This window comes from Taudactylus pleione, unplaced genomic scaffold, assembly GCF_031769625.1.
Source record: "Taudactylus pleione unplaced genomic scaffold, aTauple2 ptg000211l, whole genome shotgun sequence".
Lineage (NCBI taxonomy): Eukaryota > Metazoa > Chordata > Amphibia > Anura > Myobatrachidae > Taudactylus > Taudactylus pleione.
This window is the reverse complement of record NW_028284613.1, coordinates 8,227,434-8,351,982: the sequence shown is the minus strand read 5'-3', so window position 1 is coordinate 8,351,982 and position 124,549 is coordinate 8,227,434. Positions and strand designations below refer to the sequence as shown.

Genomic DNA, 124,549 nt, shown 5'->3' with positions numbered 1-124,549 from the left:
TTGGGGGCATCGCAGGGGGCACAACTACTGGGGGCATTAGAGAAGGGGCACAACTACAGGGAGCATTGAAGAAGAGGCACAACTACTGGGGGCATTGCAGGGGGCACAATTACTGTGGGTATCTGACAAGGGGCACAACTACAGGGTGCATTGAATAAGAGGCACAACTACTGGGGGCATTGCACGGGGCACAACTACTGGAGGCATTAGAGAAGGGGCACGACTATTGGGGGCATTAGAGAAGGGGTACTATATGTATGTACATATGTATATATATATATATATATATATATATATATATATATATAAAACCTTTATTGATAGGGGCCCCCACAGAGCTTAATCCGGCCCTGGATGTGGCTGAAAGTAGCCTATTGCATAAGTGCTTTTGTGGACAGGAATGGAATGAATTGTAAGAGCTGTCATTTCTGAAAAAGAAACCTATGAATTATTCTCCGGGAGACTGGTGTATTTATGATAATGTAAATATAAGTGTGACCAATGCCTCAAATTGTTAAGATTAGCTGAAGGCAGACCTTTATATATTGTATTATTGGGCATGGCCTCATCTAAACAGAAGTGGATAAAATAATGCAGCTTTAGGGGCACACACAAAAGTGGCTGTAGGTGCAGAAACCAGACTAAGGGCTCCATTTACTAACGAAACATAACCCCTTTAGCGCTCGCTAAAGGGGTTATGCCACCTTTCTGTATTTAATAAACAGTGGTAATCTTAGATTACCGCTGTTTTCACAGCTTCGCTCTAGCCTTGTTTTAGATGGCGAGAGCGATGCAGTCCCCATTGCCGGCAATGGAGACCCGGCGGTGCCTTTCCGGATTCAGCTAAGCCTTCCAGGCACTGCCGGGTCCCCGTGTCATGCATAGCCACAGACGGACCGTCGCGCATGCGCATAACACTGGAGCCCGTCGCTGGCAGCGTTAGGCTGCCAGCAGTCGAAGAGGACGACCTCGACGAGGACTTCACTGGACCTCACCGGAGCGGTAAGTGTTAATAAATACTAGTGGCATCTTCGTTTGCATCACAGTGATACTAAACGAAAATTACCGCTGGTATTTCCGTTCGTTTGTAAATGGGGCCCTTACTGCCTTATGTTAATATATAAAGAATACACTTGAAATTGTTTTATGTATCTATTCCCCTCAAAATATCAATTTATATAATTTCCTATATTGGGGATTCACATCTAAGAATAATAACACAATAGCAAATAGTACAAAAGTGTTATTTACTAATAAGTGAGTCAATTTTAAACACGATAGATAGGTAATTTTTCTGACACATTGCACATTACTTTTTTCTTTTTTTTTCTTAAATATATTGAATTTTTGTATATTTTGCCTTATATAGTAATATAATAAATGTTAAGTTTTAATATATCACATTATTACCCTGGTTTATATTATTACTTCTGTGAGTGCCCAATTTAAGAATACTTGAAACATCTCAGGTTCTTTTTGCACTATTTGTCTTATGCTAATGCCAGGTTGCGTTCAACTAATTCGGGGGATGGTGCGTGTGCAAGTGGAAACCTGTGCTGCCCATTGATTCTATACCAGCCGCCGAAAACCATAATCATTAAGTTGGGCATCCACTATACAATTTTCTGTCAGATATCTGTCCAATCTGGCTGGTTGGAATGAAAACCTGGTAATGTATGGGAGCAAATGACAGTCGATCATATGGTTTTAAACACTGAAAAAAGGACAAAAAATTGTGCAAATTGGTTAAATTCATGTTTCTTTTAACCAATTTGTTTGAATGACCATTTTTGTCTGTTTTCCAGTGTTTGTGAGCAAATGGACGATTGTCATTTCCCATACATTACCAGGTTTTCATTCCAACTAGACAGATGTCTGACAGAAAATTGTATAGTGGATGCCCAGCTTTAGTATCGGCACTTGCACCAGCCCCTTGCTAGATGCAGGAGATAGGCTTCCCTTCCCCAAACGCACAAATCACAGAGAGCTTATGATACACGCCCACAAATCAGGGTGGATACATGCGATCACATTATCACCATCCAGGTCACTCCCTAAAACGCCCTATTTTATAGAAAGACAAATCTGACCAAGTACTGTACGACTCAGAACAGGACGGACATATGTTAAGATGCGTAACTTCCCACCTGCACTTTATGCATACACTCGCCGTTTGTGTCTGTGAACAGAGATCAGCCCCTTAACCACTTGCCCGGCATGGTCGCATCTGATGCGACCAGTCAGAAACACCCTGTATTCCTATAGCCGCCAGTCTCAGAGGGACTTCCTGGCCCCTCTGCAGCTTTGAATTTCCCCCCCAGTGTCTGCTAATCACTGCTGGGCACAGTGATCAGCCAGCACAGCACCCTGCCCCCTACCCCCATCCAGTGGCTGCAGAGAGAAGCACCTTCAGCGCCAGCCCCGCCCCCCTCTGTGATCACCTGGCGGCTGCTTCTCCCTGCAGCCGCCGGGACCTTCATGCCGGCCTCCCCTCCCCTCTGATCACCTTCATGCCGGCCTCCCCTCTGTGATCACCTGGTGCCTGTTTCTCCCTGCAGCCACCGGGACCTTAATCGCCCCCCCCTCACATAGGGATGTCCATCAACCATCGATAGTTAAACATTAATTGTTTACTGTTGATGACCAATGGTTTTGCCATCGATGATTTTCTGCCATTGATTGCAAAGTGGAACCCAATGGGTTTTTTTCTGCTCCAGCCACAGAGCTTAGCCCTGGCGGTCCACTAAATTCTGCCTCCTCATTTTTATTGCCCCGCCATTCACCTGGCACCGGTGACCATCAAGTGCTTCACCACCGATGGCCATCCCTACCTCCATCTCTGTGATTACAGTATACTAGGGATGGCCATTGATAGCTAGCAATCGATGGTTAACTGTCGTTGGTTTATGGTTTTGCAATCGATGGCAGAGAGCCAATGGTTCTCTGCTATTGATGGATGAGTGGGAGCGATGGATTTTTTTTTCCTTGATGGGACGGAGCTTAGCCCCATCCCTTGGCACCCACTAAGGCCCCACCCTCGTTTTTCATGGTACACGCCCCAGGCATCAATGGTCAATGAGTGGTGCAAACCATCCATGGTTCACCACAGATGGACCCATCGATGGACACCCCACTGATGGCCATCCATCAACCATCGATAGTCTATGCCTAATGGCAAGCACTGATGCTGCTCCTTCAGTGGCAGCACCCAATGTTAACAAAACATTGCTGGTGCAAAACTGGTGGTCGCGCTCTGCACATGCGCTAAACCCAACCATCGATCGCAGCAACTTCGATGGTTTTTTAATGATGGTTCAAAACCTTCGGCCATCTATGGTACAGTCATCGATGGCCATCACTGCAGTATACCGTAAAAATTGCTATTTTTACGGTATACTGTGTTTAATTTTTTTTTTATAAAATAGTGTTGGATAAGTTTTAACTAGATCTTCGTGACCTTATTCAGTCATAAAAAAATCAGACAATTTCTGAGCGGATTTTGGAAAAAATATTAGCCAGTTAAGTGGTTAATCTCTCCAAGCAGCCTTCTCCTGTCCATAAAAGATTCCAGGAGATCCTCTAGTGGCTCAGAGCAAACATTTAAAGTAAGTTTGATTCAAGTAAAAATATAGAAAAGTTATTTTATTGCTCACTGACATCACATAATCATTAACCAAATGTTAAAGAAAGTGTTTGGTGCATAAAACGTTAGTAAACATGATCCATTCATTAAACAAGTTAAACATTTGGCCCAATGTACAATATAACCCCTTTGGCATTGTCTTGTATGTCCTGGTCATACTCCCATATTATTGTGTTTTGTTTTGCTTTCCGAGTTTCATAACTGTTGTGTATTAATATATTTCTACTTAGTGATTATTCTGTACTTTTTAATTTCAAGACATCCGAGCAGGAGTGAATGAGAGCACAGGAAACATGGGGCGAGTGCAGGAGTGAATGAGAGCACAGGAAACATGGGGCGAGTGCAGGAGTGAATGAGAGCGCAGGAAACATGGGGCGAGTGCAGGAGTGAATGAGAGCGCAGGAAACATGGGGCGAGTGCAGGAGTGAATGAGAGCGCAGGAAACATGGGGCGAGTGCAGGAGTGAATGAGAGCGCAGGAAACATGGGGCGAGTGCAGGAGTGAATGAGAGCGCAGGAAACATGGGGCGAGTGCAGGAGTGAATGAGAGCGCAGGAAACATGGGGCGAGTGCAGGAGTGAATGAGAGCGCAGGAAACATGGGGCGAGTGCAGGAGTGAATGAGAGCGCAGGAAACATGGGGCGAGTGCAGGAGTGAATGAGAGCGCAGGAAACATGGGGCGAGTGCAGGAGTGAATGAGAGCGCAGGAAACATGGGGCGAGTGCAGGAGTGAATGAGAGCGCAGGAAACATGGGGCGAGTGCAGGAGTGAATGAGAGCGCAGGAAACATGGGGCGAGTGCAGGAGTGAATGAGAGCGCAGGAAACATGGGGCGAGTGCAGGAGTGAATGAGAGCGCAGGAAACATGGGGCGAGTGCAGGAGTGAATGAGAGCGCAGGAAACATGGGGCGAGTGCAGGAGTGAATGAGAGCGCAGGAAACATGGGGCGAGTGCAGGAGTGAATGAGAGCGCAGGAAACATGGGGCGAGTGCAGGAGTGAATGAGAGCGCAGGAAACATGGGGCGAGTGCAGGAGTGAATGAGAGCGCAGGAAACATGGGGCGAGTGCAGGAGTGAATGAGAGCGCAGGAAACATGGGACGAGTGCAGGAGTGAATGAGAGCGCAGGAAACATGGGGCGAGTGCAGGAGTGAATGAGAGCGCAGGAAACATGGGGCGAGTGCAGGAGTGAATGAGAGCGCAGGAAACATGGGGCGAGTGCAGGAGTGAATGAGAGCGCAGGAAACATGGGGCGAGTGCAGGAGTGAATGAGAGCGCAGGAAACATGGGGCGAGTGCAGGAGTGAATGAGAGCGCAGGAAACATGGGGCGAGTGCAGGAGTGAATGAGAGCGCAGGAAACATGGGGCGAGTGCAGGAGTGAATGAGAGCGCAGGAAACATGGGGCGAGTGCAGGAGTGAATGAGAGCGCAGGAAACATGGGGCGAGTGCAGGAGTGAATGAGAGCACAGGAAACATGGGGCGAGTGCAGGAGTGAATGAGAGCACAGGAAACATGGGGCGAGTGCAGGAGTGAATGAGAGCACAGGAAACATGGGGCGAGTGCAGGAGTGAATGAGAGCACAGGAAACATGGGGCGAGTGCAGGAGTGAAGCAGCACAAGATATCAAAGAGGGAAGGTTATAAATGTATGTATGCATGGCTGTAACTGTACAGGGCTTATTATTTGCTGTATGTGAGTGTTGTGTTCTGCATTTGAATGGGTGTGTGTGTGTTCGAGGGAGAAGTTTGTATTATATTGTTTCAACTCTACAGGGGGTTCTGTGTATTCCAGGCCACCTGTTCCCTTTGCCTACGATGGAAGCCGGCTTCTTACCTACCAGACAGCAGCATTTTACATACACACACAATTCCAGCCTCTGCCAAGTATCGTCCTGTGCAGGAGGGCCCTATGGCTGTCTCTGGATGCTAGCAAAACATACTATACAGAGGTGTCATCATACATTATTGCCATAGTCACGCCAAACTCACGTGGCTCGCCTTGCACAGAGTGTCATTTTAGCTTTAATATGAGTCTTTGTTGCAATGCAGTTGCAAAACCACTTGACGAGACTGCGCTGATTAATATATGAAACACCTGTATATTTGTGTGCGAATGAGTCTGAATCTGTATTGCGAAGTGTTACGATGTAGAGGCCACAACTTTTTTTCACGGCAAGTTCCGCCGTGCTTCATCTGCCATTCTGTAAATATTTAAGACTATTTCCTGTGCGGTTAGTCACATCCCAGTTTCTCTGGTACAGACTGAGTGGTGTTTTGCTACATCTGATGTATGAATAAGATGCAAATGTAGGGGAAAGTCTGCATGGTGTATTGAGGCTAGGTGCATGAGGACACATCTGTACGTTATAACATGACAGCTTATAGCTAACCAGGTATTGCGCTTAGCTGAAGCATCATTGTCACAACCTGTGCAGAGCTTGCATTGGAGGTTTGAAAAAATAAAAATAAATATCAACTCTCCCAATTCATTGGAACACGGTATAGTCTATACACACACACACAAACATGATTTATGAACAAACATTCATATTTTCAAGTTCTACATAGTGGGGGCTGATGCAGAGTTACAATGAGCATTACATACAGTTGAAAAAGTCACATGCAAAAATAGCATACTTGTGCCCATATGCAGAGCTCAGGTTGGCAACAGTAAAGTATGTGCCTGGTTTATGCCATGCACACATCAGATCTTTCATCCCACTTATGCCAATGTTTTAAACCATTTATCTTATATGGAATTGCATTTACCATTAGGCATCAATAAAACTGCTAAATTCTCTGTAATACAGCAGAAACGACTCTCAATGTGATGTCGCCCGGGTGGTGAAGAAAGCACCAATCAGTGGATCTTTTGTAAACAGCCAATCACAAGCAATTCACTATTTTTGGTGAACTATCATCACCCACTTCTTGCTCTACTCCTGACTACACCCTTATAGCCCTTGATCAGCAATTGAATGCCCCTTTTCTGACTATCCAAGCAGACGTCAGTGGGTGAAATGTGCAAATCTGCACGGGCACACTGGTCTGAGCATGCGCTACGTAAACTGGCATACTCACTCTGCATCAGGCCCTGCATGTGCAACCCGCTTCTAAATGCACAATTTAAAATACAGAGCATTAAACAATGTCCTCTAAGCCCACATTCTGAATTTAGCTTTAATTATTGCAAAATTGCTGCCTGCTGCTTTCCGATGTCCTCTGTTGCTTCTGCCACATTCATCTTCCTATTAGGCTTGGTGCATGAGGTATCTGACCATTGTATGAGGGATCTCTAACTGGTCAAGAAGACGCATCTTTCCTGCTTTTCTCACCAGCTTCAGAATATTCAAGCGGCATTGGGACATCAGAGACTTTGGAAACACTGTAAAGTGACAATAGATACTGCATGAGCTGCCAGTTTTAGAACATCACTGTTACATTTGTATTTAGAACAGACATTAATAGACAATTCCGTGTTTTCAAACTGAAGGCCACAAGCACAGACTTTAGATTACAATACTATTCTTCCTTTCATGCATGATTATTTAGGCCAAGATCAGTTATATTTACTTTACTTTGAAGTTTTCCCTTTAACTAGCATTTAACAAATCACATCAGAAAAAGAGATGGTGAATCTTTACAGTAGGAGCAAGGATTATCCATAGCCGTCCTCCCTTCATCTACACAAACATCCAATGTGAGTGCCTCCCTCATCCCTCATATCAATTTATTATTCCCTCATTTTAAGGTGCCATAGGCTTTTTGCAGCGCCATACAAGGGGTAGACAGAAAAACATGAGAATTATTGAGAATAACAGATAACTGTACATAAGTACAGGAGTTATCCTGGACTCATCCCTCTCCTTCAAACCACATATCCAGAACCTTTCACAGTCCTGTCGTTTCCATCTCAAAAATATTTCTAAGATCAGACCCTATCTCACCCAGGATGCTACTAAAGCCCTTATATACTCAGTGGTCATCTCCAGTTGGACTACTGTAACCTCCTCCTATCTGGCCTCCCCAAATCCCATCTATCTCCTCTCCAGTCTATCCTTAATGCTGCTGCACGGCTTCTCCTCCTCACCAAACGCTCTACATCTGCCTCCCCTCTCCTACAAGCCCTCCACTTGGCTCCCCTTCCCTTTTAGAACCCAATTTAAGGTTCTCATGCTCGCTTACAAAGCCCTCACCCAATCTTCTCCCGTATACATCTCTGATCTCATCTCCCTTCACTCTCCTCTCCACTCTCTTCGTTCAACTAATGCACGCCGCCTTTCATGCCAGCTGATTACTCCCTCCCACTCCCACCTCCAAGATTTTGCCCGCACTGCTCCCCATCTCTTGAACTATCTCCCTCTCCCCTTCAGACTCTCCACCTCTTGGCAACGCTTCAAATGGGCTCTCAAGACCCAGTACTTCATCAAAGCCTTCCAGCTTTCATTCTAACTCCCTGCTACATGCCTCTTCCCCCCCATCTACCCCATCTGTGTCAAACATGTTTGTCTGCCCCTCCCTTTTAGAATGTAAGCTCTTGTGAGCAGGGCCCTCTACCCTCTTGTGCTTCTCCCTACTTTAGTTTCATCTACTTCTAAAGCTGCATACACACACAACGATTTTCTGAACGATTTTCTGTCAGATTTTTTAAAGTGTAATGAACGATTTTTTGAACTACAAACGATTTTTTGTATCTACCCTTAATGAAAATCATTCAGTTGGTCAGTCAGAATGAACTACAAACATGAACTCACATGAACAATAATAGTTAATCTTTATAACTCAGAAACTGAACGATTTTTTCAACGTTTGAACGATAACGATGTCGTTATAGTTAAATCGTTAAAAAAATCGTTACGTGTGTATACACCTTTACTCACCACTAGGGCACCTAACACTTGGTTGCTTATGCTCTGTTGCTTATGTGGGTGTTATGGTCGCTAATGTAGCAATATATATTATCCATGCCCTGGTCCTGTATTGTATTGTTCTGTAAGTCGCTTGTCTACAATTTGTTTATGTACTTTGTAAGGCGCTGCGGAACACTTGTGGCTCCATATAAATAAATAATAATAATAATTACTATAACATTGCACAGGGGCCAAATAACAGGGGTTTACAAGACAACAAATCACCTGGCAGACAGATTAATTTGCTTTGGGCCATGGATGACAGACAGACAGAGTCAGACAGACACAAAACAGTTATGCAGAATAAGATGAAAAATGCAGCTTGAGCAAAATGCAAATAGAGCTAATTCAGCATAAGACATGACAGACACAGGGGGAAGACAGGGAGCGACTGTCCTTGTAGTTCTTCCAAAAGCATTTCTCTATGTGTGGTATTAGTTACCAAAGGCAGAAATACTCATAGTAAGAAGTACAGCCTAATGGACAAGCACTAGTCCAAACTACAGTACAGGTTGAGTCTCCCATAACCAAAATGCTTGGGACCAGGGGTATTTTGGATAATGGAATATTCCGCATTTTGGAATATTTGCATATCATAATGAAATTTCTTGGGAATAGGACCCAAATATACACACAGAATGCATTTATGTGTTATATACATCTTATACACACAGCCTGCAAGTAATTTTATACAATATTTTCAATAATTTTGTGGCTCAAGAAAAGTTTGTGTATATACATGCAATTAATTTGTGTCATATACACCTTATACACACAGCCTGAAGGCAATTATATACAATATTTTTAATAATTTGTGCCTTAGACAAAGTTTGTGTACAATGAACCATCAAAAAACAAAGGTTTCATTATCTCAGTCATGCCAAAATTATTACGTATTTCGGAATATTTGGATATGGGAGACTCAACCTGTATATACATGCGGTACTTAATTACACAAGATGCCCGTATCCAATCCTATGATCATCCTTGGTTATCATTTCCTCTAAAACAAAGGAAGCCTGAGCCTTTGTGGCTTTGTTTGGGGTGCTTCAGAGCATCGCATTATAAACACAATTTTCCTTTTTTGCACTTTTAGCACCTTTATTGTTTGTTTAATATATATGTATTTTTCACCTTCTTATATATGCAGCAGTAGCTGCTCTTATCTATCTTACACTTTCTTACACTTCACCTTCTCTCATTATAGTGATGCCCTGGGGTGGCTCAGCTGGGCCTGTTTGTGGGTGTCCTGTGCTCTGGATTTCAACCTCAGTAGGTTAGGGACCTACCCTCAGAGGTTACATGGGCTTGGTGGGTAGGCCAATAACCATGGCCATGATTATGCTACAACCTCTATGTATTGCAAAATTCTATTGCATAACTTATTATATATAATTAGTAATGTTGGAGTTGTGCACTTGTACTTTCTTTTCTTGTGTTTGTAACTGCTAGTATGGGCTACTAATATGCAGTATAAATCTACAAAGCCACAAGGGGAATAAACACAGACAGGGCCGGATTAAGGTCTGTGGGGGCCCCTATATACCACCGTTTCTCGTCACCCTAGGATTTTTTTTCTTTCTATTCACCTTAATGCCCCTCTTGCAATGCCCACTGTAGAAGTGCCCCTTATGCAATGTCCCCAGTAATGGTCCCCCCTATGCAGTGCTCCTTATGCAGTGCCCCCTGTAGTAGTCCTCTCTAAGCAGTGCCCCCTGTAGTAGTGCCCCTTATGCAGAATCCCCAGTATTGGTCTTCCCTATGCAGTGCCCCTTATATAATTCCCACAGTAGTGTTCCCCCCTATACAGTGCCCCCAGTAGTTGCCCCCCCTATGCATTGCCCTCAGTAGTAGTTCCCCCCTATGCATTGCCCCCAGTAGTAATCTCCCCTATGCAGTGTCCTTTATATAGTGCCCCCAGTAGTATTCCCCCGAAAGCATTGCCCCCAGTAGTAGCCCCCCCCTTTACAGTGCCCCCAGTAGTAGCCCCCGCTTTACAGTGCCCTCAGTAGTAGTCCCCCCTATACAGTGCCCCCAGTAGTAGTCCCCCCATACTATGCCCCCAGTAGTAGTCCCCCCCCTATACAGTGCCCCCATTAGTAGTCCCCCGGTATACAGTACCCCCAGTAATAGCCCCCCCTATGCATTGCCCCTAGTAGCACACACCCCCTATACAGTGCCCTCATGAATTGGCCTCCCTATACAGGGACGCCTGTAGCACTCCCCCCTATGCAGTGACAGTGCTGCCCCACACGCACACAAAAAAAATACTTGCCTGAATCCCCGCTCCTGACGCGAGTCCCGGCTCTTCTGTTGCACAGATGGGAGAGACGTCAGCGTCATAACGTCTATCCCATCATCACCAGCTGCGGGGGGGGAGCCGGAAGGTGGAGCTCATGAGTGAGCTCCAGCCGGTTCCCTCAGCTGACGAAGCAGCCAATGAGAGTCTGTGTGACTCTCATCGGCTGCTGTAACATACGCACAGCTGCCGGTGGCGGCTGTGTGTATGTCACTGTGTAGTGTGGCCGTGCTCACTGCGCGGTCTACACTAGCGGAGAGGACACTAGCGGCGGGCGCAGACAGTGCACCGCTGCTAGTGGGGGGGCCCAGGGACGACTGCCCGTCGCCCCCCCCCCTTAATCCAGCCCTGAACACAGATATAAATTATTTTTAAATACATCAATATGAATAATCAGAATACAGATGATATAATAACTGGAAACTATAGCACGTTGTTTGGCAGCAGTAACCTTTATGAGGTTATGACCTCTCAGATTAGGAGCATTTCCCACTTGGGCCTGGTTCACCACGGATTGCTATTGCGATCGTAGCTGCACTTATGCATGTAGACCGCTGCAAAAATATGCTAATGTCTGCAATCACAAAGCCAGCATAGACACCTACTACTGCTTTCACACATCCGTAATACTGGTGCGCACCATCGGCTAATCTGCGCACGCTGTTGCAATTACGATCCGTGATTAAGGCCCATTATCCCTGCATGTGGTGATGTCCTAACTGCAATACAATATAGAGATTCTCCTCTATTATGGACTCAGGGTCCCATATTAGGCTCAGGAAAAGGATAATAACTATCCATAACACCAACAATAACTGCTATACAAAATTACTATGTGGAAAAGCCTCTTATAATTAGGTTGGTATATGCCTGCATTAGTTTGTAGTGCACACACTTATAGGCTTGTATTTCGACAGCCATGATGCATGTTCAGTATTTGTCCAGATAAATGAGACCGATTGATGTGTATAATGATCATTATGAAGCATGGCATAATATGTTGGCACTTTATAACTAAGGAGAATAATAGATGTCTGTAACAAATGAGAAATCATGTTGTTTTTGCAATTACAGTAAATACCTCGTTCTCTTGCCAGAACTTCAATGGCTTCGTGGTTAGGGAATGACTTCGCAATGCTGAGGTCAGGCAAATAGACATTAGCTCCAAAATCAACAAGTAATTTCACAAAGGACATCCGACACCCATGTTTCAGGCACACATCAAGTACAGTTTTAGCTTGCTTTATCCTTTTTAGAAGTCTCTCATCTATACAGTTGTAATCTGGGTCAGCCCCATAGAGGAGCAAAATCCTAAAACACTCCAAGTGCCCGTAGACAGCAGAGAGGTATAATGGGCCTGTAGAGGTTGTAATATTTGCAGCCCAGTCTGGTAATTTGCATTTGACGTTAGGTTCTGCACCATATTCCAATAGTTCCCTTAAGATGCTGACATTGCCTTCTCTAGAGGCCGTCAGCACCGGAGTGCTGTTATTGTAGATGCTGCCTGAAGGACTAGCCCCAGCCTTGAGTAATTCTCTGACACAGTCAAAATGGCCAGCACTGACTGCAGTGAAGAGAGGCGTTTGGGCCTTCACGTCCAGGATATCCACTTCAGCCCCATTAGCCAAGAGAATCTTTAGACATTCAAGAGATCCTTTGGATGCAGCCAGGCGGAGAGGAGTTACCGGAACACCCCAACCACTGTGAGTGTTGAGAAGCTTCTTATATTTGTTTTCAGAGAGTAGACAGTTGAGTAACTCTGGGTTATCCATTGCCACCGCCAAATGGAGCTCACGACCTTCTTCAAGCACTTCTTCGTCATCCTCTCTAGGCTTTAGCATGGAAAAGATTTTTGTGATATCCATAACATTCATCTTTAGACATCTGCAGAAAACCAATTTCATCATGAACTATTGTTAGATGTAAAAGCTGTAACAATATAACACAAACAGAAAAGTGAACTTGGAGTGTTAAATTTATTTGTTCAGCAAACTACTGAGTTAGCACAGCTAGATGTCCTATGGAGAATGTGTAACTGGAAATGTAATAAGCTAATTTAAATACACTTTTATGACATCCATAGTGATCAGAATCTTAGTTAAATCACATTTGTAAATGATCAAACTAAGGTAATAAAATTGGATATTACCACATAATGAACCTTTATATTGTTTTCAGGATTGCATATATTTTGTGACAGAAAACTCTAACCTTATAAACATATTTGGAGAGCATAAGGTGGCAGTTTAGATACTACCACTTACGGCAAAATAACAAATAAAATGTCACCATCTGTGTTTAGCAGACTGAAGAAAAAGGGGGACAACAAAACAAAAACTTGGAACTAGGGAGCTCATTCAGACCCGCTCGCTAAGATGCATACTCTCTGCTGCAGATGGTATGCAGTGTGTATGCATTGTGCGCATGTGCATACCTTAGCGAAAATTCACAATGCATTCGCTCACTGCACATAGACAGCCCAGCAGAGTGAGTGACAGGGGATCAGTTTGTAGGTGGTAATGGGCTGGCCATTAAAAATGGGGGAGTGGAGGAGCAAAAGCAGACGTGCCTCAGCATCTCAACGGCGTTTTAGAAGTGTGTATAATTATAAGACAGCATCATAGTACACGTCACCTGGCTTGTTTTTACACTGAAGTGCTCGCAGTGCTTAAGGCAGGGTATGGTCAACCTCAAGCGCTGCGATAGCATCTGATATTACCTGATGTACCGATGGTTGCATACACTTCCTGGACATGACGTGCACAAGTGGGCGTCTTAAAACTGGCTGGCGGGTGTCTGCATACACTATGTGATTGCTCTTTAAGAAATACTGGGTGTGCTAATGCATTGCTGTGCGATCGCATCTAGCGAGGAACTCTGAATCAGGCCCTAAATTCTCAACGGCAACTTCTAGTTTCCACAGCCCGGCAAAGGAAGATGTGGCTCCTGACTGTCAGATCTTTGTAGGACTATGATCTGCATAAATATGTCCATGTGACTATAGCTTTACTCACATGAAGCCAGATTCCAATGATGTAATCGTCCTGAATATAATGCAGACCTTCAAGTTTAGGAAGAATCAATTGGATGTATTCATTCACTAACACAATACCCTATATTTTTAATGAATGGCTTAACAATTGCACCTTATATAGTAACAATTCTTCAATAAGGGAATAAATATAGGTGATCATTGGGTATTTGTGAAACTGCTCATCACTATGTATCCAGAGTAATAGTATGCACATATATTATATATTGGCCGAACTTACTTTAGACGTAGTCCAAAACCATCCAACCCCCCCCCCCCCCTTTTTTTTTTTTTTTTTGGAGTGGAGCAACTTTCTTTTGTATTTTACAAAATAATAACAAAGCTTATATATATATTTTATACAAATACATAAGGCAACTGCAATCAGGAAATACCATTGCCATGAAAGGGTGTACATTGTCTGAAACAATGTTTAGGTAGGTGGAACATATCAAAGTATCATCCACATTAGAGCCAGGACCCAAGGTTTCCCACAGAACATTGCCCAGAGCATCACACTGCCTCTGCCGCTTTGACTTCTTCCCATAGCGTATCCTGGTGCCATCTCTTCCCCAGGTAAACGACAAACACACGCACCCAGCCATCCACATGGTGTAAAAGAAAAGATGATTTATCAGACCAGGATACGTTCTCCCATTGCTTCATGGTCCAGTTCTGACGCTCATGTGCTCATTGTAGGCGCTCTCAGCAATGAACAGGAGTCAGCATGAGCACTCTGCAGCTTACTGCATAGCCGCAGGCTGGTCAATGTACTGTGGATTCTGACATGTCTCTATCATAGCCAGCAGACAGTCTAGCATTCGCTCCCCACGCATATCAATGAGCCTTGGGCACCCATGACCCGGTCGTCAGTTCACCAGTTGGCCTTCCTTGGACCATTTTTGTTAGGTACTAACCACTGCATACCGGGAACATCCCACAAGAACCGCTGTTTTAGAGATGCTTAGTCAAAGTCGCTCAGATCCTTACGCTTGCCCATTTTTTTTGCTTCCAACACATCAACTTCAACAAGTGACTGTTCAATTGCTGCCTAATATATTCCAACTATTATATAATATATATATATATATATATATACACATATACATATATATACACACACACACATATTATATATATATATATATATATATATATATATATATATATATACACACACACACACACACACAGTATTTGGATCAATGCACTGTGGTGGGTAGAAATTTAATGTTTATTTTTTAGCTGTAATATTTAAATGGATCCATATTCCATGAGAAATTACTAAAAAGCACCAAGGCCTGAACATGTCATAAAAGAGAGGGGGAATTAAATAATTTTTGAAAAGGCAACACGAAGTTAAGTCTAGATTCATATTGGTTATAACATTCCTCCTGTCCAGAATGTTTCGTCACCTCACATAACCGTGGTGACATTGTTACAAAGCAATATTCAGAAACAAAATATTCAGCAACTCACTAAAGAATGATAGCAGAGCAATAAAACCAGAAACATGCAGGTTGGCTGATGGTAGTCTGATTGGGTGGGGTATAGTATATAATATTTTTTCACACATATTAAAACAGGACTCATGATTTTGATAATGGTCCTCTAGTAAGAACACAACATTTACCTAACCGTATACAAGTCTCACCAATAACAACATACCAAACGTTCTAAAGAGTGGGGACATTGCCCACAGGGAAAAATCAGTTCTACCAGTTTTATAGAATGTAGTTGATAAATGCTAGCTATATGCTGACTGGTTGCTTTGGGCAACTTCTCCACTCTTTAGAAGTTTTGATACATTTTCCCCTTAAGCCAGAGGTTCTTAAACTGGGTGCTGTGGCATCCCCATCAATTGCAGTGGTCCCAAGAGTTAATGGTCCAGGGCCAAATCAAATCATTTACGTTCCATACGATAGGCAAAATCAGTGCTGGAAGCTGCCAATCATTAAATACGTGGACAAACAGAAGCTCAACCCTGTCCCCCACCACATAACAGACTCTAAGGATGACACATAAGCATGATTTTCTTAATCTAGTATTTTTTTTTTTTTTTCTCCAGAATTTCTCAATAAGAAACTTATGGCCTAGGGGTGCCGTTAAAAAATGCTGATACTAAGGGCATTGTGATTCCAAAAAGTTTGGGGACCACTGACCCATAAACACATTTTCACAAGGGAAAGATGGACCTCGATTGAGTGTAACCTGGTCAGCTAACATTCCAATACAAATCTGACCACTACTTTAGAAGTGTTTTCAAAGTTTTATGACCCTTGAAACATGCTGCAGAAAAATAATTTACTTGCTTACTGAAAAAGTAATGTGACAAAATTTCATAGCACTTTAATAATGACCTCCTAGATGAAGAGCATAGAACATACTAGTTCCTTAAATTAAGCCACTATTTACTATTAATACTACTGTTAATAGTGTTATTTATATAGCATTTTCTCCCAATAGGACACACATTGGACAAAATACTCACAAGTTTTAGGTCCTGTTAGAAAAATCCCCTCCTGCCCCCTTGCTGGCACACATCATTTGTCTCTTACCTTTGGGAGTCCTATTGTGACTCAGCACAGTTGTCAGTGGTGGCACACAATCCTGATTGCCTTGTGCCAGCTTCACATCCTTTTCTCCTGCTCTGTGTTACAAATGAGAACCAGCATATACACGAGTGTAGGACTGTAACTGGCTGTGATTAAAACAAACTTAACAAATGGATAAGGGGCTGAGTGGCAGCTAATAATAGCACTGGAGCCCTCTGCTTGCCATGTCCATTCTTGGATTGTTGACCTGAGTAAATATAGAGATGCCTGGCAGGTGCTCTTGTCCCTTGCGGCCTATCAGCTACTCCGTATGATAGAGGACTGGTATAGTTATAAACAGCCTCTAATGCAGACAGTTACTACTAACCTAGACCAGCTACTGTACATACTAACAGATGTATGTATCAGATATGCTTTATAATACAAGTGACATTATCATTAGAATAAATCTTTAAAATTTGTATAAATATGCTTAATACATGTATTAATGATGTAATTGCTACAGTACAAATCAAGAACAGAAACATAATTGTATAGTCTGGTAGACAATATAAAGTTGGGCATTGATTTTATTTGTCAATTCCTAAAGTATTTAATTTTAACTTTTTGTATTAAACTAGAGATTCCATTTATCATTTTGTGTAATGTAAAACAATGATCATGCAAAATGTAATATAGCCTACATTCAAATAGTTTTGCACCATGCAAACAGCCTAGACAGAATACCATTATCTTCCCCTTCTATCCAGGACTTGTCTTCCCTTGCAGACATGTCATAGATAGAATAAAGAACGCATAAAGTTTAAAGATGCACAAAACACAGCAATTTAATAACACTCATATATAGCACCACTAAAATAGTTTATCACTTTATATGTGCCTGATTCAAGGCTCCTGAAATATACAAAGTTACTAATAATTGTGTAGAACAGATCTGGATTAGGGTTTGCTAGTGCCTGCTAAATGTAAGTTTACAAGCTGATCAGATAGTGGAGGAGGGACACAGCTGTTATCTTATATTGCTGGTCTGGTGACACATTGTGACAATTCTCACTGTAAGTTGAACTCCTCTGGTTTTTAAATAAATACAAGTCAGCCTATTAAAGTTGTTCTGGTTTTAAAAGGAGCAACAGATCTTCAGAAGAGAGGTTGAGCATTTGCTATAATATTTATTATATTTCAAGTAACTTATTTAATGTGAATTTAAGTGATGACAGCTCATTAGGAATAGATTCTAATCATTTGTTTTCCATGCCCCTTGTATAGTACTTACTATAAGGAAGTTCTCATTTGCCTATTAGACTTTGCATGTTGCCAACTGATCTGCAGTACACAAACACACATGCAGAGTGTATAGACAATTCTATATTTGTTGCAGCTGTGAATTCACCACATTATAGGAATACCTTGGATTGTTCATAATGGGGAGAGTGCTTGAATGTTTGACATAGCTGAATTATCCAAGAATGATGTACCATTTATATTTCATATCTTTATAACAGACCAACTATCATCAAAGATAAATATAGCTGGAGAGAGCACATTATGCAAAAGGTCATCGCACCACATAACTGGATATGTCAAAACAACCATAAATACAAAATATAAATTATTAAAATAAGACCAGCTAAATCCTTAAAAGTACACTTTGTAGTTGTGCCCATTGCTTATGAGGGTAGGCGACAGGTACTCTAACATAGGTGTGTGTGCACGCCAATAGACTGGGTGCGTGGTGGAGATCTTGATGTGGGACACTCGCTGGGAAGGCGTCATCCAAACCCCCCCCAGCTGGGTCTCCATATTATTTTTGAACGGTAATGTTGTCCTAAGCATTTTAACAATCAATTTCTAAATATGAACAATATTAAGAGTAATGTTTCCATTATGGACATGTAAAATCAACAGATATTTAAGAGTCTCCACACTAAGAAAACAACAATTTTTAAAGTGCCCAAAATGAATTTATTTATTTTTTTAAGAAAACCAAAGGCAATAGTAACAGTTCAACATAAATGCATTTTACAAAAGCAAAGAACAGTGCAACAACACTGTGTACAAAGGTACAGACCTACGGTACATACTGTAGCATTTACAACATTAGCAAAGTGGGGGGTGGGGTTCATAAAGCATTGTTCAAGCTCAATTTAATAAATAAAAGTAACAAACATATGAATTTAAACACAGGAGTTTATGCTAAAGTATAGTAAGAGGCTGCTGGGTGAGACTGGCACAGCGCTCACATTCTGGTCTACCAAGTCACGGGCATCGTTTCCTTGAAACTCTAGTTATCTATCAGTCCTGAAATAAACCCAGCACCTAAAACTTCAGTAAAAAGCTGCACTATTACTATGCATTATATTTTACCAACCTCCCCCCTACTACTCCAACCAGGGGCCCACGGGCTGCTCCATGCAGCAGTTCTTCAAAGGGCCCCAAATGATCCTGTGTTGCCACTAAAACAGCAGCAGTCGTGGGGGGATGCTGGACAGGACCATTCACAAGCTGCAATCTATTAAAACTTGCCACTGCCCCCCCTCCCCCCTCATTTCCTCTATGGATGAGAGAAGAAATGAAGGAGCACTGGGGCAGTGCAGATTTACCTCAAGGAGACAGTGTCGGGTTGCTTTATACATTGTGGATAAAGGACATTACATTTTCCTAAAATTATAATTGGACAATTTTTTGTTGTTGTTGTTGTTGTAGAACACCAGGCTGTAACTCTTATTGGCAAGTTTGCAGTTCTGTTTTTGTACAAAATAGATATTTTAAGCATCTCTTGAATCAATACTGTAGGTTATAAAATGACACTTGTATTTTGCATTTAATCAATCAATAGTCCTATTGTCAAATTAATTTGCAACAGCTACACAGATTGCGTAATTCTATAGAACAGGGCGTGACTACTAAATTGTAATAGACAAAGCCAGTGATATCAAATTACTCCAATAACTTTGCATTCTGCACATTTATTAGACAGCAGTAACAGCTTCCTCATCCTGGAGATACAGGGGCATATGTATCAAAGCTTGATGAGAGATAAAATTGTGAGAGAAAAAGTATTAACCAATCAGCTCCTGTAATTTTTTAAACACAGCCAATAAAATGAAAGTTAGAAGCTGATTGGTTGGTGATTTATATCTCACAATTTTCTCTCTCATCAAGCTTTGATACATATGCCCCACAGTCTGCTATGCCTCACATGAAATCCAAGTAACATATTCAGGGGCCTATGTATCAAAGCTGAGAGAGAGATAAAATTGTGAGAGATAAAGTAGTAACCAATCAGCTTCCAATTTACATTTTGCAGGCTGTATTTAAAAATGTTAGTTAGGAGCTGATTGGTTGGTGATTTATTTGTTACAATTTTCTCTCTCTCTCCCAGCTTTGATACATAGGCCCCTCAGAGCCTTACATAACATCAAACTGTAGGCCTTATTTATAAAGGAGTTTTATCACTCATTTTTCAAACAGATGGAAGTTGGGAGCTGACTGGCTGGAGCATCGTTATCACACGCAGCGAGTTATAAAAGTCGTTGATAAATAAGGCCCATATTTGTTAGCTCAACATGAGCAAACAATTAGCACTGCAAACAAAGAGGTAAATACATTTTCTACAGTGTGCAAAGCAGAGCTAAAAAGTAACACGACTTCTCTAGTAACATGCTATCTGACAGGAGTCAATGCAGGAACATTAGTAAGCAAAAATAACATGAAAAATATAAATTTTTTACCTAAATTTACAGACAGAGTCTGTCAGGATTTTCTATTCAGTCATGCTTTGTTATTGAGTACGGAATGTAAGAAGCCGATACTTTATTCCAAGTTTACCCTCAAATGTTATCAATGCCCCAATGTAAGGGGACTTTGCTGGCTACACCTATCTCAAGCAACTTCTATTATGGGACAATTCAAAGCTCTGCAATGTTTGGCTGTACACATCACCAGGAGTGGAATGGAATGAAATTCCGGCAGCTCAAATACTGACTGCGGATGCCCAACAGGATGAAGATCCCGACTGGGACAGGCAAGTACTAATCCCCTCCCCTGTTCCCCTCCCCTCTAACCCTCCATTAGGGGTGCCTAACCATAAAACTTCCGGGGTGGTGCCTAACCCTAAATCCCTCCTGGGGGTGCCTAATCCTAACCCCCCCTCTTTCCGCACCCTAAACCTAACTCTCCCGGGGGCAGTGCCTAACCCTAACCTCCCCCCAGTGGCGCCTAACCCCCCCCCTTCCCCTAGCCTAACCCTCCCCGGGGGGTGCCTAACCCTATGTCAGCCAAGGGATGTCTAAAGCTAGCCCTGCACCCCCGCGGCTAACAGTACGGATGCTCCGGACCGTATTCAGTCCGGTGTCGGGATTAAGATAGGCATTCCCCGTTAAATTCCCCGTCGAGATTTTGACCGACGACATCGCGGCCAACGGTCATTTAACCACATCCCCCAGGAATTATGGTACCCCAACATTGCACGTTTCCCTGTGCACCTCCTTTGGGTAAGAGGGAAAATGGACAATGTAAGTGGCTGCGAAGTGCCGGCATTCTTTGGTACTTTCATTGCTTCCAATTGAATTGGCTCATATGGGTCAGCATTAATTCAGTTCTGTGAGAAGGGGTAAAAAAGGGAGCTATTTACTTACACTGGCATGTATTAGAAGCTGAAAATCTGAGTACACAATACATGATGGTGTAAATAGCCGAAGGGATGGCAAGACATAATGATACACATACGTACATACTGCACAATGCGGTGTATGACGGCGCAATGTATCGCTCAATGTTGCATTTAGCAGCATGGCCTCGTTCATCTGCTGTGCAAGTGACGACCTGCGGGCATGTGTTATCGTCCATACACACTATGTGGTCTGCGAGATAAATTATTCCGATCCACGTTGGAACAAATTGTGCAATGGCTCACACAGTGCAGTGGTTCCCAAACTGGGGTGTCATGGCCCACTTACAGGGGTGCCACGAGTTGGTGGTAAAGGACCAAATCAAATTATTTATGGTCTGTGTGATTGGCAGCCACCAGCTCTGGTTTTGACTATCATAAAATATGTGGTCAAACAGAGTCGCACACCCAGTCCCCCACCACATAACTGACCCTAAAGAGGACAGGCATGCCCAATTTACTTCATTTAATCATTTTTCCAGAATTTTTCAATAAGAAACTTTTGGCCTAGGGGTGCCATGAAAAAAATTGCTGATCCTCTAGGGCACTGTGATTCAAAAACGTTTGGAACCACTGACATAGTGTGTACCCAGCTTAAGTCATTTGAAACTAGTTTCAAATATTGTGTCTAGGATTCCATGTGGGTGATTCAATAATATGGGACATGGGCGATGTGCCATCAGGATGGTGTAGGAACACTTGTGTCAGAAGCACATTGCTCATTGTACCTTGCACACCAAAGGAGTACGTAGTAAAATCACTGATGTTGGGCTACCATAAAAGTATCAGCATTGTGTCCCAAAATTGCAGTTAATAGAATCGCCCCACGCCCCATATCTCTCTGTACATGCAGACAATTCTGACCAACCTTCTGTTAAGAATAGAGCAAACTTGGATATCTCCACTGTAGTAGACAGCTCTGTGCAATGATAGCATATCATTTTCTAATAGCTGTAAATACATTCAAGAGAAGCCAAGAACAAATTTTAACATACATTGTTCAAGTGTATATGAACCTCATTTGATTTGTGTGTTCCATGCAAGACACAAACATTCATACAAGCTGTAATGGAGTTTTTGTTTAACACCTAGGATATAAAAAGCATAACAGATGTCACTTGTCATACAAAAATAAATAGATCCATAGACATACAATAGTATCCCATTTTATACATGGGACCATCTGTTTATAACTATGTGCCCATTTATTAGTTATACATTCCATTTTGGGTTTTTATAAAAAGTGCAAGGTTTTCTAACACCTTGCTTAATTATTGCCTGTTCTAATCAAAACACAGTGCCATATACAATCTATATATTTACACTAATCTGCAAGTACAACTGTATTGTCCTCAAATAGTAATTTACATCAGAATCACGTTTTATATCAAAGCTTAAAAATAAATTTGTATTCCAACAATAATGTAACAAAACTGCTATTACGCGTTTCCTTTAATGGATAACATACAATATTAGTACTAATTATTCCCTTTAATCATCAGTACATGGTAACATTGCTCACTGTATGCAGAGAATATGCCTTCTCTGTATAATTAAATTACACATATGTATGAAAGCAGTCGTGTTGCTTTCCTTCTTACAGGTGAGCAGGTCTATCAACATTGAGCAGCAATACAAATACGCATGACAAAAACACACACTTTTCATTAAGACATTTTCCTTGGAATCAAATTCTGAAAGACATTGCACTATATATATATATATATATATATATATATATATATATATAGTTATATACACACATACACACACACATGTGTACACACATACACAATTTCCCTTTAACAATCACATGGCATGTGTAAATTGAAGGAATTACAATTCACACCAAAGACACCATTTACTGGTGACACAATTTTGTCTTTGATAATAAAATATAAATCATAAATCTCAATGGTCTGCAAGGACCCTAACACTGTGTAGTCACAATTATAACAATTATGTGCAGGAATTTGGGAATGGCTTTAAAATGTTTATCTGAGCAACTTATATTGCAGAAAGATGTAGCACAGTTCATATTGAAGTTTACAACAACATCTGTTCTTTATTGCCAAAGTAATAAAGTAATTCTCTTAAGCATTCGACATTTTGGTAATTTTTATATATAACGAAAATAATTCAGCAACTTTAACCTTTGCGGGGAATTTTTTTTTGGTTTATAGTTAAAATAGGAAGATTGACAGCCAAGTTCTAGCGATGCCCGGTAAAAGTGCAGTCTGTTGAATTAATAAAGTATTACTAGAACAAAGGATGATGGTAGAGGTATTTATAACATGGATCTACATTCTTGGGTTTAGTACACAGTTTCCTTGACCATGTCAGGTGTGTGAATTTCTTCCCATTTGATCAGAGTCCTCATGTCTTTATAGAAATACTGCAATATATAAACAAATTAAAAAATAACCTCCAGCACCAAAAGTTCATGAAAAAACTGAAGGAACAAGGCTACTCATTAACCTCTTTGATGCCACAGATCAATAATTTATTGAGTAATATTTACCCATTAGGCAAAGTATAGAGTGAAGAATGCAGAGGTGATGAAATAGTAAGACCATCGATTCGTAAGCAATTAGCTGTGAAATGGGATATTGCTTCCTACTGCATTACAACAGCGGCTTAGATCCTATCTATCACACGACTTACCCATGATTCCAAAAGACATACTGCAATTAAATGATGGTACAAATGTGTTTGCACCTGTAGCTAAGTTACGATAGATAAATGTAGACCATGTTATGATGGTGCAGTTACAAGTAGCTTTGTGCTCCATGATCCTAATGTAGACCTTCGGTTCAGACAAAACACGGCAACTGCATGTTCACCAAAGCTCACTGCATTTGAACTTTAGACAGTTTTTCACTTTCGCAACAGGTGATTGGCTATAAATGTTGTTCTTTACATCCCTTAAGGAATTTGTTGTGGAACAATGGCATTGCTGGCTCTACTAATCTCAGTAGAAGGCATTACACTATTGTCAGAGCCAGTCAGGTAAGGGCTATTAGTCCCTGTCTGCACCACTTTGATTTCATTCCTTAGACATACAACATGGTCACCATTTGCCATGGAACCATTGGAGAGATGAGCTATAATGTTTCCTTCACCACCTTCCGGGATCAATTTGTCTGCTAGTTCTTCCACTGCTGGTATAGCTTCAAAATGCTTTGGCAATGTGCAAGTATCTTGAATGGGGCTGTTTTGCTCATGAAGTTTCTGTTTTAAAACAAGACAAAAGTAAGATAGTGGCTTTCATGTATTCCTCCAACAAGCAAAAAATAATAAAAATAATAACAAAAAACTCTTACATCCTCCATAGCAGTTTTACTCGTTTCCAAAGTAGCCTTCCTGTTCATGCATTCAAGCAGGTAATCCAGGACAGACTGCCTTGGGTGCATTCCCTGGTCAAAACGGTTGTACATTCCACACCAGAACCTTCACAAGCATAGAGAAATAGCGGATGCAATAATTTCTATACAGATATGCATTATAAAAGGACAGCCATACATAAGTAATAAATAGCATCTGCAAAGACACATAGTTTTTCAATGCCTGACAATATTTTACAAATGATACTCAAAATTCCATGTATTTTCTTTACGATTTAGCATAACAAACATAGAAATAAATAGCATATCTAGCAAGCAAAGCTACCCGTACATAAAGTGGTATTTTGGTCAATGCACTGTAGCATATGTAATACTTCCTACCAGACAAAAAAGCTAAAGCAAGGACCATGCCAATGCCATGTGTTATCTGACTTAGCACAGAGCCTGAATTGAGGGTTAGTGCAAATTGGCCAAACAAAGCCACCAAACAAGATTGCAATGTGTCTTCCTAATATTACTCAGCTACAAAGCATTGCTTCCTTTTAGGTCGTGCAAACAATCATTAATTGGGCTCGATTGGGACTACTTACTTGAAGCAGAATGGAAGCGTACTTGGCTGGAGAGTTTTATATGCATTCGGAATATACAAGGGGTTCACAAACTCATGCTTCCGTTGCAAAAGAAATGGCCACAATGAATGGGTATTTTCATATATTCTGTTGGAGATTAGATTGTCATTATTGAAGAAAAACAAATATTCTGTTAGGTAAAAATTAAGCTTCATATATTTATAGTGGAAGAGACCAATAACATTTTGCTCTTGTACAAAAAGTGGACGTCACATCAAAGCTTCTAACAAACACACTTTTGTCTTAAAACTATTATTAAAGTAGTGGTATGAACTTCAAGACAAGTGTACTGTAGAATTGGGATTGTCCTAAACAGTGCCTGCCACTTGAATAAAAATATCAAGTTCATGTTGTACATTCCTTATTTAGTAGACAAACTGATTTCAATAAATGGCACATGCAAAATATCCTAAATGTGTACTGTGGAGGAGTCTGATGGCTTATTAGGGGCATGTGGAGAGGTCTGATGGCTTATTAGGGGCATGTGGAGAAGTCTCATGGCTTCTTAGGAGAATGTAGAGGGGTCTGATGGCTTATTAGGTGCATGTGGTCTGGTTTTGCCATTAATAATATCGCTGCTTTAAAATACAGCAGCAAAATAGCCGGAAAATCTGCACATTACAAACTCGTTCCCTACATTCCCCTCCACTGTTTGTAATGCACTAGCACAAAGAGAGTAATCTTATAGGTGCGTAAAAATAACTGTATAATGCATATTAGACAAAGGTGCTTTGGCTTTAACAGATAAAGTCACTCACTTGAGGTCCTGGCGTTCCTTCTGGGAATTACCAATAAAGTTTCCAAACTGACAGGAGAAGACATGATCATGAATTTCTAATAGATACTTCTCACTGAATTCAAAGGCACACGGGAACTGCTCCATTAGATGCCACACACATTCCACAAACTGCGTGAACACAGGTGATACTTCTTTAGGATCAACATCTAAATGACCACATCTGCAGGAGAAATAAAACACTCAATATCAAAATAGAATTGGCACCACGGACCAACATCAATATAAAATAATGTTCACTATATTTATTTTAACCATTCCAACAATGTCTGTATATGTACTTTTTGCCCTCCAACAGCGGGCTCAGTTTAACAATCCAAATGTCACATTTCTGACAACTCCTCTGTAGCCCAGTTTTTGGCAGGCCAGAAGTATGGCACCAAAAACTCACTGCTTGAAGAGTTTCAACAACAGAGTTGGCATCAGCACCGAAGATCAAACACAGCTCGTGCCTAGGGCCTTAGAAGTTTAAACGCTCAATTTCATAAGTTACTGCCACTTAGGCAGAAACTCCTGTACAGCACACATTCTTGTGCTAACAGCAGCTACCAGACACTGCTCTATATGGACTTCTGGGGGAGAAGAGGGAGATCTGAGAGAGGCCAGAAGAAGAGCAGTTGGTGCCGGTTAGTGGAATCATCCTATGTCATCAGGTGGTACACTACTAAGCTGTAGCTACGTACTGCAGAGGAAATCTGTCGAGTAGCATCTGGAAGTCCATCCAACCAATATGTCTGCCGACCCTTTCAGTGTGAATGTCTATCCTGTTAATGGAGGTCATTTGCAAAAGTGTTGCTCCAGAAGCACAGAATCCATTTGTGACTATTTCAGGACAACTTGGTAAATTTTTGTGCTTTGAGCATGGAGATCTTTATGGCAAAATTGTGGCCTTTGCAGGGGTGACATATTTTGCCTGTTCTGAGAGGAGCTGAATGGATTTAGGCATTTGTAGCTAAATGCAGGCTAAACACACTTGTGATTGCCATGGAGGACTTGCAGTAAAACCACATCGGTTATCAGGCAGAAAAATCTTACTTGTGTTTGCCAGTGCCCCATACAGGTGCGTGCAAAAAACTAGCAAGGTTGTATTTTATTTATTCAGTTATATATATATATATAGCATGCACATATTCCGCAGCTCTTTACAGAATATTTAATCAGTCAAGTCAGTCCCTGCCCCAGTGGAGCTTATCACATAGTACACACAAACAGTAAATATAATGTTGGTTTTTGCCAGCATCCAATTAACTTATCGGTAGGTGTTCGAGTGCCCAGAGGAAACCCACGCAAACACAGAGAACATACAAACGCCGCACAGACAGGGCCTTGGTGGGATCGAAGCCAAGATCTCAGTGCTGTGAGGCAGTAATGCTAACCACTATGCCACCATGCTATCCTAATCATCCGATATATGTCTAGCCACATATCATGTTGAAACCTCATGACATTAAAATCACCCTTATGTATCCTACAAGGAAATCCTTTGAATAAACATATACTTATGATACATTAATTATTTGGAGAGGTACTGAAGAAAAAGTGAACAGGTTAACTCTGGAAATTCATACCAATAATTTGAATTTTAACTTTACCTCTAAAATGAATAAAGAAAAGACTGCATTTTTAGGCCTGGTTCTTAATAATGAGAGATATGGTAAGAACTTAACTTTGTTATCTCTCTTTCTTCGAAGTCCATAGGGTCCACAGGGTTGACCTTGGGGTATAGGTTGGGGAACCAAATCCGGGCACCACGCAGTTAAAGCTTTCAGCTCCCAGGATGCACTGGATCCACTCTCCCTATAACCCCGCCCCCGAGGCACCTCAGTTTGTAAGTAGCCAAAGGCCAGAGGAGGAAAGAGAGAGAGAACAAAAGACTGGAATACTCAAGAACCACACTCACATAGAAGGACACGGGAAACCGGTGACCAGTAACATAGCCAATATGAAGACAGGTGCGTCAGGGCGGGTGCCCTGCGGACCCTATGGACTTCGAGGAAAGAGATAACACAGGTAAGTTCTTACCATATCTCTCATTTTCTTCTTAAGGGTCCACAGGGTTGACCTTGGGGATGTCCCAAAGCAGTCCAATTAAGGGAGGGAACGCTCCTGTGCTGAGAGGAGAAACGTCACCCAAAGGAAGCATCCTTAGAGGCAAAGGTATCTAATGCATAGAACCTTAGAAAGGTCTGGAAGGAAGACCACGTGGCCGCCATGCAAGGCTGAACAGCCGAGGCGCCACGGCGAGCCACCCATCGAGGGGCCCAAAGACAGAGTAGAAAAAACATCAACAGAAGCCGGAACAGGAAGGCCCTCCTCTGTGTAGGCCCCTGAGATAGTCATACAAAGCCATGGAGCCAATATTTGGTAACTGGCAGGCCATTCTTTCTTGTGAAATCCAAAGGGCACGAATAAGGAGTCGGATTTCCCTAAGGAACTGGAACAGTACACGTGAACCCTGAGAGCCCGGACCACAGCCAAAGAGGTCTCAACTACCGACAGGCCAGGTGACTGAAAGGCCAGTACCATAAGTTCCTGAATAAAAAGGAATTCAGAAACTACCCTAGGAAGAAAAACAGGGCGAGAGCGACTCACTGCCCTGTCTAGGGGAAATATCCAGAAGAGGGAGCCACAGAAAAGCGCCCCCATTCTGACACTCTCCTGGCAGATGCAAACGCCATAAGAAAGAGAGTAAGTAATAAACCATGTAAGGTTTACCAAAACTAGTGGATTAAATGAAGGCCCCCGGAAGGCCCGAAGAACCACTGCCGAATCCCAATGAGCCTCTAGGTGGGACAAAGGGAGGTAGAATCCAGAGAACACCATGCAATTCTACACTGGAACCCTACTGACAATGCAGAGACCTGCACTTCCAGGGAAGCCAGGCGGAAGGCTAGACACAATCCATCTAGAAGGAATGCCAGGACTCTGGAAATCCTAAATACTTGAGGATCGAAGCTACTGGTACTATACCATTAGAAATATACATGCCACACTCTGTGGTAGATCCCAGCAGAAGCTGGTTATGCGCTCTAAGCATCCTGAAGATAACAGAGCCAGAGAATCAGTTGGACCTTAGTAGGGACGCAGTCAAAGACAGACTATCTAGGTCCTGTGAAAGGCAAAGACCCTGAGACAACACGTTGTGGCAATGGAGAGACTCCGAAAAACTAAGTACCAGATACGTCTGGGTCAAGCTGGAGCCACCAGCAGGATAGTACCTCAGTCTTGAACTTCCGAAAAACTTGAGGAAGAAGGGAGACCAGAGGGAACATGTATGCAAACTAAAATATGGAGAAATAACCAAGTGTCAAGAGGGGGTGTGAACCAACTAGCTACAAGACAAAATGTATATAAACTGATGTGTGCATAAACTGATAAAAAATGGACACAGCTGCCTGCCACCTAGGAGTATGCCACCACTCCCAATGAGCACAGGGTGCCCAGAAAATGTAAAGAACGAATAGGTGGGATGGCGCTAGTATCACTTAGAAAACATGGTATAAATGCATAAAATGTTTATTGTAAATTTAGCAGCACTGAGTATCAGCAAAAGTATCAACATATAAAAATACAAAAATACAATGAGCTAATATAAACACACTCTGCACCAGATAGTACGTGTTGCCAATCAATGAATGGTATAATAGCAATTATGTATCACATGAAAAATGATGCAACAATAGCCAGGAGGAATGAATGATGACATTGATGTTCCCAAAGGGCTGGTAATTGTGAAGCTCCAAAATAGTTGCCTGATTGGGATAGACCAAAAAATATGTGTAGATATAATATGTATCCGTATGTGGTAGATGATAAAAAATAATAAATGATGATAAATAAAAATATGAAAGTCAGTCAATGAGACAAATAAATCCGGATAGCATATGGATAATCCTGTTATATAACTCAGGTTTACCGTAAAGTATGTGTTGGCCAGTGTGAGGACCATTAGACAGCTCGAAGTTCCAATATGTGGATTGGCAGGGTAGAAACGATCAATGTCCCACGGCCCTGAACGGAGTGCAAATCGGTCACTGCGGCACAACCCCAGAGACTGGCGTCCGTTGTAAGGACTACCCAGTCCGGGATCCAAAAATGGGCGACCCTTGTGTAGATGAGATGGCCCTAGCCACCTAGATAGAGACAGACGCACCTCCTGAGAGAGCGTCAGTACCTGAACATTGATCCGATGGAGAAACCTGTTCCACCCAGAGAGGATCAGTTTTAGCGAAGGCCTGGAATGGAACCAAGCATATACCACTGTCAAAAGTGGACCCCACAGATTTCAGAACCTGCATTACTGAGTGGATGGACACTCGTCAACTGTGGAGACTTCTGCGCACTCGTAGTTGAAGAGTGAAGATCTTGTCTAAAGTCAGAAAGATTCTCTGATCTTGAGAATCCAGCAGGGCTCCCATATGAATCATTCTCTGTGAGGGATCAGGGAGGACTTTTACCAGTTGATTAACCATCCGTGCTTGTAAAGGAAAGCAATGGTTAGCTGTAAGTGGCGTTGAAGCACCTCTGGGAATCCTGATAAGCGTAGGAGGCAGTCCATATACGTAGCATTCGGATACCCTGTGCCGGTGGGCTGTCATGATAGCCTTAATTCCGGTGGAGTTGTGGACAGTACAAAGGGCAGAGCCCGAAAATTTAGAAGTGTTGCTGTAGCATAGCAAACTGGAGATAAAGCTGAGTAGTGGACGCTATAGGTACCTGTAGGTACATGTCCTAAATATCCAGCGTAACCATAAAGCCCCCAGGCTCCATAGTTTAGAAGATGGTGCAAAGGGTATCCCTCCTAAACGCTGGCACCCTTAGGAATTTGTTCAGGGATTTAAGCTTGAGGATAGGCCGATGAGACCCATTTGGCTTCTGAACCAGAAAGAGTAGAATGATATGCCAGCGGGGCAGGCATAATTACCCTTGCTTACAGCCAGGACTATATAGTTTTCTGGATTTGTAAGGCCTCGTTCGGGTCTGAAGGAGGGCCTGTGTAGAAGGACAGGTGGGGAGGCCATCTGAGAAATGAGAGGGTGTGCCTGTGAGAAACCCCCTTCTCTTACCCAAGTATCCATGGTGGTTTGACACTAGCACTGGGCGAACTGAAGAAGTCGGCCTCTCACTCTGAGATCCCTCAGATGAAGGCCTGTCCCGTCAGGCTGAGGATTTATCCTCAGGTGTAGAAGCAGGGTGTATGGTGGTCCAGGTCTGCTTGGTTCTGGGTATGACGGCCCTCGAGGAGGCCAACTGCCTAGGAAAGGACTGACCATTAGGCTTTCCTTGAGGACAAAAGGACTTAACAGATTTAGTCCGAGGTCTTGTAGTGGAAGTAGCTAATAATAGCAGAAAGCCCGTTTGTGATACTGCCAACGCTGCTAAAATCTCGTCAAGGTCAGGGCCAAACAAGATCTATTCCATTAGGGGGCAATCCTTTAAGGCCTATCTTGGAACCGACCTCTGCCTTCCATGAGCGCAGCCACAGGGTATGGCGGGCAGATATAGCGGCGGCCAAAACCCTTAGTGGTGGAGATCGACAACCAATGTTTCTCCAACATAGGAAACTCCCATCTTGAATGTGAGCAACAAAAGACATCTGATCCCCAGCAGCTTCTGAGGGAAAAAAAGTCTTCAAATGCATCAGCCCAGCTAACACGTCAGCCAATAGCCATGCAATAGCCATGGTCGGATGTGAAACAGCCACTGAAAGAGAGTACATTGATTTCAGGCAAGCTTCCACCTTCCTATCCCCAGAATCCTTCAGGGAAGGGATGGAAGGCGTAGTACCACTTTTTATCAAGCGAATAACATGAGAAATCACCGCAGGCGGTGATTCCCATTACTTGCAGTGACCCTCAGGGAATGGGTAACAGGAGGCCAAACGCTTTTGTGAGTGATACCTCTTATCTGGCGAATGCCAGACCCCCGCCCTGTGATCCACCATCTGGTCATAGAGGGGGAAAACAACCGAAGACCTTTTAACCTGCGTAAACTGAGGGTGTTTTGATTTAGATGCAGGTTCGTAATACTCTATGGCTAAGATGAACGTGACCGCCAGCACCAAAGCAGGGATATCAATACTTGATATAGGCTCCACCTCGTGATGAAGGGAATCGGAGTCAGAAACATCATCCATCTCTCCCTTGTCCATCTGTGTCAGATAGCAGTGCAGACTGGGAAGACACCACAGGGCGTTTAGACGACTTCTTAAGTTAGTCCTTCTCTAAAACGGTGTGAAAGGCCGTAGCTTTAGAGAAGACACTGACCCAGGGTGGCTGTTGTGGAAATCCCTGCAAGGGAAATGACAGACTGTAGTGGTACCTGAGGGGATTGCATGTACTGCGAAAAACCCTAGTAGGGAGTGACAGTCTGTGTCACAGGGGTAGACTGCAAGAACTGCGGGATACCCTGAGAGGAAGGGATGGCATGTTGAGGTAACCCCAAGTGGGCTACAACTGTGAGGGCCGCCAGGCGATCGGCAATAGACGCCAAGGTCTGAAAAAAAACCCGCCAAAATGGGGGTTCTTTAAGGGGCCCGGCACCTTCCTGAGTCAAATTCACACCTGCAGCACATGACTTGCAGGATAGCAAAATGGGTGCAGTATCATGCTCCATTTCCTGGTCAGACATATCTGACTAACAATTATTATGGAAATATCAAGCAGCGCTATACTGGTCCTGACTGGCGCTAGGATTAGCTGCAGGGACTCACTATCAGCATATGCAACACACAGTTCCACCTAAAATATGGCAACCTGCAGCACGCAACACTCCGGATAAAAAATGCTACGTACACATAGCTGGATTCAGCGACATTTCAGCGCCTTTTATCCAGCTTATAATACACACTACAAATTCAAATGACAAACTTAAAAAGCTCACCCCTAGCAGGCCAAACCTCCGGTGTTCCACACGTGCGCTGCCCGACAGCAGTCACACAGGAAATCACGTCATAGTCAGCCGCTAGTGTAGCCATGGTGATATGTGTACAAACTGATACAATGAATTGTTTACAATATGTAACAAGCAATAAGGTGATCACAGAGTGTATACATACTCTGTGCTCAATCCGCTAAGTGGCTAAAAACAGTGTTTGCACCATCAATGTGAAAATCGATAAGAAAATCGATATATAAATATAAACTGCGGCAAAAAGCGGTGATTATGACAAAAACACCATGAACATTATCTACATCTATACACGAACGACTGACAACATGAATAAGACATAATTTAACACACACAATGCTGGACATATGGAACAACATCAATTGAAATACACAGTAATACAGTAATATACGTAGTCTTAAGACATATGGCAATAATCTGTGCCCGCTCAAAGTCATCCCTCAAAACATATGCCTGCAACCAGGCCATGAATATCCTAAGCACATCTGTTTTATAAACCTAATATGAAGCGCTATCAAATAAGCCCCATAGAAATGTCAATCTACTGTCTAAAAATACACCACTGAGTATTGCATGAATAACTAACTAACTGCTTATACAAAAACACTGTAGTCCTAAAGTCTCATTTAAATCACGAGGTGAAAAAGTATCTAACCTCATGATCCAATTAGCTTCACATTGCAACAATTTCTTACCACGGTCCCCACCTCTGTTTAGGGGAGGCACGTGGTCAATAATGCGATAACGTAACATCGCAATGCTGTGTTTAGCCTCAGAAAAGTGTCTCGCTACTGGCTGGTCACTAGTGCCAGTAGCAATAGCAGCCCTAATAGCCGACCGATGTTGGGCCATACGAACTCTAAGGGTGCATTCTGTCTTCCCTATATACATTTTGGAACATGGGCAGATGATCGCATAGACAATGAACGAGCTAGTGCATGTAAGACGATAGCGTATATTGTATTTCACACCTGTGTATGGATGGAAAAATGAGGGACCTGTCTGTAAATAACTGCAAGTGGTACAGTTGGAACATTTGTAGCAACCCAATTTTGGATTACCCAAAAAGCTGTTTTTCTTGGATTTACCCAAATGTGTGATGTCATTACGCACTAATATGTCTCTAAGGTTTTTGCCCCTGCGATAACAAGACATCAGGGAAGAATTATTAAATGGTTGTAAATGATTGTCAGTACTTATAATCGGCCACAGAGATTTAGCTTGTCGGTTAATAGTAGAACTCATGTGATTAAAGGCATTAACCCATATGTGCCTGTTGGACTGAGCATTTCTAGTGGTCACACAACCTACAAGGAGTTTATCTACAGGAATTGCCAAAGCTTTATGTTTGGCTAGTTCCAGAGATAATAGACTGTACCCTCTTTGTAGGAAATTGGTCATCATATTATCTAGTTGTTTAATCCCTTCATCACGGTCTTTGGCTATTCGCAAAGCGCGCAAAAACTGTGAGAATGGCAAAGAATCTTTTAACGGTGCTGGATGTGCGTTACTGGCCAATAAAACATTGTTCCCATCGGTGGCCTTGATAAATAGCGAGGGAACTAATCTGCCTCCACACTTAGTGACCGTTACGTCTAAAAAATTCACCGTAGTGAGACTTATATGATACGTAAATCTCGCTGGTCTGTGCAACTCATTATATTTCTCAATCATATTGACAAATGACTGTATGGAACCTCCCCATACTATCAGCAGATCATCGATGTATCGGAAAAAAACCAATATGTTTTTAGCAATATTTGGATCAGAAAAAAATGCTTCATGTTCGATGGCAAACATATAGGAATTTGCGAATCGTCGTTTTAAATCTCACGGACTATATTGAGGAAGCGTCCCGGCAACTCAGTGATGCAGCTACATATAAAAAGCTTGCACAAGATCCAACAGCAATTTTCAAAAGGGAATTGGATGCTGTATTGGATGAAGCTTGCCGTATGGGAACTATTCCACCTACCATCAAGAACATTTTGGAAGTAAAGTTTCCCATCAGACCACTCTTTTATTTGATTCCAAAGCTGCATAAAGATCCCATTAGGCCGTCCGTCCGGCCGATTATTGCTGCTCGAGGCTCGCTGTACCAACCTACATCTACTTAATTGGACGCCTTGTTGCAACCTTGCGTCCAAGCTAGACCATCATATTTAAAGGACACCAATACTTTGTTAAAGGCTTTTTTGGATCTCCAGATTTACCTCTTGATTGTGTGTTATGTTCGGTAGACGTATGTAGCCTCTACACGTGTATCCCCCATGGGGAGGGTTTACAGGCTACTAGGAATTTAATCCATGATAATCCCTTATTTAAAGGTATCAATGAGGAAGTATTCCTACAGTTGTTAGAATTAACTCTGACTAGAAATTACTTCATGTTCAATGGCGCTTATTATTTGCAGCTGTCCGGTTGCGCAATGGGGTCCAATGTGGCCCCATCTTATGCAAATTCCTGTATGTTTGCCATCGAACATGAAGCATTTTCTTCTGATCCAAATATTGCTAAAAACATATTGGTTTTTTTCCGATACATCGATGATCTGCTGATAGTATGGGGAGGTTCCATACAGTCATTTGACAATATGATTGAGAAATATAATGAGTTGCACAGACCAGTGAGATTTACATCATACAAGTCTCAGTACGGTGAATTTTTTAGACGTAACGGTCACTAAGTGTGGAGGCAGATTAGTTCCCTCGCTATTTATCAAGGCCACCGATAGGATCAATGTTTTATTGGCCAGTAGCGCACATCCAGCACCGTTAAAAAATTCTTTGCCATTCTCACAGTTTTTGCGCGCTTTGCGAATAGCAAAAGACCGTGATGAAGGGATTAAACAACTAGATAATATGATGACCAATTTCCTACAAAGAGGGTACAGTCTATTATCTCTGGAACTAGCCAAACATAAAGCTTTGGCAATTCCTGTAGATAAACTCCTTGTAGGTCGTGTGACCACTAGAAATGCTCAGTCCAACAGGCACATATGGGTTAATGCCTTTAATCACATGAGTTCTACTATTAACCGACAAACTAAATCTCTGTGGCCGATTATAAGTACTGACAATCATTTACAACCATTTAATAATTCTTCCCTGATGTCTTGTTATCGCAGGGGCAAAAACCTTAGAGACATATTAGTGCGTAATGACATCACACATTTGGGTAAATCCAAGAAAAACAGCTTTTTGGGTAATCCAAAACTGGGTTGCTACAAATGTTCCAACTGTACCACTTGCAGTTATTTACAGACAGGTCCTTCATTTTTCCATCCATACACAGGTGTGAAATACAATATACGCTATCGTCTTACATGCACTAGCTCGTTCATTAAAATACAAGCAAATAGAAACGAGCGCTTCAATATTGGATTAATATATATACTTATGATTGGTATTGTCCGTAATTCTTCTTAGTTCTTATCTTTTTCTCAGATGTTTTCAAATGGATTTTTTCACCATATATAAAAAGAGTAAGAGATAACAGGAAAAGCTAATAGTGTAGTATTTCTGTGATCTTAAAAGTCCATATATAAAGTCACAAACATGATCCCTTCCACATATAGAAAATGGGGTTTGGTGTTGATCTATTGATAGAAGGTCACCCACAAGTGCAAGTTCAACATAGGACGCTCACAATCAAGCTTACATCCACTGGTGTCTACTATACATATAAAGGTTTCTTTATACTTCTTTCCCTTGTGTATCCATTTATGGTAATCAATAGCGTTATCACACCACGTATAAATCCAAACAATAAAACGTGCTTACACGTATGCTTACACGCATACTGTAGTGGGTCCTCATATAACGGTTTCTTTTGTAAGCATACATGTATACCAAACCCCATTTTCTATATGTGGAAAGGATCATGTTTGTGACTTTATATATGGACTTTTAAGATCACAGAAATACTACACTATTAGCTTTTCCTGTTCTCTATTACTCTTTTTATATATGGTGAAAAAATCCATTTGAAAACATCTGAGAAAAAGATAAGAACTAAGAAGAATTACGGACGATACCAATCATAAGTATATATATTAATCCAATATTGAAGCACTCGTTTCTATTTGCTTGTATTTTATTGTGACTATAATAGGTACTGATAACACCTATTTGAAACAGTAGCAGCTTTGTTGCAGCGCGAGGGGGAATCACTATTTTTTGACCTATTGTATACTAGCTCATTCATTGTCTATGCGATCATCTGCCCATGTTCCAAAATGTATATAGGGAAGACAGAATGCACCCTTAGAGTTCGTATGGCCCAACATCGGTCGGCTATTAGGGCTGCTATTGCTACTGGCACTAGTGACCAGCCAGTAGCGAGACACTTTTCTGAGGCTAAACACAGCATTGCGATGTTACGTTATCGCATTATTGACCACGTGCCTCCCCTAAACAGAGGTGGGGACCGTGGTAAGAAATTGTTGCAATGTGAAGCTAATTGGATCATGAGGTTAGATACTTTTTCACCTCGTGATTTAAATGAGACTTTAGGACTACAGTGTTTTTGTATAAGCAGTTAGTTAGTTATTCATGCAATACTCAGTGGTGTATTTTTAGACAGTAGATTGACATTTCTATGGGGCTTATTTGATAGCGCTTCATATTAGGTTTATAAAACAGATGTGCTTAGGATATTCATGGCCTGGTTGCAGGCATATGTTTTGAGGGATGACTTTGAGCGGGCACAGATTATTGCCATATGTCTTAAGACTACGTATATTACTGTATTACTGTGTATTTCAATTGATGTTGTTCCATATGTCCAGCATTGTGTGTTAAATTATGTCTTATTCATGTTGTCAGTCGTTCGTGTATAGATGTAGATAATGTTCATGGTGTTTTTATCATAATCACGGCTTTTTGCCGCAGTTTATATTTATATATCGATTTTCTTATCGATTTTCACATTGATGGTGCAAACACTGTTTTTAGCCACTTAGCGGATTGAGCACAGAGTATGTATACACTCTGTGATCACCTTATTGCTTGTTACATATTGTAAACAATTCATTGTATCAGTTTGTACACATATCACCATGGCTACACTAGCGGTTGACTATGACGTGATTTCCTGTGTGACTGCTGTCGGGCAGCGCACGTGTGGAACACCGGAGGTTTGGCCTGCTGGGGGTGAGCTATTTAAGTTTGTCATTTGAATTTGTAGTGTGTATTATAAGCTTGATAAAAGCGCCGATTAAAGGCGGTGAAACGTCGCTGAATCCAGCTATGTGTACGTAGCATTTTTTATCCGGAGTGCCGCCATTTGACGGAGTAGGTGTCAGTGTATCCCCGTTTGGAGGTCACAGTGAGGAGGGCACCCGGTCCAGTTACATGTATACCTTTGAGTGCCGGATCTTGGGGAGTTTATATATATATATATATTAGTCTCAGAACCACCCTAAGTACACCTGTATGAGGGCAGATTGTTAAAGATAAGGGATAGATATACGCTGACAGTTGAGAGGAAAAGCACAGACAGTCAGCGCTAGCATAAGTCACATACAATGCAGAAATATATATACATACACATTACATACAACATACTGCAAATGGCACTACAATCAACTGCCCAGATTCAGTGTCTGGGTACACTGACCCAAAGGCGAGGTACGCAGAGGGACTGGACCCAACGCCATCCTAGGAGATCTGTGCTGCACCACAGAGATAAAATGGCCGCCGGAGACCTCAGAGGAAGCGTGGCCCAAGGAGGAAGCAGCTCAGCAAAGCCAGACATTAGACTGGAAAGGCGCGCTGAGCTGAGGGGAGAAGCCGCTACAACAGGGAAGGCCGTCTCCCCTGGCTGAATATTAACCCCCCCCCCCAGATGCCGGCTTCCCGCGTCGATACTGTCCCTGGTGGTCTAGTGGAAGCGCAGGGTATGGGGGGGCCTGCATCCACCTCAGCAACTCTGGTCTGTCCCCTGAGACAATGACTGCACAAGCGGTGCAGTCATTGCCTCCGGTGACCCGCCTTATCTTATCCCCGTAGATCCGGCTGCAGTCTGGGAAGTCCGCAGGGCCCGGCTATTCCCGCCGAGAAGCCCAGATCAGTACTGGCATTGCGGCCCCAGCGCGTTGTTCAATGGACAGTCTGTTGCTGCATGCTCTGTGGAGATTAAAACTACCACAAATCAAAAAATAAAATTAAATAATATAGCTTTAGGGGCTGCTAAACAGCCCCCTGTGATAACAGTGACCAGACTCCGGCCGGGCACCTACTCAAACTGAGGTGCCTCTGGCTCGGGGGCGGGGTTATAGGGTGAGTGGACCCAGTGGTGCCTGGATTTGGTTCCCCAATCTATACCCCAAGGTCAACCCTGTGGACCCCCTATGGACCCTGAAGAAGAAATAAGAAATACAGTGATGGCTAAAAGCATTGACACCTAGACACACACATCACGGAAGAAGACAGTTACCTTGACTACCCTAGTTACCATCTAAACAGTTGGAAGGATAATATAGCTGTTTCACAGATAACAAGTATTAGGCATTGAGAACTTTGATTAATAATCTAGGATTTTTGTGATAAGATTTCACCCAATATCACTTTTGGAGAAAAATAAAGTTCATCAAGTGCAAGAGGCAGACCGGCAGATTTTATTGAGCTATGAGGCAGAGATGAAGAAAAATAATGAAATCATACTCCTCACCTAGTGACCTAGAAAGTGGCTACAGCTAAATGGTAAGCTGCCACAAAAGGCTTCTGGCATTATTAAAGCCTGTACATTTTGGCACAAAGAGACAAAATCAATCAAATGTAATAAATAAGAAAAAAAATTAAAATGATTTCCTCTTGTAATGCCACATTCATTGGAATATGGATATGGCTGGAAAGTCGTATGTAAAACAAAGACAATTAAAGACTGGCATTCTTCAAAATGACTATTACAGAAAGCCTTAAGCTGGGTACACACCGATCTGCCAATATGGAGTGATGGGATAATTGCATAGATGTTTATGCAGGAGCAATAGCCGATGAAATGTTCCAAAACACACTTGCAATCCCCTTGAAGAAAGGACACACAGAGCTAAAATAGCTCAGTGTCTACAGAGTGCACACTGATCCGATAATCGTTTAGAGGATCGAAATGTTGAGAAGAAAACAGCACAGCCACAAAGTGGTAGAGCACACAAACTCTCAGGACAGGTCCCCCGAGAGCTGAAGTGTGAGAAAATCTGCCCTTGGTTGCAACACTTACTACAGAGTCCCTAACTGCCTCTTGAAATAATGTCAGCACAGGAATGAATGGTTGGGAGCTTCATGGATTTCAGGACTGGTGCTTGGAGAAGCCTTAAAAATCCAGCAATTTTAGGTCATTATGATCTAAGACAGCCAAATTGTCAGAAAAATTTACCATGTGTGTGGAAAGGTACAAGATCTCTTATCCAGATGAGAATGTGCGGCGGCAGTCTGGACGACGTGAAAATAGTCACAAGTCTATTTGCTTTATCAACATTTCGGGCTTGTGACTATTTTTTTTCAAGTTGTCCAGAGAGCCACCGCACAGTTTCAGTAAATAATCCGTTCCCTGCAAGGAAAAGTAATTGGGGAGGCATCGGATGCAAGTAATGGTGCATACACACGGTCAGATTTTTCCTTCAGATCTGAACGATAAAGATTTAAAAATCGTTCAGTTGTTCATATCTGAAGGAAAATCTGACATATCTGACATGCCAGAACGATGGACGATGGACGATGAACGATGCGCGTTCCCGTTTGTCAGATAACGATATCTGACATCTGATGTGTTTGCAGTCAGACTTGGACGATTCCATTCATTTTAATGCAGTCAAAAATCGTGCAATCGTTCAAATCTTTGGTAAAATCGTTCATCTGACAAATCTGACCGTGTGTATGCTCCATAAATGATATATAAGCAAGGGAGTGCCGGCTCTGTGCATAACATAATATATATAAATATTTTTGTTTATTATTTTTTACACCCCCCTCCCCTAAGGTCTGGAATCTAACTTTAATGAATTTTTAACTCTCAAAATCATTTTCTAGTAAGAGGTCACTTGCTGCTCAGTGCTTTTTACACCAAGTCAGATTATTATGTATTAATCTGATAAGATTTAATTTATGAGAAGAGAAATGCAATGAAAACAATGTAGAGAATGGAAAACATGTCTGATAAGAGTGTATGAAACATAATTTACCTTTGAGTGAATTTGTGTCCCAGGCATATCCATTCCTTTTCAATAAGTACCTTTGAAAATACATTTTAGAATATTAAAAAAAAAAATGTTATCTTAATAAATAATAAAGTCAATAATTTTAAATAAAATGTCTGACTGACACAGGGCTTAGCTAAGCTAAGAGGGCATATGTCCTTCTCCTGAGGACAACCTGAAACGGAAGCTGTGCGATGTATTGCAGGGAGGAGCATTCTGTTCTATAGTGTGAACAGTTTGGTATTTAACCCTTAGGGGTCAATTCAATTAGGTGTGAGTTGGGTCCTGCGAACCGTTCTCCAAGCACAGCAAGTTTCAGACGCAATTCAATTGCAAACTGGCTTTTCCAGAGGAAATTTGCGTTTATATGTGCACACATCCTGAGCAGGTCAAAATCATAACAGATTTCGGTAAGTATTCTAACCCTTACCCTAACCCACCCCTTCCGCAGCCTAACCCTCCCCCTAACCCTATTACTTAGCGCCGGAATGTGTCAGAATTCGGACAGTCGGGTGCAGCAGTCAGTATTGTGACTGTCGGAACCCTGACTTCCAGGATAAAGGGTTACATCCCTTTTCCTGTACCCCAAACTGCTAGAAAGACTTTAATTTGATATAAAACAATTGCTGGCTTTTATTTTTCAACCATTATTAAATAGCACAAAAAACAGCCATTTCACAGCCATTAAGAACCTCCAGTAGTTTTGTTATGGCCAGTAACAGCCGTCTATATGGTCCTGCTATTTCAGTTGTCACTTTTTTGGGGTCCAGGATGGTTTCCCCACTTTTTCACTCTTCTCCCAGTTCTCTTTTTGTACAAAATGTGTACAACCTTGCCGCAAGAAGGGCACATTGGCGTTTCTAAATGGATTACACGTTTCTCTGGTGCACACATTAGTGCGAAGTGTGCGCATTTCATGAAAGAAACTCGCATGAGCAAATTCGCACCTAACTGAATTGACCCTTTAGTGGTAGAACCCTAGCGGAATGCGCTTTACCCCAATGCCCTGTATCTATAAATACTACATGAAAGAAGGAATCTCATAGGCCAATAGGGGAACACAAGCACCACCCACAGTTGAAGAGGATTCTTCAGCAAATCAAGGAGAGACAGTTGCCACGGGTCATCTGCAGCAATGGATATGAAGGTCTGCTTACCACCTTTGCATCACTAGAAGGCTAGCAATGTCACTAAAATGACAACCATTGGCATTTTTTACAAAATCTTAGGAAGAAAAACAAGAGTGAAGAAAAGTGACAGAGTGATCTACACAGGGATCACACCATTGCATCCACCTTGAATGTTTGCGGATTCAGTTATTGAAACGAATAAAAATGAACCTTGTGGTTTAAAACAGTAAGATCTATCTTTGAAACACCCAGTGCCTAATGAGCTGCTAGAAGACTTACAGGGGGGCGATTCAATTGGACGGCTATTTGTTTTTGGCGCCCGACGGAGCAATTCAATTGTTGCTCTGTTCGGATACGATATCCGCCTGCATTTCTCCTTGTGCTCTCAGGAAGGTGCGAGCAAAAATGTGCAATAAACCTGTGGTTAGGGTGTCCAAACAGCAGTTTATAGGACTGTAGACTGGTTTAGCTATTTTACGTTGTTAAACAATGTCTAATTAGGTGGGATGACCGAGATAATTAGTGGGCATAAAGAACAACTGAATTGCAACACTGGGCCCCCCTTTATTATCTCCACTCACAAAACAACTGAATCGTCCCCATAGATACAGAAACCACCCTGTTGGGTCCAGGTCTGCCGGCTGCAGTACTGGATATTCATTGTGTAGCTGGCAAAACACTGAGGATCAAGGTGAATATCAGACCAAACTGTCCCCAGTCTTGGATGCTGGCATAACCATTGGATAGGTGAGAAGTATCCATTATGTGAAAGGTGCCCCTCATGCAGGAGTTTTGATTATTAAACTTACGAGACATGACCAAAAGCAAGTTGGGTACTGGACCCCAGCGCTGATAATGCTGGCGGTCACAATCCCGGCAGAGTAATCTAGACGGTGGAAATCTAGACACATGGAGGTAAGTATCCTAACCCTAACCGCCCCCCCCCCCCCCCCAGAGCCTGACCCTAACCCTCCCCTCCCACCCTAATCGTCAGGATCGCAGCCATCGGGATTCTGACTGCTGTCGGGATTACGGTGCTGGAATTTTGACCACCAGGATCGCGACTACATACCCCAGATGCACAGTTGAAAACTACACCAACAACAGTGTTTCTAACGTTCATACTACAAAAATGTGCAGACATTTACAGTTGGGGCTGACCCAATTCTAAATCACAGTGTTAAAATAAAGCTTCCAAGTATTTGGCTGCTACCTGTAGCATCTCATTTAAGTTAGCATTTTTTTCTAGTACAACATGGTTTGTCTATGGACAAATAAGCATCCCAACTATAAATGAGGCCCCATGTAACTGTTACAAGCCAGCAATACAGAAAAAGAAAATATGAGATATGGTAAGAACTTACCTTTGTTATCTCTATTTCTACGAAGTCCATAGGGTTCCACAGTATACCTTGGGTAGACGTGATGACGTTAGGCATCGGGTACCATAGAGTTAAGTTTTCAGCCTCCCAGGATGCCCTAGGGTCCCCCGCCTATACCCCGCCAAGGCATCTCAGTTACGTACCAAGCCATAGGCCGGAGGAGAAGGAAGAGAGAGAAAAAAGATCTGGACACACACAAGAATCACATTCTCACCAGAGGGAGATGGAAAAAACGGTGACCAGAGTAAAGCCCATCTGCAGCACAGGTGCGACAGGGCGGGAGTCCTGTGGAACCCTATGGACATCGTAGAAATAGAGATAACAAGGGTAAGTTCTTACCATATCTCATATTTTCTACTTCAGGGTCCATAGGGTATCCACAGGATACCTTGGGGATGTCCCAAAGCAGTATCCTTTAAGGGTGGGGATGCTCCTGTGCTGAAAGGAGAATCCGCCGCCCGAAGGAAGCATCCTGAGAGGCAAAGGTGTCAAACGCATAATACCTCACAAAGGTATGGACCGAGGACCATGGGGCCACCTTGCAGATCTGGACTGCAGAGGCACCACGTCGAGCAGCCCACGAAGGACCCTCAGACCTAGTGTAATGAGCCCTCACAGAGGAAGGAACCGGAAGGCCTTCATGAAGATAAGCTTCTGAAATGGCCATACGAATCCAGCCTGCCAAAGTCTGCTTTGAAGCAGGCCAACCCTTTTTACGGAAGCCATAGAGGACAAACAAGGCGTCCGACTTCCTAAACAAAGAAGTGCGGTCAACATAAATCCTTAGGGCCCGCACAACATCCAAAGTGGCCTCACCCACTGAAAGATCAGGTGAGTTAAAAGCCGGCACAACGATTTCCTCGTTGATGTGAAAACTGGAAACAACTTTAGGAAGGAAACCAGGAGGAGTGCGCAGCACCACCCTGTTCCTATGAAAAATCAGAAAAGGGGGTCTACAGGAGAGAGCCCCTAAGTCAGAAACACGTCTGGCCGAAGCAATGGCCAGAAGGAAAATAGTTTTAGCTGTCAGCCATTTGAGGTCCACTGAGCCCAGTGGTTCAAACGGCGGTCCCTGGAGAGCCCTCAGGACCACAGCTAAATCCCAAGGCGCCACCGGTGGAACAAAAGGTGGCTAAATTCTGAGAACACAATGCATAAAGGTGCGCACATCAGGGATTGCAGCAATCCTACGATGGAACCAGACGGACAGGGCAGACACCTGCACCTTCAGAGACGCAAGGCGAAGCCCATGGTCCAGTCCCGCCTGTAGGAAAGCTAATACTCTAAGACCAGGGGTCTTCAAACTTGGCCATCCAGATGCTGTGGAACTACACATCCCAGCATGCACTGCACATAGTTTTAGCATGCTGTTATATCAAAAAGGTGGCAGTGCATGCTGGGATGTGTAGTTCCACAGCAGCTGGAGGGCCAAGTTTGAAGACCCCTGCTCTAGACAGACGGAACTCCCGAGGAGCATAACCTCTCGGCCGACACCACTGGAAGAACGTATGCCACACACGATGGTATATTCTTGCAGAGGATGGTTTCCGAGCCCTTAGCATTGTTTGCACTACAGAGCTGGAAAACCCCCTGGACCTTAACATGGCCGTCTCAACAGCCACGCCGTCAAAGACAGCCGAGTCAGGTCCGGGTGAAGACAAGGACCCTGTGACAGGAGGTCCGGACGTATCGGCAACCGCAGAGGAAAGTCCACGGACAGTCCCTGGAGGTCTGAGAACCAGTGCCTCCCGGGCCACGCGGGAGCTATCAACAGGACCGTCCCTCCTTCCTGTTTGAATTTCCGGATTACCCGTGGAAGAAGGGCAAACGGAGGAAACAGATAAGCAAACCGGAACGTCCACCGGACCGACAGTGCATCCACCAGAGATGCTTTTTCGTCTCTTGTGCGAAACCTGTACAGCGGCAACTTGTTGTTGTGCCGTGACGCCATGAGGTCGATCTCCGGAAGATCCCATCTGTCCACCAGAAGTTGAAAGACGTCCTGGTGCAGAGACCATTCCCCCGGATGAACGTCCTGGCGACTGAGAAAGTCCGCCTCCCAGTTTAGGACTCCCGGGATGAAGACTGCTGATATGGCCGGGAGATTACGCTCCACCCATACCAGGATCCGTGACACCTCCACGAGAGCCGCCCGACTTCGGGTTCCTCCTTGCCGATTTATGTAGGCCACGGTGGTAGCGTTGTCCGACTGGACCTGCACTGGGTGACCTTGGAGAACCCGATGTGCCTGCTGGAGAGCATTGAATACTGCGCGGAGCTCCAAGATGTTTATTGGAAGCTCTGTTTCCGCCCGAGTCCACCTGCCCTGGAACAAGTGTGGACCCGTGACTGCTCCCCAGCCTCGCAGACTGGCGTCCATTGTCAACAGGACCCAATTCGCCACCCAGAACGGACGACCCCTGTTGAGATGGGTCGTCTGCAACCACCAGGCTAAGGACAGGCGAACCTCCGGAGTGAGCACCATCATCTGGGATTTTAGACTCTGAGGCAGTCCATTCCATTTGGACAGGATCAATTGCTGCAGAGGTCTGGAGTGAAACTGGGCATATTCCACCATGTCGAATACCGACACCATGGAGCCCAGTAACCTCATCGCCGAGTGCAGAGACACACGGCGATTCTGCAGACAACTGCGCACCCTCAACTGCAAGGCAGAGATCTTTTCCCCCGTCACAAAGATCGTTTGCTGACCGGAGTCCAATAAGGCTCCGAGGTGCAGAATCCTCTGAGACGGGATCAGGGTGGACTTCTGCCAGTTTATCAACCAGCCGTGCCGTTGCAGTACCGCAATGGTCAGGTCCAAGTGGCGTAGAAGGAGCTCTGGAGATCCTGCCACCAACAGAAGGTCGTCCAAGTACGCTAACATGCGGACTCCCTGCAGCCGCAGGGAAGCCGCCATGACCGCCATCACCTTGGTGAATACACGTGGTGCTGTCGCCAGCCCAAAAGGTAACGCCCGGAACTGAAAGTGGTTGTTGCGGATTGCAAACCTGAGGAACTGTTGATGGCGTAAAAGAATAGGGACATGCAGGTAAGCGTCCTGTATGTCCAACGACACCATGTAATCCCCAGGTTCCAGCGCCAGAATGATGGACCGTAGGGTCTCCATTCGAAACCTCGGCACCCGCAAAGACTTGTTGAGTGTTTTGAGGTTGAGGATCGGACGATACGACCCATTGGGTTTCTGCACCAAAAACAGATTGGTATAGAAACCCTGGCCCCTCTGGGAGAATGGAACAGGCACTATAACTCCAGCCTGGAGCATAGTGTGCAAAACCTTCCGCAGTTCCACGGCTTTGTTCCGGTCTGATGGAAGACCCGTGGTGAAGAATCGAGACGGGGGACTGTGCCAAAAGGAGAGGGCGTACCCGTGAGAAACCACCGTGAGAGCCCAAGTGTCTGTCGTGGTAACCGACCAGCACTGGGCGAACTGCAGCAGGCGGCCTCCCACTTTGGGATCCCCCAAAGTGAGGCCCGGACCGTCAGGCCGCAGGCTCGTCATCGGGCTTAGGGGCCGGAGGCCTGTTTCCGGGGCTTGGCCGATTTTTTGGGGCCAGTCTGTCTGGGAAAAGACTGCGTCTTAGGCCTACCCTGGGCCCTGTAAGGCCGAAAGGACGACGTACCTGAACCGGAATGCCGATTTGGCTGCCGCCAGCGTGGCTACGATTTTGTCCAGATCCGGACCAAAGAGGACTTCTCCATTGAAAGGCAAAGCTTCCAAGCCCTTCTTGGAATCAGCGTCTGCCTTCCAAGATTGCAACCATAAAGGTGCGACGAGCAGCGACAACCGCCGAAGAAATCCGAGACGCCAGGGTACTGATATCCAAGGCCGCCTCATTGATATAAGTGGCCGAGTCCCGGAGATTGCCTATCAACTCGGTCTGTTCAGCCGAACAGTCGGAATCGAAAGACGTCTCCAAATTATCAGCCCAGTGCTCCATAGCTCTGGCTACCCAACAAATGGCCATAGCCGGCCTAGCTGCCCCCCCCCCCCGCAAGGGAATAAACGGACTTTAGGCAAATCTCTACCTTACGGTCCGTAGCATCCTTCAAGGAAGACATGGAGGGCATGGGCAATGTGGCACTGCGGACTAGGCGTGTCACATGAGAATCCATCTGTGGAGGGGATTCCCACTTAGAAAAATAAGTATCCGCAAACGGATAAGCCACCGCCAAGCGCCTCTGAGGCGGATACCGTTTGCCCGGATGTTTCCACGGCTCCTCTAAATGGTCTACTAACTGACCCGAAAGAGGAAACACTGTGGCGTCACCCTTAATATCCTTAAAAAAGGCATATTTAGATTTTGAAACCGGAGGATTTTCATCCTCAATCACTAAAGCTGTGCGGACTGCCAGAATAAGTCCAGGAATATAAACCTTGGACCTAGCGTCCGACTCTTTAGTACGGAGAGGTTCCTGGTCCGGAAGATCCAGAATCTCCCCATCAGACGTCACGTCGTCATCCTCATAAGGAGCGGACAGAGACGCCACCGACCGCTTATGCGGTCTCAACACAGACTCCCCTTGTAACACGTCCGACAAGTGCTGTACAGAACTTGTCAGAGAATTAAGCCACGCAGGCTCCTGAGAGACTTGGGGAGGGGAAATAGGGAGACTGTGTGGTACCATCAATTGTCTCGGGAAACCGTGCATGGGTGAAGACACCACCGACTGCTGGAACAAACCCATCTGTGAGAACGCAGGCTGTGGAGCTAACTGGCCCACGAGGGTTGTAAGCGCTTTGGCGAAACAAGCCCAGGGCGGCTCCTGTACCGGGGCCGTGACAGTAATTGGCCGCGCCAATAAATAACACTGCCGACATAGCCCCTCCGCACTACCTTCCCCTCCGCTAAAGGTACCTTGCACGTAGTACACAAAAGCTGGAGAGGAAAGTCACTCTCAGACATGATGGTAAGTATGTGACCCCTCTCACTGATACTCGTAGTATAGTGAGACCACCCTGCAATCAGCGCACCGCAAGGGCTTTAGCAGAAAAAGATCAGGGACAGTGAAAAGGCTAACAGTAGAAAATGAAAGTACAGGCAGCAGCGCTAGCAGAAGTCACATACAATGCAAAGAAAATCAATTCCTGCACTAACAGCGTTGATAATCAACTACGCAGACACAGAGCCTGGTAGGACACAGCGCTGCATACACAGACCTGAACCAAACGGAGGAGAGGTATGCCGGGGGACCCAGACCACGATGCCACCGCTTCCAAGCTTCCAGCAGCGTTTACCATGCGCTTGTAAAGATGGCCACCGAGGAGCATAGAGGAGGCCGGCCTGGGGGAGGAGCGCTGCCACAGGGCCAGTCAGCACAGTGCAGAGAGGGCTGTGTGCAGCAGGGGAGGCGCCGGCTGTGCTACAGGGAAGGCGTGCTCATCCGCGGTCCGCTGTCCCAGGGGGGTAGTGGAAGCGCAGGTTAGGTACCTGGATCCACGCTGCAGCCAGTCCCCAGGGAGCCCCCTGCCTGGGGACTCTAGACCATGTTTCAGCAGGGTCCCACCGCGGGACCCCGCTGCTTACCTGCTGCCCCCTTGGATCCGGCCATGGTCCCAAACATCTGGGGTCACCGCTAGCTGTGACCCCAGATGCTTACCAGCATCCCCGGATCGGTACCGGCATTCTGGTACCGGCGGGGGTGTAGGGAAGACAGCATGGACGTCAGCACTGACTGTCCATGCTGTACTTCCAGATGTGCAGCCACAGCTGCATTGAAGAAACTTCAGGGGCTATTCTTAGCCCCCCTCCTAACAGGTGCATCCGACTCCGGCTGGGCACCAAACGAAGCTGAGATGCTTTGGCTCGGGGGCGGGGTATAGGAGGGGGACCCTAGTGCATCCTGGGAGGCTGAAAACTAACTCTATGGTGTCCGATGCCTGACGTCATCACCTATACCCAAGGTATCCTGTGGATACCCTATGGACCCTGATGTAGAAAACAAATGAGTGTGAGGACTCCTACGCAGTGCTAAATAGTTACATTTACCAAGTGTAAATTGTTCAAGGTACAGCAAAAACATCTATGGCGCTGATGAGCACTTAGATATCTGCCAAAGTGCACAGGATACATAGCAATATGGTGTTTGCGGAGGAGTAGACATTTGCAGTAGTCAATGCGACAGTGGATGGAATGAGAGCATTTGGTGAATAGTATGGAGTAGAAGCACCAATACACCTAGCTTTCTATAGCAGTGTAAAGTGACATTTCATTAGCATGTAACAGAGACCTTCATGATGTCCCTTCCCACACAACTAATGTAGAGGATGAAAGAGGCTACAACAAGTAGAATTTTAGACTGAAGCAGAAGTTCCCAAACTCAGTCCTCAAGGAACCCTAACAGTCCAGGTTTTAAGAATATACCTGCTTGACCACAGGTGACTTAATTAGTACGTCAGTCAATTGCTCACCTATGCCCAACCATGGATATCTCTAAAACCTGAACTGTTGGGGAGCCTTGAGGACCGTGTTTGGGAACCTCTGGACTGAAGGGTTTCATTTAAAGAAGGGTGAGGTAGTAAATTACTAGGGAGTTGGACCTTTGGGATGTTGTTTCCATTTTTCCTCATTCCTCCTATCCACACACACAAATGCACAGCTAATTTGCACAGTAGTCTGATTGTGAAGAGCAGACATGCATGCACCATGTAAGTATCCCTCCTTTTCCCTATAACCTATCCTACCCCCAACTCAATACCACCCCCTCTGGGTGTTTCACCAGCTCCTGCCCCACACCCATTCTTATAGTCTCTCCCTTTAGATTGTAAGTGACCACCAGCAAGGCCCGCTCTAACGTCTGCACACTGGGTAACGCCAAGGCATTCCTTTAGAACTCTGCCAATCTGGGACATGTAATAATCCTCTCACAATGCAGTAAATTAGGAGCATGAAGATAGTGGCAGGGTAAGGGTAGTGGTTTGATCTGCAGAGGTCCAGAAATATCAAAAAGAGCAGACTAAATGTATTACATGGAGAACAACAGACTTCTAGACTGAGCTTTCCCCTGTAGACATACACATGAGCAAAGACCAGTGTGCCATAAATGAAAGTCTCACTATATAAGTCACTGAAATTTGCTGTAAAACGGGTGGAATTACTTCTTCATTTTATTAAATAATGGTTCAGCTAAGGAAAATCCATCATGTGGATCAGAGCAGTTTATTTTATTTGTATTCTGGACTATATGAACGTTTTCAGCAACAGATAAGATTATACTTTTTACAGTTTATGCCAAACGTTACCATTAGTGCTACCGTAAACCAAATCAGTAAGAGAGAGCATTGACTGTGCCGCTGCCTCTGAGCCATTCCTTACTGGGAACAAAGGGCATCACTGGATACATGCAAAACATTGTTTCCTTACATTGCAACCAATTAATTTTGGGCCTGATTCAGAGCCGGACGCAATTAGCGCTCGCTCGTCCAGAAAATAGGGGTGGCTATTCAAATGAACCGTTCGCTGTTTGCGGTCTGTTCACGCCTCTAGGTCTGAACGAGCGTACAAAACTTGCGGTCGTTTTTTGGGAAACTACGCCCCCTGGTCGCTCGCATCCTACGTCATGTCCGCTATTTATTAGATTAATCGAGTACATCGAACAGGGTATGAACTGCTCGCTATTCTTGTGGTTGGTTTTTGCTACCACAATCTTGCGAGCAGTTCTGGCTATAAAATAACCCAGTGACGTGGTCAATGACGCTGCTGTTTTAAATATGCACACCCATAAAACGCCCGTTTTGACCTTTAAGCACGCCTGCGATCGGATCTCCACTCCCCGTTTTCAAGCACCTTCCCCCGTTACCACCCACATACGCCTCTTTCTGTCACTCAAATTAGCAGGCATTCGCTATTTTGCGAGCACATGAATTTCGGCCGCACTGACTGGTTCGCGCATGCGTATAACGATCTGTACGCATGCGCAGTTGGGCAAACATAGCTCAGAGCGAACGAGCTGCCGCTTACGAGTGGCTCTGAATCAGGCCCTTTGTCCTCTAACTTCATAGGCTGCCCCGATTAGTTCATGCTATGTAGCAAAGGATCATCTCAAATACTTTACTATTTAGCTTCCTCTACAGATCCATTTGTTTTTCAAGTTAAACATTTCAAGCTGCATACACACGGAAAGATCTGTATCACCAACGACTTGAAAGATATCTTTCAGTGACGTCATCCTGCCACACATCTCTGAACAGGTAAAGGTGACGATATCTTGCAAGTTGACCTGCATGTACTGACGACCATAGTTATCGTTATCGTTCATGCGGGAACGCGCATCGTTGGTTGTTCACTGCATAAAAATGAACGATATGAACGATATATCGTTGAACGATATCGTTATAATTCATAGATCTTGCACCGTGTGTATGCAGCTTTAGACTTTTTTTTTTTATGTTGTACTTAATCACAACTCACAGTTTGGCATTATGTAGCTCCCACTTACCATGAAGCCTTTAATAGTTCTGTAGAATGGATCCAGGAGAATGCCAGCCAGCGAGCACACTTGTGCTGTACGGTCCCATCCATCGGAGCAGTGAACCAGCACACTTGCATTATCGTCTCTCACTGCCTGCCAGAAACAAGGTGGAGTTATGAACAATTACACACTAGACTTGTCAGACACCTTAATTAGATATAAGGCAAAATGCTTTTGAATTATAAAAAAGCAAATTGTTGGGCAACGGGTTGGTGAGCCAAGAAAGCTCCATTTTATGGAGGAGCTGAATGCTCATGTGGTGTGAGAGTGAGCGTTACAGGGGTGCTTCTCGCTCATTTATTTGTATACACATTTATTTCTTCTAGTGAACAGAGGCTTAAATACAAGACCCTTATACATATTGGCCCTCATTCAGAGTCGATCGCTAGATACAAGCAGTCGCTCTGAATGAGGGCGGCCGCTTGTGGTGTGAAGTGAGGCCTCCTGGTCGCTAGCTAAGCTAAGGGGTACCACCCACAGCTCTAGCGAGCGACCAGGTTGATGGTCGCGATGGTCAGGACCATTGCGACCATCGGGGCTTGTGACGAGACCCTAAGGTTATCAGTGGGGCCGCCCCCAAACGGCAAGCGTTCCGTCGGGAACGCCTCCGTTCGGCCGGCCACCCCCCCTGCCCGCCTCCCAAATGGGGCGAGCTGTCAATCACCATCGACAGCTTGTCCCCTTTGGTGCGAGATCCTACGGGTCTCGCGCATGCGCACATCGGAGCCGGCTACGACATGCGCATGCCCAGTGGGCAAACATCGACGCGGTTGCGAGCGCTCAGCGCTTGCGACCGGGTCTGAATAAGGCCCATTATCCCTAGCCAATGAGTAATGGGAAATGTGGATACCAGGATATAAGCAACTGAACAGCTGTTTTGCAAATATTGTTGAGTTGGTTTATATACAAATATTGTGGTCCTGATTCAGGGGTGGTCACTATTGCAGCTGCGGTTGCGATTATTTTGCGGAGTCGCAGAGTGGGTAATGCGCATATGCTAGTCTTGGCCTTCCCCTCGTGCGTGGGTAATGCGCATATGCTAGTTTTGGCCTTCCCCTCGTGCGTGGGAAATGCGCATATGCTAGTTTTGGCCTGATCCTTGTGCGTGGGTAATGCGCATATGTTAGTTTTGGCCTTCCCTCGTGCATGGGTAATGCGCATATGCTAGTTTTGGCCTGATCCTTGTGCGTGGGTAATGCGCATATGCTAGTTTTGGCCTTCCCTCGTGCATGGGTAATGCGCATATGCTAGTTTTGGCCTTCCCTCGTGCATGGGTAATGCGCATATGCTAGTTTTGGCCTGATCCTTGTGCATGGGTAATGCGCATATGCTAGTTTTGGCCTTCCCCTCGTGCGTGGGAAATGCGCATATGCTAGTTTTGGCCTGATCCTTGTGCGTGGGTAATGCGCATATGCTAGTTTTGGCCTTCCCTCGTGCATGGGTAATGCGCATATGCTAGTTTTGGCCTGATCCTTGTGCATGGGTAATGCGCATATGTTAGTTTTGGCCTTCCCTCGTGCATGGGAAATGCGCATATGCTAGTTTTGGCCTTCCCCTCGTGCGTGGGTAATACGCATATGCTAGTTTTGGCCTTCCCTCATGCATGGGTAATACACATATACTTGTTTTGGCCCTATCCTTGTGCGTGGGTAATGCGCATATGCTAGTTTTGGCCTTCCCTCGTGCGTGGGTAATGCGCATATGCTAGTTTTGGCCTTCCCTCGTGCGTGGGTAATACGCATATGCTAGTTTTGGCCTTCCCTCGTGCCTGGGTAATACGCATATGCTAGTTTTGGCCTTCCCTCATGCATGGGTAATACACATATACTAGTTTTGGCCCTATCCTTGTGCATGGGTAATGCACATATGCTAGTTTTGGCCTTCCCTCGTGCGTGGGTAATGCGCATATGCTAGTTTTGGCCTTATCCTTGTGCATGGGTAATGCGCATATGCTAGTTTTGGCCTTCCCTCGTGCGTGGGTAATGCGCATATGCTAGTTTTGGCCTTCCCCTCGTGCGTGGGTATTACACATATGCTAGTTTTGGCCTTCCCTCGTGCATGGGTAATACACATATGATAGTTTTGGCCTTCCCTCATGCATGGGTAATACACATATGCTAGTTTTGGCCCTATCCTTGTGCATGGGTAATACACATATGCTAGTTTTGGCCTTCCCTCGTGCATGGGTAATACACATATGCTAGTTTTGGCCTTCCCTCGTGCATGGGTAATGTGCATATGGTAGTTTTGGCCTTATCCTTGTGCGTGGGTAATGCGCATATGCTAGTTTTGGCCTTATCCTTGTGCGTGGGTAATACACATATACTAGTTTTGGCCTTCCCCTCGTGCACTAGCATGTTCCGGACTATGCAAGCCCTGACATGCCTAATTCCAATGTCGGTGGACAGTGTAACTCTTCCGGTGGTACTGAGCACTCCACCATCATGTCCACCATCACCCGTTGTACCAGCCTATGGCTGGTGCAGTATCTCCTCCTGAAATTGCTATAAACATGGCGTCTGACTGCAGCCCTGCGTTTAAAAACACATCTACGTTTACAGACACGTGTGTGATACTCCCATAGCACATACAGGAGACGGTCTTGTTTTGCATTCACTTCAGGCCACCTCCCAGGAACACCCAGGGTCTTGTGCCATCAACTGCGCAAACATCAGCATACTGTCCACCTCTGAATCAGGCCCTATGTCAATGACTTAATATTTCCTAACAGTTTTTTTTAAATAACTAAACAATTTGAAGTAATGTTGTTTGGTTACTACTGTATGAGAGTATTTACCACAAATTGACATACATCATATCACTATACAGAGAAGGCAATCTGAATATTATATTGTTATTTCTCTGCTGGCGGGTTTCCGAATATCTGGCGTATTGATGGCCATCAGTGGGTTAACCATCAATGGTCAACATCGATATTGCCATCATTGGTTAACATTGATGGCATGAAACCATCAACAGGGAATCATCAATGGTTCTCACCCATTGATAGTCATCCCTGCTGTTATGAATGGCAGGTGGCAGGCCAATCAGGGATGGGGCAATGGAAAACCAACGACGGTCGACCTCTATCCCTAGTCTGGATTTGCCTTCAGCGGTTGTTCTCCCCCTGATGGAATAAAAAGAAGCCTGCCTTGGTAATAGTTATCAGAGATCCCTGATGTCTAACTCTCTTTTTGTTCCTGCTGACGCATTTTTCGTACAGCCAACAACAGCAGTGCTGCCATTACCTCAACTTAGGGCTTGAATCACTTTGAATGCTGCACCCCAGTTAATTCATATTGTGACAGCAGGTTTAACTTACGGAAGAGTCTGTTCATTTGATTACTTAAAAGGAAGGAAATGCTGTGCAATGCAGTATTTACAATAATGGCACTCTATGGGAGAAGCCTCGCTATAAAGACTACGTCAATGGCAGTGAAAAAGATTAATGATATGGACTCCACCTCAAGTGTGTACAGTGATGGCACATAGTCCCAGGAAGACACTGAAGTTCTGTAACACAGAAATCCCAGACTCCGCACACAAAAGGGCTTTACAAAGGAGCAGTTATGGAAAGTGTTAAGAGACCACAAACATCAACGGCTGCTGGTTTTAATATCCTATGACTACATCACATTTGTGGGTGTCGGAGACACACACTCACATATTTAATGAAGATTGCAATATGGTTTACATGTAATTAAAAAACATAGCTCGTGTCACATTTCATACCTTGGCTAAAAAATCTGAAGCATCCAATATAGCTTTAATGTGCCGCAACCAGCCAGAGTTCTCAAGGACCGTAAGGAAACTACTCATGGATGGGTTCTTCAATTCACATGCTAAGTGAGAAAGGAAAAAGTGCCGAATTAATAAATAAGTAATCATTGGTAGTGAAGAAGCTCATAAACCCTGTATTATATACATACACACACTGCATATTATATATATACACATATATACATATACACACACACACACACACACTGCATATATACGCCAATCAGCATTAACATTTAAACAACCTGCTTAATATTGTGTAAAGCCCCCCTGTACCACCAATACAGCTCTGACCAGTTGAGGGATGGACTCCACAAGACCTCTGAAGGTGTCCTGAGGTAGCTGGCAGCAAGATGTTAGCAGTAGATCCTCTAAGTCCTACAAGTTGTGGCCTCTATAGCTCGGACAGGTTTTTCCAGTGTCAAAGTAACATCCACATGAATGCCAGGACTCAATGTTTCTCAGCAGAACATTGGCCAGAGCATCACGTTGCCACTGCCAGCTTGCCCTCTTCGCACCCAGCCATCCACATGGTGTAAAAACATAATTCATCAGACCAGATGAACTTCCACTGCTCCATGGTCCAGTTCCGACACTAACATACCTATTGTAAGTACATATGGCAGCGGACAGGGGGCAGTATGGGAACTCTGAATGGCCTGCGGCTATGCAGTCCTATTTACAGCAAGCAGCAATGCACTGTGTGTTCTGACACCTTTCCATCATAGCCAGAATTAACTTTTCTCAGCATTTTGTGCTACAGTAGCTCTGGGATACAACCAGACAGACTAGCCTTCGCTCCTCACACACATCAATGAGCCTTGGGCAACCATACTCTATCGCCACTTCACCCCTGCTTCCAACACATCAACTTCAAGATCGTAGTAGAAACTTGCTGCCTAAAGTAACACACTGCAACAACATAATCAATTTTACTCACATATATTATTATATATATATATATATATATATATATACACACACACATACACATATATATATATATATATATATATATATACACACACACACACACACACACACTGCAGACGAGACATGTTTCTGTATTATGCACTTTAGGACATGACTGCATTTTCATATATATCACATCACATGGACTTATGATACTAGCCCCTTGACAAAACAGCACAAAACGATGCACCTAATGTGTATACATATTATACATGACTCAGCAGCACAGTACTATCCCTACTCACCATTGCTTAATGTAGAGAGGAGAACCAAGCAACTAGCGGACAGCTTCGCTTACATGCTAGCGTATATTATTGTCCACCTCTTCTACAGCCAGATTACATTGGATTTTATAGAATGTTTCTGCAGCTCTCTCTATATTACAACCTGTCCATTCATCTTCAACAGAGCTCCTACTCAAGGTTAAAGTTGGACAATGCAGAGCACCCCTATTTGCGACTCAGAGTGATAAAGTTATTTTAATTACAGCAAGACTAAATAATTTAAGATCATGTTTAAATAGTTAAAATATCCCACACAAATGTGTAGCAGTGTTTGAGTATTCAGGACACAAAAAGGGCCCGATTCAGCAAGGATTGCAATTGCAAAGCTGCACGCAGGCAGCTTTGCAACTGCGATCCTTGCAATAATGCAAAGGCAGCAGGAGGTGTATGACACCCCCTGCTGCATTTGCAATCCCAGCACCGCGACGGAGGTTGCAGGCTGGGATAACCATTGCGACCATCAGTGGTCAATGATTGCAATTGAGTACGGCTCCGGGCCTCCGGCCAGCTGAATAAGCCTCAGCTTACTCAGGCTGGCCAGCTTGCGATCAATGCAGATCCTGGGCTAGCGACTACCGGAAAAGCCCCCGTTTCCGGGAATGACGGCCGACCCCGCATCGACCCTTAAATGCCTCTGCCTGTTAATCAGGCAGGGGCACTTAAGGGTTTGCGTGCGACTACGCATGACCCATTATGCACACTCACAGAATGGGTCCTGCGCGCGCAAAGAATCCCGATAATCTGGAATCTGCAATCAGCAGTGAACTTGCGTTCACTGAATAGTTCACACTTTTATTGTTGTGTGTAGACTGGAGTTTGCCCCACCTAGTTGGATTTTTTAAGGTCCAACTTAAAGTGATAATTGAGTTTTGAACCTCCCCTTTTTTTTTTTTTTATTAGAAGGGGCAGAAATGTAATGAGTCGTTTTCGAAAACAGGATAATCCCTTTAATATAAAATAAGATGTTGGAAATTACTTTGGGGTCAGCAAGTCCCCCAATATTTAGCATTACTAACAATTATGCGGCTTTGCTAAGAGAGTATGTGCAACAGTTTCTATGACTGTGACAATATCATTAGAGTACTCATGACAAACCCCCTTTCCAAAAATGTTAAAAAAAAAAAAGAAGTTATGGTAGACTTACCATTGATAACTCTTTTTCTTCGAGGTTCATAGGGTCCACAGGGATACTATGCGGATAATGTGGTTGGAGTAATCCAGGCAACAAACAGTTAAGCTTTCAGCTCCCAGGATGCCTCTGGTCCTCCTCCACATATACCCCGCCCCCAGCCACAGGCATTCAGTTCTGTAAACAAGCCCAAGGCAGGAGAAGGAAAGAGGAGAAGGAAGCACAATCGTACACCAGAAGCATCCTGAAAAGCAAAAGTATCAAAGGTGTAAACCGAAGAAAAGTATGGATAGAAGACCACGTGGCTGCCTTGCACAATTGCTCAGCAGAGGCACTACGACTAAACGCCCACGATGTCCCCACAGACCGGGTAGAATGTGCTGTCGCCGTGTTTGGGACAGGAGGAGATCAACCTGTGTGTGTACATCTGAGAGATAGTAATACGTAACCATCTAGCCAGAGTCTGGCTGTTGTCTATATGGTTTATGAAAACCATATAGCACAAAGAGAGCATCTGATTTTCTAAGAGTTTGTACGCTCCACATAGATATGGAGAGCACGAACCAAATCCAGGGAGGTTTCATCTACAGAAAGGTCTGTAGACTGAATAGCTGGAACCACAATCTCTTCATTCACATGAAAACGAGATACTACCTTAGGAAGGTAAACCTCCCTTGTACGGAGAAAGCTCTATCCTGGTAAAAATATCAAAAATGGGCAGCAACAAGAGAGCTCTGCCAAATCAGACTCTGCGTGCAGAAGAGATAGCGAGGAGAAAAAGGGTCTTCGCTGTCAACCATTTCAAATCTACAGAGTCCAGAGGTTCAAATGGGGAGCTTGTAACCCTTTGAGAACCAAAGACAAATCCCACGGTGCTACCGGTGGGACAAAGGGTGGCTTAACTCGGAGAACCCCCTGAAAAAAAAATTCTAACAACTGGCAAAGAAGCAATCCTTCTCTGGAACCAGACTGTGCAGAAACCTGTACTCTCAGGGTAGCCAGGCGGAGACCAAGGTCTAGCACAGCCTGGAGAAAAAGTAAGTACCCAGGAAACCCTAAAAACCTTAGAGTCATACTTTCTGTGGGAACACCATTTACCAAAAGACTGCCAAACTCTGTAATAGATGCGGGCAGAGGAAGGTTCTCGTGCCCTAAGCATCGTTTGAATCACAGAGCTGGAGAAACCCTTGGATCTTAAGATGAAAGACTCAAGAGCCACGCCGTCAAAAACAGACGGGGTAAGTCCGGATGTAGGCAGGGACCCTGCGCTAACAGATCCGGCCATAGAGGAAGAGGAAACGGAATGTCTATGGATAGATTCCTTATGTCGGTGAACCAATGACGTCTGGGCCAAGCAGGAGCCACTAGTATTACTGTTCCACCTTGCTGCTTGAATTTCTTGAGGACCCTTGGGAGGAGGGAAATCAGAGGAAAATGATACGCCAGTGTGAAGTCCCATCTTACAGTCAGTGCGCCCACTAAGGTGGCTGAGGGGTCTCTGGTCCTGGACCTATACCTGGGGACCATGTGGTTGTGACATGATGCCATTAGCTCAGTGGTTCTCAAACTTGGTCCTCAGGACCCCACACAGTTCATGTTTTGCAGGTCACTCAGCAGGTGCACAGGTGTAGTCATTACTCACTGACACATTTTAAAAAGGTCCTCAGGTGGAGCTAATTATTTCACTTGATTCAGTGTGGAGACCTGGAAAATATGCACTGTTTGGGGTCCTGAGGACCGAGTTTGAGAACCTGTGCATTAGCTCTATGTCTGGTAGGCCCCATTTGTTCACTAGGAGTTGAAAAACCCCCGGATGGAGAGCCCACTCTCTGGCATGTATGTCCTGATGACTTGGGAAGTCCACTTCCCAATTGAGGACTCACGGGATGAATATTGCAGAGATAGCCAGAAGAGGACGTTCTGACCAAACCAGAATGTATGTCACTTCCCTCATGGCTCCATGACTTTGCGTGCCTCCCTGATGATTGAGATAGGCTACTGCGATCATGTTGTCGGACTGGATCTGGACCAGCCTGCCCTGGAGCAGGTCCTGTGCCATGATGAGTGCTTTGTATACTGCTCTAAGCTCCAAAATGTTTATGGGCAGATGACTTTCCTGATTTGTCCATCTTCCCAGAAAAGTGTGATGACCTGTCACTGTCCCCCATCCACGAAGACTGGTGTCCAGGGTGAGAACCACCCAACTTGGAATCCAGAATGGGCGACCTTTGTCTAGATCAGTGGTCTCTAACCTGTAGCTCGCGAGCTACTGGTAGCTCGTGGTCTTAATTTTGGTAGCTCACCCAGCTGCAGTACTGCAGTGTAAACTAGGAGGAAGTGACCTCTGACGTGTGCTCCCCCGTGGCATCGACGCAATGGGTGGAGCCACAGGGAAGCACATCAGGTGATTGCTACAGCCATCACCTGACGTACTTCCCTGTGGTTCCACCCACGGAGTCTATGCTACAGCGGAACGAGTGACTCCCGCCCAGCCTTGCCGGAAAATCACACAGCAGCCCTGCCTATATCTTTTGCTAATCTACTGCACGTACCTCCTTGGCGTCGGTAATTAATAGTACAATGTGCCTGTGCCTACATTTTATTTACAAACTACAACAATATCAAATTAAATGCATTTTTATTTTCTATTAAACATTTTTTTTTCATTTTCTTTAAATTATCCTCAATTGTTCAATTATAAGCCAAATTTTTTTTCTACAATTTTAGTAGCTCTTCAGGAGGTTTAATTTTTCTAAGTAGCTCACACCTCAATTAACGTTAGAGACCACTGGTCTAGATGATCCTTTTGCAGCCACCATATGAGAGAGAGATGAACCTCCGGAGTGAGAAGGATCCTCTGGGACCTTGTTAGATAATACTGTCCGTTACAGAGGCATGAAATGGAACAGAGCAGATTACACCATGTCGATGGTGGATACCATTGACCCCAGGACCTGCATTGCTGATAGAATGGATACCCTTCGATTGCGTAGCATTTTACGAATTCGAAATGATAGGGCCGCAATCTTGTTCTCTGGCAGAAACACCCTTTGTGCCTGAGAATCCAGAAATGCCCCCAGATGTACCATCCGCTGTGTTGGAGAAAGAGAGGATTTCTTCCAATTGATGATCCAGTGGTCAGTTGAAGATGGTGTTGTAGAACAGCTGGAGACTGTGCCAATATCAGAAGGTCATCCAGATATGGTAGTATTCTGACTCCCTGACGCCTAAGGTAGGCTGTCATAACCGCTATTATTTTGGTGAAGACCCGAGAGGCTGTTGATAGACCAAAGGGCAGTGCCTGAAATTGGTAATGTTGCTGCAGGACAGCAAACCGTATAAAATTGTTGGTGGGATGGTGCAATAGGCACATGCAGATACGCATCCTAAATGTCCAGGGAGACAATAAAATCCCCAGGTTCCATTGCCAAAATAATTGACCGAAGAGTCTCCATAAGGAACTTGGGTACACGAATGAACTTGTTGAGGGTTTTCAGATTTAGAATAGGGCAACGAGACCCATTTGGTTTCTGCACCAAAAAGAAGATTGGAATAATAGCCCCTTCCATGTTGACCCACAGGAACCGAGATTATCACCCCAGCCCTCAGCAGGGAGCAAATGGCTTCCTGGATGGCCAAGGCCTTGACAGAATCTGATGGGAGAGTTGTGCAAAAATTTTGGGGGGAGGACACCTCTGGAAATTGAGGGCATACTCCTGAGAGACCACTTCTCAGACCCTGGCGTCTGTTGTTGTTTGATGCCAGTAGTCCGCAAACAGGAGAAGTCGGCCCCTCCACCCTGGAATCCCCCAGGAGGAAGCCCGTCCCATTAGGCAGAGGGTATGTCGTCCGGGCTTAGAAGCTCGACATCTGGTCGGCCAGGATCTCTTATAGTTGTCTGCTTGGTTATCCTGCGAGAACTAGATGGCCTGGAGGAAGACTGTCTTTTTGCTCGTCCCTGAGGATGAAAGGACAAAAAAGAAGACTGCCTAGACTTCAACATAGCAATTGATGGCAGACCAACAGATTTTGAAGCTGCCAGAGTAGCGATTATCTAATTCTGCTTTATCTAATTCTGAGTTATGGTAACATACCTTAGATAACTCTTTTCCTTTGAGGTTCATAGGGTCCACAGAATCTACCTCTGGGGGGTAATGTAGTTGGAGAGATCCATTGCACCAAACAGCTAAAGCTTTGAAGCTCCCAGCATGCACTGGTCCTCCTCCCTATATATCCCACCTCCCGCCACAGGCATTCAGTTTGTAAACAAGTCTAATGGCAAGAGATGGAAAGTGGAGAAAGAAGTACAATGTACCCAAGAAACTTAAAATCAGAAGAGGGAATCAGTAATACAAAAAAGCAAAGAACAGATCCCAACTGAGGCCAGGTGCGTCAGGGTGGGTGCTCTATGGACCTCGAAAAAAAAAAAAAAAAGTTATCTAAGGTATGTTATACCATAACACTGATTTTCTTCTTCAGGGTCCATGGGGTCCACAGAATCTACCTTGGGGACGTCCTAAAGCAGTTCCCTTAAGGGTGGGGACGCTCCTGAGCAGAGAGGAGAATCCGCCGCCCAAAGGAAGCATCCTGGGAGGTAAAAGTATCAAATGCATAGAATTTGAAAATGGTATGGTCGGAATACCAAGTGGTTTCCTTGCACTGCTGTTCAGCCGATGCGCCATGTCTAACCGCGCCCACGACAGTCCGACAGACCGAGTAGAATGTGCTGTCACCTTGTTAGGAACAGGGAGAGCATCCTGTATATAGACTTGAACAATAGTCGTACGCAGCCAGCGGGCCAAAGTCTGTTTGTTAGCTGGCCATCCTCGTTTGTGAAACCCATATAACACAGAGCGAATCTGATTTCCTGATGGAGCTGGTACGATCTACATAGATACGAAGGGCTCAAACCACATCCAAGGAAGCTTCACCTGTAGACAGGCTTGAAGACAAAAGCTGGGACTACAATTCCCTCATTCATATGGAAACGGGATACTACCTTCGTAAGGTAACCAGCCATAGGCCCTTATTCAGTTCTAGGTGAAAACCCGTTATGATTACATCATTTTCGCCTATTGTAATTATCCCCGTATTCAATTACAAAGGCCATTTGGCGGTGCGAAAAGTCTTTGTAAAAAAACGGGGATAAGTTTTCTCCAACCTTTAAAGAATTGGGCTTTAGGGGTGCAGGCGTAAAAAAAATAGCCTACACCCCTGGGAATGCCCCCTAAAAACAATGAGCGTTAAAAAAAAAATAATTTGAAAAAAAAAATCGTGACACCAGAGGAGTTCCCTTATATGCGGCAGGTGTTTTCTTCATTGCGGGTAGTAGCGACAGGTGCATTTTTGAAGAATTTTTAAAAATCATTTTAGGGACTTAAAAATATGCTTGCTTGCACCCATTATCATGTACCCGAAATTTGACAGTTATTTTTTCCCCCAATAAATTGCTAAATGCTACTCTTCATCACCTTCTCAAAACTGCATTTATGCACCTACCGTGGCTATTTAAAACCAGACTTCCCTTCAGTAGGCAAAAACGGGGGGGTAATGGTAATTTTCGGGAAAACATCCTATCTCTTTTTTTCGCCACTCACAGTTTCGCCAGGTCTCGTTTTCGTGTCCTTTGAAATTGAATAGGGGGATTATCGGGCACTCACGCGATACTTTTTCGCCTGGAAAACAGGTGAAGGAGGCGAAAAGTCTGGAATACGGGTTTTAGTACGAAGGACAGCTCTATTTTGATGAAAAGTATGGAGAGTGACATAGCAGTGCTGCCAACTCTACGAGCTGAGATAGCGAGGAGAAAAAGTGTATCTGCTGTTAACAGTCTTAAGTCCACCTTATCCAAGAGTTCAAAGGGGAAGCTTGCAGCGCCCTGAGAAGCAAGGATAAATCCCATGGTGCCACCGGGGGTTGCAGTCGTAGGACCCTCTGCAAAAATGTTCTTACATTTGCCAGGGACGCAATTCTGCGCTGGAACAAAACTGACAAAGCAGACACCCTCAAGATAGCCATGCGCAGACCTAGGTCTAACCCAGCCTGCAGAAAAGCAAGTACTCTTGAAACCCTTAGGGTCGTATTTTGTTTGGAACACCAACGAAAATATGAAAGGCAAAACCTGTGATAGATGCGGGCTGAAGCAGGCTTTCTTGCCCTCATCATCATCTGGATCACAGAAGCAGAGAAACCTTTGGCTTTTAAGACTGAAGCCTCAATAGCTCCGCCGTCAAAGCCAGTCGAGGTAAATCCGGATATAGGCAGGAACCCTACATTAGCAAATCTGGTCGTAGAGGCAGCGGAAGTAGCCTGTCTACGGATAGACATGTCAGATCGGTGAACTAATGTCTCCTGGGCCAGGCAGGAGCTATTAATATTAACCTGCCACCTTCCTGCTTGAACTTTCCTAGGAGGAGGGATATCGGAGGAAACAGGTATGCCATCCTGAGGTTTCACCTTACCGCCAGAGCGTCCATGAAGGTGGCTGAGGGGTCCCTCATTCTGGAGCCGTACCTTGGGACCATGTGGTTGTGGCATTATGCCATGAGGTCTACGTCTGGTAGTCCCCACCTGTCCACCAGGGGTTGAAAGACGTCTGGATGAAGAGCGCATTCTCCGGCGTTTATGTACTGACGACTTAGGAAGTCCGCTTCCCAGTTGAGGACTCCTGGGATGAATATTGCAGATATTGCTAGAAGATGGCACTCTGCCCACAGTAGAATGTTCGCCACTTCCCTCATGGCTGCCGGACTTAGTGTGCCTCCTTGATGGCTGATATAGACCACTGCAGTCGCGTTACTGGACTGAATCTGGACAGGTCTGCCGTGAAGGAGGTTCTGTGCCAGAATGAGCGTTCTGTGCACTGCACAAAGCTCCAAAACATATCTGTAGGTGACTTTCCTGAGCCGTCCACCTTCCCTGAAAGATGTGATGACCTGTCACCACTCCCCATCCTCGGAGACTTGCATCCGTGGTGAGGTGTACCCAATCTGGGACCCATAACAGGCGACCCTTGTTAAATGAGTCATTTGCAGCCACCCTCGAAGATGGATACCATGGAGCCCAGCACCTGCATTGCTAAGTGAACTGACACTCTCTGAATGGCAGAGCAGTCTGCGCACCCATAATTGAAGGGCAGCAATCTTGTCCACTGGCAGAATGCCAGCCTGATTGACTGCATGGCTTAGAACCTGATGAGGGAGTTGTACCAACCACCTCTGGGGACTGCACCCTTAAAGCACTCTCCCTACGGGAGATGGGGGAAAAAATACATTAATCTGGAACACTATCTGGAGTGTTCCATGCTTGCCCCATACGCTCAGTGAGCGATCAAATTGAGGTATTCCAGCCTATACACCAGGTTTATTGGGAGTTAGGAGCCGGTACTTCATCTTTTATATGAGGACTGAATTAACCGCCCCTGCTTAGAGAGGAACATGCACTGATTAATTATGCTCCTCCTCTCCCCGGGAGGAGAAAACTTGTATATCCTCTGCCCCCTCAGATGAGATATCAGAATCTGAAAGCAGGGTGGACCGAGAGAACATAATTTTCCATCAGGGCAGGATGTAATCACTGTGGGAAACCCAAATATAAGAGGCAGTGTGGGGTCTAACAAGCGGTCCACTAACTAAAGCTGGCCACACATCTAAAGATTATCTGTCCAACCAGCCAACTAGTTGATTGGAATGAAAATCTGGTAAGGTATATAATCAGCAATTTGCTCCCAAACACTGGAAAAAGGACCAAAACTGTTGTTTGAACAAATAGTTTAGATCAAACATTTAACAAACTTGTCTGACTACCATTTTCATCTGTTTTCTGGCATTTAGGAGCAAATTGCTGATCATCATTTACTCCCATACCTTACCATATTTTCATTCTAACCAATCAACAAGTTGGCTGGTTGGATGTAAGTTGGTCTAATGTGTGGCCAGCTTAAGTCATAACTTGAGACCAGGAGGACACACAAAGTGACCCCTGAACAGGTGCTGGTAAGTGAGCTGTTGTGGTGCATAACAATCAACACAGTCCCACCTGTATTAAAACCTGCGAGGCCTTACAGGATTTACATAAAACCAGCACAGGGACAACAGTCTCCTGCCTACCCTTGCAAGTAACCTACAACCAGTGCAGGATTAAAAAATGCAATGCGACTCCTTTCACAGATAAAAAGGAAACGCAAACTTTTTTCTTAACAGCAGAGTTAGCCTAAGTCACATAAAATGCATATAACATATTTGCAAAAGGGTATTAAAATCAACCACCTAAACCATACGTTTGGTAGGATTTTCATGCATATAAATACATTTGCAAGTGGGCACTACCACCTTGATAGGATAAAAGTTCATACAAATATACTTACTTGATCCTAGGAAAAAAGGTATACTCAGATAGAGGTTAAATCTCCCCTTAGTAAACATTCCACTGCAGCTGAGCTTCTCCACCTAATCAGGAGAGAGGGGGATGGGCAGCTCAGTCTTCACAAGTAAAGGCCCCCATACATCAGAGATTGATTGCAGCAATCGTGCAATTTGCAATCGATTGTGTATAAAAATCTTTCCCTTTTTCAATCGATTGTGGCAAGTCTGCAATCGATTGAAAAAGGGAAAGATTTTTATACACAATCGATTGCAAATTGCACGATTGCTGTAATCAATCTCTGATGTATGGGGGCCTTTAGGCCCATATTCAATTAGCCGAGAAAAGTCGGAATCCGCAAAAAAGTATCCTCGATTGCGACTTTTAGCCAGTCGCAAACTTATCTCCGTATTCAATTGCAAACACTTTTCGCGTACGCGAAACCGCAATACAATAGGCTAAAAAGATTTGCCTATGAATAGCAGAAGAAAAGTGCAAAATCGCTATTTTGGGGTGCAAAGGTGGCAAAACCACTTAGCCCCGAAAGGGATAACTGCTTCAGTCAAACCCCCCCCCAAAAAAGCGAGGAACACCCCAAAAAAGAACTTTGAAAGAGGGGGCGAAAAAGTGCAAAGTGGGTGTACAAACATAAAAAGTAGCGAAATAGACTTTTGGGGGGTCTGCAAGTATGGGTGAGGTGTTTTTTTTCCATTGCAGGAGTTTTGCTGAAGGTGCGTTTTTTACATTTCTTATAGCTTAATTTTAGCAACTTTTAAATATGCTAGCACCTATTTTTAAGTACCCCAACTTTGTAAGGACTACTTATTTTCAACTGCTTTATGCCATTCTTCACCACTTGTGCAAAGACACTAATTAGTGTCAATTGTGTGAACTTAAGTACCCCAAACAGTTGAATTACAGCTAATCGGGCACTACTACATTGATCCCCAAAGTTTCCACATCCGTTTGGGAGCCCAGGCTGATTTCCCCTATTCTGACACCACGTTTCACCTGTTCCGACTTCACGTATCTCCGTTTTTGCGTCTTTTGGAATTGAATAGGGCGAATCGCGGGTATACACACGGTAAGTTTCCACGGCTAAAATACGCGATGTAGGCAAAATGTCCGGCAGGCGAAAAAATATCACGGGTGCGAAACTAATTGAATACGGGCCTAAATGTGAAATACCATTTAACCCCTAACCCTGGTCGTTGAGGATAAACACGGAGCAATAGCAGTGATAGTTATACAGTAGAGGCCTCAGGGTGCGCCTGATTGCATATCTCATATGCTCTAGCTTTGCCGCAACTTGTCTATTCGCTTGCTTTACCTGCAGAGGGCTATAGACAGCAGTATACTCTGACTAGAGTGAGCAGGAGAATCAACCAACAGGGATTCATAGGGGACATAGAAGAATGCAACTGCTGTGGGTATCCCACAGTAGAAGGCAATATCGTGGAAGGAGCACGTGATGCTGCGATCTTGTCCACCTTATGCAACAAAACCTGCGCCCAAGATGCAACCCACGATGGCTCTTGTGAAGGTGCAGGTGTACCAGATAGGAAAGGTGGCTATTTACAACAGGCACTACACAATCCCTCTTGCACAAAATCCTGTTCAGACAGGCCTGCAAAACAGGATTTACATGAATTGAGCACTGGAGGCTCACCCTTCTCACTTTTACCCTCAGACATGTCACTGTGTGATCGGTATAAGGTGTAGAGTATAAATGCAGTGTGACCATTACATATGAAAAACCCCACCCTTTTCAGAGGGATGAGGAGAAGCACAGTGATAGATATAACAGTTTTGAAAACAAAAGACAGTATACATACAGCAGCTAGCATGAAAGTCACATACAATGCATAAATACAAACATTTGCTATACCAAATTGACTCTGAATCAAATGGTCAGCCCCGCCGGGGTATTGGCAGGATATAGAGCGCTATATACCAGACCCAGAGGAGAGGTATACAGGGAGACAGACCAGACCTCTGAGGCAACTCGCCTACAGCAGTACGCACAACTGTGAACTGCGAGTGTTTCACACACAAGGTGGTCAGAAGTAGCAACACAGAGGCGGGAATCCGTAACCAGGAAGCTGCGTCTGGAGAGGAGTGGCCGGGGGAGTGCCAATCTCCCCTAAGCTGCGATTTTGATAGCATAGGTACGCTGGCCTCACAGTAGTAGACGCTAACTACTGCGTTTACTACCCATCCCCAGCGACAGACGATATGGCCTCCGGCTGCCTTAGTGAGTACACGTTACACAAGGCCTTCTCCCGCAGCCGCCTCTGGTGCGTCTCCTACACCGGAGGCCTGGACTGTGTTGCACACGATTCCCCTCACGAGGAATCGCTTACTTGCCATCTCCATGATTCCGATTGCAGTCTGGACCCCAGTGACGCCGCAAGCTAAGCCTCGCTGAGGCCTCCGAAATCCCCAGGGCATATAGCAGTACTGGAGTTTCAGCATCTGTAGATGGAGTTGCAGCATCTGCGTCCTATTCAGCGCCTAGTACTACTTGAAGTTAAAAAAAAACTAAGGTAAATCATAAAAGAAAAAGCCTGGGACTGCCTAGGCAGTCCCACTGTTAAACAGGTGCGTCTGGATACTTGCCACGCACCAAACAAAAAAACTGAATGCCTCTGGCTGGAGGCGGGGTATATAGGGAGGAGGACCAGTGCATGCTGGGAGCTTCAAAGCTGTAACTGATTGGTGCAATGGATCTCTCCAACTACATACCCCCCCAAGGTAGATTCTGCGGACCCTATGGACCCTGAAGAAAGTATATTCCTAAAAAAAGATAAGGCTTCCAGAGCCTTCTTTGACCGTGTATCTGCTTTCCAGGACCATAACCAAAAGGACTCTACGAATCACAACTGAGGCTGCTGATGCTTTAGAAGCTAGGTGACCAGCATCTATTGCAGCTTCTCCCAAATAGGAGGCCGCTTCTTGCATGTGCTAGATATAGGTCAGCTGTTCTCTGGTAGCATTTGGTACTGTCTATTCCAATGCCACCGTCCATTCTTCAACCGTCTTGGCTACCCAAGCCCCAGCCATAGCTGGTCAAGTAACAGCTCCAGATGATGAAAATATTGCTTTAAGACATGTTTAAAATTTTCTATCTGTAGAATCTTTAAGAGAAGATACTGACTGAATAGGCATCATAGCATTCCTGGATTTCCTACTTTTTACATTCAATAGCTGGAAAAGGATACAACGATGCTAATCTTTTCATAACATGGAACAGTTTATCCGAGTTACTCCATGCTTCTTCTATAAGTTCAGTGAGCTGCTCAGATTTAGGAAACTCAGCTTTTACCACCTTCTGGCGTTTAAACACTGGAGCCTTCTTTCTAGGAGCTGGTTCATCATCCTGTATATTTAGGATTGATTTGACCGCACTAAAGAAGGAATATCCAGTGTAGAAGGACGGTCGTCCTCTCCCGAACTAGACCCTGGAGAAGAACCCGGCGCATCAACTTATTCCTCTGACGAGAAGTCTGAATCTACATGCTGAGCAGACTGAAAAAAAGAACCTCCGTTTAGTGACTACCGTTCTGTTTGCAACAGCCGACTGAGCCATGCTCCGAGTTGAGTGGGCATAAACATCCACACAGAAAGGATGTTTAGGAGGGGCAAACATAGCATGCTGTGGGTATCTCATTAAAGGAGGCAGTGTGGGAGTAGCCAAATGATCCACTAGCTGCATCATCACCTGAGACAAGGAGGACACCCAAGATAGATTCTGTACAGGGGCTGGTAGACTAGACTGGTGAGGTGGTTCTTTATAACAGACAACACACAAACCATACTTTATAAAGTCCTGAGGGGACAACCCCGCCAAACAGGATTTACATGAAACCAGAACAGGGGCCTCCACTTTATTTTTTGACATATCAATTATAAAAAAAGGTAACGATGCAATGTGACAGCCTTCACAAATAACAAGTAAATGTGAAGTACAAAGACAACCCCCCAAACACATGCAACAGAGGGAAGAGGAGAAAAAAAACGTGATAGTTATAACTGACAGTCAGAAAATAAAGGCAGTAACAACACAGCAGCTAGCAAGCAGTCACATACAATGCACATGTCAGAGGTTCCCAAACTTTTTTTGGAATCACGGTGCCCTAGAGTATCAGCATTGTTTTCACGGCACCCCTAAGCCAAACTTTTGTTATTAAAAAATTCAGATTTTTTTTTTATAAAGTAGTAAAGTGAAGTAAATTGTGCTGACCTGTCATCCTTAGGTCCGTTATGTGGTGGTGGACAGGTTTGTGCTTCCGTTTGTCCACATATTTACACTACGTTGAACATAAATAATAAAATTTGGTGCTGGACCACCAACCTGAGGCACCCCTGGCATATGTAATTAAGTTGCCATAGACCCTGTATCAACTACTCAAACACGAGGCTTGGTAGAGGGGACTGTCCCAAAACCTCCTGAAACCAAACCACTTCAGCAGAGCACCAATAGTGGACTGTGAGCGTTTCATATGCACGAGAAGGGTAGGAGGAGCGACCCAGACGCGGGAAAACCTTTGATGGATCTGCGTCTGGGTCGGAGCTGCCGGGGGAGAGCCTACCCCCCCTAAGCGCCATCAACCGGCCGGGTACGCTGGCCTCATGGCAGCAGAAGCATCTGCTGCCATTCCCCGGGGGTCAGACGATAAGGCCCCGGTGGTCTAGTGAGGAAGCGGACGACCCAGGCTCCCACTCTGTGCAGCGGCTTCCAGCGCTGCAAGCAAGGACTGCCGCGTACGATTCCCCGTGAGCAAGAAATCGTCTTACCGGACATCTCCGTGCGTCCGGCTGCAGTCCGGGCCTCAGCATCGCTGCTAGCAAGCTCTGCCGTAACCCCCTGAAATCACCAGAGACGTTGCTTGTTTTGCGGCCCGGCGGAGGTAGATGGAGTTGCAGTGCATGCGTCTTAACACAGACGCTCTGCACTGCTAACTCAAAAACATAGAAATAAAATAAAACATTAAATAAAAGCTTGGGACTGCCTGAGCAGTCCCGTTACAAAGGTGTGTCTGAATCCTGCTGCACCAAACGAACAACTGAATGCCTGTGGCTGGGGTATATGTGGAGGAGGACCAGAGGCATCCTGGGAGCTGAAAGCTTAACTGTTTGGTGCCTGGATCACTCCAACCACATTATCCCCTTGGTATCTTTGTGGACCCTGAAGAAGAAATTCCTGCTTTCTCAGTACTACATTGAAATACAGCCATCACTGATACCTTAAGACTCTGGTTCCCAGCAAATGTCGTCAATCAAGAACTGCCAATGACATCCTAAACTTCCCCTGACTTTAATGCATGGGACATAGCTGCTTTAAAATCGACTGAGGGTCTCGCAGTCATGGAGGTCGCAGCTCTATAACATTGCGTGTACTTCTTTGAGACCTCAGTGGACTATGGATCCATTGCAACCACTATTGCAATCATGGTAGCAATCGTGCACACTGTTCTGCTGCGAAAATATGCTAATGAATGCAGTAGCAGGCCGTAAACCTTACAATCCAGCGAAGACATCGGTAACAGAGTAACATCGCAGCCTCACGCACAATTACACCAGGTCAGACCTTACTCAGAAATTGCTAATCTTCCTGTACGCAGTGAGCACTCAAGCTGCGTATGCCATCGCAGTGACTAATTTATGCACGCCCCTGCCACAGCGTTCAAACGCACTGACATGTCTGCGTTTTCCCGACCACCCCCAAACAGTACTTCCTGTCAAACACACTGCGATGGGTCTGCGTACTCACTGCGATCACAGTCCCGAACGCAGTGAGGCATTCGCGCACTGCGATGCATACGCAGTACACAACAATCGTCCGTCTACGTACGCTTCAGCAGTTACGGTCCTTGCTGAAATCAGGCCCTATATCACCACGGTCTCCTTGCAACAAAAAGAGCATTTGAGTCTTACAATGCAGCTAGACAAATCAACATATGCTTCTGTACAAAATGTTATATATAGATGTAGTATGTCGTGCCAAGGTCCATAAAAAAATAATATAGGAAGACAAAAGGTTTGCAACAAAGAAAAAATAAAATGAAGATGGTAGGTCTGTATATGGTCAGATTAAATCCCCATATTTTGATAAGTCTGCCCTGGTTCTAGAAGGACAAGCTGGAGCCTAGATCTGTTTGACCAGCCTTAAATTCTACATAACTTATATCAGCAGCGATGCAGAGGAGTTCAGCAAATGGTGACTAAATAAACACGTACAACAATATCATGATAAAAAATTAGGGATGAATCTATGAATTTTCTATATAAATAAAAGGGCAATTATTTTATTAAAATGAAAATCAGTGTGTTTATACCCTCTAGTAGCTTTTGCAGGCTTCCTCGCATTACATGGATGTTCTCGATCCCAATGAACTGGAAGTGTATGTTAGGGTAATGGTCTTCATTCTCATAGCCCTTCCCTGCAGCTCTGTTGGCCATAGCGTTTAACTGTTGGGAATAAATTTAAAGATAGTTGGTTCAGTCAAAGAGTGGAGCCTATAGAATTACATAAACCATTCATTTCTGCACAATAACTGGCATTGGCAGATCCCCTGACACTGGTGCTAGCATAATGCATGGTGGAGAGTTATATCACTATGTAATGGGGCAAGGGAATAGTTACACCAAAACAGATACTGTACAGATGTGTCCTCATATAGTATTGGTGCAGTCACCCCAAACAGCCCTGAGCCTAAATCTGTCCATGGCTTTTTTCACACACCTACAGTACACAAGTCTATATACTTTAGTAAAACCTAATCTTACGGCTCAACCTACATTGGTCGCGAAGGAGGAGAGTTGCCTTCACAGCCCAATTTCACACTGGACTCACAGATTTTTGTACGGAGCCCTGTGGGGCGAGTCCGGAGGTAATGCAAGTACAGCATACAGTCGAACTTACTTGCTCGGCAAGCTAATAGGCTTGAGCCCTTAGACTACAGCAGATGTGTGTACAGCCATGGCCAAAAGTTTTGAGAATGACAAGTACTGGTTTTCACAAAGTTTGCTGCTTCAGTTTTTATGATGGCAATTTGCCAACTCCAGAATGTAATGAATTGCAATTAATTGCAAAGTCCCTCTTTGCCATGACAATGAACTTAATCCCAAAAGCAACATTTCCACTGTATTTCAACCTTGCCACAAAAGGACCAGCTGACATCATGGCAGTGATTCTCTCGTTAACACAGGAGAGAGTGTTGACGAGGACAAGGCTGGAGATCACTCTGTCATACTGATTAACTGTAGCTGGAGGTGGCATGCAGCTACGTGACATCATGTCAACGCATCTGTGTCTCTGGGTCATGCCAGGATCGGGCTGCATCTGAGCCACCTGGAAAAGTCCAGCGCTGCCAGCCTACAAGGATGCAGCATGGTGGGTGCAGGCAGGGTTGCATTAGAATTTTTGGGGCCCAGTATAAATGAAACTAGTAGTGCTCCACAATCAGGGGCACACAGATGATGGGAAGCGAATAGATGCTCATAACGGCTGGGTGGGCAGAGGCATATATGGGGAGGGTGGGCAGAGGCACACATAGGGGATGGGTAGAGGCACCCATGATGCAAGGCAAAGGCACACATAGAGGTTGGGGCACAGGCACACATGTGGAAGAGGCATATAAGTATATAATATATATATATATATATATAATATGAGATATGGTAAGAACTTACCCTTGTTATCTCTATTTCTACGAAGTCCATAGGGTTCCACAGGATACCTTGGAGTATAGGTGTGACGTCAGTCGCAGGGCACCAAAGAGTTAAGCTTTCAGCCTCCCAGGATGCACTAGGTCCCCCTCCTATACCCCGCCCCCGAGCCAAGGCACCTCAGTTAGTTACCAAGCCATAGGCCGGAGGAGGAGAAGGAAGAGAGAGAACAAAGATCTGGACACATACAAGAATCACATTCTCACCAGAGGGAGACGGAAAACCGGTGACCAGAGCAAAGCCCATCTGCAGCACAGGTGCGACAGGGCGGGAGTCCTGTGGAACCCTATGGACTTCGTAGAAATAGAGATAACAAGGGTAAGTTCTTACCATATCTCATATTTTCTACTTCAGGGTCCATAGGGTATCCACAGGATACCTTGGGGATGTCCCAAAGCAGTATCCTTTAAGGGTGGGGACGCTCCTGTGCAGAAAGGAGAATCCGCCGCCCGAAGGAAGCATCCTGAGAGGCGAAGGTGTCAAACCTGTAATACCTCACGAAGGTATGGACAGAAGACCACGTAGCAGCCTTGCAGATCTGAACTGCCGAGGCACCACGTCGAGCTGCCCACGAAGGACCCACAGACCTAGTGGAATGAGCCTTCAGAGAAGGAGGGACCGGTAGGCCTTCATGAAGATAAGCTTCAGAAATAGCCATACGGATCCAGGCTGCCAAAGTTTGCTTTGAAGCAGGCCAACCCTTTTTACGGAAGCCAAAGAGGACAAACAAAGCGTCCGACTTCCTAAACGAAGAAGTGCGGTCAACATAAGTCCTTAAGGCCCGCACAACATCCAAAGAGGCCTCACCCACGGAAAGACCCGGTGAGTTAAAGGCCGGAACAACTATTTCCTCGTTAATATGAAACTGGGAAACAACTTTGGGAAGAAACTCGGGCCGAGTGCGGAGCACTGCCCTGTTCCCATAAAAAACCAAGAAAGGGGGTCTACAAGAAAGAGCCCCTAACTCAGAAACACGTCTGGCCGAAGCAATGGCCAGAAGGAAAACAGTCTTAGCTGTTAGCCATTTAAGATCCACTGAGCCCAGTGGTTCAAACGGCGGTCCTTGGAGAGCCCTCAGGACCACAGCCAAATCCCAAGGCGCCACAGGTGGAACAAAGGGCGGCTGAATACGGAGAACACCTTGCATAAAGGTGCGCACATCCGGGATTGTAGCAATCCTACGGTGAAACCAGACAGATAGGGCCGAAACCTGTACCTTCAAAGAAGCAAGGCGAAGCCCATGATCTAGTCCCGCTTGCAGGAAGGCGAGAATCCGAGACAGACGAAACTCCCGCGGTGCATAACCTCTCGGTCGACACCACTGGAAGAACGTATGCCACACGCGATGGTATATCCTCGCGGAAGACGGTTTCCGAGCTCGTAACATGGTCCACACCACAGAGCTGGAAAACCCTCGGGACCTCAGCATGGCCGTCTCAACAGCCACGCCGTCAAAGACAGCCGAGTCAGGTCCGGGTGAAGGCAAGGACCCTGAGACAGAAGGTCCGGTCGTAGCGGCAACCGCAGAGGAATGTCCACGGACAGACCCTGAAGGTCTGAGAACCAGTGTCGTCTGGGCCACGCGGGAGCTATCAACAGGAGCGTCCCTCCTTCCTGTTTGAATTTCCGGATTACCCGTGGAAGAAGGGAGACCGGAGGGAACAGGTATGCGAACCGGAACGTCCACCGGACGGACAGAGCATCCACCAGAGACGCCCCTTCGTCTCTTGTGCGAGACCCGTACACCGGCAACTTGTTGTTGTGCCGGGACGCCATGAGGTCGATTTCTGGAAGACCCCACCTGTCCACCAGTAGTTGAAAAACGTCCTGGTGCAGAGACCATTCCCCCGGATGAACGTCCTGGCGACTTAGAAAGTCCGCCTCCCAATTGAGCACTCCCGGGATGAAGACCGCTGATATGGCCGGAAGATTGCGCTCCGCCCAAACCAGGATCCGAGAGACCTCTACGAGAGCCGCCCGACTGCGAGTTCCTCCTTGCCTGTTTATGTAGGCCACGGTGGTAGCGTTGTCCGACTGGACCTGCACCGGGCGACCCTGGAGAAACCGCTGTGCCTGCTGGAGAGCACTGAAGATCGCACGGAGTTCCAAGATATTTATTGGAAGCTCCGCTTCTGTCGGCGTCCACCTGCCCTGGAACAAGTGTGGACCCGAAACTGCTCCCCAGCCCCGAAGACTGGCGTCCGTTGTCAACAGGACCCAATTTGGAACCCAGAACGGACGTCCCTTGTTGAGGTGGGTCGTCTGTAACCACCACGTAAGGGACAGGCGAACCTCCTGGGTGAGCACAATCGTCTGGGACTTCAGAGACTGAGTCAGCCCGTTCCACTTGGACAGGATCAGGTGCTGCAGAGGTCTGGAGTGAAACTGGGCGTATTCCACCATGTCGAACACCGACACCATGGAGCCCAGTAACCTCATCGCCGAGTGTAAGGACACCCGGCGGCTGTGCAGACAACTGCGCACCCTTGACTGTAAAGCAGAGATCTTGTCCTCCGTCACGAAGATCCTTTGCTGTCCCGAGTCCAATAAGGCTCCAAGATGCAGAATCCTCCGAGACGGGATTAGAGTGGACTTCTGCCAGTTGATTAGCCAGCCGTGCCGTTGCAGCAGTGCAATGGTCAGGTCCAAGTGGCGTAACAGGAGCTCTGGAGATCCTGCCACCAATAACAGGTCGTCCAAATACGGCAACATGCGGACTCCCTGCAGCCGCAGAGAAGCCGCCATGACCGCCATCACCTTGGTGAAAACACGTGGTGCTGTTGCCAGGCCAAAAGGTAACGCCCGAAACTGGAAGTGGTCGCTGCGGATTGCAAACCTGAGGAACTGTTGATGGCGCCAAAGAATAGGGACATGCAGGTAAGCGTCCTGTATGTCCAATGACACCAAGTAGTCCCCAGGTTCCAGCGCCAGAATGATGGACCGTAGGGTCTCCATCCGAAACTTCGGGACCCGCAAAGACTTGTTGAGTGCTTTGAGGTTGAGAATCGGACGATATGACCCATTGGGTTTCTGTACCAAAAATAGATTTGAATAGAAACCCTGGCCCCTCTGGGAGAATGGAACCGCCACTATAACTCCAGCCTGGAGCATAGTGTGCAATACCTTCCGCAGCTCCGTAGCCTTGTTCCGGTCTGATGGGAGACCCGTGGTGAAGAAGCGAGCCGGGGGTCTGTGCCGGAAGGAGAGGGCGTATCCGTGGGAAACCACCTCCAGAACCCAAGTGTCTGTCGTAGTGGTCGACCAACACTGGGCGAACTGTAGCAGGCGGCCTCCCACCCTGGGATCCCCCAAAGGGAGGCCCGGACAGTCAGGCCGCAGGCTTGTCATCTGGCTTGGGGGCCGGACGTCTGGTACTCCATGCCTGCTTCCGGGGCTTGACCGATTTCTTAGGGCCAGCCTGTCGAGGAAACGACTGTGGTTTGGGCCTGTCCTGGGCCCTAGATGACCGAAAGGACGATGGTCCCGAACCAGAAGGAGCAGCGGCCGACGGGAGACAGGCAGATTTGGCTGCCGCCAGCGTGGCCACAATCTTATCCAGATCCGGACCGAAGAGAACTTCTCCGGTAAACTGCAACGCTTCCAGACCTTTCTTGGAATCTGCGTCCGCCTTCCAGGATCGCAGCCACAAGGTGCGACGAGCAGCTACCGCTGCTGAAGAAATTCTAGACACCAGAGTACTAATGTCTAGAGCCGCCTCGTTGATGTAGGTGGCCGAATCACGGAGATTGCCAATCAACTCCGCCTGATCGGCCGGACAGTCGGATTCAAAAGAAGCCTCTAATGAATCCGCCCAGCGCTCCATCGCTCTGGCAACCCAGCAAATGGCCATAGCCGGCCGTGCTGCCCCCCCTGCAAGGGAATAAGCGGACTTCAGGCAGATTTCTACCTTGCGGTCCGTAGCATCCTTAAGGGAGGACATGGATGGCATCGGCAATGTGGCACTACGGACAAGACGGGTCACGTGAGAATCCACCTGTGGAGGGGATTCCCACTTCGCAAAATAATTATCCGCGAACGGATAAGCCACCGCCAGGCGTCTCTGCGGCTGGTATCTTTTGCCAGGTTGTTTCCACGCCTCCTCTAAATGGTCCACCAACTGACCCGAAAGAGGAAAGACTGTGGCATCGCCCTTCACATCTTTGAAAAAGGCATACTTAGATTTAGCCGCTGGGGGAACTTCGTCCTCAATCACCAAGGCTGTGCGGACCGCCCGAATAAGTCCAGGAATATATACTTTGGACTTAGCATCAGCGTCCTTAGTATGGAGAGGTTCCTGATCGTAAGGATCTAGAATCTCCCCATCATCAGACGTCCCTTCGTCATCCTCATAAGGAGCGGACAGAGACGCCACCGGCCTTTTATGAGACCGCATCACAGACTCCCCTTGCAACACATCCGACAAGTGCTGTACAGAACTCGTCAGGGAGTTAACCCACGCTGGCTCCTGAGAACCCGGGAGCGGGGAAATAGGGAGACTGTGGGGTACCACCAATTGTCGTGGGAACCCCTGCATGGGTGACGACACCACAGACTGCTGGGACAAACCCATCGGAGTAAACGCGGGCTGCGGAGCTAACTGGCCCACTAAAGCTGTTAACGCCTGAGCGAAACAAGCCCAGGGCGGCTCCTGTACCGGTGCTGTAACCGTAATAGGCCGCGCCATGGACAAACACTGCCGGCAAAGGCCCTCCGCGCTACCCTCCCCCTCCGCTAACGGTACTTTGCACGTGGTACACTGTAGCCGGAGGGGAAAATCACTTTCAGACATGATGGCACCACGTATGTGACCTCTCTCACCAATTAAGTATTAAATAGGCGAGAGACCACCCTGCAGCACCGCACCGCAAGGGCTTTAGCAGAAAGAACAGGGACAGTAATAAAGCTGACAGTTTAGAGAAGAAAAGATTACAGGCAGCAGCGCTAGCACAGTCACATACAATGCAGAAAAATAACAATTCCTGCACTAACAGCACTGATCACTCAACTACACAGACACAGGGCCTGGTAGGACACAGCGCTGCATACACAGACCTGACCACAGCGGAGGAGAGGTATGCGGGGGGACCCAGACCACGATGCTTCCTTCCAGCGCTTCCAGCAGCGTTCACCATGCGTTCTGGAGAAGATGGCCGCCGAGGAGCAGAGAGGAGGCTGGCCTGGGGGAGGAGCGCTGCCACAGGACCAGTCGGCAGCATGCAGAGAGGGCTGTGTGCAGCGGGGGAGGCGCCGGCTGTGAGACAGGGAAGGCGCGCTCCCCTGGCATGCATTTAACCCCTGGGACGCCGCAGCGCTACCGCTCTGCTGCGGTCCGCTGTCCCAGGGGGTAGTGGAAGCGCAGGTTGGTCGCCTGGCTCCACGCTGCAGCCAGTCCCCAGGGAGCCCCCTGCCTGGGGACTTAGGACCATGTGATCAGCGGGGACCCACCGCGGGACCCCGCTGCTTACCTCTGTCCCCCTTGAATCCGGCCATGGTCCGGAGCATCTGGGGTCACCGCTAGCTGTGACCCCAGACGCCCACCAGCATCCCCGGATCAGTACCGGCGTTCTGGTACCGGCGGGGTGTAGGGAAGACAGCATGGACGTCAGGACTGACTGTCCATGCTGTTCATCCAGTTGTGCAGCCACAGCTGCATGAAGAATAAGCTTCAGGGGCTCTTCTAGCCCCCACTCCAACAGGTGCACCCGACTCCGGCCGGGCACCAAACTAAACTGAGGTGCCTTGGCTCGGGGGCGGGGTATAGGAGGGGGACCTAGTGCATCCTGGGAGGCTGAAAGCTTAACTCTTTGGTGCCCTGCGACTGACGTCACACCTATACCCCAAGGTATCCTGTGGATACCCTATGGACCCTGAAGTAGAAATATATATATATAAATACACACACACACACACATATATATCTATCTATATATATCTATCACTAGCCATTCACAGACATACTGTACCTGATGGTGAAGATGGGGGGGGGGAGGTGTCGAAGAACTGCAGATACATTTTTCTTAAACACAACCTGCGTGGAAGGGGGGGTTGGGGGGGGTAGTGTGTGGGACAGCTCTGTATACTCTCCAGCGCAAGGGAGCAGTGTCATCAGATTGCCTGCCTGTCATTACAGTGTGCCGGCTGCGGGGAGCTCTGTTGATTCTGCAGTATTTTGTACATCGGTGTGGTGAGCAGTCTCGAGACCTTCCCTGCTAACCACACTGAGCTCCGCACGGCCGCCACACTATAATGACAGGCAGCAGATTTGATTCTCTGCAAGGCTGCCTGTCACACCCCACTCAATGCTGCCGGGCCGGCAAGTATACACAGCCTCCCGGCAACTCCCCCTCCCCTGATGCAGACAATAGCGGGCCTCCCAACACTCTGGGCCCCTTACACATGTACTCCAGGCCCTGGGAGCAGGTCGCCACTATTTGGTGGCACCCTTACCGCTCAGCTGGGACAGCCCTAAGCACCAGTCATCCTGTTCACCACCAAACCCCCACCAGCTACCCATTTATACTTACTGGAGGCCGTATTCAATCCAGGAGCAGGGGCAGTGGTCACGGAGCCGCTAGCCACTACAGCACCACTACATGGTCCAGAGTAAAGGTGCTGTCTGCCCTGACTCCACCCCCATTTTTTTTATAGACTGCAGCCGGGCCAGATCAACAAAGAGCCAGGTATTGGCTGCAGCAGAGTGTGTTCCCAGGGACAGATCCATTTTGAAAAAGTGTGACCCCGGTCCTTAATACCAGGTAAAATATGCGCTGTAGCGCGTATTTGCGATCACTGAGAGAGGTTCAATAGTTCTGAAGGAGACTTCAGGGCGCCCAAGAACGTCTAGCAAGCGCCAGGACCCTTTCCTAAAGTTGATTCTGCTGTGGGATCGGGGCACCACCAGTGCAGAGCTTGCTCAGGAATGGCAGCAGGCATGTGAGAGTGCATCTTCACGCACAGTGAGGCGAAGACTTTTGGAGGATGGCCTGGTGTCAAGAAGGGCAGCAAAGAAGCCGTTTCTCTCCAGGAAAAACATCAGGGACAGACTGATATTCTGCAAAAGGTACAGGGATTGGACTGCTGAGGACTGGGGTAAAGTTATTTTCTCTGATGAATCCCCTTTCAGATTGTTTGGGGCATCTGGAAAAACGCTTGTCTGGAAAAGGAAAGGTGAGCGCTACCATCATGTAGGTCATGCCAACATTAAAGCATCCGGAGACCATTCATGTGTGGGGTTGCTTCTCAGCCAAGGGAGTGGGCTCACTCACAATTTGCCTAAGAACACAGCCATGAATAAAGAATGGTACAAAAGCATCCTCCAAGAGCAACTTCTCCCAACCATCCAAGAACAGTTTGGTGACGAACAATGCCTTTTCCAGCATGATGGAGCACCTTGCCATAAGGCAAAAGTGATAAGTGGCTCGAAGAACAAAACATCGAAATTTTGGGTCCATGGCCAGGAAACTCCCCAGACTTAAATCTCATTGAGAACTCGTGGTTAATCCTCAAGAGGCGGGTGGACAAACAAAAACCCACAAATTCTGCCCAACTCCAAGCATTGATTAAGAATGGGTGGCCATCAGTCAGTATGTGGCCCAGAAGTTGATTGACAGCATGCCAGGGCAAATTGCAGATGCCTTGAAAAAGAAGGGTCAACACTGCAAATATTGACTCTTTGCATAAACTTAATGTAATTGTCAATAAAAGCCTTTGACACTTATGAAATGCTTGTAATTTTACTTCAGTATACCATAGTAACATCTGACAAAAAGGTCTAAAAACACTGAAGCAGCAAACTTTGTAAGAAACCAATACTTGTGTCGTTCTCAAAACTTTTGGCCATGGCTGTATACAAGGACAGTGGAGTATAATCATGCTCTGTTACCATTTGGAGTGTTGATATTTTATTTCATTAAAAAAAAAAAATTGTTTCATTTTTATTTTGTTTATTGGGGGAAAGTTGCTACAGGTTGAGTCTCCCATATCCAAATATTCCGAAATACGGAATATTCCGAAATACGGAATAATTTTGGCATGACTGAGATAATAAAACCTTTGATTTTTGATGGTTCAATGTACACAAACCTTGTCTAAGGCACAAATTATTACAAAATATGGTATAAAAATACCTTCAGGCTGTGTGTATAGGGTGTAAATGAAACAAATTTATTTCATGTATGTACACAAACTTTGCTTGAGCAACAAAAGTATTGAAAATATTGTTTAAAATGAGCTGCAGGCTGTGTGTATAAGCTGTATATAACACATAAATGTATTCTGTGTGTATATTGGGGTCCCATTCCCAAGATATTTCATTATGATATGCAATTATTCCAAAATACGGAATATTCCGTTATCCAAAATACCTCTGGTCCCAAGCATTTTGGATATGGGAGACTCAACCTGTATTACTGCACCAAGGTCTAAACATTTGCTTATAGAAATATACTGTGTCAAGGTTTCCTTTGGTAGTCAGGAACAATTGCCACATCAAATTAATAAAGCGTCTATATTAAAGATCACCAACAAAATAAGACATCACTACAAAAGGGGGTCACTGCAAAACTGTGTTCGAGCTACCGCCATTCATTATAACTATTTTACATGTGACAGCTAAGTCTGTAGGGATAAGTTACCATGCATCTGTCCTAAGCAAACTGGTAAAAGGGAATCCAGTCAATATATCAACAGTAGGGATGCCGGCCTGGATCCCGACACCTGTCAGAATCCCGGCGTCGGCATTCCGACGGCAAGTACTGGGATTAGGGGAGGATTAGGCACTAGGGGGATGGTTAGAGCTAAGCACTAAGGGGGAGGGTTAGGTTTGGGTACTAGGGGGGAGGGTTAGGTTTAGGCACCGGAGGGAGGGTTAGGGTTATGTAGATGGGGAGTGTTAGGATACTGACCGACAAGTGTCGGTATCCTAACTCAGTCGGGATGCCGGAGTCGTGATTCTGACCACCGAGATCCCAAGCACCGGCATCCCGTACCCAACCCCGTAAAAGAACCAAAAAACACAACGCAAAGACTAGATAGCAATTGTGAACAAAATGTGAGATATGGTAAGAACTTACCCTTGTTATCTCTATTTCTACGAAGTCCATAGGGTTCCACAGGATACCTTGGGGTATAGGTGTGACGTCAGTCATCGGGCACCAAAGAGTTAAGCTTTCAGCCTCCAGGATGCACTAGGTCCCCCTCCTATACCCCGCCCCCGAGCCAAGGCACCTCAGTTAGTTACCAAGCCATAGGCCGGAGGAGGAGAAGGAAGAGAGAGAAAAAAAGATCTGGATACACACAAGAATCACATTCTCACCAAAGGGAGACGGAAAAACCGGTGACCAGAGCAAAGCCCATCTGCAGCACAGGTGCGACAGGGCGGGAGTCCTGTGGAACCCTATGGACTTCGTAGAAATAGAGATAACAAGGGTAAGTTCTTACCATATCTCATATTTTCTACTTCAGGGTCCATAGGGTATCCACAGGATACCTTGGGGATGTCCCAAAGCAGTATCCTTTAAGGGTGGGGACGCTCCTGTGCAGAAAGGAGAATCCGCCGCCCGAAGGAAGCATCCTGAGAGGCGAAGGTGTCAAACCTGTAATACCTCACGAAGGTATGGACAGAGGACCACGTACCAGCCTTGCAGATCTGGACTGCAGAGGCACCACGTCGAGCTGCCCACGAAGGACCCACAGACCTAGTGGAATGAGCCTTCAGAGAAGGAGGAACCGGTAGGCCTTCATGAAGATAAGCTTCAGAAATAGCCATACGGATCCAGGCTGCCAAAGTTTGCTTTGAGGCAGGCCAACCCTTTTTACGGAAGCCATAGAGGACAAACAAAGCGTCCGACTTCCTAAACGAGGAAGTGCGGTCAACATAAGTCCTTAAGGCCCGCACAACATCCAAAGAGGCCTCACCCACGGAAAGACCCGGTGAGTTAAAGGCCGGAACAACGATTTCCTCGTTAACATGAAACAGGGAAACAACTTTGGGAAGAAACTCGAGCCGAGTGCGGACACTGCCCTGTTCCCATGAAAAACCAAGAAAGGGGGTCTACAAGAAAGAGCCCCTAAATCAGAAACACGTCTGGCCGAAGCAATAGCCAGAAGGAAAACAGTCTTAGCTGTCAACCATTTAAGATCCACTGAGCCCAGTGGTTCAAACGGCGGTCCTTGGAGAGCCCTCAGGACCACAGCCAAATCCCAAGGCGCCACAGGTGGGACAAAGGGCGGCTGAATGCGGAGAACACCTTGCATAAAGGTGCGCACATCCGGGATTGTAGCAATCCTACGGTGAAACCAGACAGACAGGGCCGAAACCTGTACCTTCAAAGAAGCAAGGAGAAAGCCCATGATCTAGCCCCGCTTGTAGGAAGGAGAGAATCCGAGACAGACGAAACTCCCGCGGTGCATAACCTCTCGGTCGACACCACTGGAAGAACGTATGCCACACGCGATGGTATATCCTCGCGGAAGACTGTTTCTGAGCTCGCAACATGGTACGCACTACAGAGCTGGAAAACCCCCGGGACCTCAGCATGGCCGTCTCAACAGCCACACCGTCAAAGACAGCCGAGTCAGGTCCGGGTGAAGGCAAGGACCCTGAGACAGAAGGTCCGGTCGTAGCGGCAACCGCAGAGGACTGTCCACGGACAGACCCTGAAGGTCTGAGAACCAGTGCTGCCTGGGCCACGCGGGAGCTATCAACAGGAGTGTCCCTCCTTCCTGTTTGAATTTCCGGATTACCCGTGGAAGAAGGGAGACCGGAGGGAACAGGTATGCGAACCGGAACGTCCACCGGACGGACAGAGCATCCACCAGAGACGCCCCTTCGTCTCTTGTGCGAGACCCGTACACCGGCAACTTGTTGTTGTGCCGGGACGCCATGAGGTCGATCTCTGGAAGACCCCATCTGTCCACCAGCAGTTGAAAAACGTCCAGGTGCAGGGACCATTCCCCCGGATGAACGTCCTGGCGACTTAGAAAGTCCGCCTCCCAATTTAGCACTCCCGGGATGAAGACCGCTGATATGGCCGGAAGATTGCGCTCCGCCCATACCAGGATCCGAGAGACCTCCACGAGAGCCACCCGACTTCGGGTTCCTCCTTGCCTGTTTATGTAGGCCACGGTGGTAGCGTTGTCTGACTGGACCTGTACCGGGCGACCCTGGAGAACCCGATCTGCCTGCTGGAGAGCATTGAAGACCGCACGGAGTTCCAAGATATTGATTGGAAGCTCCGCTTCTGTCGGCGTCCACCTGCCCTGGAACAAGTGTGGACCCGAAACTGCTCCCCAGCCCCGAAGACTGGCGTCCGTTGTCAACAGGACCCAATTTGGAACCCAGAACGGACGTCCCCCGCTGAGATGGGTCGTCTGTAACCACCAGGCAAGGGACAGGCGAACCTCCGGGGTGAGCACAATTGTCTGGGACTTCAGAGACTGTGGCAGCCCGTTCCACTTGGACAGAATCAGGTGCTGCAGAGGTCTGGAGTGAAACTGGGCATATTCCACCATGTCGAACACCGACACCATGGAGCCCAGTAACCTCATCGCCGAGTGTAGAGACACCCGGCGACTGAGCAGACAACTGCGCACCCTCAACTGCAAGGCAGAGATCTTGTCCTCCGTCACGAAGATCCTTTGCTGTTCCGAGTCCAATAAGGCTCCGAGGTGCAGAATCCTCCGAGACGGGATTAGAGTGGACTTCTGCCAGTTGATTATCCAGCCGTGCCGTTGCAGTAGAGCAATGGTCAGGCCCAAGTGGCGTAGAAGGAGCTCTGGAGATCCTGCCACCAATAAAAGGTCGTCCAAGTACGGTAACATGCGGACTCCCTGTAGCCGCAGAGAAGCCGCCATGACCGCCATCACCTTGGTGAACACACGTGGTGCTGTCGCCAGGCCAAAAGGTAACGCCCGAAACTGGAAGTGGTCGCTGCGGATTGCAAACCTGAGGAACTGTTGATGGCGCAAAAGAATAGGGACATGCAGGTAAGCGTCCTGTATGTCCAATGACACCATGTAGTCCCCAGGTTCCAGCGCCAGAATGATGGACCGTAGGGTCTCCATCCGAAACTTCGGTACCCGCAAAGACCTGTTGAGAGCTTTGAGGTTGAGAATCGGACGATACGACCCATTGGGTTTCTGTACCAAAAAAAGATTTGAATAGAAACCCTGGCCCATCTGGGAGAATGGAACAGGCACTATAACTCCAGCCTGGAGCATAGTGTGCAATACCTTCCGCAGCTCCGTAGCCTTGTTCCGGTCTGATGGTAGACCCGTGGTGAAGAATGGAGCCGGGGGTCTGTGCCGGAAGGAGAGGGCGTACCCGTGGGAGACCACCTCGAGAACCCAAGTGTCTGTCGTAGTGACCGACCAACACTGGGCGAACTGCAGCAGGCGGCCTCCCACTTTGGGATCCCCCAAAGGGAGGCCCGACCGTCAGGCCGCAGGCTTGTCATCTGGCTTGGGGGCCGGACGTCTGGTACTCCATGCCTGCTTCCGGGGCTTGGCCGATTTCTTAGGGCCAGCCTGTCGAGGAAAAGACTGTGGTTTGGGCCTGCCCTGGGCCCTAGATGACCGAAAGGACGATGGTCCAGAGCCAGAAGGAGCAGCGGCCGACGGGAGACAAGCCGATTTGGCTGCCGCCAGCGTGGCCACTATCTTATCCAGATCCGGACCGAAGAGAACTTCTCCGGTAAATGGCAACGCCTCCAGACCCCATTTGGAATCTGCGTCCGCCTTCCAGGATCGCAGCTACAAGGTGTGACGAGCAGCCACCGCTGCTGAAGAAATTCTAGACACCAGAGTACTAATGTCTAAGGCCGTCTCGTTGATATAAGTGGCCGATCACGTAGATTACCAATCAACTCCGCCTGTTCGGCCGGACAGTCGGAATCAAAAGATGCCTCTAATGAATCCGCCCAACGCTCCATTGCTCTGGCAACCCAGCAAATGGCCATAGCCGGTCGTGCTGCCCCCCCCCGCAAGGGAATAAGCGGACTTCAGGCAGATCTCCACCTTGCGGTCCGTAGCATCCTTAAGGGAGGAAATGGATGGCATCGGCAATGTGGCACTACGGACAAGACGGGTCACGTGAGAATCCACCTGTGGAGGGGATTCCCACTTTACAAAATAATTATCCGCGAACGGATAAGCCACCGCCAGGCGCCTCTGCGGCTGGTATCTTTTGCCAGGCTGTTTCCACGCCTCCTCTAAATGGTCCACTAACTGACCTGAAAGAGGAAAGACTGTGGCATCGCCCTTCACATCTTTAAAAAAGGCGTACTTCGATTTAGCCGCTGGGGGAACTTCGTCCTCAATCGCCAAGGCTGTGCGGACTGCCCGAATAAGTCCAGGAATATATACCTTGGACTTAGCGTCAGTGTCCTTAGTATGGAGAGGTTCCTGATCGTAAGGATCCAGAATCTCCCCATCATCAGACGTCCCCTCGTCATCCTCATAAGGAGCCGACAGACGCCACCGGCCGTTTATGTGGCCGGATCACAGACTCCCCTTGCAACACATCCGACAAGTGCTGTACAGAACTCGTCAGGGTGTTAACCCACGCCGGCTCCTGAGAAACCGGGAGCGGGGAAATAGGGAGACTGTGGGGTACCACCAATTGTCGTGGGAAACCCTGCATGGGTGACGACACCACTGACTGCTGGGACAAACCCATCGGTGTAAACGCGGGTTGCGGAGCTAACTGGCCCACTAAGGTTGTAAGCGCCTGAGCGAAACAAGCCCAGGGCGGCTCCTGTACCGGTGCTGTAACCGTAAGAGGCCGCGCCATGGACAAACACTGCTGGCAGAGGCCCTCCCGCGCTACCCTCCCCCTCCGCTAACGGTACTTTACACGTAGTACACTGTAGCCGGAGAGGAAAATCACTTTCAGACATGATGGCACCAAGTATGTGACCCCTCTCACCAATTATATATCAAATAGGCGAGAGACCATCCTGCAGCACCGCACCGCAAGGGCTTAGCAGAAAGAAGAGGGATAGTAATAAAGCTGACAGTTTAGAAGAAAAGTTACAGGCAGCAGCGCTAGCACAGTCACATACAATTCAAAGAAATATCAATTCCTGCACTAACAGCGCTGATCAATCAACTACGCAGACACAGGGCCTGGTAGGACGCAGCATGCACAGACCTGACCCAAATCGGAGGAGAGGTATGCGGGGGGACCCAGACCACGATGCTTCCGTCCAGGCTTCCAGCAGCGTTCACCATGCGTTGCAGAGGAAGATGGCCGCCGAGGAGCAGAGAGGCTGGCCTGGGGGAGGAGCTCTGCCACAGGACCTGTCGGCAGCGTGCAGAGAGGGCTGTGTGCAGCGGGGGAGGCGCCGGCTGTGAGACAGGGAAGTCGCGCTCCCCTGGCATGCATTTAACCCCCGGGACGCCGCAGCGCTACCGCTCTGCTGCGGTCCGCTGTCCCAGGGGGTAGTGGAAGCGCAAGTTGGTCGCCTGGCTCCACGCTGCAGCCAGTCCCCAGGGAGCCCCCTGCCTGGGGACTCAGGACCATGTGATCAGCGGGGACCCACCGCGGGACCCCGCTGCTTACCTTTGTCCCCCTTGAATCCGGCCATGGTCCGGAACATCTGGGGTCACCGCTAGCTGTGATCCCAGATGCTCACCAGCATCCCCGGATCGGTACCGGCGTTCTGGTACCGGCGGGGGTGTAGGGAAGACAGCATGGACGTCAGGACTGACTGTCCATGCTGTACATCCAGATGTGCAGCCACAGCTGCATAGAAGAAAGCTTCAGGGGCTCTTCTAGCCCCCACTCAGACAGGTGCACCCGACTCCGGCCGGGCACCAAACTAAACTGAGGTGCCTTGGCTCGGGGGCGGGGTATAGGAGGGGGACCTAGTGCATCCTTGGAGGCTGAAAGCTTAACTCTTTGGTGCCAGATGACTGACGTCACACCTATACCCCAAGGTATCCTGTGGATACCCTATGGACCCTGAAGTAGAAATTTTACAATGCAGGAGTGCTGCATCTTAGCACATAATCAGATTATCAGTTGTGTCCCCTGAGAGCAATAACATACAGAGAAGCAGTGCACCCCCAAGCATGATCCAGTCTAAGTAAGTGATACCTTTGGCCTGGTGTCTACAACATACATAAAGGAACTGCCTGGGTTGGCTTGGCTGATTGTCCTCAGCATCTTCTCATCTTCCACACAACGAGTGCTGAAGCCAGAGAGAGGCTGACTACATCTGCAAATCACCGCCTGGAATGTGAAGACAAGGTTCACAGCCATTAAAAATTTAGAATCCATATAAACAGAGTAAAAATACATACAGTATACACACCTTACAGAAAAAGAACACGTATAAAAAATAGTAAGCTGAAGTCATGGCAATGCAAATGTTAATATGCCCGGTTAAAGAAGTTAAACTTTGTAAAATCACTTATTCAGAGAGAGTTGTCCCTTTAATGAACTTTGAATGGGCAGAGTTCACCATAATGTTAAAACCATGGGTTGCTTATTGACGAGGATGTAATGTCTGCAAGCCATAAAGCTTTGTTGTAGTACGATGTTTCTTACTTTACCGACCTTGCATTGGATTACTGTGCAATGTTACTCTCAAGGAAATACGTCAGTTTCCCAAACTCCGCCATTACAGTTCAGGTTTTAAAGATATCCATGCTTGAGCACAGGTGACTTAATAAGTACCTCAGTCAATTTAATTTAACCATCTGAACTGAAGCACGGATAACCTTAAAACCTGGACAATAATGGCGAAGTTTGGGAACCTCCGAAATACGTTATACATTACCCTGCTAGGCACACTTAGTTACAACAACATTTAAGATAGTAACGTTTGACAATTGCAATCAGCCTGTGCCACAAAGTATAATACTAGTCTAGGTCATTTATATAGCACCAAAAACTTATGCAGCACTGTAGATTATTAAATAATATGACATGAAACATAAGATAATCACGGTGCTGTCAAACCTGATGAGATAGTTGGAACAATTGATAAAGGTATTATAGTAACAATTGTAGCTGGTAGCAGGGAAGGTCTTTCCTCTTTCAGGTCAGTTAGTGGACCATTTAGAGGAGGCGTGGAAACAGCGGGGGCTTATCCGTTCGCGGATAATTATTTTGCAAAGTGGGAATCCCCTCCACAGGTGGATTCTCACGTGACCCGTCTTGTCCGTAGTGCCACATTGCCGATGCCATCCATGGCTACAGTGGGTTCCGGTTGGAAGATCGACACTAAAAAGGTTGACACTGTATAGGACGACAGTCAATAGGTCGGCTGGGACAAAGAGTCAACACACAAAAGGTCGATATGTTAAGTCGACACAAAAAATATTGACACTGTTTTTTAGGCACTCTCTGGAGGTTTAGAGTTAGGCACTAGGAGGGATTGATGGTTTTGTACCAGTCTACCTTTTATCCTTGTAGAACTATTGGCTGTCGATCACATGGTGTCTACCTATAAAGTGTCGATCTATTATACCCAACCCAGCTACAGTCAGGTAGGAGCCACAAATATTTAAGCAACAATTGCTGAAATGGCATTACTAAGCTGCTGCAGTGGAGTGGTATGGTTGGAGAGACAGTGGAAGGCAGATACAAGGGAGATTAAGCAATCATTAAATAAATCTTGAGACAGCCAGCTGCTTTCAACCAAGACTTTCCTTCAACATTTAGATCAACTGAAATGCCTTCATCGTCTGGGCATTTGCTGCATAAACACTCCTGCCTGTTATCTGCCAGCCTGGAGCAGAGGTGTAACTGGCAATTTTTTGCAGCATTATGGTTGCTGTTGGACAAAGAGCCAGGACCTTTGTTCTCCACATTTGGAGGTGTAGTGCCAGATGCTGCCATCAGGACGGCCATAGCTGTCACCAAAATAGGAGCTCTGTACTTAGTTACAGTTGGGCATACATCTACTTATGAATAAAATACACATTTTTCATAACAAAAATACGTATATAGTGCATGGATTTTTATTGCTGACTTGTGTTTCATTACGGAAGAAAACACAAGGAAAGGGGAGGGAAAGAGAAGGGAAGCATAGGCAGCGTACTGTAAAAGTCTGCTCAGGTAATTGCTACGCATTTAAACTTAGATGCATTAGGTATCGTATTTGCACAGCTTTCTCTGCTCATCCGGACATGTTAGCAAGTGAAAGTTAAATGGTCCTATCAGTTTCCTGTTTTATCAACCTCAGGAAATATAGGCTTCCTTTTTTTTTTTTTTTTTAAACAAACACTCAACATATCTACAGGTCACACTGTTTTTAGCTCATGTGACTCACATTATTGTCTTTATAATAGTAAGATAGCACGGGAAACCGCTCCCTGCTCCTGAACTTTGAGCTCCCAATTATTGTCGATTCAGAGGCTTCTTTGGGTACAACCAGGCAAGTTGGGTAAGTACTGCACACCTGTAAAAGCAAACAGAACAAGCCATGACCACTAAACTTAGAATAAGAAGTCACCCTGTTTAATATAGCTAATATTAACAGTAAGAAACCCACAGAGAAATGTTTCAGGAGCTTACTAGATAGGAGTTGTGATTATGACAGAAGATGTTTATGCTATGGGAAACAAAAAAATGTATTTCCTGACTAACTCCCTCAGAAGCGAACATGACTGATGAGTGAACAATACCTAATTAGAGATCAGAGAATCTATAGGCCGGAGAGGGTGGAGAAAGAGGATGAGTAATCTTTTGAATGAAAGGAATTGCGGCTTGCGATTGGTCCTCGCACCTACACCCCCCTCAGCTTCCAGATTGTGATTTGTATTTACCAGCTAGGGGGAGGGGCCACTTTACAGGTAATGCAGTTTTAAGCATAGGTAAAATATTCTGAACCATATTCCTCTACTGTAAAATAACTGGTAAATTTGCTGCATTTATTTTACTTAAATTTTTTTGATGATTAGACCATGTTCCCATTGCCCTGATGATTTGAACTGAACGTCATTCATTAAACTTTAAACAAATGATCCATTGAGGCACCTCTAAATGGGATCCCTATCTGTGTTTCTACTTGAGTGTGCCCACTGTAGCGGCATTCTACATCCACGTGTATTTAAGGTTCCCAGGGGCAGCCATTTGAAGTGCTGTGGAATGGTGATGATGTATTTGGTTGCATTAGCTGCATTCTGTCTAATAAGATGCACTGGATGGGATCTAATCCTTTGCATATATAGCTTTGTGGAACAGATCAATTCCTTTAGCAAGACCTTATACACATTCTGTATGATATTTATACAGTAAAATGAGGCCAGTAATTAACACCATGTCCAGGATGCAAACCTTGAAATCGCTGTTGATGTCACTCAGTATCCAGAAGTCATTAGGGATTCCCATGCGCATGTATTCCATTTTCAGGTCAATTAACTTCCATCCCATCAGTCGTTCATCTTGATCAGATTTGGGATTGTAGGAGAAGGCATATAGTTCTTCATATTTTGCTAAGCAAACCAATAAATGTTAGGACTCATCTAATGTATTCACATTCTTAATATTAAAATATTTTGTCTCATTTCCCCACATGCTATCATAGTAGAAAATATGGAACAAAAGCATTTCCTTTCAGATGTGTGAGCTTACTGGAGCGTGAATAACATAAGCTCGTGTTCCTATCAACTGGATCTTCAAACCCAAACCAGAAAGCAAATCTATCATGGTTTCAATAAACAAGGCAGAAAGGCCATCGTATTACAGTGCTTGTCAGGAAGATGTGATTGATTGGCCATGAAAACCATTTCATTAAAAAAGGTGGGGAAAAAAGAATGAAATGGGATGAACATATTTCTGCCAAAGACAAGTCATTATAAAGCACTGGGATTTATTATTATTATATTTTTTAATAAAACAGACAATATTTGGGTCACTATATAAAGGACATAGTTTAACACTAAAGCTACTGCTCCGGGTGGCAGCCAACACACAATTTATGCACATAAATCCATCTCCTAGAATTTCAGAACACAGATATACTATTAGGCTGCAGGCTGTAATGTTTATCCCCGAACACAAACCAAAGTACCTGGCTGTGAGAGCTTGAGCAATGACGTGTAAACCTCGTGACAGTCCCGTTCCCGCAGAATGACAAAATGAGTCACTCGGAAATTCTTGCAATGAATAAGGAGTGGACATCCGGTTGTGCCGAGAGGCTGTTTCTCCACAGAGGCAATGTGGTGGTGAGCAATCTGGGGGGAGAGCATATGACAGCCTATTAATTAAACCATTTTCAGGAAACATCCCTGTACTGTATTGTAACTCTTACCCCGACATTATGTATTATTTGTTGTCACTAGAGAATAGTAAGGCTCAGTCAAAAAAAAAAAAAAACCCGGGAGTATGCTATAATAGCTGACCATTACAAAGTTATTTCCCACCTACCCACCACTATTATAGAGTCATTTATGTTAGCATTAGTGATTGGCGATACTAATACCCATTTTACATCAGAATGCTGGGTCACGCCCGGGATATTGTTCACAGGTCCATCCCATATGCGACCCGGCTGAGACCCCTTTCATACTGGCGGCCCGGCACTAATGCAGGATCGATGATGTCACCGCCAACACGTGGTGAGCCGGCGCTTGCAGATGAAATAATCTCCAAACGCCGGCCTTTCCTATGCAGTGAACGGGACCCGGGGCGCATCGACCTGGGTTACCTCGTCACACTGCGCTGCGAGCCGGGTTAAACATGCGTTCAACCCTTCTCGCGACCAGGGTTGAAATGGCAGATCTTTCGACCCGGCTGATTTCAGCCTGTCCCTTTCACACTGCACAGTAACCCAGGTTGCTGTGTGTTCACGTGCAATAACCCGAGTTATTGCTTATAGTGTGAAAGGGGTATTATTTTCTTTGACCTACTCCTAATTCCATGTAAACCAGGGATGGGGAACCTCAGGCCCGGGGGCCGTCTAAGGCCCACGGAATCATTTGGTCTGGCCCTCAGAGCTTTTTTCTGCTAGCTTCATCTGACAAGCAGGGTGCCTAGAATGGAACCCTGCAGCCAGAATCTATGCAGCAGTGCCACCTGAAGCGTCCTTAGGAAGCTTCAGACGGTCACACCGCTGCCCTTATAGCTCCCCAGAGCATCCTCAGGATACTCCGGGCATTGCTGTAATCACCGGTGATTGTGGCCCCACCCATATGTGACATCACACGGAGGGGGCATGGTCTACACCAGGCCCGCAAATATAATATATATATCAAAATGGGCCGCAGAAAAAAGGTTCCCCACCCCTGATGTAAACTAACATATTACAAAGTTTGATGCTATTCCTGGTCTACAGCTTATGACTGGATGTTTACAATGTTCCATGCTATGATACCAGAATATAATATAGCTCATATTATGAAGTGCGATAAGCATTTAACACAACCTAATACTCTACAGTAGCCTGGAGAAGTTGTAATTCAGTTTGTCTGATAGATGCTGGACACACGTCAGAAGGTTTCCAATAATGGGCAGGCAATACAGGTGTTCGGACCATTCCTTTGGCATCTCACGACCAACAAAACATACGTTTCTAATAGGAATGTGTAGGAAAAGCTGTTGGGGGTGCTGTAATTGTTGATGTGCTAAGCTGCTCATTGCCAGGACACGGTTCCAATAACTAAATACCCCATAGAAAAGAACAGCCTGCAGCAACAGCACTAGCCCACAATCAAACAGAAGTATGGCTTGTACCATATAAAAGCCAGAGGACAGGGATAAAATACATTTAAGACAGAGAACCCTTTAAAATAAAATGTCAGTTTAGTAACAAGTTCTATCGAATGTAAAAATACTTGAATGTCACTTTAATCTATCCATTCTAACAGAAGAGAAAAAGGTAGAGGAAGCCAATTTATAAACACTACAGAAATAAGACCATATGCTAGTTATAAAAAAAAGGATTAAAAGATAATTGAAATTGAGAACAGATTAATAAATAATTTGTTTGATAGGTAAATAAATACAATGAAAAGAAACATGTTTTGCAGTCAGGTCACAAAAATTATTTGAAAACAAATGCCGTAATGTTACTATCAGATACAGATTGTAGTTGCACCATATATAACCGTACTTTACATAATAGAAGATACAAAAACGAATGTAAACAAAAGATATAGGTGTTGCGCTAATAATGACAAAAATCAAGATCAAAACACCATATGTATAGTTAGAAATAGTGCTTTATATAATATGCATAAAAAGTAACAATGTACAATAATTAAAACTGCTCCTTAATAAGTCTATGCAGACTAGTCTGATTATATTGTAAAAAGAAAAACTGCTACAATAACTACCATGTGAATTCCCTGCTGTGGGGACCATATATATATATATATATATATATATATATATATATATATATATATATATATATATATATATATATATATATATAAATAAAATATATATGAAACAATCTGTCCAGAAAATATGACAATCTCGCTGGACATCCATAGGATGAAAAAATCCTACTTTGTCCATCTGACTCGGATTAGAACTTGCTTAGCCTTATTTGTATTAACAGCAATCTATATCATTACCTCTACACCACTGAATTTGGTCATATGACAAGGTGAACAAACCTTCTTCTGTAGAATAAATAATTGATATAGATCATAGATCTGTGGATAATCATTACGAATAGAGCATTATATCTGATGTATTAAAGATTTTTTTATAAGTTTCATTGAAGCACAATAGTAAATGTGGTTTTGCAAGCAAGTTATTTAAAAGGGTGTAAGTGTATGCGGCATAAAACTGGTGCCAACCTGCATTTATTTTGCGATAGTTGCATATGCCCGTAATTACAGCTTTTTTAGCGTACGACTCTGCATCAGTCACTAAATAACCAGTAAGAGGATGCAAGTGACAGATACTAATGCTGAAGGGTAAGTGGTCTTGAGTAAGAAAGAGGACTGTAGGTACAATGACTAGTAATAGAGGTGCCACACATAATAACATTTCTAAAACTTGGAAGCGTGCCCGAATGCCAGGCTATCTGAGGTCATACATACCCATGTTTCCTTTCGGGCTCCAGAAGCAGCTTCAACATAAATAAGGTGAGTGGCAGTCAGATATAGGGTTCCATTGGCAGGTCTCTTGTTTGTGTATCGGTCAAGTAATTTAACATTTTCCACCTACAATAGACACACACAAAAAAAGGACATAAATTAAATACTTTGCTCTGCATTAATTTCATATCCTCAAAATACCAACTCGTCAGCAACTTCCCTGAGAATGGAGAGCTATAAAGAGTAACTGTAGCAAATGAATATATTGCACATATTTACAAATTTTAGAAAAAAAAAGGAACATATAAATATAAAATAATTTTTACATATACTCAGAAGTGCCAAAGGGGGGAAAACATATTTCCCAAATTTTTGCTTTGATAGAGCATCGATCATAACTTAGCAAAATGGAAGGTCATGGTTATAGAACTGTGTGGTTTCAAATATTCTTGTCTAATAGGGCTCATACGTCTGCAATCAATTGGGGCAATTCCCAATTCTGGAGATGACTGGATCGGGGATTGTGAAAATCCAACATGTTTGATCATCTTGATTCACCAATTCCGACCCAAAAGTCATTGGAATTGGTGAATCAATTAACATGCTGTATTTTCTTGATCACCCCCTCACCGAGAAATCACAGATCATTGGAGGTCCGCTGTGCGGCAAATCAGAATGACATCGGGAATTGCCCGGCAGACGTATGGTCTGCATCAGCCAACTATTGGAAGCAGTTATATGTAAAATATAAAACATTTGTATATGCTACCCCAAATTATCCGTTTTTAAAAAAAATAAAATAAAATATTATATATATATTTTTTTTTTCCCCCCAACTCCTTCAAAATGATTGCCCATGAGAGAAGATAACACTGCTTCTTCCTCTGCAGCCTCCTTACCCTCTCTAACTCTCTCTCTCTTTCACTCTCCCCCCCTGGCCTGCAGAATAAAACAGTTATATTATGGATGAAAAAAAAATAAAAAAATGTTAAATACTTTCTTGGGATTTCTTCTTTCCCTTTACTCTTCTTTTACTTCCCCTTATATAATTACAATTTTCCTCATGTTCCAGTTTATTGTGCTGTTAAATAATTATTAAAACCTACGGCAGTGTCACTTTGACGCGCAAATGATTAATGTACATGTTTGTTGTCATGCTCATTTATTGTAGTTGGATCCATGCTCTGTACCGTTCTTTTTTGGCTGTACAATAAAAAGACTAAAATGTTAAACAAAACACATTGTGCACTGTACACACACAATACATAAAAGTACAAGTCTCCCTGAAGTGTTATAATAAATAAATATATATATATATATATTTTTTTAAATAACATTGCACAGAAACAAACACATGATAGATCAGCCTCATTCATATAGAAGAACATTTAATATTTCTATACAACTAAAGAGAATCTAAATACAGCAATATAAACTATACAGGACCAAACTGATATTCAGTGAACGGTCATAGTAAGATCAGCTAAAATAGGTGAAGCAGTATGGATTAGAGTAGACATCACTTCATTAAGAATATAATATGAAGTCCATCAATTTCTTTATACTGTGACTGATAATGTGTTGCTAGTTGAGTTAGCCACGTCATTGAATGCAATCATGTAAAAATTAATAATGTGAAATATGAACATTCAAACATGTATATGCTTTTATCTCACAAACAGACCCTTGATGCAGAAGGGCTTGGTGTGTATTATCTACATTAAAAATGTCAACATAAAAACCTCCATATCATTAAAATGTCAACATAAAATGTTGATTCCCAATTTGAAGCCTAATGCTGGGTACACACTGGCAGATATTTTGGCCGATCCATTGATTGACCAATATATTATGTGCCAGTCGGCCACTGTGTACCAGTGATATGTCTGAACTACGTTGTTCACAAGCATATCGCGTCTGCTGTGCTGCAGCGGGACCCCCGGCCAGATGATGGTTGTTCAGTGTGTATGAACAACCATCATCTGCAGATATATAGGTGTGTACCCAGCTTAACCCTAAAATCTCTATTGTTGATATTTTGACTAGGTTGAACCTTTGACTGTGAACATAATGACTGCATACACACATTTTGTGATCACAGAAAATATTTCACAGACCAGTTATACAGTAATGGCAATCGAGATGAAGTCCCCCACAAGTGTGCAAAATGCTCTGGTTCTGAGTCACAACAGCTCATTTCATGCATGTCAGGAGAAGGTATTTATAAGGCACACTTCAGGCACGGGTACATGGGCATGTGATCACAGTGGTTAATGTTTATCCTCACTCCATGTTAGGGCTGTCCAGCTACAGTAGGTAGAGGTTCTGGGTGCAGAACTTGTCATGAAAACTTTGGGAGAGCAATGGTCTATCTAACAATAAGTCCAAGTGGCCCTTAATATTCCTACTCTATTTTCTGTACTTCAAGGGGAACTCCAGAATATTACAGATATGTCCTTACACATCTTTGCTGCAGTTGTGCTAAAAAGTCCCTCTCAGCACGCCAGGTCCCGTGAGACTCAACCAGCGCCAGGCATCTTTATTTGCAAAAACATGAGTCTAAGTCGCAGTGTGATGTGACTAGTGCTGATTAATTGATATGCGACACTTGTGTGCACCTGAGTCTCTGAGTCTGCATATGAAGTGCTACAATGTAGGGGCCGCCGCTTTTTTCATGCCAAGTTCTGCTGTGCTTCATATAGACTCAGGTGCACACAGATGTACAAGTGTCACATATCAGATTAATCAGCACAGTCGCACTGCATGCCGTATTGAGGCTAGGTGTATGAGGACACATCTGTATATTTTTAGCATCTGCCATTCAATAAATGTTCAGGGTTTTTTTGGGTTCAGAATTGACTTTATACCTAAATCTTGCATCATAAGCTTCTTGCTACAGTATCTACACCGACAGCCACTACAGTTCTTTACATGCTTGAGATAAAACTCCAACCACTAATAGTCAGGTCCATAAATATTGGGACATTGACAGAATTTTCATATTTTGGCCTCTATTCACCACCACAATGGCTTTGAAATGAAACACACAAGATGTGCTTTAACTGCAGACTTTCATATTTAATTTGAGGATAATTACATCCAAATCAGGTGAACGGTTTAGGAATTACAACGGTTTCTATATGTGCCTCACACTTTTTAAGGGGCCAAAAGTAATGGGACAAACTAAAGAATCCTAAATCTATCTTTCACTTTTTAATACTTTGTTGCAAATCCTTTGCAGGCAATTACAGCCTGAAGTCTGGAACGCATAGACATCACCAGACGCTGGGTTTCATCCTTGGTGATGCTCTGCCAGGCCTCTACTGCAAATGTCTTCAGTTCCTGCTTGTTCTTGGGGCATTTTCCCTTTAGTTTTGTCTTCATCAAGTGAAATGCATGCTCAATCGGATTCAGGTCAGGGGATTGACTTGACCATTGCATAACATTCCACTTTTTAGCCTTAAAAAAACGCTTTGGTTGCTTTTGCAGTATGCTTCGGGTCATTGTCCATCTGCACTGTGAAGCGCCGTCCAATGAGTTCTGAAGCATTTGACTGAATATGAGCATATAATATTGCCCGAAACACTTCAGAATTCATTCTGCCGCTTTTGTCAGCAGTCACATCAATACAAGAGAACCAGTTCCATTGGCAGCCATACATGCCCATGCCATGACACTACCACCACCATGCTTCACCGATGAGGTGGTATGTTTTGGATCATGAGCAGTTCCTTTCCTTCTCTTCCCATCACTCTGGTACAAGTTGATCTTGGTCTCATCTGTCCATAGGATGTCGTTCCAGAACTGTAATGGCTTTTTTAGATGTTGTTTGGCAAACTCTAATCTGGTCTTCCTGTTTTTGATGCTCACCAATGGTTTACATCTTGTGGTGAACCCTCTATATTCACTCTTGTGAAGTCTTCTCTTGATTGTTGACTTTGACACATACACCTACCTCCTGGAGAGTGTTCTTGATTTGGCCAACTGTTGTGAAGGGGTTTTTTTTTTTCACCAGGGAAATAATTCTTCTGTCATCCACCACAGCTGTTTTCCGTGGTCTATCGGGTCTATTGGTGTTGCTGAGCTCTCCGATGCATTCTTTCTTTTTAAGAATGTTCTAAACAGTTGATTTGGCCACACCTAATGTTTTTGCTACCTCTCTGATGGGTTTGTTTTGATTTTTCAGCCTAATGATGGCTTGCTTCACTGATAGTGACAGCTCTTTGGATCTCATATTGAGAGTCAACAGCAACTGATTCCAAATGCAAATGTCACACCTAGAATCATCTCCAGACCTTTTACCTGCTTAATTGATAATGAAATAACGAGAGAATAGCCCACACCTGTCCATGAAATAGCTTTTCAGTTGATAGTCCCATTACTTTTGGCCCCTTAAAAAGTGGGAGGCACATTTAGAAACAGTTGTAATTCCTACACCGTTCACCTGATTTGGATGTAATTACCCTCAAATTAAATCTGAAAGTCTGCAGTTAAAGCACATCTTGTTTATTTCATTTCAAAGCCATTGTGGTGGTGAATAGAGGCCAAAATATGAAAATTCTGTCAATGTCCCAATATTTATGCACCTGTCTAAGTGCCAGAGGAGTACTTATTAAATCAGAAGCATGGCAGGTAGTATATGAAAGTGTTAATGCTTTGTAAAAATGCAATGGAGTTATATGGGAATATTCACAAAGCACATTATACTGCAGGTAAGCTGAAAACATGCTTGTAATGTTCTACTGGAAAAGGAGTTAGAAGTCTTTTGTCAGTGCCTTTAAACAGAATAGTTTTTCCACATCCATGTGTACGCATTTGTTTTGTGCATCAATCCTAGCAGTGGTTGGTAGGAAAATACAGAATTATGGTATGAACATACCTGAAGATAATTCTTTTTTTAATTTTTCTTAAAGGTCCATAGGGTCCACAGGAATTACCTTGGGATATATAGTTGGACGATGTCCACTGCACCAAACAGCAAAACTTTGGAGCTCCCAGCATGCACTGGTCCTCCTCCCTATATCCCCCGCCATTCAGTTCGTGACTAAGGAGACACAGAATGGAGAGGGAAGAAACATTTCACCAGAAAACTCTACATACGAAGAGGGAATATAAATGTATGTTCATACCATAATTCTTTAATTCTTCTTCGGGATCCATAGGGTCCACAGGAATTACCTTGGGACGTCCTGAAGCAGTCCTTATGGGTGGGGACGCTCCAGAGAAGATAGGAGAATCCGCCACCCAAAGGAAGCATCCCGGGAGGCGTACGTATCAAAAGCGTAGAACTTTATAAACGTACTCAAGGAAGACCAGGTGGCCGCCTTGCACAGTTGTTCAGCAGAGGCACCCTGTCTTACCACCCATGTCGGTCCTACAGACCGAGTAGAATAGGCTGTCACCCTGTTAGATACAGGCAAACCAGTCTGTGTATAGACCTGCGAGATGGTCATACGAAGCCAGTAAGACAACATCTGCTTGTTGGCTGGCCAGCCTCTTTTGTGGAATCCATACAACACAAACAATGAGTCTGTTCTTCTGACGGCCTTAGTTCGATTCACATAGATCCTGAGAGCTCGGACCACATCAAATAAAGCTTCGCCTGTAGACAGGCCTGAAGTCTGGAGGGCAGACACCACAATTTTCTCATTAATATGGAAACTGGAAACTACCTTTGGGAGATAGCCCGTCTTGGTACGGAGGACAGCTCTATTCGGATGAAATACCAAGTACAGGGAGCTACATGACAAAGCTGCCAGATCAGACACCCTACGAGCGGACTCTTGTCAGTGTGCCGGACCCCAGTCATCTCTTACAAGGTCCGGCAGCACTGGTTTTCCGGAGGGCAGCAGGCGGGGAGAACCAAGAATGACTGGGTTTCTCTGTTGCCATGGGCTGAGTTTGCCCACAATAATTTGTACCATGAAGCGTCGAGGCATTCTCCATTCTTTATTCAGTACGGTCTGCACCCACTGTAACCAGAGTTACCAGGTCAGTACCACTTCCAGCTGTGCGTGGTACAGTGAAATCGGTTTTGCAATATTTGGAGGGAGGTAAAGAAAAATTTGTACAAAGCCTCTTCAAAAAGGTATAAATTATTTGCAGACAGGAAGAGAAGGCAGGGCCCGTTGTTAAGTTCAGGTGATAAAGTCTGGCTCGCAACCAAGCATCTGAGATTAAAAGTTCCTACTATGAAGTTTGCTCCCAGGTACATCAGTACAGTTCCTGGTAGATTGGAAGGGATATGGCCCAGAAGAACGGTGTTGGGTCGAGACATTCATGCACCGCAACTTCTTAAAAAATACCATCAGAAATTTCCTAAGAAACCATTTTTGGGGTGGGGGGTAATGTCTTACCAGATCCGGCAGCACTGGTTTTCCGGAGGGCAGCAGGCGGGGAGAGCCCGGCGCCCGCTGCCGATAGAGCCACCTATGGCTCTGTCCCTTCCCTCAGCGGACGGCAGCAGAGAGATCCCAGCTCTGGCTGCTTCCGGCTCCTGCTGTCGCGGCTGTGTGCAGGCGGCCGTGGCTCCCCTATGGGCACGCGCACCGTTCTGCAGAAGATTTAAAGGGCCAGTGCACTACTAGTGATGACGTCACCGGAGGAGTCTATGCTAGCCCTGCCTTTAAAAGGAAGTTGCTGGGAACACTCCTGTGCCAAGTACTCACCTGTTAACCTGATCTTGACCTTGGCTGTGACTCCGATTTCGCCTGACCCCTTATACTGCTCCCGATATCTGGTTCTGACCTCGGCTACTCCCTGTGGCCCGTCTACGTCTGCTCCCTGGTACAGTTTTGTCTGTTTGGTATTGACCCTGTCGACTATGTTATTCTTCTGCACAACATCCCGTACTCACCAGCACCTGTATAGGGGAACCTAACCTGAGGGCCGTGACCTGTGTCTCGGACGCAGCCAAGTCCAAACCTTCTTGCGAGGGTCCCTGGTGAATAACGCCGGCACATTAGACTCCGCGCCTCAGGCATAGGTCTAGCCAATTCCCTAAATGCGGGCTGCATCCACTATCCGTCCGAGAGTTTGTGACAACTCTAGAGTGTAACTGCGCATAAGCCACCATGTCGAACGTGGCTACTATGGAGCCCAGGCAACTGCATGGCCAGGTAGACAGATACTACCTGGATTCTCAGTAATCCAAGTTCTCGTGCCTGTAGCGTCACAATTTCAAAATCAGAAAGACCCTTTGTTGCAGAGAGTCTAGTGTCGCCCCCAGGTGCATCATCCGCTGGGTTGGTGATAGAGAAGATTTCTTCCATTTGATCACAAACCCGTACTCTAGTAGGCAAGCTACCGTCATTCGTAGATGACACAGTAATGTCTCCTACGACTGAGCAAGTATCAGAAGGTCGTCTAGGTATGAAAGGATTCCGATTCCCTAACGCCTGAGACAGGCCGTCATGATCGCCATTACTTTCGTAAACACCATTGGAGCTGTGGCCAGCCCGAAAAGGTAGAGCCTGGAACTGCAAATGCTCTTGATTTACTGCAAACCTGACAAATCTCTGGTGGGGTTTTGTAATTGGGACATGCAGGTATGCATCCTGAATATCTAGTAAAACCATGTACCATTGCCAGCATGATTGACCGTAAAGTCTCCATGCGAAATTTTGGTGTCCTGAAAAACTTGTTGAAAGTTTTAAGATTTAGAATAGGTCTGTACGACCCATTGGGCTTTTGGATCAAAAATAAGGTTGAGTAGTCACCCATTCCCTGTTCCGGGACTGGGACGACAACCCCTGCCTTCAGAAGGGCCTCCACAGAATGCTGGTAGGCCTGAACTCTGACTGGGTCCCCCGGTAATTCCGTAACCATGAACCTCAGAGGGGGGCGGCTTCTGAATGATATGGCATAGCCGCGAACTACCAACTCCTGTACCCAGGCATCCGTGGTCGTCCGATGCCAGGCCCGGGAAAACTGTAGCAATCTGCTTCCAACCCGGACATCCTCCAGGGAGAGGCCCGCACCATCAGCCAGTAGGCTTCATGTCTGGTTTAGACGTTGGACGCTTGCTTGCCCAGGACTTTATGGACTGTCCCTTTCTCTTAGACTGCTGTCTCTTAGCTGAGGACTGTTTCTTTGTCTCTTGCGACCGAAAGGACCAGGACGGCTACTGGCCACTGTCTTCTGGACGTAGAGGTAGTTGGTAATTCTGCCGACCTTGGTGTAGCCAGTGATGTCATAATCTCATCTAATCCTGGACCAAAGAGCACCTTACCTGTGAATGGCAAGAATTCTAACACTTTTTTAGACCCTGGATCCGCTCTCCAGGGTTTCAACCATATGGTCCTTCGGGCTGCCACTGAGATAGCCAACACTCTCGATGCCATTATGCCTGCTTTACCCAAGTATACAGAAGCCTCCTGTATCTGACCCAGCAAAAACTTCTGTTCTCTTGTTGTCTCTTGTTACAATCGTTTCCGCCAAAGATTTGGTCAAATCTTCCATTGCCTTAGCCACCGAGGCTATCGCCGTGGCTGGTCTGGTAATTGTCCCTGATAAAGAAAAAAATTGTATTCAGATAGTTGTCCAGTCTCCTATCCACACCGTCCTTTAGGGAAAATGCCGTTGGGATAGGCAATGTAGTGCTCCTAACCACTCTAGTAATATGAGCGTCTATTGTGGGGGAAACCTCCCAATTGTTACACGCTCCTGGCGCAAATGGATACCTAGCTGCAATCTTTTTAGTAGACGAAAAAGACTTGCAAGGTGTCTCCCAAGCCTCAGAAAAAAGATTCGTTAATTGCCCTGAGTGCGGAAATAATCTTTTGCCACAGCCTGACGTCTAAAGACCACTTCCTTAGAGGCCGGTAGGACCTCCTCCTCCTCCTGTATATTGAGGACAGACCTCACTGCCCTCACCAAGTCAGGAACATCCACCAGGGATTGGTAATTATCATTCAATGAGCCTGACTCAGAAACCTCAGACTCCTCTTCTGATGAATCAACCGGGTCTGATTCTGGAAGATACATATGAGGACTCTTATGCCCTCTTGTCCTAGGCCCCTGACAGGACAAAACCCCTTGACTGGGGCCGCCCACCCCAGGCCAACCAACATTCATAGGGGGACCCCCATAGGTAGAGCCCGCTGTGGGAATTCCATAGCCTGAGGTAACTCCATAGGTGGAGTCCACCCCTCTGTGACCTTGTTTATTAGGAAAGACAGTACTTCTGGAGTGACAGCCACCCAAGAAGGTTCTGTAGCCGATACAGGATTCGCAGTAGTAACAGACTCATCCAGCACCTGCTTACTGCAAGTCTTACAGAACCCTTCCAGATTCACATCCTGGTTCTGATAAGCCAGTAGCACAGGACTTACAAAACACCAGTACTGAAGAACAATGCAATACAAAGAAATGTGACTTTTACTATCAGTGACGCACCCTAACTTCAAAAGGACAAGGGGAAACACAGGAATAGTAATACCTGACAGTTTGTGAAACAAAGGCAGTGTACATACAGCAGCTGGCACACAGTCACATTCAATGCATAAAGATGCGCAACTGCCTCCGCAATGTGTACTCAACTAAACCAACCCCGAAGGAGGAAAGTAGGATATGGAGGATGCTATATACCAAACCCAAGGGACAGATATACAGAGAGACTGACCCAAACCAGGCAAATGCTAAACTGCGCGCTTCTCACGAACGAGGTCCTTCATACAAGACGCTGGAATCCTAGCCGTAAGTTAGTGTCTGGGGTGAGGAGCGGCCGGGGGAGCGCCAATCTCCCCTAAACTGCATCTGTTGACGGCCAGGTACGCTGCACTACAAAGTTGCAAGACACCGACCAGTGCGCACTAGTGCGTCTTGCCACCCATCCCCGGCAACAGACGATAAGGCCCCGACCGCCGTAGTGAGGAATAGTCTTTTTTACGAGAACGTCTTTTACACGCAGCGGCCTCTGAGGCATCTCAACACCAGAGGCTGGGGACTGCTCGCGCATGATTCCCTGAAGGGAATCCTTACCTTACATCTCCTTTTCCCCGACCGGAGTCCCAGAACTCAGCGTCTTCTGGCCACCAGCTAAGCCATGCTGAGGCCAGCTGAAAACATTCAGGGCACACAGTGATCTGGTGTATCGGCCGTCGGCGGAGGTAGATGGAGTCGAGGTAGAGCATCCATCCTGACTCCGGTACCGCTAAACTCTTGAAGTTTCATAACTTTAAAAGGTAAGAAAAAATAAAAAAAAAGCTTAGGACTGCCTAGCAGTCCCACTGTATAACAGGTGCGTCTTGCCGCGCACCAAACGAATCAACTGAATGCCTGTGGCTGGAAGCGGGGGATATAGGGAGGACCAGTGCATGCTGGAAGCTCCAAAGCTTTGCTGTTTGGTGCAATGGACGTCGTCCAACTATATATCCCAAGGTAATTCCTGTGGACCCTATGGAACCCGAAGAAAAAACACCACAATATTGAAAAGTGTAAAAAAGAAAACTGAAACAAACAAATGAATATTGCTACAGCAGAAAACTTTTCTAAGAGCATAACAATACTCAGAAAATGGGCATCCTACTAATGCAGCTTCCTATGCTGCATTTGGATTTCAAAGCACACTTACCACCAATATATAGCTTTTTAGATCTTCCCTATTATGGATTACATTACATTAATTTCTTTAAAAAAAAAAAAATAGTTTCATTCAGACAAAATTATCAATCAGTTCCCAGTCCCACTTAATAAACAAAACATAATGTTACCGGAGCACAAGAGGGACATGGGGAGGACACAGCAAACTGCAATGGTGACGGAAAGGCCCTGTACCCTAACAATTGTCACTCAGTGCTTCTAATAGCTATTGGTTGGGTTGTCAGGTCAGTCATAAAACATGCATACATTTAAGGATCCTATCAGTATTACAATCATCTGACTGTAATATCGCCATACTTTATTACTACAGGTTGAGACTCCCATATCCAAATATTCTGAAATTCATAATATTTTTAGCATGACTGAGATAGTGACTGCTTTGCTTTTTGATGGTTCAATGTACACAAGCTTTGTTTAAGGCACAAAATTATTAAAAATATTGTATAAAATTACATTCAGGCTGTGTATAAGATGTATATGAAACATGAAATTAATTTATGTATGTACACAAACTTTGTTTGAGCCACAAATTTAATGAAAATATTATATAAAACTACCTGCAGGCTGTGTGTATCAGGTGTATATAACACATAAATGCATTCTGTGTCTACATTTGGGTCCCATTCCCAATATATCTCATTATGGTATGTAAATATTGCAAAATACGAAATATTGCGATATCCAAAATACCCCTGGTCCCAAGCATTTTGGATATGAGAGACTCTACCTGTAATAATAAACAATTGTAGACATGCAACATGCATCTGATTTATTTGCAAAGCAACCTGTCAGCACATTTATTTCATGTATATTAGGATTTAAAAACAGTAATATAGCAGACGATATGGTTTATATATGTATTATTGGTACAAGATGGCACGATTTACCGCTGCAGCACAAGGCAGGTAATGAAGAAACTTGTTCAGTCCAGATCCTGCACCACAGACCAGGTGACACCCTCTCTCTTTGGGGTGGGACAATGGCAGGTGATTCGCCTCCTGTTTTGAACTCCAACAAAAGTTCTGACAAACAATGATGGTTCTACTGTAAAGTGATTTTTTTTTTAATTAACACATAATTTTAGCTTTTATTGTAGAACATGTATCTATTTATACTTGTGAAAGTGATAATGGCTTACAGATAATAAGTTAAAATAGTTCCATAATCTTAATTTTTGCAGAAAGAGGGAGTGGGGGTTGTCATGATGATCGGCAGTATCTCAGAGTGGGGCGCACTCTGCCGATGCTGTGGTCAAACAAAACTCCACGATAACTGAAATAGTTAACTCTGCTAAATATATAAAGGAATAGAATCATTAAAATATAATAAAGTATGTTTCAGAGTATTCTGATTTTAACAAAAATATTTATGAAGTGTAGGGTCTTATGCTGGGTACACACTGACAGATACATTGGCCGATCAATTGATCGGCCAATATATCTGCTGAACGTCGGCTAGTGTGTACCTGCGATATGTCTGTTAACGTTATCGTTCACTGAAATATCGCATTGGCTGTGCTGCACAGCCGATGGACAGATATGTCTGCAGACATATCTGTCCATAGGCAGGTGTGTACGGGCGGTTGGCAGACCGCCCATGCACACACCGCAGCAGCCGCAAGGAGGGGGGGGCGACACGCCCCCAACCCGAAGACCAGCCGCCGGGTCCTGCCCCCCGGCCATCGGGACCCAAGGGCACAAGCAGATGATGGCCGTTCAGTGTGTAGACCATCATCTGCAGATCACTCGATCTGCAGATAGATGGTGTAATGGTAAGCATTACTGCCTCACAGCACTGAGGTCGTGGGTTTGATTCCCACCACGGCTCTAACTGTGCGGAGTTTGTATATTCTCCCTGTGCTTGCGTGGGTTTCCTCCGGGTACTCCGGTTTCCTCCCACACTCCAAAATATACTGGTAGGTTAATTGGCTCCCAACAAAAAAATGATCACTAGTGTGTATGCACATGTGATAGGGAACATAGATTGGAAGCGCCACTGGGGCAGGGACTGATCTGAATGGCCAACTATTCTCTGTAAAGTGCTGCGGAATGTGTGTACTATATAAATAACTGGTAGTAATAATAATAGTAATATATGTCAGGTGTGTACCCACCTTTAAACTAGCCTAAGACAATGCTCATCATGTGTAATCTGGCATCATATAGTGTTCACTCTAGCTCCGGCGGCAGGCAGGGCGCCGGAGCTAGAGAGGGCAACCTTGTACGCGCGCCGTAGGCATGCGCGCGCCCGAAAAGGGGGCAGGATCATGAAAAGGGGGCGTCTCTATAACACACGTATAAGACACGTCCCCTTTTTGTCATACTTGGGGGCGAGCCCGGCACTTACGGAACACGCCAGGCAGCCCCCAAGCGCCGCAGACAGGGAGAATAGATGCTGTGCGCATGCGCCCGGCATCTATTCTCCGGCGGTGACCGGGTCACCGCACATTTCTCCACCCGCGGGACACTGAGGAGTGAGGAGTGAAGATGGCACCCGCAGGCTGTAAGGGCAGGGCGCTCTTTGCCCTCCTTCTGGAACAGCCTAGCGGGAATGCTATCATATAAACACTATACAATTATCAGGCCGAACCGCCTGATATAAGCGGATAGTCCTGATAGTTGCACTGTGTGGGCGGCCGACCGATGATAAAATATTGATCGGTCAGGCATGCCAGATCGCCCAGCATGCAATATTTTGTAAGTTAAAAGTCGGCCACATTGAGCAGCTGCGGCCGACCGACAGACATTTCCCCTGTTCCTTCACAGGGAAGGTATGGGGAAATGTCTCCTCTCAAAAAGAGGAGCACAGAATTTAGAGCAAATACACTGTGAGATATCTCACAGTGTATACCCGTTATATCTGCAGGGTGTCAGGTTGCCATATAAAATGTCTGACAGGCATTTTGCAGTGTATGTCAAGCATTAGTGAACTACATCAGATAACCTTATCAATGATCAGTCAGTGCATGTGATGAGGAACAGACTCCCCCAGCATTATGACAGCATCCTGCAAGTACTCTAGGGATATTTAGTAAGCAAACAAAGCTGCTCTAGCATGAATGAACACAGAGACATTCACACACACAAACAGTGTGCGATTAGAGGATGGCATCATCCTCACTGACAATATCTTCTCACCACATCTCCATATACCAAAGTCACTGATAGAAAAGCAACAATGGAATTCATATACCCATAGAAGAAAAAGCAATGTTAGGGTCAGTGTTATACAGCTGTGCCATTACACACCTATCCTTTTTGTGCCATAAGGCATGAGACACATGGCGCAACCTAGACGCTCCGCTACGGGTAGCAAATCGATTCCCACGCTTGTGTACTTTTCCTGAACTATGCGCCTCAGTTGCATACAAAGTCGCTTATTGTGTACAAGAACCTTATAAATTAGGATTTTGCAAAGAAATTGGTATAAAGTTGAAGATTAAACATGACAATGCATGGCACAAGGCAATTTTGCATATTAATTTGCTTATAGTGTATATATATTATTTTATTTATAAAGTTTCTTATATAGCGCAGCATATTCCGTTGCGCTTTACAATTGGAAACATAAATAGAACAAAACTGGGTAATAACACACAGATATATAGGTAGTAAGGCCCTATAGGATTAGTATTTTTGTAGCAAAGGAATTGGTATTGACATTTGAAAAAGTTGCATTGGCGCAGCTAAGTCGCAAAGTCTGTGGCACATTAAACGAGGGTATTTAGTGCGATTTGAAGATAGATGTATGTGGACATATCTGTAACACAGGAAGCTAGCAGCAGTCCCACTGGGGACCAACTTCATTTCTCTCCCCTACCTGCCAGATTGATATAACAACATGCTTCCATTCTCACACTAACCTTAAAATAACAGTGGGCTGATTGTATGGCTACTTATCTCAGTACATGGGACTGACATTGGAAATGAAGTGTGAAAAGCAGAAGTGAAGCACAATAATATCACTGAGGAAGTCAGGCTGGCACTAGGCAGGTGTGCTATGTATGCAGACCCAGTCAGATGGTCACACGTGCACGGGAGACACAGGACAATAAAGAGAGAGCTACAGCAACAAGTGGTCCTCACCTTGGGGATGGAGATGTGCTCCATGCTGTCTACCATGTTCTCCTCCTCACCGCCTTCTGCCCCACGCCCCTCCTATTGTCACCCCACCCGCCATCTTCCTGCCTGGCTGCTGCGCTCATCGGAGTCAGCTGACCCAGACGTCACAGCTCTCTGCAGGACTCGCGATATCTCACTCAGCGCCTCTGTAGCACGCAGCGGAGGGGCCCCGGGAAACTTCCTGTACACAACTCAGTCACCATGGCAACTAGTGACCGGGCGCTGATGGTGTAGTAGCTGATTATGTCAGGGTCCTCTCCTTGAAGGGCTTCTAGACACTACCCTGATGGTGTCTCTGCCTGTAATGGTTTTCCTAATCCACGGGTGTTTTTAGCAGCGTATTTATTATATCTATGCGGACAGTCCCGATAAGAAATACTTAGCATTTGCGGCATACCCGCAAATATAAAGTTTAACCCTGTGGTCGAAGTGGGGGTATGGACGCGGCTATGTGTCATGAGGTGTGTGGCCACACATGGGCTTTGGAAGAAAAAAAAAACACACACATTGGTGGCAATTCAATTAAACATGATGTGAATAACACCGGGCAGGAGTTCCTGGAGCTATTCAATTGTTTCCCTTGCACATGGAAGTCGGGAGATGCTGGTTAGCACGCCTTAAACCAGGTGTTTACGTGCGATAACTGGCATTTACCACCTGAAGTGCCGGTTGCAATGCTGTTAGCACCATGCTAAACTGAAAAACAGCATTGCGGCTGGCACTTTAGTTGGATTTCTGCTCGCACAGGAGGATGCGAGCATAAATTCTATAATTGGACTAGCAGAGGGGTCAATTGAATATCTCTAGGAACCCTTTCCCAGCACTATTCAACATCATGCTAAATTGAATAGCCCCTAAAAGCACCGATAGGAAAATAAAGAAATACATTGGCCACAGGAAAAAAATACACACACATATAGGCTTTGCATGAAAAAAAGCAGAAACACATTGGCACCGATAAGAAAATGTTGTGGGGTACACAGGAGTGGTGAGGTTCACAGGGGAAGTGGGGTACACAGGGGTGGTGATGCACACAGGGGAGGTGGGGTACACAGAGGTGGCGAGGCACATAGGGGAGGTAGGGTACACAGGGGAGGTGGGGTAAACAAGGAGTGGAGGGGTACACACTACAGAGAAAGAACTGAAAGCTATTATTACTCACCGATTGCTGCTCTCAGCTGAGTAGTAGGCTGTCTGACCCCCAACTAGGTGGAGTGGAGAGGGATTCATCCAAAGGAGTGAGGAGGGAAGCAGGGAGAAGTGCAGGAGTTAGTGGCACCAACAGTTGTACTATGGAGGGCCCCAGCACTAGAATCCAGCTCCAGGGCTCCCTCAGCTAGTCACACAGTCACCCTCACCGCGGAAGACAGTATGAGGGGCTGTCTGGCTGAGACTCCTGGTACTGAATCCTGTGGGGTTTGGGCGGCGGCGAAGACACAATGTCTCTGCAGCGTATAGTGGATGCTGCAGAGACCTTCAATACAGCACCTGGCATGGAGGAGGGGAGGCGGACGGGCATCGGCACACACGGGCGGGGTTTACTGGACTCTGCAGCTTTGATGCTGCAGAGATCTTCCGGTGGGGGCGGGGAATGGCTCCCGCTACATGCTAGGTATTTGGCAGGCAGTGGCACACTAACTAAGCCAGCCGCTGCCACAATCTGGAGCGGGGCGGGCGGCGGTGGAGGCACAATGTCTCTGCAGCGTGTAATAGATGATGCAGAGACTGTCAGGTACCTGGCACACACGGGCAGGAGTTCGGAGGGCAGGGGTGGGGGAAGGCTCCGTGTACACACTTGGGATTGCCCGGGCAGCGGCATATTGAGCCTGTCGCATATACTGTGGCTGGCTTTAGGGGCTGTGCTCCAGGGTCAGTCACTTACAGAAGCGGGCCGAACTTGTAGCTTCCCCGCTCAGCCCTCTTCCAAGTTCCAGCTAGATACAAAAAAAAAAAAATTTAATTGCTTGAAGTGCCGGTATGCCATACCGTTGCATACTGGCACACTTCGAGCACTGGTTTAACCCCAATGTAACAAGGAGGGACTGCATCTGCCGCAGTCCCTCCATTTCTGACAGCAGCTGCAGATTTACAAAGCTGAGTTTGGCCCCCGCAGCTAATGCCATCTAAAGATGGCGGCAGCCGGTGTAGCCTATGGGCCACACTTGGAAAAATTCACTGGTAGAGGATTCTCGTCCTTATTGCCGCATATCGCAGTGATTTGGACTACTTTTCCCAGCTATTTTAGCTATCAAATACCTCCCAACAATTTTGCCAGGACAGTCTCAATTTTGAACATTTGAGTGATCAAAATGTTTGTCCGGATTGGTAGGGATTGGGGGGTTAGGCTTGGGAGGTTGACAAAAGCAGAGTTCCCGGCAGCGGAAGCCCGACAGCGCTGGAAATCCCAATAGTCCTAAAGGTAAGTAAAAACTAACCTAACCCCCTAACCGTCTTTAGAGGTGCCTAACCCTAAGCTCCCCCCCAAGTGCCTAAACCTAATCCCCCCTCTAAGTGCCTAACCCGCCTCTTCCCCGCTGCCTAAACCTAAGTCCCGCGGGGGGGAGTGCCTAACCCTAAGTCCCCCCCGGAGGTGCCTAACCATCCCTCCCCCTAGCCTAACCCTCCCGGGGGGTACCTAAACCTAACCCTCCCCCCCGCGGCTGTCCACTCACGGCGCCCGGCATCCCTTCGAACGGGGCGCCGGTCTCCCAGCGTCGAGAAAATGACAGGCGTCTAGATATAGACGCCTGTCATTTAACCCATGCCAAGATAAAGCAATCGGGAAGCCGACTGTCAGGTTTAAGACAGCCGGTTTCCCAATTGCATCCCGCTGATTCAAGGGTGTCATTGCACGTGCACAAAGACAAACTAACTTCATACTGAGGGTGGAAAACCATTGAACATCGATGGCAGAATTGTTGATGGCAGGGGCAGATTGGGATGGAAGACCAGCCCGGGAAATACATGGAAGCAGCCCTAATTGAGGGGTGGTTGTCGAGGGTTCGGGGTAAAAAAAAAAGCCACTTTGGCACCTAACAAGAGAAAACAAATCAAACACATTGGCACACACGGGGAAAAAAAAGCTGACCTCCACAGGGAAAAACAACAGATTGTCCTGCAAGAAAAAATAACAAACACTTTGGCCCCTGATAGGAAAAAATAACAAACACATTCTCCCCTGACAGGAAAAAAATAACAAACACATTCTCCCCTGACAGGAAAAAAATAACAAACACATTCTCCCCTGACAGCAAAAAAGTAACAAACACATTCTCCCCTGACAGGAAAAAAGTAACAAACACATTGGCCCCTGACAGGAAATTATAACAAACACATTGGTCCCCACAGGGAATAAAATCACAGTGCCCCCAGGACATAATATGCCACAGTGCCCACTAAGTACATAATAATAACACTCTGGTCCTCCCAGTGCACAATATACTGTACCACACAATGCCCCCAGTACATATGTTACTCAGTGCTCTCACTGTACGCTACACAATATACTGCACCACACAATGCCCCAGTACAAAATATGTAACTCAGTGCTCTCCCTGTACACTACACAATATACTGTACCACACAATGCCCCCAGTACAGAATATGCCACTCAGGTCCCCCCTGTACACAATAACACAATATGCCACTCAGTGTTCCCATAGTACACAATATGATACACATTGTTTCCCAGTACACAATTTACCACACAATGGCCCCTAGTACATAATATGCCACCCAGTGCCCATAGTAGATAATATGCAACTCAGTGCTCCCCAGTACGTAATATGCCATACAATATTTCCTTTTCACTTCTTTCTTACTTTGTACTACTTTATCTTTTTCTATCTCTCTTGCTGTTATTTCTTCACTTCCCCAGCTGTTCATCTTCCCATGGGCTCCTTGCAATCCTCCTCACAGGCTGAGCAGACTCCATCCTCTCTTTACATGCGGCATGCAAGCCTAATTTATTGGTAATCGTATTTAGATTTTAGCGCCACTTCGTGGACCTCCAATTCGACTCACTCATTGCCCCCCCAGCATACGGAGCGCTTCACAGCACACACGCTGGCCAAGTTACTGCTCACCTCACAGCACTTACTGCCCCCCTCACAGCACCACATACTGCCTGCTTTACTGCCCACCTCACAGCACCCCCTCAGCACAGCACTCCTCTCCATTCACAGCACCAATCACAGTACAACATCCCTCTCACCTCACAGCACCTCTCACAGTACAGTACCTATTACAGTACAGCACATCTCATAGTACAGCACCCCCTTCCCCTCATAGCACACCACCCCTCTCCATATAGCACCCCTTTCCCATCATAGCTCTCTTCACATAGCACTCCTCTCCCCTCGCATTACCCCTCTCAACATAGCACCCCTCTCCCCTTAGAGCACAGCACCCCTCATCTGTCACAGTACAGAACCCCTCCCCCCTCTCAGCACAGCACCCCTCACAGCAAAGCACCCAGCTCCCCTCACAACACAACAGTCCTCTCACAGCACCCGTCTCAGCACAACACACCTTTCCCCTCACAGCACAGCACCCATCTTAGCATAGCACCCCTCATCTAATTAGATCACTTACATTATAAACTTGTTGTGATGCACTTAAGTGCCAGCCCAGGCTGACCCTGCCCTACCTGGCTTCTGCTCTGAACTTCGTTAGGTGGCTGCTGGAGGCGGAGCTGTGAGCTGTCACTCACAAGCTCTGCAGAGGCCCATGGGAAGAGCTGCTGCGGCTGGGCATGTGCAGCAGCCCTCCTGCAGCGATTTTACATCGTACTGCCAAATAAGCTTCTGCCCATGCGCAGAGGCTTAATCTGTCCACTGCCTGATCGGAGGTGGGCTTCGATTGCGGTAGCGGCCGTCAGGGGGCCACCAGTTAGTATAGACCGGCCTATCAAAGGGGAGAGGGGACCTGCCTAGCGGGAACTTTCCTGGTGGCCCAATCCGCCCCTGGTTGATGGTCATTCCTAACAGTATGTAGAATACTAAATTGGATTACTCTTTTTACGCCCACTAGAGGTGTGTGACTTACCCAGTGGCACGCTAAACAAAATATCCCTCAGTTGGAAGATTTGTATTGTAGTTTCACTGAATACAGAAAGAAAAGAAACATGTAGGCCCATAATTTACTACAATCCGCTTTTAAAATGTGGTTAAAAGTGATATTTTTGACTAGGAAATACCACTTGAATGTACTAACATCCTTATGCAGGGACAGAGCTTGCTATAAAGCTCTGTCCCTGCGAATCCTCTTCACACACTTCTCATGGTATTTACGCAAAAAATACCATGAGGTGTCCGTGTCTGCACATGTCGCCACCGACTACCGCTACCCCCCGACCCTAGACGACCCCAGTCCCTCACCCTGATGACACTTAACACGGTGAATGGTGAGCTCTCGCCTCCAGTCAGCTGGTCACCAGGGCTCCAGGTTTGTGACCCTGGTCAGCTGTGCTGTAAACTGAGATGCCAGCTTACAGCACAGCTGACCGGGGTAACAGTGAAGGAGCCCCGGCGACTAGCTGCCCGGTAGAGAGAGCTCACCGATCAGCGATAGCTTTTTTTAAGCTATTTTTTTTTACAGTGATCAGCTTGTGGTCTATTTAGGCAACAAAGCTGATCACAGGGGGCCAGGGAAACTGGGAGAACCCTGCTTAATGTCATCTACAGACGTCTTAGTTAGAGAAAGGCTCCCTCCCGGTATTTTTTCACAATTCCCCCTTTGTAAATTTCAAGCAGATCGCATTCCCATTACAAGTATGGGAAATGTGATCTGCTTGCTAAAGAAATGTGAATTAAAGGGCTTGGAGTTGTTTTTCACGAAAACTGCTCCAAAAGCCCGTTAATGCATTTCAGTGAAACTAAAATAATGTGAAAAGGGTGTGAAAACGCCTTTTTCACATTATTTTAGTAAAAGATTGATAAATAGAGCCCATAGTGCAATATTTACTTCAGTTAAAATATAATGCGCATCTAAAAGGTGCTGTCCACCTCTGTTAAACACATTTAATCAAATTTAAATAAAGAAAAATTGTGATCTTATTAATGTGCCAGACTTTTTTTCATCTACAATAATATATTTTAAATACTGTAACGCAGATTGAAACAGGATTGTACATATGATGAATGCATTCACCATGTCAGTGGTTCCCTAACACTGGGCCTGATTCAGAGTTTCATGTATGTCACCTTTCTGTGCACAATAGAGGGTGGTCCTATAAAAAGTGATTGAGTAAGTAAATACTAACCCAATGTCTACACATATGATAAGGGAGTGGGGGAAAACTTTTTAGAGTATGTCATCAGTATGGCGGCCATCTTGGATGCAACTCTAATTTTTTAATTGGGGTGGTTGTCATGTGACATATCAAACATGCAGAATTTCATAAGAAAAAACAATGGTTTAAACTTTTAGTTTATCTGCAACTAATCCAGTTTCTTTAAATTTGGCAAGAATTTTGTGAGAAGCCACCATATAGGTTAGGTGCATATGGAATGGAAAGTAATGTTCCCAGAGTAATGAGAAATGGGTGGCGTGTCATGTTGGCACGGCCCATTTTCAGTGGCCACGCACCTTCGGTATGTGACCACGCCCATTTTTTTGCTGCGCGCCCGTGGCGTGCATTTATGTCTTATGTATATGTATATGGGGCAGGAGGGGGCACGCCACTCTTCAACTTGCCGTGTACTCCAAAGACCCTAGTGATGATGCCTCTGGCTGTTTTTTTCCTAGGGAAGAGGCACACATCCCCCTGCAGAATAGGCTTGGACTATGTGACAGGAGGACCCCACGCTTTAGATTTTCTTATCGCATCAACAGCACAGGATCTTAACTTTGAGCAATTGCCTAGGAGACTTGGCAGGCTTAATTAGGCATCTCGTAAGTGAATGTCAGCCAAATATGTCATTTTTAATCCATTCCTAATGGCTACCTGTTCTGCCAGTGCACCCCACTGCTTCCAAGTCTGCAGGATGATTGCATTAAATAATGCAATTGGACAGGGTATGCAGCCGCTTTAAGGCAGAGGTTCCCAAACTTTTTTGAATGGCGGTGCCCTAGAGTATCAGCATTGTTTTCATGGCACCCCTAAGCCAAAAGTCTGTTATTGAGAAATAATTATTAAGAAATTGCACTTACCCGTCATCCTCAGATTGAGGTATGCGGTCTTGGACAGGTTTGCGCATCTGTTTTTCCACATATTTACATTACATTGACCATAATTAATTTGATTTGGTGCTGGACCACCAACCTTGAGGCACCCCTGCAAGTGTCCAAAGGCACCCCAGGGTGCTACGGCACACAGTTTGGGAACCACTGCTTTAAGGAATGCCTTGAAAACCATCCTAAATAGTTACTAATTAAAGAGACTGTAACCTTCCATAAGTCGTTTGCTTCATTTTGTCCAGCACAGAAGAGTATATATGTTAGAAAACATTTTATATTATTTCTATTTCACCTGGTCTCTTTTATATTTTGTGTCCTTTCTGGACTTGACCACTTCCCCAGTGACATCATGTACCACCGCCATATCCTGCACATTGCCATTAGGTTATAACCTTAACCTATGTAGTGCGAAGATGATCAAATCTTAATTCTAATTACAGGATAATTCTGGGAGGCGTGAAACAGAGTTTGGGTGAAAGAAAGCAGAAGATTGGAAATTTAGTAAATGATGAATTGGGTAAGCAGTCTTAGTAGTACCAACATATAAATTGCATCATGTTCTGTATTAAGATTATTGGAATATATTCATTACTGAATATTTATATGAGAAAATCAATACATGGTAGGAATCCCTGTAAAATCTTGACCCAGATTGTGCGTAAACTAAGTATTTGTCATTGGGACCCTTACCACAGCCCAAAGTTTTCATATCACTCCTGAGGTGCCAGTAATCCATATGTGCTTCATAGAAATATTTTATGTCATTCAGAATACAAGGCCTTTAGTGCGTTGTGAGTGTCATGAAATGAGCATAACATTTTTCTTTTAATTTCTTTCTTTTGGTCAGATTTTATTTCTTTGTAAAAAATTGCAGAACGTCACTGGATCCTCTTAATATTTTCCATACAACTCATTTTATCATTGTTGTAAAGGAGACAAGTGGGTAACAACAAGTTTGGAGTAAGAACATACTCCTGATTCTGTAGTAGCAGATATACAGTATTTAAGAAGAGCTTATCACCTCATTTACTTTGCTAGACCTTACAGCCTCTTAACCTTCTAAGAACCTCCATTATGATAAAAAAACAAAGAGCACAACAAGCATAATCAATTTTAAAATATATTTATTATGAATTTTTAGCACAAGGAAAACAACACTTTATTTTTACTCTGCATTGTAAAATAAATTAGTGCCCAAGATTAGCCAGAGGCTCTTACAAGCTTGTCCTATAAGAGGACCAAGATGGTGGAAACCTCATGACTCACAAAAGTCATCCTTCAGCACTCAGGAGAGGAAAAACCCCCTTTGGAGGAAACCTCTGGGGACCCATGGCTTGAAGGATTGCCGGTCCCTCTGGGCACTAAGAGGCTATGCAGAGTTATATTTCCAATTGATTTAAAATAGGATCATTTGACACTGAAATACAGTATACATTTCACCACATTAATAAATAACATTGACTGACGTCATTAATGTAGCTCCTGTCCACATCTCCTGACATTACCCAATTTACATTCCTCACAAAGCTGCGCAATTTGCTGAAGAGGATGGTCATCCCCTTTTGAGAAGCACCGAGTTTACCCGAATGGCTACTACAATGCGATAGATGTGCTATGCTGCTAGAACCTCCAATTATAGAAATAAACAAGTTCAAGGTCATATTTTAGGGTAGTCAAGCTCCAAGGACCTCATTCAGAGTCGGTTGTTGCGGCCGCACGGTCGTACGCAGCCGATATTTTTCTTTCTGCGCCTGCGCACGGCTAGTTGTGAGCATGTGCGTACTAGCTCGACCAATCACAAATGCTGTCGGTCGTAGGGCTTCCGACCAGGAACTTGCCTCCGCAAGTTGATTGACAGGAAAGTCCATTTGTGTGTGTATACGGGGTGGTGGTCGGCAAACGGAGGCGTGCTATGGGAGTCCATAAATTAACTGCCTTGTACGACCAGGAATTTCGGAGGCATGACAACGTCACTCTACGAACAGGATGATCGTCCAGGGTAAGGTAGGCAAGGAGCGTCCGTAAGCCACAATAGTACAATCGTTAATGCGATGTTACTATTGATGTTTCTAATTGGAACCACACAAATCAAGCAGCTATGAATCGTGCATTTGAACTATTAACACTAATTACCTTGTAAATGATTTCACTTGCGTGTGCATTTGCATTTTTTAACCACACAATTTTTTTTTTAGGGAAAACTTATCAAGCAGCTATGACTCGTGCATTGTAACTACTAACACTGCTAATTACCTTGTAAATGATTTCACTTGCGTGTGCATTAGGGTTTTTTTTGGGGGGGGTTGTTTTTTATGACCTTTCTCTAACCATATTGAATTGTGTTTTGCGTAGAAGCCTTTTCATATACCATACATGTATACATTAATATAGATAAATATGGACATTTTCAAATTTTTATTTTATTTAAAATTTTTATCAATTACACAGTCATCATATTCTTTTGACAATTTGGGCATATGTTGGCCGAACAAAATATAAACAAAAAAATTTATAAAATTATGGTGAGGCCAAAAAAAAAGAGAGCTTGAGACATTGGTGACCAGAAATATGGGGACTGGACAAGAGTTGAGAGAGGAGATATCCAGGGCTACTTGCGGTGTTTCGGACGGCTGGGAGGATGAGGCAAGCTATGGACAGCCGACTGGCGTGCAACACGCCGACTGGCCTGGCCAGAGGTAGATGGGTTTTCCTCTGGCCTAGGCATAGGGCTCTCCATACTTGCAGGGGTGGCTGTTGGGCTGCCAGAGGTGGTGGTCCTGGGAGGAAGGGAGTCTCACTCCATCATGCTAGGTGGGTTTGGCTGCTCCTGGGTATTGACCCAACGATCCATGGTCCCAGCAATGGTCTCCAGGGCCACTGCCACCCTCACCAGAGTGGTCTCCATCCTCAGGAGAACACATCTGTTCTCCTGAGTTTGGTCGACCAACCTGGTGAGGAGAGACACTGCTTCCTCCGATGGTTGCCCTGGAGTAGATTCCACAGGGTCCCCAGATGGAATTTGTGGATCCTCCCCTGCAGAGTCTCCATCTGTGCTGGGACCAGACCTGACCTCAGGAGCAGCCACTACCTCCTCTGAGTCTGTAAAGAAAAATAATCTAAGTTTAGGAAATTTGTAATAAGGCATATATACGTTGTAGCTTTATACGTTTTAGAAATAAGAAATATTTATATTTATACAATATTTATATTCTTGAACATGTGGAGCGTTGAAGTCGGCCATGTCAGTGTCCATAGTGGACACGCCGACTAGCTCCTCTTCCGTCACACATCCCTGAGCCAACGTCTCCAACCTCGTCAAGATCAGCTCCTCAGGGATGGGACCACCACCTGTCCCCGCAGCATGGTGCACCCTACTCCGTAGCTTCCTCTTCAGATTATATTTGAAATCAGTCCATCTGCCAATGAGAATTGGTTTTTGAGCAGGGTTAGTTTTTTTCTATTAATAACCAACTTTACCCTTCATTACACTCACAATATTATATTACTTATTTACCTTTTTTTCACCACTTTCAGGGTTCTGTGGGTTGTCCCCACATCATTAGCAGCCCTGGATATCTCATCCCAAATCCTCTCTTGGGCTCCAGCCCCAATATTTCTGGATGCATAGACAAGGTTATCCATTGTCATGGTCACCAATGTCTCAAGCTCTTGCCTCGAAAAGGGCGGATTTCTTGCCCTTGGCCTGCTGGGCCCCGCCTCCTCTAGTGCTGGTTCCAGATTCACAGCACCTACAATAATTTAGATAAATGATTTACTACATTTGTTATTTTGGGCACATCTGAAATTTTTTCCAAAAATTAAAAAAATGTGTTTAAAACTTACCTGGCTCGATTGGACTCTGGGCACCATGCTCCTCGCTTGCCATTTTCTGAACTTGTGAGAGCATGAAGACTAGTGCTTGGGACGACTATTGATACATGTGACCGCATTCCTGGATTAGTTACCCGTGTATCCCTATTTGCCTAAGTACAATGCACACCTTTCATGCATTCCTTCATCACGACGTGGGTTGGGCGAGATGTGAGCGCATCCCCCGATTGGTTACCCGTGCATCCCTATTTGCCTAAGTACAATGCACACCTTTCATGCATTCCTTCATCACGCCGTGGGTTGGGTGAGATGTGAGCTCATCCCCCCGATTGGTTACCCGTGCATCCCTATTTGCCTAAGTACAATGCACACCTTTCATGCATTCCTTCATCACGACGTGGGTTGGGCGAGATGTGAGCGCATCCCCCGATTGGTTACCCGTGCATCCCTATTTGCCTAAGTACAATGCACACCTTTCATGCATTCCTTCATCACGACGTGGGTTGGGCGAGATGTGAGTGCATCCCCCGATTGGTTACCCGTGCATCCCTATTTGCCTAAGTAGAATGCACACCTTTCATGCATTCCTTCATCACGCCGTGGGTTGGGTGAGATGTGAGCGTATCCCCCCGATTGGTTACCCGTGCATCCCTATTTGCCTAAGTACAATGCACACCTTTCATGCATTCCTTCATCACGATGTGGGTTGGGCGAGATGTGAGCGCATCCCCCGATTGGTTACCCGTGCATCCCTATTTGCCTAAGTACAATGCACACCTTTCATGCATTATTCAATCCATTTGTAATTTGTGCCCTTATTTAAGACCAAGCCGAATGGTCCCTTACTTGTGGGTTGTATTTGGAGTGTTTTGGGATTTTGAACGGTTTGGGAGTGTTAGCAGAGTTTTGCTTTGAAGGAGTTGTGCTTGTGTGTGTATTTGGAGTTGTGCTTGTGTGTGTATTTGGAGTTGTGCTTGTGTGTGTATTTGGAGTTGTGTTTGGGTGTGTATTTGGGGTTGTGTTTAGGTGTGTTTTTGTGGTTGTGTTTGGGTGTGTTTTTGGGGTTGTGTTTGGGTGTGTTTTTGTGGTTGTGTTTGGGTGTGTTTTTGGGGTTGGGTTTGGGTGTGTTTTTGAGGTTGGGTTTGGGTGTTTTTTTTGGGGGGGGTTGTTTTTGGTTGTTTTTGGTTGTGCTTTTGGCCATATTTTTAGGCAGACATTTTTGTCCGTGCCAAATAATTTTTTTGGCTTTATTGGCGGAGGACTTTGGTGGTGTTACTTTCCACGTTGTTTCCAGACTCCAGTAAGTGTTTCTTCCGCCTGCAAGCAGAAATCCCTTTTTTGTGGAGTAATCATTTTTGGGTTAAACTGTAAACCTTTAAAATATAGTGATGTTAGTTTTTTTTTTAAAGGCATTTACCAGGCCAGTTTCTTGTAGAATCAGGTATTTTTTTATATTTTAAAACACACTTTTTTTGTTTGTTTGCATTTTAGGGTTGCACGTTCTTTTAAATTAGACAAATTTTACTTAAAAATTACTTATGTATTTTTAAAGGTGAAGTTGTAATTTTTTGATTTTGCTCAAAAACAAAATTTCGGATTTAATAACTTATAATATGTCACAAGCGTGGAATTTAGGAGCTGTGTTCCCGGACTGGGCCTTGGATCTGTATTATTTGGCGCAGACGCTCGCTGGAGGAGGCTTGGCTTAATGAAGTTTCTCCGCATGAGAGGGTGCAGCGAACTGACAGGAGTTTGAGGAATGCGGCAGTAACGAGATAGCTAGGAAGCTACGTGGAGCGGCTGGATAGCCTAGGGTAGACGTTGGTAGCTGAGTGGCTATGTGGAGCGGCTGGATAGCCGTGGGTAGACGTTGGTAGCTGAGTGGCTACGTGGAGCGGCTGGATAGCCGTGGGTAGACGTTGGTAGCTGAGTGGCTACGTGGAGCGGCTGGATAGCCGTGGGTAGACGTTGGTAGCTGAGTGGCTACGTGGAGCGGCTGGATAGCCGTGGGTAGACGTTGGTAGCTGAGAGGCTACGTGGAGCGGCTGGATAGCCGTGGGTAGACGTTGGTAGCTGAGTGGCTACGTGGAGCGGCTGGATAGCCGTGGGTAGACGTTGGTAGCTGAGTGGCTACGTGGAGTGGCTGGATAGCCGTGGGTAGACGTTGGTAGCTGAGTGGCTACGTGGAGCGGCTGGATAGCCATGTGTAGACGTTGGTAGCTGAGAGGCTACGTGGAGCGGCTGGATAGCCTTGGGTAGACGTTGGTAGCTGAGCGGCTACGTGGAGCGGCTGGATAGCCGTGGGTGGACGTTGGTAGCTGAGCGGCTACGTGGAGCGGCTGGATAGCCGTGGGTAGACGTTGGTAGCTGAGCGGCTACGTGGAGCGGCTGGATAGCCGTGGGTAGACGTTGGTAGCTGAGTGGCTACGTGGAGCGGCTGGATAGCCGTGGGTAGACGTTGGTAGCTGAGTGGCTACGTGGAGCGGCTGGAGCGCAGTGGGAAGGCTACTTAGCTAAACTAAGAAACTAGTTGCACTGGCAACTTGTGTGAGCATTGGGGATCCTTTTATAGTG

The 124,549-nt window shown here is 45.4% G+C and overlaps 2 protein-coding genes across 4 annotated transcripts; both read right to left on the bottom strand.

The window, feature by feature from the left end:
• Positions 1 to 5,086: 5,086 nt before the first annotated feature.
• ASB12 (ankyrin repeat and SOCS box containing 12) lies at positions 5,087 to 16,577 on the bottom strand. 2 transcript variants are annotated; one of them, XM_088478216.1, is made up of 3 exons: positions 16,438 to 16,577; positions 11,930 to 12,777; positions 5,087 to 7,024 (listed from the first exon to the last, which is right to left on the bottom strand). In XM_088478216.1, the coding sequence occupies exons 2-3, from the start codon at positions 12,753 to 12,755 to the stop codon at positions 6,891 to 6,893; spliced, it is 960 nt and encodes a 319-aa protein (XP_088334342.1). In that variant the 5' UTR covers positions 12,756 to 12,777; positions 16,438 to 16,577; the 3' UTR covers positions 5,087 to 6,890. The 2 variants fall into 2 exon arrangements, with proteins under 2 accessions (XP_088334342.1, XP_088334343.1); XM_088478217.1 differs by having other exon boundaries at positions 11,930 to 12,732.
• Positions 16,578 to 18,886: 2,309 nt separating this feature from the next.
• MTMR8 (myotubularin related protein 8) lies at positions 18,887 to 111,068 on the bottom strand. 2 transcript variants are annotated; one of them, XM_088478214.1, is made up of 14 exons: positions 110,930 to 111,068; positions 96,246 to 96,368; positions 93,263 to 93,425; positions 92,527 to 92,684; positions 91,520 to 91,648; positions 89,338 to 89,472; positions 72,848 to 72,980; positions 55,716 to 55,825; positions 51,951 to 52,076; positions 40,964 to 41,013; positions 25,835 to 26,035; positions 25,038 to 25,163; positions 24,427 to 24,553; positions 18,887 to 24,334 (listed from the first exon to the last, which is right to left on the bottom strand). In XM_088478214.1, exons 1-14 carry the CDS (start codon positions 110,963 to 110,965, stop codon positions 24,029 to 24,031), a joined length of 1,923 nt encoding a protein of 640 aa, XP_088334340.1. In that variant the 5' UTR covers positions 110,966 to 111,068; the 3' UTR covers positions 18,887 to 24,028. The 2 variants fall into 2 exon arrangements, with proteins under 2 accessions (XP_088334340.1, XP_088334341.1); XM_088478215.1 differs by lacking the exon at positions 24,427 to 24,553 and having other exon boundaries at positions 24,172 to 24,334.
• Positions 111,069 to 124,549: the final 13,481 nt, after the last annotated feature.

Excerpts from the sequence above, each read along its gene's own strand:
- MTMR8 (XM_088478214.1), bottom strand. The coding sequence starts at position 110,965 with ATGGTAGACAGCATGGAGCACATCTCCATCCCCAAG. Across the intron at positions 96,369-110,929 it reads AGCACATCTCCATCCCCAAG|GTGGAAAATGTTAAATTACT; the intron begins GTGAGGACCACT and ends TGTCTATTGTAG. Across the intron at positions 91,649-92,526 it reads ACATCAACAGCGATTTCAAG|GTGTGCAGTACTTACCCAAC; the intron begins GTTTGCATCCTG and ends TTGCTTTTACAG.
- ASB12 (XM_088478216.1), bottom strand. The coding sequence starts at position 12,755 with ATGATGAAATTGGTTTTCTGCAGATGTCTAAAGATGAATGTTATGGAT. Across the intron at positions 7,025-11,929 it reads AGTTCTGGCAAGAGAACGAG|TGTTTCCAAAGTCTCTGATG; the intron begins GTATTTACTGTA and ends GTCACTTTACAG.